This window comes from Ambystoma mexicanum, chromosome 1q (genome assembly GCF_040938575.1).
Source record: "Ambystoma mexicanum isolate Mex_15411 chromosome 1q, UKY_AmexF1_1, whole genome shotgun sequence".
Classification (NCBI taxonomy): Eukaryota; Metazoa; Chordata; class Amphibia; order Caudata; family Ambystomatidae; genus Ambystoma; species Ambystoma mexicanum.
Genome location: NC_090922.1, coordinates 977,406,706 through 977,550,884, shown reverse-complemented (window position 1 = coordinate 977,550,884; position 144,179 = coordinate 977,406,706).

Genomic DNA, 144,179 nt, shown 5'->3' with positions numbered 1-144,179 from the left:
TCCACAACCCCAGCAGTATCAGGTGCGTCTTCCCCTGCAATGACATAATGACAAAGAAATGGAAACACGCATTAGCACCATGGCACACAATGAGGGCTGAGAAGCAAGAGAACCAGTACTTGATTGACACATGTCCCACATGACTAAGACCCTCCCATGCATGCACCCTCACTGCGTATGAAGGGCAGGCAAATGGCACACACTCATGACACAAAGATGGAAGATGAACACATTTTCTGCATGCTGCCTGGCAGTGGCATCACACATTGGCCTGTGATTGCCAGGTGACACACACATGCCATCACACAGCTGGCATGTACCATTGCTATTGAGTGTAGATGGAGAGGAGGGCAGCACTTATTCATTCAGTCCAGTTCCCGCATGCAATAGCTTTTCTAATTCAAACAGGTCTGATTTTTCACCTGGAGCTGCCAGTCCAATATGGTCCAATTGCACAGGGACATGTGTGAACATATGATATCCAGGTAACAAAGTCACTCCACTTTACCATAGCCATGCCAGACATGTGACCAGAGGACTGAGGAATGCCTAGTATAAGTGGTGGAATGCAAACAATCTGCCTGATTGAACATAGAAAAATAAGCAACAATGTTGTGGCAAGGTGACACTACAAGGGCAACTGGGGTGCTGTTGGGCTAGATGTCTACTGTTGGCAGAAGGGATACTGCAATGGCCAAATGCAGCTGCGCAGGATGTATTGCATGAAGCACATGGCTGACCCATACGACTCAGGCGCACACACTCTCACCTGGCACACAAACAGATGCCCTCACACACACACCATGCACATGGATAACACACACATGCATGTGCACTCACCGGACAATGCCTCGTAATCAGGCAGATCTCCCACGCCTTGGATCTGTTCCTCCGTGACGTAGGTCCCAGCGACTGACTCATGTGGAGTGAGTTCCATGTCTAATACTGGAGACCCACCTCCAGTCACTAGAGTTGCGGCATGACTTGAGGCCAGCATCTTCTTTGCCCTGCGCTTTAGGTCATTCCAGCGCTTATAGCAATCATTGGCTGTGCGCCTCACGATTCCAAGGGCACTTACGATGTCCGCAACGGTCTGCCAGTGTGCCTGGCGTTGTGCAGGTGTGGTCTTGGATCCTGCAACAATGACCATCTCGTTATCATGTCCGGACCCATACTCGACAAGTGCATTCAGTTCGTCATCCGTGAAGCTGGGCTTCCTGGACGGGCCGGACTGTGTAGCCGTGTCTGGGGCATCAGCCTGTGCCGGACGAGCACTCTTCCTCTTCCGCTTGGAAGGTGGTGGTTATCCTGAGTGTCCTGCGCCGCTGTGGACACTAGGGGCAGGAGCCCTGGTGGGCTCTGTATCAGGTGTGTGGGATTGCACACTCAGCATGGGAGTTGGTGCAGGCATTTGCTCTAGTGTAATGGTGTCAGGGGGAATGTCAGCAGGATGGACTAGGACCGACACTGTCCTGGCTGGGTGTGTGAGAGCTGGGGTGGATGGAGCCGCAGCTGCCCCTGCAGCCTCTCCGCCCTGCCTACTTGGGGCAGCAGATGACCTTGCTGCCCCAGATCCACGTGGCATGATGGCATCAACGTGCACCAGCGCACGTGTCGTAGCCCTGCTGACCTGGAAGTCAGCCATGGAGTCAGCCAGGTCTGGTGCCACAATGGGCTGGTCCAACAAGGGCTGAGCATGGATGGTGTCAGCCACATCAGCCTCAACGACAGGGGGGGAGGGTGGGAGGGGCGGATTATGGGTGCCCTTGACTGGTCCTCCACACATGGGGGGACAGGCTCACCCTGCAAGTTACGACCACGTCCCCTACCGGATCCACCACGGCCACCACTTGTGGCTCTTCCACCTTTGCCACCCTTACGGAATCCTCGCCTCCCAGCCATGGCACTGATATTAATGTGCGTATGGGAGTGGATGTAGACTATTGTCCTGGGCAATTGGGGGTCAAAGGGGTTGGGTACCAGATGGTAATTGTACCCTAGTGCTCTAGCAAGGCTGAATGTAACCCCTGGGGAAAGATGACGGGTCACACAACGCACAGGAGGCCCAAAAAAGGGAGATGACGTGCACGCAACCCCTCCTAGACCACGTGTGCAGAAAGAAAAACCTGCACTACGCTGTGGCACCCAGTAACACAAGAATGAACGTATGCGTGTCACACGCAGCCTAGAATGACCTCTGAAGGGGTAGGCTACACACGGGGCAAGCACAGAAGTTAGATACGTGCGTGACTCACCGTCTGCCAGGTAAAAGAGCGTGAAAAATGAGCGCGTTTGGTTGGCAACACCCCCGCCAAAAGAAGATTTGTACGCTGTCTGAGGAGACAGGACAACAGTAGAAGGGGACACTGTTTGAGGGAACAGGCCCAGGTAAACCAGTACAAGAGAAAAAAGAGAAAAAGCTGTCAGAGGTAACAGGGAGTACGAACTGGAAACGCTGTGAAGTAAATCGCGTGTGAAACGACAAAAAGTACAGAATTCACTCACTCGCTCTCCACGAAAAGCACGTACAAGGAAATGGTGTTCTACACGTACCTTATATACAGGCCCACACGTACAGCATCACTTACGTGGCGTGTACGTGTTAGGGCCATTGCCACCAATCACACGCTTTGTCACTTCTGCGTGTAGGTCCTTTTTCACCAATCACACGCTTTGTCACTTCTGCGTGTAGGTCCTTTTTCACCAATCACACGCTTTGTCACTTCTGCGTGTAGGTCCTTTTTCACCAATCACACGCTTTGTCACTTCTGCGTGTAGGTCCATTTTCAACTATTACACGCTTTGACACTGGGACGTGTCACGCAACATTTTCCTACGCGTGCACGTCGATTTACACGCAGACGTGTTTGATTTTCGCGTGCCAAATCACTCGTATCAAGCTGGCCACGCGTTCACACACGGAAGACCACACTCCTGCCCAGGGGGCCAAATTACTGCCCCCCAGAGCCCTGAGCACGCTCCCACCTGCCATCTGCTGCTGCCTGACTGCCTGCTGGCCACGTGCCCTGCCATTTGCTGCCTGCTCATCAGCCAGGGCTGCTGTTGCTGTGACCACCCCTGCTGGAACCAAAGGCTCCCGACTGCTTTTCCGTCGCCCCACAGCCCTGCCCCAGGACCCAGTTGCCCACCCACTCCTGCCTCTGGGGTTGCCATGTCGGCCACTACAACAGGTGGCACCAGTGCCAACCCCCGGCCAAGGAGGCAGAGGGGCACCAGCTTCAGTGCCAGGGAAGTTGGTGTCGTGGTGGAGGCTGCCCCTGCACTGCTGGGGGGTGGGGGTGGTGGGAGACATGGGTGGGGACCTGGTGGAGGCTGCCCCTGCACTGCTGGGGGTGTGGGGGGGTGGGAGACATGGGTGGGGGCCTGGTGGAGGCTGCCCCTGGTGGCTGGGGGGTGGGGGTGGTGGGAAACATGGGTGGGGGCCTGGTGGAGGCTGCCCCTGCACTGCTGGGGGGTGGGGGTGGTGGGAGACGTGGGTGGGGGCCTGGTGGAGGCTGCCCCTGCACTGCTGGGGGGTGGGGGTGGTGGGAGACATGGGTGGGGGCCTGGTGGAGGCTGCCCCTGCACTGCTGGGGGTGGTGGGAGACATGGGTGGGGGCCTGGTGGAGGCTGCCCCTGCACTGCTGGGGGGTGGGGGTGGTGGGCGACATGGGTGGGGGCCTGGTGGAGGCTGCCCCTGGTTGCTGGGGGTTGGGGGTGCAAGGGGACAGGAGTGGGGGCCTGGTGGAGGGTGCCCCTGCACTGCTGGGGGTGGGGGTGGTGGGAGACATGGGTGGGGGCCTGGTGGAGGCTGACCCTGCACTGCTGGGGGGTGGGGGTGGTGGGAGACATGGGTGGGGGCCTGGTGGAGGGTGCCCCTGGTGGCTGGGGGGTGGGGGTGGTGGGAGACATGGGTTGGACATGGGTGGGGGCCTGGTGGAGGCTGCCCCTGCACTGCTGGGGGGTGGGGTGGTGGGAGACATGGGTGGGGGCCTGGTGGAGGCTGCCCCTGCACTGCTGGGGGGTGGGGGTGGTGGGAGACATGGGTGGGGGCCTGGTGGAGGCTGCCCCTGGTTGCTGGGGGGTGGGGGTGCAAGGGGACATGAGCAGGTGTGCAGGGTAGTCCCCTGTTTTGTGGGCTGCCTGCAGGGGCCGTGGAGGGTGTACAGGGAACACCTGTGAGGACCCACCCAGCCTAATCGCGTGTGTAACTTCCCACGCACCCCTGTAATACACGTACCCAGCCAAATCGCGTGTGATAATTCCTGCGCACCCCTGTAATACACGTACCTGGCCAAATCGCGTGTGATAATTCCCGCGCACCCCTGTTATACACGTACCCAGACAAATCGCGTCTAGAACTTCCCGTGTACCCCTGTAATACACGTACCCAGCCAAATCGCGTTTGATAATTCCCGCGTACCCCTGTAATACACGTGCCCTGGCTAATCGTGTGTGAGACTTCACGCGTACCCCTGTAATACACGTACCCTGGGCAATCGCGTGTAAAACTGCCCGCGTACCCCTGTAATACACGTACTCTGGCTAATCGCGTGTAAAACTTCCCCCGTACCCCTGATATGAACGTTACCCGCTTTGCGTTGCTTGTTTGGCAGCCCTGTAAACTGGTCCAGGGTTAGCGCAGCCCTTTGCGATGATTTAGCGATTTTGATGGCTTTTCCTTGCGCGAGGGCGTTCTTGGGGGCGTTACTGGCGCTGCTGCAGGGTCGCTGCGATACTCTGCGCCACGGCTGGTTTGGGAGCCTAAAATCCATGAATACGCTGTGCGCGGAAATCGGTTTTAGCGCACGTGCATGGCGCAGACAATCGCACGCGGACACTTTGCGCCAGCCGCTTGCGACACTTTTCTGCGAAATTCTATGAATTACCCTGTGTGTGTTTTAGCATTTGTATTCTCCTGTGCAGTGCCCTGCTCACTGACATGTGACAACTATGTGTAGTCCTCTGTACGTTGTGATGTCATCCTCCAACTTGCTGCGTTACTTCTTTAGCTTATACATGTGCTACCATCCACCTTGGCACGTTGAATCTACCCCTTCACAATTCCTTATCGCTTCCATCCTCACACAGAAAATCTATTTATTAACAAAGTATACATAATGGAATCAGATTAAAGATATGCAAATTGTTTCCAAGGCCAATGATGAGAAATAATCAACACACTAGTCACTTAAGTTTTCAATGTTATGGTTATGGAAATAGAGAATTTCTAACACAAACATCACCATAGGCATCTATGCATTAAATTCACCCAGAGCACGCAGATACCTTGGATTGCATGCATGAGAGTACAGGAGAAATCTTTCCTTTGTGGAAACAACACATTTTTTTAAATATCCCTGCCTATCCACTTCTCACGAGTTCCATTTTTTAAAATACCACCCATCTTACTTGACAAACAGTTCATAATTTCAATTCAATTGTAATCAACTATTGGACCTGCAAGTATGTGAATGGCTTGTAGAAAAGAAAATGTATGTACTGCAGTATGTTGGCAAAATTCCCTTCTGTAATGTCTCTGTTCAATTACCATCTAAAATGTACCTTTTTTATCTAGAGGAACATAGCTTTAAAAACAGTATTCTACTTGATGGTATACCCAGGAAGTGACTTAAACCCCTTAACTGCCATGGGACCCCCCCCCCCCCCGCCGAGTGCCAAGTTTTATTTTCGTGATGTCGTTATGTCACCATTCAATGGGCCTCATTACGACCCAGGCGGTAAGTTACCGCCTGGGCCGTGACTTTACCACCATGGCGTAAACTACGTTTACGCCATGGTGGTAGGTGGACTTACTGCCCCATTCCGAGGTCGGCGGGGCGGTAAGTCCCCAATCCCCATTTACCCTTCCCCATTCCCATTTTTGCCCCATAGGGCATAATGGGAGTGGGGAAGGCGTTAATTACGCCACCGTAAATTACGGTGGCGTAATTAACAACATGGTCCCTTAGCGCCATGGATTTTAACACCTGCTAAAAGCAGGTGTTAAATCCGCCATGGCGCTAAGGGACCTTGTACTCAGGCGCTAAGGGTCGGCGCTGTTTACGGCGCCGTAAACCCCTTACCGCCTGAGTTGTAATGAGGCCCAATGCCTTGTAACTTTTTTGTTACATGATATATCTTAGCCAAATGTGTCTCCTTTTTTCCTACATGTAGGCGGTCGTAACACCATCAAGGAATCCTAGTTTTCTGTAGGGGGTGAGAGAAAATAACCAAAAAGTGAGACATTTTTTTTTTCCAGAAAATGCAAATAAAATAATGTAAAAAGAAGCTTGTGTTTTTCTTCCTTGTAAGTCCTAGGAACAAATGGTTTGCTGTGCTGAATTCCCCATTTTCCCGGCTTTCAGGAACAGGCGCTTTTGGCCTTTTTTCCCAATAGGACATGCATGGAAGGAATGGAAGAAAAGGGTAGGCAAGCTGAATGGGAGGACAGAAAGAAATACATTTCTGAAAAGTAGACAAAATTCCAAGTTTAGGAAGGGGTGGTTTGCGCAGGTAAGGCAACACCTATGTAGGGAAAAATGTCATAGTTTAGGGAAAAATCGGGAAAATGACAGAAAAAAGGTATGTGGTGGACATGCTTGGTCCGGTAAGGCAATGGCTTCTGTGAATGTTGAGAAAAACAATGCTCCGATACAGTCCCCTGACCCTTCCAGTTTGGAAATCACACAATTTTTGTGATGTTTCACAAAACAAGCAATACCACAAGGCAAAAACTGAGCCATGGTACACTGGAGTTTTATGCTTATGGCCTAAACAAATGTACTTAGCATGTGTAAATAAGGAAAACAAATGTGGTGAGGAAGGGCAAGCATACATTTTTTGAAAGAGCACAAGCAGACCTTTTGAAGGGTAGGTGACTTTTGCAGGTTACAAAAGTGTATAGTGCCTAAAGTAGTGACTAAATGTAGGTCACATTTGGGAAATTAAGGGTTGTGTGACAAAGGGCAGCAGCAAATATGTCAAAACGTTATGAAAACCATGAATCACAACAAATTTAAAACCTTCCCATGTTCCCACAGGTGTCCCGACTAAAATGGTACCTCACATGTGTGGATGCACCTAACTGGGCACAAAGGGAAAAGGCTAAAACACGGGTAACCCCAAGTCTTTCGGCAGAGCAGATTTTCAGGAATTTTGCTCATGTGGACAACCTACAGATTTGGGCATAGTGTGTCAATGCCAACATGGAAAACAGGGAACCCCATGCATTTCTGAAAAGAAGACACCCGTGGGAATCCACAGAGGTCTGATTTGCATGAATCAGCCCAGAAGGTATTACCCACAACCACTGGCAAAGTCCAGAATGTGGGGAAAAAAATACAATTTTTGCACATTTTACTCTGCTCACCCACCGAAACACACAGACAACAACACACGGCGTACCTTCCTGAGTTCCCACAGGTGTCCCGACGAAAATGGTACCTCACATGTGTGGGTGCACCTACCAGGGCGCAAAGGGAAAAGGCTTAACACGGATAACCCCAAGTCTTTCGGCAGAAGAGATTTTCAGGAATTCTGCTCATGTGGACAACCTTCAGATTTGGGCCTAGGGTGCAGAAGCCGCCAAGGAAAACAGGGAACCCCATGCATTTTCGAAAAGAGGACACGAGTGGGAATCCACAGAGGTCTGACTTGCGTGAATCAGCCCATCATTTATTACCCACAACCCCTGGCAAAGTCAGAAATGTGGTGAAAAAACCTCAGTTTGCCACATTTCACTCTACTCACCCACCGAACCATGCCGCCAACACGCGTAACCCCAAGTCTTTCTGCAGAGCAGATTTTCAGGAATTTTGCTCATGCATTTCTGAAAAGAAAACACCTGTGGGAAAGCACAGAGGTCTTACTTGCGCAAATCGGCCCAGAATGTATTACCCAAAATCCCCGGCAAAGTCCAAAATGTTGCAATTTTTAAAATATTTTCACACATTTCACTCTGCTCACCCACCGAAACACACGACCAACACCACATGTCCTACCTTCCCGCATTCCCACAGGTACACCTACCTGGGCACAAAGGCAAACGGTTAACCCACTGGTAACCACCAAAGGTGTTTGGGCAGACAACCTACAGGTTTGGGCCTAGGGTAGTGAAGCCCCCATGGAAAACAGGGATACCCATACATTTCCAAAAAGAAGAGACACGTGGGAATCCACGGAGGTCTGACTTGAGCGAATCGCCCCAGAATGTATTACCCACAATTGCCAGCAAAGTTTGAAATTCGGGAAAAAAAACATTTTCCTACCTTCCCGCGTTCCCACAGGTCATCTGACAATAACGGTACCTCACATGTGCGGGTACACCTACCTTTTATTTTTGTTTTTGTTTTGCCTCTTTCCTAGGGGCAGATGAGTACATTAGTGTGCCCATCTGCCCCCAGGGTGGGTACAACACGCTGCCCCATGAATTGGGGGGGGGGCATTCCAATGTTTTCTGGTGGACCTCTCCCCCCACGCAAAATGGATGGGGGGAATACTACATGAGATGGGCTACCCCCCTATCCACTTAAAACATACATGATGGTTTAGTGGCCCCCCACACTGACCCAAGTTATAATTCATATTTGTCCCTTCTTTAGGGGCAGATGGGCATATGTGTGTGCCCAACTGCCCCCGGGAGCAGGTGGGGCATACTGCCCCAGGCTTGGGGGGGAATCTGCCAATATGTGCAGTGGCCAGGGTGGGCAGAATGTACTGCTGCAGGCTTCGGGGGGCTGTGCCAATATTTTTGGTAAATGAATGGGGGCATCTCATGTACCCCTTCCTAAGGGCAGAAATCTGCTCACAGGGAGGGCTGCATGATGTGCCCCCCATCCACTTAGGGTGGGGGAGAGGGCCACACCACCTTTGAAGGCACACAAAATCCTGGTGGTCTAGTGCGCCCCCCAGGCATCCCCCACCCCCACACAAACCTTTATATTTTTATGTTTGTATTTACTTTTTTAATTTTACCTAGGGCAGATGGACACCCATCTACCCCCAGGAGGCCCATTAGTTATGGCCCCATGCTTTGGGGGCTGGGGATGGAGGGCTGATTACTGTAAGCAGCTCCCGCCCCATGTCACAAACAGATCCCTGGTGGTCTAGTGGCATTGCTGGGCGAGGATTGAGCGCTCTGTGCTGATCCTCGCCCATCAATGCTTCAAAAAAAGGGGTTGTTGGAAAGGGGCGATTCTCCCCTTTCCAACGACACCTCCCTCGATCTGAATGGCACAACAGCCATTCAGATCGAGCTTGAGAAAGGTGGAGACTCACCTTTCATTTTCACTGAGGAAGCCCGAAATGGCTGCTGCAGAGACAATTAATTTCACTTTCATGTCGGCGTGCATTATGCACACCAACATGAAACTGAAAGAAATCCAACCCCCGGGGCCATGAGGAGGAACATCCCCCTCACATAGCCCGGGGGGTTGATTTAAGTATTGTGCAATCCCTGCCTCTTGAACAATCTTTGCCACTTCCCATTTACCACCAGCTAGGGTCCATGCTTCATTCTCGTTTTGTGAGAAGGGACGATAGTACAGGGAGACCCTGGGATAATGTTTTCTTAAAGCAGGGTATGAGTAACTGCATAGATAGAGATGCTGCAGAGATAGAATTCCAATAGACAACACAATGCTATAGAATTACTAGTGCCTGCATTAAGTGAACTATCCAATACTGCAACCTACATTTATTTTCAAACAGGTTATTTAGCTGCTAATGCAAGGAAATGTGATCCACCATCACATTCATCACAAAGGTGGTTGGAAAACGATAGAAGAATATAAATGAATGGCACTATATCATGCTTGCAATATAGGACATTTTTATTCCAGTACTGAGAGAAACTTTGTTCTACCAATTCATTCCAATTCTGACCAATATAAGTCTCTGCCGAACACGCACAGCGGATGCTGTTACATCACATGTAGCAACAGGGCAACCTCCCCTCATGCACAAGCAGATCTAGTATAGTTTGGGGAGTAGCAGTACACCCCCACCTCCATACACGTATTTCTCACTGAGAACAGGTGTAGCAGTAGCAGTGCATGATCTCTTAAAATAACAATTATAACACAAACAAGAACAGCACACACTCCGCTCCCCTTCATCCCCCCACAAATACAACAGGTACAAAATAGGAGTTTCAATGCATTCATGTTATAATGTTGCCCTTTTTAAAGTTTCATTTGCAGTGTGGATGTGCAGTAAACATATAACTTTAAATTATACATTATTGAGTAAACCCAGCAACATGTCCTGGGCAGCAACATTTCATTCATTCCCCCAGATACAGGAGGGGTAGCTTCCCCTAAGGAAATCAAAATTGGGGTCTTTGAAGATGGGTTATAAAACTTTGCCACTGCCTGAATCAAAGGACCAAATATGTTGCTTTTGTTCTCAGAAGCCAGGCCTTCCAAAGGAAAACAAATGCCTTAAAAATACAAATAATGGATTTTGAGCACTGGGATGCCCTCCAAATAATCAGATCTTGCCGTGAGCCATTTCCTTCTAGGATTATGCAATTCACAGATTCTGAGCCTTGGAGTCTGGTTCAAGTGACAGAAAAAAGCTGTAATCACTGAAGGGCCCAGGGACCTGTGTTAACAAATTGCTCTGTGAAGCCTACTTTCCAACAGCCTTCTGACTAAGATTTCAATGGCAACCACATTCTATGGGCTCAGAAATGGGCCAACTCTGAGCTTCAAAAGAAACTAAAACCAAATGTCTGTTAGCAGGCATGGAATGGAATGGCTTTTCATTTTGCGATTAATCTCATTATATGTAAAGAAATAAATTGCACATGTTTTAAATAACTTTAGGCAGAAGGTTGTAGAAATGTACTTTAAAACAATCAGGGTGAAAAGTTCAGTATTCTGGGCTGAGAAAACAATCTTTGGGTGAAAGTAACAGAGTTTGAAAAGCATAAATCTGCTACGCACACCATGTGTCGTGCTGAAATCAAACTAACATCATTGATTTCACTTAAGTGAGAACAAGAAGACAAACACATTAGTAACATAATTCCATGTGGGGGACCTTATGTTTCTGAAAGTTACAATTGTTTAATGCAGACATATTCAAGATGACATCACAGAAAATGGGTGAGAAACTCGGTTTTGAAGTAACTCCGATTAGACTGCCTTCTCCATTAATATGCCCAATGAGCGCTACCCTCAACTCTCGTTCTGCTGTCAAACACTCCTCTGACATCTGTCACCTCCTTGAAAAACTTGACCTAAATGTCTGTAGAGGAGCCGCTGAATGCCTCTACAAGAAGTCCTGCCCCCAGTTTGCCTATATGCTGGAATCCGGAAATTGCAACATGCTCAATTCCGGTGATTGTGCCTATTCCACGCAGAGTCTTTGAGAAAAGGTATCCATTGAGAAAACCCTGTATGATGTACCTTCGCAGAGATGACAATGGGGGTCCTTACGAGTTTGGAGGTAGCCATGGGGCTATTAGCGCCATGGCTGCCTCCAAACCTGGGTCCGGGTCCGGGTACGGTGTGGCTGAATGGGGACTTAGCAGGACATTCCCACATATACAGACCTGGTAAATCCCCATTCAGTTAACCATTCCCCATTCCCATTTGAGCCCCCATAGGGCTCAATGGGAATGGGGAAGGCGCTAATAACTGGCCCACAAATTGCGGGCCTGTTATTACCTCCAAGGTCCCTTAATGGGACCCGCAGAGAATGGCTGGTCAGACCATCCTTTCCTTCTGGGACCCGCTAAGGGACCTCTCGGAATAGGGCAGTAAGGGTTTACCGGCACCTGCATCATTACCGGTGACCGTTAACCCTTACCGCCCAACTCGTAATGACACCCAATCTCTTAGAGGAGATCCCCAAAGGAATATGAAGATGAGAGGAAAAGAGGCCGGTGGCATCACAAGAAAGGTGTGTGACGCACTGCGAAGGATGGTCAAAGAAGAAGATGCATAGACCTTATAGAATCTGATGACGAAGTAAAGAATCAAGTACATTTTCATATGCGAAATGAAGATTGCATGTGTGAAGAGCACTGCAGAAAATGCGAGCTATTTTATAACTGTGCAGATTAAGTGATTAAGTGATCATAAAGGCTGGCTATATGTGGTGAGTAGACTGCATGCAGTGCCGCCATTATATAGAATTCTGTACATCAATGTCACATATTCAGTAAGCTCAGACCCGTGAAGAAAGAAGGATCGAAGGACTATGTCACAGAGAGAAAAGCAGCTGAAGATCGAGGAAAGGTCTGGAATAGGTGTCTGGCCTGGTGTCAAAGGCTGAAGCGGCCAATAACTGGTTATCTATCCTTGAAGAACAAGTGAACATGAGAAGCTGAATTAGCCCTTGTTAAGGTGCAAGAAAGAACACCATGAGTGGCAAGTTTATTAATTCAAGACAATTAAATGCTGCAAAACAGGCTAATATACGGTCTCCTGTCACGTGAGCCATGGATGAAAATAAAAGTGGATGGGCAGATCTGAGCTACGATAAGAATGTGCCCATTCTCCCTTTTCAAAGACAATCTGAATGACAGAAGGCATGTGCTATGAGAAATGTTGGGTTAATAGGTGGGAAGACACGGTCAAGTCCACCCACCAGCACCTGAGGTACCAACTTGTGTGCTGCTAGTGAATTGAATGTTCTAGAAGGGTACACGCTTGCCAACCAATTGTAGAAGGCCACATAATGACGGACCTTATAGTTTGATAGTCAATGGTGTAGTCTGTATTTAGTAACTGATGAGGATGACTTGCACTAGGGATGGGTATAAGTTGTCCACCTGACTGTAGACACCCAATCACAACCAATCCCTTAAAAAAGTATTCTTGGATGTTTCCCTTGAGCCTATCACAATCTCCCATAGGTTTTCCTAGTTTGCCACATAGTATGACATCACTTATTACACATGTTTAGTACTCAAGTGTGTCTTTTATGCAAAATGATTGAGAACATGACTGAACGTTTGTTGATGTCTGTTATAACTCCCTGTTTTCGACAATTGAAAATAAAACAGTCGGAGGAGACATTTTGCCAACTTCCTGACTCAGTCTTATTATTTGGTGTAAGAGTTATTCTGCATCCCCATCCTTGCATAACGTGTTACTGATTTAAAGGGTTTCAAACAAAACAGGGATGGTGGCTATTCTTTGGAATACACCTTAGAAAACTGGGGCGGTGTCCGCTATGTTATCTTTAAGTAACAGTATCACACAAAACACAAGGACATGTGGAGCTATTATTCTGCCATACTAATGTGTACCCTAACACTTGCCGTGCACGGAAGAACACCCTCTCCCTAGGTGATGTAAGGAGACCCTAGAAAGCGCTGTAGCATCGCATATCTAAAAGGGATAGGTGAGAGGGAAACTATTACTACAATGGATGTCATTCAAGGCAAGGTGATATATTCTAGTGTGATTAAAACATTAACCGTTAAGAAGCAGTATTATTCCATATACTGCTGATTGATCGAGCAGTTCACGCGGGACTGTTTGTCACGAAAGATGACAATTTATTTGTCCTCGTGAAGCATGCTCGTATCACTTGTGAGTATAATTTAAAAAAAAAGAAATTGTATAGATTTGTAAAAACAAGATATGTATATAAGGATTAGCATGGCGCTCCAAATTAAAGGACTATCTAGTGCAGAAGCAAAACGTAACTCTCGCTATAGTTGATGTTCTCAGTTATTGTCTAATTCCAAGAACAAGATATACTATCTTGTAGGATAACAGACCCCCTGTTTTTCATTTAACAGGAGGTAGTATCGAGGGTAAAAAGAAGAGACTGCACCAAGAGGTTCTTAGTCCTCTAAGGTGGTCTGTATATTTAGTGTTTTTTCTACACCGTCCTAATCCTTATATACATATCTTGTTTTTACAAATCTATACAATTTTTTTAATTTTTTTATAGTCACAAGTGAAACGAGCATACTTCACAGAGGGCAAATAAATTGTCGTCTTTCATAACAAACAGTTCCACGTGAACTGCTCGATCAATCGAGATAGGCAGCATATGGAATAATACTGCTTCTTAACGGTTAAAGTTTTAATCACACTATAATATATCACCTTGCCTTGAATGGCATTCATTGTAGTAATAGGGCAAGTTTCCTTCTCGCCTATCCCCTTTTGATAGGCGATGCCACAGCGCTTCCTAGAGTCTCCTTACATCACCTAGGGAGAGGGTGTTCTTCCATGCAGGGCAGGGTACACATTAGTATGGCAGAATAATAGCCCCACATGTCCTTGTGTTTTGTGTGATACTACTGATTTAAAGGGCCCATCCATCGGTTCATGTCCTTGATCATAACGAGACCTGGTTTACGGCAAGTCATGACACAAGTTTTGACACTCTCCTCCCTGTGGGCCACAAGATCCTCGCCAAATCCGTGCTGGAGTTGGAGTAGCCATGAGCTTTCTGGAGTGGGCCTCAGTCTCTGTCATCCCTACGCAGATCTACTCCTCATTTGAATGCCTGGTCTGCAGGCTCTCTATCGCTCCTGGCCTCTCTCTTACTGTGGCCACCATCTACAGGCCACCTGGCCAGATCTCTCTCTTCCTCTCTGAATGGGCCGGACTCTCCTCTTCTCTCCTTGTCTCTACTTCTCAATTTCTCCTCCTCGGGGATCTCAACATCTACCTGGATGCTTCTAATCCCTCCTCTGGCCTTTTCCACAACCTCTGCAACACTATCTCTCTTTCCATTCTGACATCTGGTCCGATACACTCTGCCTCATACTTAAGATGTTCTCATCACCTCAGGCATCCCCCTCTCTAACTCTCTCACCAATCCTCTCTCTTGAACTGACCACTGACTCCTCTCCTCTCATCTGAAACTCTCTATACCTCAGGCAAAGCCCCCCCCAACAATGCCACCTACCTATCATTCAGCCCGTGAAGCGTGTCAGTGGATGCATTTGCCTCTACTTTCTCTGCCCCTCCTACTCCTGCGGCTGACTCACACCCTGCCACAGTCCTTTCTAAACTGCATCCTTCTGTTTCCAACACCCTGTTCATCCTTGCCACCATCATGAGAATACGGCTGAAGCCTACCTCCAAGTGTAAATCTTGGTATGATTCCGACCTTGCCATTCTGAAATGCAAGTGCATGGTGGCTGAGAGAAAGTGGAGGACTTTGGGTGCATCCTCTGAAAAAATGGTCTGCTGCCTGCTCCAAAGGTAATACAAACTCTCTGTCCTGTCCAAGAAGAGAGCACACATTTAAGCCCACGTCTCTGCGGTCTCTAACAACACGGACAAACTCTTTAAAATCTGCAAGGAACTGGCTAATCCTGTTGCAATATCTACCTCTCCTGGTCTCTCCCAGGCTCTCCGTATGGCTCTGGCATCTCACTTCTCTGCTAAAACTCAGGTCATCCTGTCCTCTATCTCCTCTTCATTTCTTGACCCCCCTTTGGCCATCTCTCACTCTCTTCATCCTTTCTCCTCTTTCTCTCTGACAACAACTTTCAAAGTTTCTAGACAAGTCTGATCTATGAAAGTGTCACCCAAACAGATGCTCCCCAGCTCCTCCAGAACCATCAAGGACCATATTAAAACTTTCCCCTCTCCCCTTGAGCACTCCGTAGCGCAGCCCCTACTCAAGAAGCCATCTGCTAATCCTACCTGCCCAGAAAACTATTACCCAGTCTCCATCACCCCTCTCCTAGGAAAACTCTTGGAAAAGCTGGCCCCCTAACAGCTTAATCTCCACACTGAATCTGTTGGTTATCTCCATGACCATCAGTCTGGCTTCAGAGCTGCCAGAGGCACGGAAATTGCTCTGCTGGACACCTATGAAGATCTGCTCTCTAACCTTAATTCCAGCATTCCATCTGTCCTCATCCCCGTTGATCTTTCTTCTGCTTTCAACATGGTCAACCATGCCATGCTGATCAACCTGGGCATCACAGATCAAACCCTGTAGTGGCTGGCCTCCTTCCTCATGGACAGCTCCTCCCAGATCCAATTTGGTCCCTTTCTTTCTGCCACCTCTATCTCTACCTGTGGTGTTCCCAATGGCTCTTGTTCTCTCATCCTGGTTTTTCAACCTCTACTTGGCCCGTTTGGCCCACCTGATCTCTACCTTCTCCTCTAACTTTTAGGGTTATGCAGATGACACTCAGCTTCCCTTCAGGCTCCCCTCAGCATCCTGTCCCCTGCCCACTCATTACTGTCTATCCATGATTCAGGATTGGTGCACCTCTAGCAATCTCTGCCTTAATGCCAGTAAAATGGAGATCTGTGTCATTGGGACCCTTGCCCCTGCTTTCCCTCTCTCACTTTGGCCACCCGTCTTGGGTCCTCAACCTCCGCCTTCCTGCGAGGCAACAAACATTTGTGTCATCTTCGTCTACAGTCTCTCTTTCTCGCCTCACATCTTAGATGTCTCCAAGTAGTCCCACTACCAGCTGCACCTCCTCATAGGGACACTTCCCTTTCTCACTTTCCCCCAGAATATCACTGTCTCCAGAGCCCTGGTTCTCTCTAGGTTGGACTACTTCAACAGCCTCTTTCTCAATCTGCCTTCCTCTACTCGCAGCCCTCTGCAACTAATCCAGAACAGGACTGTGAAACTTATCCTTGGCCTCAAGCCCAGGGACCATATCTCTCCAGCCCTGAAATATATCCACTGGCTCCCGGTTCAAGACCCTTTGCATTGTCCACAAGGTCTTCTGAGCCCAGGGCCCGCACGATATCCAACTCTCCCTTCCAAAATTCCTTCTTTCTCGAGCTCTTTGCTCAGCTACCTCCAACTCTCTATGGGTTAGACACTTCTCCAGGCAGAGACTGGGGCGTAGCTCTCTCTCCTTGGCAGGTGCCTCCCTCTGGAATGGCCTCCCTGCCCGTCTCAAGCTTGTTCCAGACCAGCAGAAGTTTGGGAATCAGTTCAAAACATTTCTCTTCACCTCGGCTTTCTCTGTCTCCCTCCCCTGCTGACCTACCTGTCTGCTGTACTGACTGGCTGCTTGGCTACCCTCAGAGTCTCACAGGGTACCAGGCTCGTTCTTGATCAGTCACCCTTGCACTGCCTCTGAGCCTACCATGAATTTAGGTACTGTAACTGTAAACCTAAAGTCCCTTGTTCTCCATGCACTACCCATAGCTGGTTTGCCCTGGCTGCACTTACTCAGTGCATTGCTGCCCTGTTTTCCCCTCCCCTCTCCCTTGCACTCCTCCCGTCCCTTTGCCCTAACACTTCTTGTTCACCCACTTGCACGATCTGAACGAAACAAGGCCTGGTAAGATCGGTTGTCTTTTCCTCCCTCTGTCTTCCATCCATTGTCCTGTTTCTATGTTCATGCATCGTCCATTATTGTTTTGCTGAAAATGTTGCCGAAAAGTTTTGATGAAAAAGATCATCAAATTATTTTTTATTTGGGGGGTTCCTCCCCAATCTCCTCTCCCTATTATTTATTTGCCATACCCCATCCCACCCCTTATTTGCCCCCCACATTTTTTTGATCATCTTTTTTGGCAAAAAGTGCAGCAGATAAAAAACAGGCGATGAATGAATGGTGTACCCTTGTCTTGATGCATCTAGAAACACTTGTGTACAGGTGCTTTATAAATGACTTATCATATCATATTATATCATAGTATATAATACAAAGGAGGTGGTATTGCGTGATATCACTTTTTGAACAGTGTCCAATATCCTACACTGACTAATTGGATTAGATAAATGATACATACCTCTAAAGGGGTTGGGTTTCCAATCATAGATTTAGGGGAAATCTCACAATCTCACTCACTACTTGGCTGGCGGATTGATGGTAAGGAGAGAAAGGAGAGTTGACAACAACACAAAGGAAAATATAATCGATTCATTTCCTTTTTCTGTTGTGATTGGTTTTCAAAAGAAACATTACACAAATAATGTCATTGCAAAATGTCAATTAAACAAACACAATGGCATAATGAGGGATTACAAATGGCAAATAAGAATCTGTGTTGGCAAAGTTGGATCAATAAGGGCATTTTTAGAATATGTGATGTATGGGATGGTGATCATATGATATCTTTTGAACGCCTCAGAGATTCCTTCGGGCTTGGGGGTAGGGAACGTGCACGATATAGATACCTGACTTCCCTTTTAATTGAACAACGGAGACTGTTAAGGGAACCAATGAGGGAGAGGCCTATGGTTTCTGATGTTATGCGTTCTCTTCCATGCGCAGTGTCAACATACATAAGAATTATGCCGTTGGATAACTCACATGTTGAGTCATGGGAAAAAATTGCGCCGGGATTGGGTAGAGGAACTTGGAATGGATATTCCTGCTGGGGAATGGGAAAGCCTGCTTGGTATAGGGGTGCAGTCCAAATTGGATTTAGGGTTGAGGTATGTTAGAGAATTTTATGTAGATTGTATTGGACCGCTACTCGAATGGCCAAGCTAGGATTGTTGGATAATGATCTCTGTTGGGGTTGTGGTTTTAGTGGGGGCTCCCAGCTTCATATGCTTTGTTCATGCTCAAGGGTGTCCATCTTTTGGAGGGATGTTTTGAACAGTTTAGATATTGTGATAGGGGACTCCCTACCACGAACATCTTACTCAACAATATTATTGTCGAGTAGAGAGAGAGGGGACATGGGCAGTCTGAGAACGAGATGGATTAATAGGGTATTAGTGGTAGCGGCTAAACAAATATTAAAAGTTTGGAAGTCCGGGAAAAAGCTGGTTGTGGATGAATCGCTGAGTGATGTCCGTACTTTTTCTGATTACGAGAGAATTATGTTAGTGAAACAAAAGAGGGAGGAGCATTACCTTAGAACTTGGGGTTCCCGCAATGACTTATACAGTTGAGGTTTACTGATTGCATGCTTCATTTTTTGACTGGGATAGATGGAGGTTATTATTTTCGTACTCAATGTTGTGTGTTGTATTTGTTGGTGTTCTATTGTCTTTTGTCTTGAGATGTTTGGTTTTCTACTGTAAGTTAGGGATTTTTGGTAGTGTGTTTGGGTTTTAAATTTTGAATTTAAGTTTGGTTACGTTCAGTCAATTTTTATTATAAGTATTATACAAATTGAATGCATATCTCTGGTGTAATGGGTATGTACATGTAACCTTTCTCTTGTATGTTTTATTCTCAAAATGATAAATAAAATGATTTTAAAAAAACATACACAAATCACCACATAGCAATATTAAATATCAAAATAAACATACAATACCAATATATAATTTCTAATCATTCATCTTAAAACTAAAGCAATAGTAACAAAAATGTAATTAAAAAACAGAACATAATTCACGCCCCATGATCAAGAGAAGACATCTTACGTTACAGAATTGGAACTTTCAACAGGTAAAAAACCATCTTAAAAATCTATACACCGCTAGTAACAAAGCAATACTATTTCCTTCCATTAATCTACTCCATAAAAACACACTAGCTCCTTCCAACTGATATACATGAAATTCATTTAATTTGTATTACCAGAGGGAAAATGGGCCCAGTCCTTAAGAATGTGCCCACCTGACTGACAGACAGACCAAAAAGAAATTCCTACCTAGTTGTTTACTATGTTATTGTTGTTAGATCATTCGGAATCTTCAAGGCCTAAGAATCACAACTGTATTCCCTTGTTCCTTTACCGCCTTGAAGCCCTTTGCAGCACTTCACTAATGTATAAGCTATATACAAATAAATAATTACAATGACTATGTACGTGTAATATTAAGGGGAAATAATGCTGAGCTGAGCTATACCCTAAAGGGGAACAGATTAAATCCCAGGTTTTTTTTTTATTTTGTCAACGTACTGAGTGGGGGTTGGTAGAAAACTGGATTGTACATCTTGGGAATGTAGTACATATTTCAGAGGTGTGTATATGATAGATTTCATTAGATAGATCTAAATGGCGTGTACATTTGGATATTCCCTGACTCCTTCTCTGTGGAATACACAACCGTAAAAGAATTGATATCACACTGTGTACGGACAAAAATACTGTTATTGAAGTCATTCTCTGGTTGCATCAACAAGCAGAGTTCTCTTACTGGCACTGAACCACTCAAGAAAAAGGGGAAGTGTTATTAACTGCTGTCGATTTGAAAATGACAAATATACACTTTTGCACATTATCCACTTGACCAATAGACCCTGATTACGTAAGGTTGTTTAAACAATGACACATATAATGTGAGCTTCTAGAATATTTTGTGACTGAACCATTTATTTTGCCACCTACGGTATTATCCTTTATCCCATTCTTGAACATATTTGACTGCGATTTTACATAATAATCAAAATCAAACCAAAGATAGGTAAACAAATAATGACCAGGATGTATTGGTAAAAAATAAAATAAAAAACAGAGCACACTAGTGCACAACTCTTTTCCTCTAATGATCCGCAAGTGTAAGAAGAGCTGCCCCATTAGCTCACGCAGCTCCAGAGCAAGAAACATTATATAGTGTAACCACGGCAACGGTTCAGCCTGTTCTCAATTGAAACTGGTTAATTAGTTCAGAAAGTGAATGGTGGGGTCACAGGGAAGTGTATGGATCTTACAAATAAGGTACAGTTATAGTTGCAATCCTTTCCGATGTTGATGTTCAGTTGTACTTCAACAGCTATTCATAGATAACACACATTAGCATTATTAGATTATGCAAAACAGGATCAAACAAAGTGACTTGGGAACTTTGCATTGATATGATATGATATGGCATTTGTAACGCGCCTATACACAAGTGTTTCATTGAATTACCTGGCAAACCAACTAGACTCTATTGGAACAAAACAGCTCTATTTGTGCAGAAGATAACCTCAATTGTGGTAGGGAACAAACATCTTTATTTTAAATTCAATATGTATCTTACCCTTCCAGCTGAGACTTAAATAGTTTGTCAGTGTCCATACTGCTCTATTATGCAGTTATTATACAGTTTGGAGATAGATGCTGATTTAGTTCTAGATTACCATCCCCACCAAATGACTTTCCACTACTCAGGGAACAAATGCATTCAAGTATGTTCCCTAGTTCAACGTTACACATCATGTTCGCGTGAACATGATGCACTATCCCTATGGGGGATCAAGGTGTATTCTTCTCAGTGGGAGAAAGTTTAAGATGACTTGTTCTATGAGTCAAAAACATATCTACTTCCATATGCCCTCCCTAGACAATGTTCTTCTCTCATCATCATGGAAAACCTTTAACCCTGCCTGTGCCATACACTAATCCACTTCATAAACACAGAGATTAAATACAGAGATAAGGTCAATTAGTGCAGACCAACTCTCCATGTCTTAGCATAAATCTCTTGTTAAACCAGAAAGATATCATATGTGATTCACAAGATGATCAATGAGAATAAACACATGCCTTCTCAAAGGCATGCATAACTAATATAATGATTGGACTGCCCACGGAAAGGTACCTGGGATGCACATTTAACGTGTACACCAATGGAAGATGTGTTGTCAGCCTTCCATTAAAGTATATTAGACGGGCATTCGGTTTGAAAATGGGGGACCTCTGCCTCTTAATCTGGGAAACACAATTCTATCCTCTATATCCAATCAAGGGGCCTCATTACGAGGTGGGCGGTAAGGGATTACCGGCACCGGTAAGGGCACCGGTGCCGGTAATCCCTTACCTCCCTACTACGAGTTCCCTTTGCGGGTCCTTCCTCAACGCCTGGCATTTCAGGCGATAAGGACGGGACCCGCAAAGGGACTCTACAGCTAATAAGGGTACCGCAATTTGCGGTACCGTTATTAGCGCCTTCCCCATTCCCATTGAGCCTTATGGGGGCTCAAATGGGAATGGGGAGGGGCCCTGGTGAGTGGGGTATTACCGGTCCCGCCAACCTTGGAATGGACCGTTAATTGATCCATTCACCAGGGCGGAGTCAGAACGAGTTTGGAGGCAGCATTGGCGCTAATAGCGCCATGGCTACCTCCAACCTCGTAATGAGGCCCAAGGTGTGTAGATTATCAGACCACTTCGAGAATAACATAACTTACTTTGTGGGTGTGGAATGGCAGCATGCATTGCCACCGTTTCATAAACCCTTGCCCACACCCTCACCTATTTCCCCTTAATCAGACAAGTCTTTGTTCCTTGAACCATAAGCTAACACATAACATACATGGAAGAGTATCCAACTCTACTGGAAACAGCAGCAAATTGTCCACCACCCACGACTGAACTATCCAATGATCAATGCACACTCATTTACTCACCAAGTTAATTATTTACATAACATTTCATGTTGAGTAAATGCATATAAATAAAACAAAAGAAAACAGAGGAACTCTGTAATTACTCTGTGAGAATGGGCCTCATTCCGACCCTGGCGTTAACCAAGGCGCTATTAGCGCCTTGGTTGACGCCGTTATCATTCCGACTCCGCCATGGTGAGTGGCGGAATTACCACCCCATTCCAAGGTTGGCGGGGTCGGTAATTCCCCATTCACCATGGGCCCTTCCCCATTCCCATTTTTGCCCCATAGGGCTCAATGGGAATGGGGAAGGTGCTAATTACGGCACCGTAAATTATGGTGCCGTAATTAGCTCCAAGGTCCCTTTGCGGGTTGGTTTTTTAACGCCTGCAAAAAGCAGGTGTTAAGTTCCAACCCGCAAAGGGAAGTCGGAATAGGGCGGTAAGGGTTTAACGGCAACGGTCCCGTTACCGGTGGCCGTTAACCCTTACCGCCCGACTCGGAATGAGGCCCAATGACTCCTTGGGTGCACTAGGCATCATATAGGAGAAATTATTGCCTGGGAGCTACTGGCAACTACAGGAATCTCCACTGATGTCACCATTTCACTAAACAAGCTACCATCAAGCGAAAGTAGGGAATAGAGAACAACCCGTATTAGTTCCTATTCACTATGTGCAAGGCTGGACAGCTCCAGCAACTCCAACACACCCTAAATAAAATTGCCATTTGTGAGGGATGATAGGAGTTGTAGACTGAAACATCTGGTGAGCTGCAACTCGAGTAAAACCCCTATTCACAATGGACACATTCATACCATGGAAAGGGAAAGTATAGTGCAGCAAGGGCCGGGCTCGTCACAACATGCCTGTCGAAAATCAATAAAAAAGAAAAGTTACAGCTAATGTTCTGTCTACCGAATGCACTGCCTGATCACACTGGCAAATAATGGTGTTCGTATGAGAATGAGGACAGCTCATGGGCATGCAGCGTGTTGTGCATACAAAATGAGCAGTACTTAAGTGTGTGCCTTTGGAAATGACACAGATAACATCCAGCAGTGCATGCCCCTAGCAGACATGCTGATGCTGCCACATGGGCAGAAAGGCACTGCATAACTAGAAAAGGGTCAACACTGCTGTGGGAGTTCTCTATTATAGTGCTCTATTTTGTACCATAAATGTGAACATAGAATTAGAGTTCAAAACAGCTTACACTTTTTACAGTGGGGCTATTACCGTGGCAGGCATGCCATCTCCAGCTCCTAAAATAGCCGTGGAGAACTGTGGAACGATAGGAAGAGGGACATTGTGCAGTGGGGCATTTGCACATTACAGTGGTACGCACATTACATGATGCCAAATAACAAGTTTACCTTATAACACAATGTGCCTGAACACAAAAGTGGTGACTTTGTGGAGTGCAATCACAGCCTCAACAGATATAACTGAAAGGCCAGGTAAAGCCTTACTGATAAATTGTTCTTATGGCTAGTCCCACTGGTGAATGAAAAGTCTGCCTTAAAGCTTTGATGCTGCTAAATGTGCCTAGCCAATATAATTACAGTTATTTCGGAAGTGGACACAATGAGCATTGTAACATGGAAAAGGCGCATCACTGTGTTGGTTTAGAGACAAACAGCAGCATTTTTCATTGACACTGCCACACATCAAAATGCTGTCTTCATCGGCACTGGACTTTGCACCAGAAATTTAAAGCCAAGTAATGTCTTTCATTTAAAGTGGCTAAGGCCCACCTTCCGACACAGAAGTTTACATTGTGTTAAATGGAAATGCACACTGTGAGTGACCAACATGAACTGTAACAGCCTTTCTCTTTCAAAATGTCCAGAAAGAAAGAAAAAGAAATCCACTGATTCTAAAGCACATTGAGCCATTATAGTAAAACACAATATTATTTCAAGGAATAAAGGCTGCATACAAAAACAAATGTGACCATTGAGGAGGCTATTATGTTTCAGGAGAATACAACACTGTAAGTTTTGATTCTGGATGTGAGCCAGTTGCTGGGCAGAATGTTTATACCATGATCAAAAGCTTTACACAGGCCTGGTCGCTGGCAGGAGCAATACAATGACCATTAGCCATGGACATAGGAGAGCTAATGGATTAATTGCAGACTATGGGCCCATCCAAGTGTGGTGGTCCGGAAACAAAGGAAACAAGGGACTGCCTGCAGGGCTGTTGTGCTTGGCAGGGTCAGGCCTGCCACACACAACGGACCCTGCAGGCAGACTTTTCACAGAAGCACCGGCACCGTTAGCAATGGTGCTGTGGTTTTTCTGAGTCCCCATTCCTGACTCCACGGGAAAGGGGATTTACCGAATCCCCTGCCTGACTTCCTGCTCTGCCGGGACTTGTAATGGCACAGGGAAGTCAGGTGGTGGATTACGTTTTTTGAGGCAGGCCATTATGAGGTCAGTGGTATCCCGCCAGTAGCACCGGCGGGATACCGCTGACCTCATAATGAGGCCCTTTGTTAATGTTGTAGCCCGCGCACTGTGAACCATGTGGTTTCAAGGGAATAAAACCAAGAAATTGAACTGTGATATGAATCTAAAGATTAAACATGTTAATCATGTGGTTATTGACTTTCATTGCAAATGTTATTTTTTGTAATAATTTGGAGACCAATAGACTTACAGATGTCATTTTTAAGCTGATTGATATAATTGTCATTCATGTGCGATTTCGGGAATTTCAGTTACCACCTAAAATGTGTATTGAGCTTCCCCCAAAATTACCTGAATCTAAACATTGGGGAGCAGATAGCTTGTTAAATTAGGTATCTGGATTTTAAATGTCATATTCATTACTATTCTACTTCTTGTGTAAAGGGCAAATAATTACAGTGTGCTAGGGCAACATGGCTGGAACTAAGGAGTCATTACATCGGTCAGCCATGATTTGCTGAGTTTAGAAATATATGTTGCTGCAGGTAAATGGAAAATAAAAATAGTTGCCATGTTTTGACTTTTTGGGTGAGAAAACTGAAAAGATTAAATGACAACTTTGGTGGTCTGATCCATCCTTGGTATAAATTGAATTTTAGAACTCCCATAGTCTATCCACAGGAAGGGGTTGGCTTTGGGAGAAGGAAGAGATAATGGGCCTCATTCCGACTTTGGAGGTAACCACAACGCTATTTGTGGCATGGCTTCCTCCAAAATCGTTCCGACTCCGCCCTGGTGAATGGAGTAATTACCGGTCCATTCCAAGGTTGGAGGGACCGGTAATTCTCCATTCACCAGGGCCCTTCCCCATTCCCATTTGAGCCCACATAGGGCTCAATGGGAATGGGAAAGGCGCTAATAACAGTACCGTAAATTACGGTACCGTTATCAGCACTAAAGTCCCTTTGCGGGTCCCGTCCTTAACGCCTGCTGAAGGACCCGCAAAGGGAACTTGTAGTAGGGCGGTAAGGGTTTAACAGCACCGGTCTCGTTACCGGTGACCGTTAACCCTTACCGCCCTACTCGGAATGAGGCCGCATGATTCTCCAATGGAAAAGTTATCACCAATGAATTGGCACCTACTAATTGTAATAATTGGAGGTGTGGCTTATACATTAAAAAGCAACTGTTCTATGCAAGCAGGGAGCAGACAAATAGAAAAGCTGCCTAGAAACCCATCCATGAGGCAGATATGCCAAACATCTTCCAGAACGTGGCCTTAATCCACCTGGAGGAAACCTGAGAAAGCTGTCTTGGGTGGAGAGGTCTTCACATTTAGAGGTTTTAAACTTTGTCTTGGAGAGAAAAACTGGGTGGAAGCCATCAGCTGACTGCGCCCTGATCTTTAAAAAGAGCCTGAATAGGAAGGAAAGCTGGTGACGATCTCTGACTGAAGTGACCAGCCCCTGAGCTGTCCAAAGAGGAGCCTGGCTTTCTACGCTGATCACGCCAAAACAGAGGTCCCATGTAAGCAGAATTGTTCCATTTGGAACCAAATGTGTATCTGCCTGTTTTAATAGCTTCCCTTTATAGTGGGTGGGGGGAATTATTTTGACCCTTAGCATATTTGAATGTATATTCATCTATGTAACTCCCACATTGATTGATGCAGGGGCGAGCTTGGAAGAGTTCTAAACTTTCACCCTTTCTCCTAGCGGGAATAATATTATAGTCCCAAAAAGTAATTGGGGTGTCCTTGCACAAAAATAAAATATGTAATTGCCACCATTCCCAAACCTTGCCTTAAAAAAAAGGTGTTTGCCCCATTCCCAAACCTTGCCTTTAAGACAAAAAGCTCCTTGCCACTAAAACAACATTCCAAATTGATACCCCTTCCCAAAACGTGCTTTTAAATAAAAGGAATCATTATTCTAAAATGAAAATCCTAATTGTCAGCACTCATTGATTGATTGATTGATTGTTTATTTATTATGCACTTTTACAGCAAGTGTTTCAAAGTGCTATCATGCATGGGAGGGGAGGCATAAGGGAGAACAAGACTAACAAGCTTGCTAGGCCTGGTACATTCAGGTTGTAGTCCATAGACAGTAAGTGCGAGGAGGTAATGGTGATCAAGTGCACCCAGTCCAGCCAGAGCATGGGTTAAGTGCTAAGAGCTACCAATTACATGGGTGGTAACCGAGAGTGCAGAACTGCTGTGGCAGAGCAGGGCCCAGAGGCAAGTGCAGAATACTGGTGAGGAAGCTTGGGACCTGTGAGGCTCTTAAGGTGCACCAAGTAGCCAATTGGCAAATTGAGCAGAGAGTACCGGCTAGAGAGAAAGTAAGTGGGGGGAGGTGGTTAGAAGGGGAGAGGGAGAGTGAAGAAGGATGTGAAGAGGAAGGTCTTGTAAAGTTTCCAGAACTTTAGGTGATCTGGTTCAAGACAGAGAGAGACATGGAGGCTGTTCCAGAGGGAGGCACATGCAGAGGATAAACATCTCCCCCCAAATCTCTGCTTGGAAAAACAGCTCACTCGCAGAGTGTTGGAAGAAGATGAGCAGAGGTTTTGGGAGGGAGAGTGTTTAGCAAGAGAACATTGTATGTAGAGTGGCCCAGGGCCCCAGAAAGCCTTGTGGACAATACAAAGGGTCTTGAACTTGATCCTTGCAGCCAGTGTAGGGATTTCAGGGCCAGAGAGATGCGTTCCCTGGGCTTGAAGCCGAGGATATGTCTTGCGGTTCTGATCTGGATGAGTTGAAGTGGATGAAGAGTAGAGGCAGGGAGGTTGGAAACGATTCTGTTGCAGTAGTCCAGCCTAGAGAGGATCAGGGTTCTGGACACAGTGAGCCTCTGGGTGAAAGTGAGAAAAGGCAGAATACCTCTGAGAAGGTGCGTTGGTAGTGCAAAATTTTTTTATTTTTTTTATTTGACTTAGCTGTAAAAACAGCCTTTCATAATTTACAAAACAGAGATAAAACAACGTAACATAAAAACATAAACATCATATATACACAGTTACATTCTTAAAAAGAGAAAGAAGGCGAAAGAGAAATTTTATTCAAACCAAAAATCCTTTTTCACAATTCTCTGATTATTACACTTGTCACTAAAAACAGGTAAGTATCAATATAATTCAATATAACATTTCATTCATTGCACATTTTCCAAAAATCAGTTGTCTTTACAGTTTTTTTTAAATGTAATGTCTCTACAAACATAAGTATGGCTATGTTCATTTTAGCCCTTTGACTATGGTACAATTTGTCCCAAAGGATCTCATGATCCATGATATGCTAGTCCTCAAACAAATGTTTAAAGAATTTGCATCTCTCTGTTCTCTCCTACTTTCCCTTCTTCCTTTTCCTATCTTCTCCCCTTACTTTCTCCTATGCACTTACTCTATCAGAATTGTCCCTGGACCTAGTATGATAGCAACCTCGTCTGTAACCTCCTCCCTCCCCTTACTGGTTTTTTCTCCCCACACCCCCTCCAGCACTATCTGAAATGCCGTCAGGCCTAATATGATAGTTACTTGTTTTGTTCCTCCCCTACCTTTCTGCACCCCTCTCCCTCACCTCTTGTTTTTTTTTTCCGCTCTACCAGAAATGTCGTCAGGCCTAGTACGGTAGTTGCCTGTCAGTTTCCATTTCCTTCCCACTCTCACCCTCCCTTCCTTATCAATGTCTTAGCTCTTGCACTATCTGAAATGTCGTCAGGCCGAGTACGATAGTTAATTTCACATCCTTACTGTTCATGGCTTGTAAGAATGTCATTGTTTTTTCCCTTGTTCCCTCCCTTGCCTTGAAGCGCTTTGAAACACATTGTGTATAGGCGCTATATAAATAAACTATCATCTCATATCATGTCAATTAGTGCAGGACATTCAGCAATTAAGTGTTTTAAAGTCTCCAACTGTGATGACTCTTTACAAAATCTACAATCTCCATTTATCGTCATTTTACGCATCAGGCAAACTTCATTTGAGAGTCAGATGTTCAACCTTATCCTCAGATAGCCAAATCGATTTTTTGGATGCGGAAATTTCACCAAATATTGCTCTATTTTGTGTAATTCCTTGGTAGCATAGGATTGTGATTTGAATATTCTTAGTTTTGGACAGGCATTTCTGGTCTTTATCCAGTCCAACATCCATAATTTCTTTTTGGCTCTTTCAGGGTTATTTGTTAGGAGCTCCTCATCAATAGCAACTTCAACCATTAGAGATTGTATCCACTTTCGCCATTTTATGATTACGTTGTTACTGTGTTTAACATAAATGTTCCCATTATGGACATTACACCATTCCTTTCTGTAACCATTAAATACTTACGATAGAGGCACAACACCTTCCATAGATAAACTGCATACAAAGATACTAGCCCGAATTCATGGCGTAGCAATCATATTGATACTGTCACAGATGATCCACAAACTGATTTCCAAAATGTGCCTTCCATTTTAACCCATGTTGTCTTTCCCATGATGTTTCTTGTTTCCGTAGCATAAGTTAGAATGGGGACAACCTTCTGTTTATAAAAGATCACTGCTGGCATCAAAGAAAACTTCCCATATTTAGCCTGTATGATTTTCGTTTGATGTATCCCAGTTGACAGTTTTTGTTTCAAAACTCTCAGGAAAGGTTTGTCACCCAAATCATTATTAAATTGCAGGCCTAGATATTTATACTCAGGGACTAGTTCAATTTAAACATCTTGGATGTTCCATCTAACCTTTTGCTGGGGACCATTTTTCTTCTGGCCTAATACCATTACCATAGCTTTACATTTAGCCTGATTTATTGTCAAGAAATTCGCCTTTGTATATTTACTTAAGGCTGTCAATAGGTTATTCAAACCCACTGGAGTCTTAGCCAACAACACCAGGTCCTCGGCATAAAGCAACCAAGGGATAGGATGACCCCCTAATCGTGGGGCATCTGATCTACAGTTCATGAACTCATGACACACCGCGGCCATAAAGAAGTTGAAGAGAGTACTAGCCAGGATGCACCCCTGTTTGAGACCTCTGAATGTTGGAATTGGATCTGATAGTGTTCCATCAGAGGCTAATCTCATTTGTACAGTTGTTTTTGAGTGCAATTCCCTTATCCAGTATATTAAATACTCTGGATACTTTGCCTCCCACAGTTTCCTTATCAGCAGTTTCCTGCACACTGAATCAAACGCAGCCTGGAAATCAATAAAGGCCAGGTAGATTGTTTGATTTTTCAGTTGTTCCAGGCCCTTAATGACTTCCAGGATGTGTAAATGAATGGCCGTTCCCATGCCTGGCATAAAACCGGTTTGATTTGGGTCCCTTATTTCCGCGTCATTCAACCATTGATTCAAGTCTCTTAACAGTAATCTGGCAAAAGGTTTACTTGGTATGTCCAGCAATGATATTGGTCTATAATTGGCCAGAGTTTCACTGTCCCCTTTTTTATAGATGGGTATTGTAATAGATATCCTCCAAGAAGATGGCATACAACGAGTGCTCACTATTTTTCTAAAGATGCATAAGAAAACTTTAGCCCAAGCTAATGGGTGTTGTTTAATCATACAATTAGATAAGCCATCTAGGCCCGGCACCCGGGAGGTTGATAATTTGGATATTTGAAACAATATATCATCCAGGTCAAAAATCAAATCTATTACTTGCCCGCACTTAATCGGAGAGTAGACCCCTCAAGATTGATGTCCGCATACAGGGACTTATAGAATGATGCCCACACTTCTTGAGGTATCGGATTTAACTGATGGACTGTTTGTACCTTGGAGTGTGTAGAATACAACAGAGTCCATATCTTGGATGAATTCTTAGATTTTAGTTTTTCTAGCATGTTCTCTGCATCTTGTTGGCATAAGAGAGCATGTTTAGATCTTAACCAGTTTTTATACTTGCATTTCAAGGATTTAAGTATAGCTCCTCTGCCAGTGTGGTTCAAAAGCATTACCTGCCTTCTGTCTCTACGATATTGCGCTTAACCCAGGGAGACTTCAGAGTCATATGGGTGCAAGGTCATTTTGCTAATTTTCTTGAAATCATTTCTTTTAACAGCAAAGATCTGCATTTCTTCCACATATGAACATTCAATTAAGTTTGTCGCATTCACTCTCTCATTCTCACACCTTTCCAAATTAGATTTAAACATATATAAATTTAGGAGACCATTTGAATCTGTTTAACGCAGTATTCAGAGTCAAATTTGTTGCCAAAGATTTTTCATGTTGTTTATCATGGAAAGACCAAGACCAGTGCATAGTTTGTATGTCATGATCACTTATTTGTTGAGGTATAATTAAAAACTCTGAGATGTTATTAAACAAGTTCCTATCCACAAATGTATAGTCAATCATGGCGACTTGGGTACCACGATGCCAGGTGTTTTGTTGTGGAATATCTCCAACTTTGGCACCGTTCAGTTTGAAAAGTTGGCGCTCATCCATTATAAAATTCTATCTCAGCGCTGCTGCAGATAGGGATTTACCACTTTGAGCATGGCAAGTTATATTCAGGTCCCCAGTGATGATTGTATAATCACAGGTCAGGTCTAAGAAAATCATGTTCAAAAGAAGCTCTAAAGCAGCAAAAAATTAATCATCTGATATTGCTGCATGGTTCCAATATATGTTTATCAAACCTATGGTTTTATAGTCGATTTTTAACCTCACCAATTGAAAAAAACGATTGGGAGAGATCCAAGGTTCTAATTGGATGTTTGGGGATATTTTTATGGCTACCATCAGACCCGCCGTAGGTCTTGCCTTGACTGGCACAATAGCCGGAACTAAAGCTATAATATGATTATCCCATACCGGGGCAATGGCCAGCCATATCTCCTGGAAAGCCACAATGTCAAATTTTCCCAAAATGCAATCTTTAGATTTTGTCAGATGTTTAAACCCTCTCGTATTCCATGAGGCAAAGGAGAGGGAGAATGACTGCTGTTCTACTTAATTTTGACATGATCTCATTTCTCTGTCATTGTATCGGCTATCACTATCATTTAGTTGTTGGTTCAAGGATTGATGCTTCGGGTTTATGTTAGATTCAGACTGATATTGATTTCTCATCATGGATATTTGTGGGGGGTCCGGAGCAGAGTTATTTAACAATTGAAACCCCAGTTCATAGAGATCCATTCTTGCCTGCCATAGTGCATTTTTCACAAATCCAGATTTCATCCACAATTTTACCACTGATAGATCAGTTTGATGCAAAAACTCTATCTGATCTATATCTGTTGAACATATTCCTTCCAAAGCTGGTACATCTGAGAAAATATTCATAACTGATTGTCTATTAAGGTCAAAAGAATGGAACGGGACTGCAAAATTAGTTGATGTGATAACACAGGTTTCAACAGAGTTCGCAGCGCTCCTCTTAAAGCAGGATTCATTTTCGAATCTCTTAGCTGGAGTGACTTATTTGTGTAAGTCACTGAGGGACGTTGGCCAGAATCATTAGTCTCGAGAGAGTTCACTGTATTAGGTTTGTTTACCATAGAAACAATTCTCTGTACTGATTTCTCAATTTCCTCTTTCCATTATTTCATTATTAATGTATCCACAGCTGGCAATTTTGCAGATACCACAGGCAACCGTTCATTAGCAGCTGTCAGTTCTTGTGAACACACTGGGGGTAATTCATAGAATTTAGCGCACAAGTGGCGCACGCGGCTGGCGCACAGTGTGCCCGTGCGAATGTCTGCGCCAGCCGCGTGCGCTAAAATCCATTTTATTCATGGATTTTCGCCTCCAGCCGTGGTGCAGAGTGGCGCAGCGACCCTGCAGCAGCGCCAGTTACGCCCCCAAGAACGCCCCTAGCACAGGGAAAAGCCATCAAAATGCCCAATCCAGCGCAAAGGGCTGCGCTAACCCTGGACCAGTTTACAGGGCTGCCAAACAGCAAAGGCCAAGCGGGGAACGTGTATTACTGGGGTTTGCGTGAAGTTTCACACACGAAAGGGCCTGTGCGAGTGGGGTACATGTATAAGTGGTGTTGGCAGGAAGTTTCACACGTGAAAGGGCCTGTGCGAGTGGGGTACGTGTATAACTGGGGTTCGCGGGAAGTTTCACATGCGATTTTGCTGTCAGAGCGGGGTACGTGAATTTCAGGGGTGCGCGGTGAGTCCTACACGTGAATAGGCAGTGTCGGCCCTCCCAGGTGTTCCCCCCACACCACAGGGGACTACCCCCCACCCCTGGTCATGTCCCGCAGGCAGCCCATCCACCATGGGCATGCCCCCCAGCCAAGCCACATGTCAGCTTGCACCCCCAACCCCCAGCAGTCAGGGGCACCTGCCAGCAGGCCCCCCCCCGCATTCCCCCCTGCACCCCCACCCCCCAGCAGTCAGGGGCACCTGCCAGCAGGCCCCCACTCATGTCCCACACATGTCCCCCTGCACCCCCACCACCCAGCAGTCAGGGGCACCTGCCAGCAGGCCCCCACTCATGTCCCACTCATGACCCCCTGCACCCCCACCCCCCAACAGTCAGGGGCACCTGCCAGCAGGCCCCCACTCATGCCCCCCTGCACCCTCACCCCCCAGCAGTCAGGGGCACCTGCCAGCAGGCCCCCACTCATGTCCCATGCACCCCCACCTCCCAGCAGTCAGGGGCACCTGCCAGCAGGCCCCCACACATGTCCCCCTGCACCCCCACCCCCCAGCAGTCATGGGCACCTGCCAGAAGGCCCCCACTCATGTCCCACTCATGGCCCCCTGCACCCCCACCCCCCAGCAGTCAGGGGCACCTGCCAGCAGGCCCCCACTCATGTCCCACTCATGACCCCCTGCACCCCCACCCCCCAGCAGTCAGGGGCACCTGCCAGCAGGCCCCCACTCATGTCCCCCTGCACCTCCACCCCCCAGTAGTCAGGGGCACCTGCCAGCAGGCCCCCACAGATGTCCCCCTGCACCCCCATCCCCCAGCAGTCAGGGGCACCTGCTAGCAGGCCCCCACTCATGTCCCACTCATGACCCCCTGCACCCCCACCCCCCAGCAGTCAGGGGCACCTACCAGCAGGCCCCCACTCATGTCCCACTCATGACCCCCTGCACCCCCACCCCCCAGCAGTCAGGGGCACCTGCCAGCAGGCCCCCACTCATGTCCCCATGCACCACCACCCCCCAGCAGTCAGGAGCACCTGCCAGCAGCCCCCACTCATGTCCCACACATGTCCCCCTGCACCCCCACCCCCCAGCAGTCAGGGGCACCTGCCAGCAGGCCCCCACACATGTCCCCCCCGACAGGTCATCACACTCCAGACCCATGCCCCTCATGGCCACTCAAATCCCACCCCAGTCCAAACACCCCACATTGAATTCCCAAAGTCATGATAGAAAATACATGACCAGCATGGCCATGACCCACGCAATGGTGACACATGACTGTGAAAAGATCAACATTGTGACATGCACAAAACAAATGAGATAAGACCACATCAGTAAAGTATATAATAAAAGTGTATTCAATAATTAACCAAATGAATAAAAAATAAAAAACAAATCACACAATAATGGGAATAATGAAGAAAAAGCTGCATGTCCACAATATTTAAAAAAAATGTGTGAAAGCAGAATCCAAATCAATCCAAAAGCAAATGGGTCCAAAGAGTCTGTCCGTCTAACTAAATCCAAAGTGTAAAAATAAGACACATCCATTGATCCATGGTAAAAAAAGAAACTTAAATTAATTGAAATCCAGTGTAGAACTATATACAAAGTACAAATCCAGGGTCCATGAGCCCAACCATTGAAGGAAACCTACAAAAAACCTACCTAATGAACAACTATATACAAAAAGGTGGGGCATCCAAGCGCCCCAAATTAAATGAAAACCAAAAGGAAACCTAACACTAATCAACTATATACAATGGCAGCGGGCTAGTCCGATGGCTCACTTCCTGATTTCCTGGGCCAGGGCATCATCGAACTCCCGCTCGATGTCCCGGAGGCGGTCCTCTTCTAAGGCGCCGAGGGTTTGCAGGGACGATGACATCCGGACCTCCAGGTCCCTGCGAATTGCCTCAAGGCACTCAGCCCGCCTCAGAGCCCTTTGCATGGAGTTCTCTGCCCTGACCATCGTGAGCTGTGCCTCTTCCGCCCGCTGCTGCTCCGCATCTATAGCATGGCCTAACCGCTGCCACACGGAAGACACTTCCCATCCTGGGTCCTCCTGCCCTCCGGCCGATGCCTGCCCCTCCCGCTCGATGTCCCGCTCGATGTCCCGGAGGCGGTCCTCTTCTAAGGCGCCGAGGGTTTGCAGGGACGATGACATCCGGACCTCCAGGTCCCTGCGAATTGCCTCAAGGCACTCAGCCCGCCTCAGAGCCCTTTGCATGGAGTTCTCTGCCCTGACCATCGTGAGCTGTGCCTCTTCCGCCCGCTGCTGCTCCGCATCTATAGCATGGCCTAACCGCTGCCACACGGAAGACACTTCCCATCCTGGGTCCTCCTGCCCTCCGGCCGATGCCTGCCCCTCCCGCTCGATGTCCCGCTCGATGTCCCGGAGGCGGTCCTCTTCTAAGGCGCCGAGGGTTTGCAGGGACGATGACATCCGGACCTCCAGGTCCCTGCGAATTGCCTCAAGGCACTCAGCCCGCCTCAGAGCCCTTTGCATGGAGTTCTCTGCCCTGACCATCGTGAGCTGTGCCTCTTCCGCCCGCTGCTGCTCCGCATCTATAGCATGGCCTAACCGCTGCCACACGGAAGACACTTCCCATCCTGGGTCCTCCTGCCCTCCGGCCGATGCCTGCCCCTCCGATGTCGAAGGCCCCGAGCCATCATGGCTCCCACCTTGTTGCTGCTGCTGCTGTGCCTGTGCCCGTGCCCTGGGTCCTGCTTCCTGCACATCCTCCTCCGGCTGGGGTGCAGTTGTTGAGGTGGCTCCTCCTGCTGGACGTGCGACTCCCGACTTTGGCAGGGATGTGTCCTACATCAGCCTGGCCGCACGGTCAGAGGCAGCTCCACAGGGTCCCCAGGTGATACATGGGTGGGAAGATGGCACAGAGGACGACTGGCGCATAGGGGGTTCAGGTGAGGAAGGGTCGAAGCAAGGTTCAGCTAACGGAGGAATCCGGCCTGGGTGACTTGTCCCAGTAGGCTGACGTGGTCAACGAGCCATTCGAGATGACGTGCAGTCTCCCCATGAAAAGACTGCAGGTCACCTTGCATGTCCCGTTGACACAACGCCACCCCACCCAGGACAGGCTCAACCCGGTCCCGGATAGCCACATCGGCAGGGAGAGGAAGGCCAGTTGTTGTAAGCGGATCCCCTCCCTGAAAATGGGTCTGGACGTAGGCATCCCTGCTGGTGCGGGATGATGCAGTCACAGGATCAGGGTTACACACAGGCACCTACGCAGTGGCCTGTGCTGCCTCCTGTCCCTGCCCCTGCACTACACCACTGGCACCAGTGGAATCCCCACCTCCATACCCCTTCTCTGTCCCTTGTGCGGCCTCCTCCTCCACCAAACCCCCACCAACCTGGATGACTCCGTGCCATCTTCCTTCATCGGACCATGTGGGGTCTCAGCTGCCCCTTCTGCTGCCGAGGAGTCCAACTCCGACCTCCGCCTCTTGGACCTACCCTCGGCAGCTGCGGCCTGGGATGCGGCACTAGACTTCTCACTCCCTCACAAGATCACAACCTGGGAGGGGAGCCGGGCCTTGCGTCTCCAGCTGGTGGTGTGATCCCCGCCGCTGTGCTCCACAGCACCCTCTCCGCCCTCTTCATCAGTTGACGCTGCAGACAGGGAGAGATAGGAGACAGGCATCAGGACACTGTACTATGGACTGATACACACATGACAGTTGCACATGAGTGGCAGTGTCAAACTTCAGACATGGCATCACAATCCCCAACACACATGCCATGTCAACTCACACACATGAGCAATTCCACAGCCATATGGCAACAGCCAGCACCATCCATACACATACAACAGCATGAGCAGCCAAAGGTGAGCTAGACATCACATGAAACACAGGGAGTGCACTAGATATGCACACATGCCACCACACTTACATGCATGTGTACACCTCCACCAACTGTCGCAGTGATGAGATCGGAATCCATGTCACATCTGGCAATCAGTCTTCTACATATCAGTGTCCCAAACATCCATGTTGCATCACTGTTGCACCCTTGTGAAATACACACACATGCACATGTACACGGTGCAGATACATGCAGCTGGAACCGACATCCATGTGTGACACCACAACCATGCCAACTTACATACACAGTCATTCAAACATGTGTGCTCACACACCTGCATTTGGCATGCAGGCTTACACACACATGCACCATCCATGTGTCTCACAAATTAGAGGACTCACATGTGTTCGCCTCACGGCCCTGTACATACACATCCATATATGGCCCTACAAAAACACATGTGCAACCTGCACACTACTGGCACATCACCACATGCACAGCTTACAATCAGTATGCATGTACACTTACCGTTCAACTCCAGACGGGTCTGCATCTCAAGGACCTGCACGTGGAGCGCTGGGGATATGCGTTCCAGGACCCTCATTTGATGTTCCGACAGGTGACCCCGGTGCCCCTTAGCGTCCACTGCCTTCAAGAGGCGCCGGGCTGTGGAAACAGAAAAATTGATATGAGGCCGGGAAGCCCAAAGGAAACACACCAGCACAGGTTACAAAGGAAATACAAAGCGCTTTATTCAAAGTTACAACAATTACCAAAAGTCAATTGACATACAGATAGCTATTCGGCCCTCAGAGTAACAGAACCAACCATCAACGGTAGTTCGCCGTGTTAGTGTGAGAGACCGAACATTGGGATACTCAGGTTTTTGTACTTTTTATCCAGCCTTGGCCAACCCCCTCGCGGGTTAACCATTCTTTGGACCAGGCCTAGGGTTCGTTGCCAGGTCAATCCCATAATGTATGCAATTTGATCAGTTCCGCTGATACAGTTGTTCATTTACACATAGGTCAGGGATAGGACAAGGTCTCAGTTTGCGACCCCAACAAGTGGCCTGCGGGCATATTACTTATTCATGTGTGCGGAGGTCACAACGGCCAGAATCCCACTCGTAATGTCATTCGGCCTCCATTTTGTTGTTCAGGGTGACTTTCACACTACAAGAGTACCTAAAATGTCGGCTTAATCCAAAATGGCGATTTGCACAATACTTTAAGGTCAAGACCTTGCCGCGGAATCTATGTACACGATGTTTTTAGACAACTTGGCATAGGCCAACATACATTCAAACAATGCGATAGGAGGTACAATATTATTTCGATTTCCACAGACCCTCCTTTTGGCCTATGCCAAGTGCTAAACATCATCCCTAATACTTTCGAAAATGACTCCATGTATTATCATCCATAGGTTCCGCATCATTGTCTGTAATGTCTATAGCCATAAGGTCGTTCATGAGAACCTCTTGCAACATGAATTCTTTAGATGATGTATCTGGGGTATATATTTTATGCCCTATTGCGCTCACTGCTTGAGCACAACACCCCCCTATCATGCCACATATACTTGGGAGGCATTGAAAACAACAACAAAGGAATAACAGAATCCCTAAAATAACCAGAATAACAGAAAGCACCTTCCAACCCCAAGATCGCAAAGAATCCCAAAACCAAGTACTAAGGTTCCAGTCTCCTACAGGGATATGTACTTCAGAACTGAGAGTATGCAAGTTCTGAATTGCTTTAAAAATTGTTGGTGAGGAGTCTGGAACGAAAACACAACAAGCGGACCCCACTAATTTGCATAATCCACCTCGTTCTGCCAAGATGACATCTAATGCCATCCGATTTTGAAGTGCTACCAATCTTATCGCTTTTTGCTCTAAGGTCATATTGTAGAGTATGTCCGTGGTCCGGTTGATCGTTCTCTCCAATACCCTTGCTAATCCCCTAATGTTCTCTGAGTTTGCTATTTTTCCCCAAAAGGGCACAACCGATTTAGCTATGTCCCCCAATACTTGCCCAGGGGTATCTCCGTTGTTGTCTCGCCGTGGGCGAGCTTTAGAAACCTCGAACGTACTAGCTACAAATACCGCGGGTAAAAATATTCTTAAATAACAGGTACCCTGCCAATCCTTGGGCAACCAGGGAAATGCTAAACTACCACAAACAAAATAAACAGGCCCTCCTACATACAGAGGCCTGTTTTCCCCAGTCAAATTTACAATATTTTTACAAGTTTCAAAATCTCCCATTGGCCTAGTGCCATTTCTCTGTACACAGAAGGGAACCGAGTCGGGACTATGATTTACAGAATAAGAAGGCGGTACAGCGTCCTTATTGCCTATCGGAGCCATTTTAAAGGAAATCAGAGTTTGAAAAGGAAGAGATAGTTTGTCAGACGGCCTAATAGAAGAAACGTTAGGTTTACTTCTATTTGCGAAAAGCGAGCATCCCAGGGGAGTCAATTCACGTTTCTCGAAATCATTTAAATCAGTTCCATCAAAATTCCCTGAGATGCTATCATTCCATCGGCCAAAGAATAGTGCTCTAAGAGAGGCATAGCAAGAAGTCGTTAAAGGTAGAGGATGTATATACCATCCCAGTCCCTTGTTCCCATGTTGCTGTAAGTGAGTACAAATCCAACAATTACTCTTATTAAAAATGGCATGAGTAGCATTCATTACTATCATCAGGGTGTTATTATGATACTTCTGTCTATGTTGGGAGTCTCTAGAGGACAGAGTGTGAAGGTGTACAAAGGGAGTCAAAACAGTTGGTACGATCTTGGTCGGTAATAAAGGTTTCAAAGGATAGACTTCTTCGAAATACCAAAATCCTACAGCAGAGTTGCAAAAATAACAATAATCAAAATCAAAACACAACAGTACGTTTTCGGGGCCCAGGCACATTGTTCATTGTTCGATTTGGTCACCCCCATATCTAAAAGTCCAGTGCGGGGAGCAGCAGTGAAGGTGGCAGGCATCATTAGTTCCTTGATCGATGGCCCCAATGTTTGTTTCTGGCGACACTACGGTCGCGTGATTTCTTAGTCCTTCCCAACCCTAGCCAGCAGAATCCCTTTTTTGTTCAACAAAACAAAACAATTTTCCGATCACTTCCTTTTCCAGATGCACGACACTCGTGCCGTAGTTCTATTTCCATGGTCGAAGGTTGTACCTGATGGTACCCAAATTTGTCTGATCCAGAAGCAAAGTATCGTCACTTCCTGAGGGAAGCGACGTGTCGGTTGCGACGGAAGTCGCAGAGCTCGAAACAGTGTTTTCCGGAAGTAATTTTTCAAGAGAGTGCAGAGACGAGATGGACTGTTCCCCAAGCTCCTCAGGCTCAGAGACCTTCTCCGACGCACTCCCAGCGCTGTTTGCTACTCCAAGATCAGAGACTGTAGCATCAGCGAGGGGTTCTGCTTCTTCTGTAGCATGTGGCGTCGGGTGAGGAAGTTTCTTGACGTGTGTCATGTGAATCCAGTTCTTCTTTCCAGACACCCGCACTGCTGTCCTGGTGACCAACAATACCTGGTGGGGTCCCCGCCAGCGAGGCGTGAGACAGGAAGACCTCTCGTAGGCCTTCACAAGGACCCAATTTCCAGGCTGTATATTGTGTCCTGGGCCCGTGAACCGTACAGGTAAAGCAGCATGCACCTGGTGGTAGATGAAATACAGGTTTTTAGTTAACTGGTTAAAGTAGTCTACAAGCAATACATTCTCCACCTCCCTCAGGGCTTTAGGTTTCGGGAGACCCCAAATGTTAGCAGGCCTCCCCATCACTACCTCAAATGGAGAAAGCCCAGTTCTAGTCTGAGGTGTGGTACGCATAGCTAATAACACAATAGGCAAAGCATCTGGCCATTTCAGTTTGGTATCAGCACATGTTTTCGCAAGTTTATTCTTTAGAATACCGTTGTGTCTTTCTACCAACCCAGCACTTTGAGGATGTCTAGCTGAATGAAATTGTTTCTCAATACCTAGGGCTGTACATATTTGCAAAATTACTGCTGCGATAAAGTGAGGACCATTGTCCGACCAGATTATCCTCGGGAGCCCAAATCGAGGAAAGAATTCTTTTACCATAATCTTTGCAGTGGTCATGGTGGTAGCATCTTTGACGGGGAAAGCCTCGACCCATTTACTAAAGGCACAAATAATGACAAGAACATATTTTAGATTATTGCATCGTTCCATCTCAATAAAATCAAAGTGAATGACCTCAAAAGGAGCAGAAGGGGGCCCAAAACTTCCCCTTGGAGTCACTGTCCCCTTTCCCACATTGTGCTGTAGGCAGATCATGCAGTTCTGGACGTGCCTCTTTGCAGTTTCCAGAATTTTGTCATTTACCCAAACCTGTTCTAACATTTTCGTGATCTGCTGGGCACACACATGCGTAGGACCGTGTGCCATTGTAACCATCGCCAATACATAAGAATCAGGAAGCAACCATTTCCCTTCGGATGTATCCACCCAACACCCTTCGTCATCCAGTTACCCCATTCCTTCAGCCCACTTTCTAGATTCTTCCATCGTGGCATCAGTCTGAATATCTCGCACAGACCCAATACCTTCATCCATTATGCAAACGTCTCTCATTTCCCTCGAGGTATACATGTCCGTGCTAAGGTCTGTGGCCGTTTGTCTGGCTATCAAATCTGCAAAAGCGTTCCCTCTGCCCACATCATCTATGACCTTGCAATGTGCTGCACATTTCATGATTGCTAACCGTTTAGGGAGTGAGAGCGCCGAAAGTAATTGTACTATCAAAGGGCCATGCTGAATCTTGGTCCCATGTGAGGTCAGGAACCCTCTTTCCGACCAAAGTTTTCTGAAGTTGTGAGCCACCCCAAATGCGTAATGGCTATCAGTATATATATTTACTCTTCGCCCTTGGGAAAGTTCACAAGCTCGGGTCAACGCTATAATCTCTGCGGCCTGCGCGGAGTTATGCGAAATTCTATTAGTTTCGACAATTTTGCTCAATGTAGTAACTGCATAAGCAGCTGTAGATGTACCATTCCAAAGTTTGAAGCAGGAGCCATCACAAAACAGCTCCCCTTCTGCATTATCCAAAGGAGTATCTATGAGATCTATCCTGCCCTTCGTTTCTTGCTCGGTGGTATACAGGCAGTCATGTGATTCTTCGTCACCGCAAACAGTGTTTTGCGGGAAAGGAAAGAGTTCAGCCGGATTGAGAACACAACACCTCTTAATTTGAATATGAGGGGCAAACAGAATTAGTTCATACCTTGTTAACCGTGCAGAGGTGAGGTGTTGCGTTTGGGTTTTGTTCAATAGGATTTCAACAGAGTGAGTTACCATCAAAATCAAATCATGGCCTAGGACCATTCCCTCACTCTGTTTTACAGACGTGGCAGCAGCAGCAACAGCGCGCAAACATCTTGGCAAAGCGCATGCGACAGGATCAAGGGCGGAGGAGTAGTAGCCGCACGGCCTATTCTTCCCTCTGTGTTCCTGTGTTAACACAGCCAAAGTACATCCATCACATTCATGCACAAACAACACAAAGGCCTTGTCATAATTTGGAGTACCCAGAACTGGTGCCGAACATAGCGCGGTTTTGAGAAGCTCAAATGATCGTTGATGTTCCGATTCCCATGGCAGTGGCAGAGAAATGCCCTTCTTCGTCAAAGCCAACATCGGTTTTACCACTAGTGCGAAATTCGGGATCCACAACCTACAGTAGGACGCCATCCCTACCAGGGCTCTGATTTCCTTCTGTGTATTTGGAAGAGACATGCCAGAAATGTGTTTTATTCTTTCAGGTGTCAATCTTCTCCCCTCCTTTGACAGGAGGTAGCCTAGATAGGCAACCTCCTGACAACAATATTGAAATTTTTTAAGCAAAGCTTTGTGACCATTTTTAGCTAGATGAACAAGCAATAGTATAGTGCCTTCTTCACAGGCCTTCTCAGAATCTGCAGCCAAAAGTAAATCGTCAACATATTGAAGCAGCGTGCAAGTAGGTGGCAATTCAAGGGTGTCGAGCTGCTCTTTTAAAGCTCTACTATAAAAACTGGGACTTTCAGTATACCCTTGAGGTGCCCTTGTAAATGTAAATGAGAGTCCTGCTTAGGTGAACGCAAACAGATATCTGCTTTCTTTATGTATAGGGATACTAAAGAAAGCGTTTTCTAGATCCACAACGCTGAAGTGCGTGGCCGAAGCAGGGATCATTGTTAATATCGTCGTCACATCAGGCACAATTGGAAATTGTGGGGCGACCACTCGGTTAATGGCACGAAGATCAATTATAAACCGGTATGGAATTGCATTGCCGCCTTTCTTATATACAGGTAAGATCGGACTGTTACACAAACTACGTGTAATCTCCTCGATCACCCCACGATGTACAAAATCGGAGACAATGCATTTCAAAGCACGTTCACCTTCAACTGATATTTTATACTGCGGGATGCGTGGCAGTTTCACCCCATGTTTCAGGACTATTTTAACGGGCTCAATCTGTAACACTCCGACATCATTGTCGTCCACCGCCCACAAACATTCCGGAACAATGCTAAACTCGGGAGGTAAAGGTCGACTGGTCGCGAACGGAGAATTAGGAAGTTGCTGTGGTGAAACGGTTAGCCGTACTCCATCCGAAGAACAATGAATTACTGCGTTCAATTTCTTTAACAAATTCAACCCCAGCAAATTCTTTCCACAGTTTGAAGTGAGAAGAAAAGGACAATGGTCCGTGAAGGGACCCAAAGAAACGGATACCGGCACAGAAACCGGACAGACAGTTGGTATACCAGAAAACCCTACTGAAACATTTGTTTGCCCTGACAGTGGATGTTTGGAACCCGAGAATGATCAATGGAGCACTTCTGTGCTCCAGTGTCAATCAAAAACTGGTGTTTCCTATTCCCCACTAATAATTCAACGTAGGGGCCTTATTGATTAACGGGAATAGGCAAAGGTTCCAAACCCTGCTTTGGGCAATCCTAATAAAATAGAGCCTCATCAGAAGGAAGCTCTTCAGAAAGGTAAGCAGCAGAAGGGTGATCAAATATTTTTCTCGAGTCCATACTCGAGGTCTGATTTTCCCGTGAAATAGGTTGCTGAGAATCTTGCAAAAGCTGACCTCTGTCAGGGCCCCCTGCTCCAGGGCGGCTCCTAGGTCGTCTACCCATACCTCCAAAGGCACTGATTGACCTCTGGCGAAGGACAGGGCACTGTGCTCGCCAATGACCTTCCTGGCGGCAATAAGCACATTGATTAATATTTACAGGACTCAGAGGAGCATTTCCTTTTGGAACGAACTGACCTCTAGTTTGTGTCATACCTCCTCTGGGGTTTCTAATAATTTGCTGTAATAATACTTTAGTTTTCAAATCTCCCTTTCTCTTTTCATTTTTTTCCTTCTCATTATTAACACGGTTCTCATAATACTGAGCCATGTGCAAAACCTCAGATTGAGATTTTGCCTGCCAAGCGCTCTCAGAGGACATAATTTGTGACTGGATGTCAGGTAACAATCCACGTACAAATTTGTCCACGAACAACCTCTTCCCCGACTCTGTACCTAAATCCTGTCCACTGAAATCAGAAAATACCTGCTCGAATCTATTGAAAAATTCGGTGGCGCCTTCAGTTTTCCCTTGAACACAGGCTGTAAGCTTGTCCCAAATAATCCTTTTCTCTGGGATTATAGTTTTTAGTTTAGCAACAATCCTATCAGGTAAAGTAAGTATTACCTGTGGCGGTTTCTCACCAGCTGGTCTTTCTCCATCAACTCTAATCATATTTGTCCACGTATCTCCCAGCCCTGACACATCGTCTATTGTCCGAACCTGTTTCCATACATCTACGGGTAGGAGCACAGGGAATAACAAGTCAATGTCACTCAAGGTGAACACAGAGGACTGTAGAACGGACTCTATTTCTTTGTAAAACGCCGTCGGGTTTTTTCCTAATATCGGGAACTGATTGTCTAATTGTGTTCACTTCCTGTCGTGAAAACGGGACGTGAACGAATTGCGATACATAATGTGCAGGGATATCCACCGCGGGGGCACCAGTCGCCGCGTTGGCGGGGATCTCAACTTTTGGGACAAAGGTCGGAGGAACCTCTCTCATAGGCAACTGAGATATAGGTACCTCCGGCCGCTTACTAAGCAATAGAGCCAGGTCGAGCGCTAAGGCAGCTGTAGAAGTGTCGGGTGAAAAAGCCCTTTTACAAATCCCCAATAGTTCTATGGGGCAACTAACCTTCTTCCTTACACATTCCTCTTACAGGTGCTGCACCATCACCTGAATTACTTTTCTTTGCATCTCTACTGTATACTGAATATACGTGTCATACACTTCGTCTGGCGGTATCAATGAATCTGAGATCCATCGAACCGCATCTTTGGTACAAATTCTTACTTCCTCAGGTGCTGTTCTTCGGCACGGAAGGAACCTTTTCTGTACATATATTCTATCGTCCTCATCATCCTCATCTTGTGATTTTTCAAAGTCTTTCCTAAACTCAAACAATCTTTCAACATGTCCATATACTTTCTGCTCTGTGTCCCTCGAAAGTGCCAAAATATTCAGATCTCTCACCCCTTGTGGAAGATCCGAATTTTGTAATCTACCCCACATCACACACAAATGAGTCCCCAAACCTTCGATAAAAACATTTTTCTCGGGAAAACTATTCAAATTAGATAATGTAGAAAAAACATTAGCTTGATCACCTTTCTCCTTGCAATGCTTCTGCAGAAACAGTACTACAAGTCTCAATCTTTGACCCTGCACCTGGATCGACTCCAATCAATACGGGGCCACTCGGGAGCAGAGGTATAGGTAAATTTAACAAAGGTGCAACTATCGGTGCAGGGGGAAGGGACGGTGCGATAGGCGGAGGAACAACAACCAAAGGACTAGGAACAATAGGCTGTACGAGGGGAACAGGAATAGCAATAGGAACAACAGCAGGAATGGGCAGAGTGCCCAAAACAGTAGCATACGGAGGTGGCGCTGAGGCATCGGGCCTGCGTTCATTTAATAATTTCTCAATAAATTCCTCAGACACATGGAAATCTTTAGAGGGATACATTTTCTGGATCCCGAGTGAAAAGTCTCTATCCATATTTTTAACTGATTCTGACCGCTTTTCTTTATCATATAATAATGCTTTTTCAGCGTTTGTTTTATGACAACGTGCATGGTTATCCCTACTTTTAAACTGCTGCAATGCTTCTTTCTTCCAATTTTGTAACACATCAAAGGCTGCTGGTCTAGCCTTTTTCTTTAACAAGATCGATTCTAAGTATTCAATACGGGGGATCTCAAAACTACCGTTAATTGGCCACTGAAATTCAGAGGCATGTCTGGTCTGTCTGTGCCAAATATCATTAAATACTATACTTCCAATGCCATACTTACAGTACATAGTACACGCCGGCGACCCCTTCTGTGGTGCCGGGAGGCTAAATTCCAAGGATTGCCGATCGCTGCGGAACAGAGCCCTAAAACAGCTAGACAATTTCCCAGGCATTTCTCAAAAAATTGGTGTTACCTGGTCCAATAATTGTGTCTGCAGATACAATATGCCAAATTCAAAGTGTCAGGGTTAAATTAAGATCCGGGTCACGACTGCACCTGACCAAACCTAAGGAGGACCGTACGGTTTACAAAGAACTTACCTAACGAATTTTACCTTGCGTTTGGTGGTTTCGGCAAATCTGCCCGCCTCAAAATTGGACCCTCATCAAGATGCCGTGTCAGACCACACGACTATCGTCCAAGGATCAGATCGTGCAGCGCTGCCGAGGTATCGCGTCTCGATCGGTCGGGCCCGCAGAATCACGCCGTCCGATCCCGGTTCGATAGTCTGCGTCAACCTTCAATGATCCGGCATCAATCTTGAGGGTCCCTATTCGGGCGCCAACTGTGGAAACAGAAAAATTGATATGAGGCCGGGAAGCCCAAAGGAAACACACCAACACAGGTTACAAAGGACATACAAAGCGCTTTATTCAAAGTTACAACAATTACCAAAAGTCAATTGACATACGGATAGCTATTCGGCCCTCAGAGTAACAGAACGAACCATCAACGGTAGTTCGCCGTGTTAGTGTGAGAGACTGAACATTGGGATACTCGGGTTTTTATACTTTTTATCCAGCCTTGGCCAACCCCCCCTCGGGTTAACCATTCTTTGGACCAGGCCTAGGGTTCGTTGCCAGGTTAATCCCATAATGTATGCAATGTGATCAGTTCCGCTGATACAGTTGTTCATTTACACATAGGTCAGGGATAGGACAAGGTCTCAGTTCGCGACCCCAACAAGTGGCCTGCGGGCATATTACTTATTCATGTGTGCGAGGTCACAACGGCCATAATCCCACTCGTAATGTCATTCGGCCTCCATTTTGTTGTTCAGGGTGACTTCCATACTGCAAGAGTACCTAAAATGGCGGCTTAATCCAAAATGGCGATTTGCACAATACATTAAGGTCAAGAACTTGCCGCGGAATCTATGTACACAATGTTTTTAGACAACTTGGCATAGGCCAACATACATTCAAACAATGCGATAGGAGGTACAATATTATTTCGATTTCCACAGGGCCTTGTTGAGCGTCCTGGACCTGAAGTCCTCCCAGCGCTTCTTGACATGTTGGAATTTGCAGACTGCCACCCCTTCCGCGTTGATGGCAGTCATGATGTCCGTCCAGATCCTGGTCCGTCCTTCCTTGTTGGCGCGCAAACTTCCGAAGAGGGCATCATACTGCCCCAGGACTTGCTCCACCAGGACACCAACTTCGGTGGCAGTGAAGCTGGTGGCTCTCTGCCTCTCTGGCTGGGGGTTACCAGTGGTCTCAGATCGTGGTGTGCTCGACATGGCAACCCCAGAGGCAGGTGTGGGTGGGCAACTGGGTCCTGGGGCTGGGCTGTGGAGCGATGGTATCCCAGTCGGGAGTCTTCAGTTCCAGCAGGGGTGGACACAGCAACTGCACCCCTGGCTGATGTGCAGGCAGCAAATAGCAGGGCATGTGGGCAGCAGGCAGGCAGGCAGCAGCAGATGGCAAGTGGGCGCGTGCTCGGGGCTCTTGGGGGCAGGAAAATGGCCTTCAGGGCAGGAGCGTGGTCTTCCATGTGTTTTCGCGTGGCCAGCTTGATACGGAGTGATTTGGCACGTGAAAAAATTGCACATCAGCTTGTAATTGGAGGAAAGGCCCTTCGCGCGTGACCGCGTCAGCGCACGCACGCGATTCCATTGAACCAAAGGCCCTTCGCGCGTAAGCGCGTCTGTGACATATCGCGCACGGGTGTTGCCCTGGTAGGGTTTGAAGATCCCACGTGGATTTCCATTGCTCTGTACGTGCTTTTCGTGGGGTGCAGTGTGTGTGTTTTCCAGGCATTGGGTTTCACACGCTATTACTTCACAGCGGGTGGGTGTTGGCTACGCGTTCTTCTACACGCAAGGCAGACGGTGAGTGGTAGCTCGCTCGCCCAGGCCCAATCGTGTGTAATACTTCCCGCGCACCCCTGAAATACACGTACCCTGCTGAAATCGCGTGTAAAACTTCCCACGCACCCCGTAATACACGTACCCCACTCGCACAGGGCCCTTTTGTGTGTGAGACTTCCCGCGAACCCCATAATACACGTACCCTGATGAAATGGCGTGTGAGACTTCCTGCGCACCCCAGGAATATTGCCCCTGTGCGAGCAGGGTACGTGTATTTCAGGGGTGCGCTGGAAGTTTTACACGCCATTTCAGCAGGGTACATGTATTTCGGGGGTGCAGGGGTGTCCTACACGTGATTTGGCAGTGTGGGTCCTCCCAGGTGTTCCCTCTACACCCTCCCCAGACCCTGCAGGCAGCCCACACCACAGTGGACTACCCTGCACACCTGGTCATGTCCCACAGGCAGCCCATCCACCATGGGCATGCCCCCCAGCCAAGGCACATGTCACATTGCATTACTGATCAACAGCGCATGCCCCCCTGCACCCCCACCCCCCAGCAGTGCAGAGCACCTGCCAGCAGGCCCCCACTCATGTCCCACTCATGACCCCCTGCACCCCCACCCCCAGCAGTGCAGGGCACCTGCCAGCAGGGCCCCACTCATGTCCCACTCATGACCCCCTGCACCCCCACCCCCCAGCAGTGCAGGGCACCTGCCAGCAGGCCCCCACTCATGTCCCACTCATGTCCCCCAGAACCCCCACCCCCCCATCATTGACAGGCACCTGCCAGCAGGCCCTGACACATGTCCCCCAGCCAACACGTCATCACAATCCAGATCCCTGGCTCTTATGGCCACACAAATCCCACCCCATAGCACCCCAGTCCAAACACCCAACAATGCTTTACATCCACTCCAAAATGAAATCCCCATTACATGATAGATCACAAATAAGCAGCATTCGCATGAGTACAAGTCTGTCCGACCCACACAATGGCAACACATGACTAAGAAAACCCACATTGTGACATGCATGAAACCAATGAGAGAAGACCACACATTGAAGTAAGAAACAAAAATGTATTCAAGTCAAAATGAAGGGAATGAAATAAAAACACACAATAATGCCAATAATAATGAAAATGCAGCATGTCCCAAAAAATGATGAATAAAAAAAATGAGAATCCAAATGAATCCAAATGAAAATGTGTCCAAAGTCACCGTCCAACAAAGCAAATCCAAAGGGAAAGAAAAGCGTAATATCCATTGCTCCATGGTGAAGAAAAATAAAGATGAAGGCGAAAAATCCACTGTAAAACTATGTACAAAGAGCAAAACCAGGGTCCATGAGCCCAACGACATAAATGAAACCTACGATGAAACCTACCTAATTACTAACTATATACAAAAATGTGGGGCATAGTCCATTCGCCCCAAATGAAAGAAAAAAGAAATGAAACTTAACACTAATGAACTATATGCAATGGCGGCGGGCAAGTCCAACGGCTCACTTGTTGATGTCATGGGCCAGGGCATCATCGAACTCCTGTTCAATGTCTTGGAGGCGGGAATGTTCTCTGGCCCCGAGGTCTCACAGGGATAACACCATGTCCACCTCCAACTCCCTGCAAATTCCCTCGAGGCACTCAGCCCACCTCAGCGCCCTGCACATGGAGTTCTCCGCCCTGATCATCGTGAGCCGTGCCTCCTCCGCCCGCCGCCACTCCGCACCTATCTGCTGGCCCAACCGCTGCCACACGGAAAACACTCCCATTCCAGGGTCCTCCTGCCCTTCGGCCGATACATGCTCCTCTGATGTAGATTGCCCCGAGCCATGATGCCTTCCACGTTGAGCCTGCCGCTGCCTCCGACGCAACTGCCTATGCCAGCACAACGGCATCCAGGCTGATGGAATCCACCGACGCCGTCGTGCACGTGCCCTGCTCGATGATGACGGCACATCCTCCATCTGCTGGGGTCCAGTTGCTGTGGTGTCCTCCCCTGCTGGACCTCCGACTCCCGACTGTGGCAGGGATGGGATCCCCACCGAGCTGGCCGCGTTGGGCAGGGCAGGTCCACAGGGGGCCCTAGTGGCATCTGGGCCGAAGACGGCATGGAGAACGACTGGCGCATAGTCTCCACAGAGGAGGAGAGGGCCGCCAGAGTGGCCGACACATGTACAAAACCCCACACCATGGACACTCCCAACTGGGCCACGTTGGCACGCTGCTCTTCGTGATGACGTGCGTGCTCCCCCGGGAAACACACACGTCATCACGAATGTCACGCATCCGCAACGTGACACCAATCAGGACCTTCTCCATACGGCAAGGAGTCCCTTCGTCCGCAGACGGGCCTGGGATGGGGCATCCCTTCTGGTGCATGGTGGTGCAGTCATAGGGTCAGGGACAGTGACATGCACAGGTCCCTCCGCGGCGACCTGTGCTGCCTCCTGCCCCTGGACTGCACCACTTGCACCAGCGGTACCACCCCCACCAGTCCCCATGTGCGACTCAGTAGCAGCCTCCTCCTCTGCTGTGGAAACCACCAACCTGGATGGCTCCACACCATCTTCCGCCGCTGCAAGCCCCTGTGGGGGCTCACCCACCCCTCCCGCTGCAGCCGTAGTGGCAGACGCAGCACCAGTCCCCTCACTCCTGGACAATGGTACATTCTTGGAGGGTGACTGGGCTTTGCATCGCCGGCCGGTGGGGGCATCCCCACCGCTTTGCTCCACAGCGCCGTCTACGCCGTCTTCATCACTTGCCGCTGTGTTGAGGGAGACATAGAACACAAGCATCAGGGTACTGTACAATGGTCCCCTAGAAAGGAAGCAATAGCACATGAGTGGCACTGTCAAACATCACTTCCATCATGTCCCTCCACAACACATGAGTCAGTGCAGGCAAAACACATGCAGTAACAGGCATGGCGCATGCTATGAACATTAGCATACATGTCCAAGGGACTCTTGAAACATACAATGCTGGTTTGAAACTCACATGCATCATGGGTCATGCCTTTCACATGCACACACTGCACCGTAGTTTCATCCATCTGGCCTCGTACACCCCAGACACAGTGGATACAAGGATGAGTAGGCTGTATCAGTGAATCTGAACATTGTCACAGACATGTGTCATGCATCCATGGCATTTACAAGTCACAGACACGCAAGTCAGACACACAGACATGGACAACATACATGTCCATGACCGCAGCACCCATCTCTCACACCCCATCCATGTCCAATAACAGAGACAGGCATGCATTAATGTGTGCATTCCGCATGCTGCTCCGCATGTTGCATTGTAACACATGCACCTACCATGTGGTTCACACATTACTGGTCTCACATGCATGACCATGATGTCCCTGCACACACACATATGTACATGGCCTATGTCAGACATACAGGCAAGTATCAGACAACCATCACCCTCCAACATGCCCTGTCTCACACAGCAATGCTTGGCCACTTACCGCTCAACTCCGGACGGATCTGCCTCTGAAGGATCTGGGTGTGGAGCGCAGGGGCTACGCGTTCCAGGACCCTAATCTGGATGGTACTCATGCTGCCCCGGACCCCTCCATGAGGCGCCGGGCCTTTACAAGGGTCCAGGACCTCAAGTCCTCCCAGCGCTTCTTGACTTGCTTGAAGTTGCGGGTTGCCACCCCCTCCGCGTTGATGGCAACCACAAAGTCGTCCCAGATCCTATCCCGTCCTTCCTTGTTGGCGCGTGATGTTCCGAAGAGGGCATCATAATGCCCCAGGACATGCTCCACCAGGACACCAACTTCCTTCTGACTGAAGCTGGTGGCCCTCTGCCCCTCTGGCTGGGGGTTGCCAGTGGTCTCAGATGGTGTTTGCCCCGACATGGCGACCCCGAGGCAGGCGTGGGTGGGCAACTGGGTCCTGGGGCTGGGCTGTGGAGCGATGGTATCCCAGTCGGGAGTCTTTTGTTCCAGCAGGGGTGGACACAGCAACTGGACCTCTTGTTTTACCAAGTTGGCTCACTTTATTCCCTTCGCAAGTATTCCAATGGCTGCTCAAGTAGCGTGAGCTTTTCTACATGATGCATTTCGTCTACATGGATTGCCTGCCAAGATAATAACAGATTGCGGTTCCCAATTAATTTCCTCCTTCTGGGGTCAACTGTGTCAGCATCTCGGCATTCATAGAGCACTCAGTTCAGGACACCATCCACAAACCAATGGACAAACTGAGAGGACCAATCAGACTTTAGAGCAGTACCTTCGTTGTTTTTCCAACGCTTCTCAGACTAATTGGGCGTCGCATCTTGACTTGGCCGAGGTTGCATACAACAATTCTGTCCATTCTGCAACGGGACTGTGTCCTTTTTTCTGCTCCTTTGGTCTTCATCCCAGATTGCTGCCTTTCGCACCAGTTCAATCCAGTGTGGTCCCTTCAGCTGATTGCTTGGTCACCAAGATTCAAGATCTGCAACATCGGGCAGCTGGTACCCTGGCCAAGGCACGCGAGAACATGAGGAGGCAAGCCGATAAGAATCGGAGTCTTGAGCCTCCATTCTGGGTGGGGGATTTGGTATGGTTGTCTTCCAGAGATTTACCTGCTCGAAATGTACCCTTGAAATTGGCTCCCAAGTATTTGGGCCCCTTTCCGATTACCAAAAGGGTGTCTTCGGTAGCTTTTGAACTTGCGTTACCTGATTCTTGGAAGGCACATCCTGTCTTTCATATCTTACTGTTGGAAGCCTATGTTCCAGACCCCTACAATAGGTTTAGTCCTCGACCTGCAGCTATTGATGTCGAGGGTACCCCTGAATTCGAAGTACAGGAAATATGTGATTCCCATTTCTTTAGGGGTAAATTGCAGTATTTGATTGATTGGAAGGGCTATCCCGCATGCGATCGTACCTGGGAACCTGTTGAGAATGTACATGCCCCTCATTTGGTTAGGTAGTTTTTTCCCGTTACCCTTGGAAACCAGGTTCATCAGATCTTTCTGGAGGGGGTTATAGTGTTAGAACACCCACCTGGTTTACGCCCCGCTCCCATTTCCGGACGTGGCGGTTGTATCCATGATTCTGACTGGGAAGAAGCAGCATCCAACAGCGTGTCGGCGATCTGCGCCTCCGCTTGCGTGCACGGACCTCGCGGGTAACCAGGAACGAGGAAGCAAGCTTGCGTTCCAAGCCTCATTCTGGTTCCCGCTTGGTCACGATGCACGCACAGGTCCGTCGGCGCTCCAAGCCTCGTTCTCGTGCCGAATGCTGTAAATAGCGTCTTAACTCGGTTTGTTACCTGCGGACCGTTGCTTTGGTGCCCAGCTCCTGTTGCCTTGTTTACCTGACCCATTCCTGTTCTCCTGCTTGTTCCCTTGGGTTCTTGGGGGTTTCTCCTTTTCCCCTCCTGGGTCCTTGGCCTGGTGGGTCTCCCTTCCTTTGATTCCCCTTACCCTGCCTTGTCCTTGTTTGGGTTAGGTGTTTGCTCTGGTTTCTGGCTGCCTTACTGGGGGTATTGTTTCTTCCCCTCTGGGTCCTTGTCTCTCCTGGTTCTCCCTGTGCCTTGGGTTCTCTTCCCATGCTGACCCATTATTACGCCATTCTGAAGCCTTCCATGTTTGCTTGGCTAAGGGTACCAGCCCCAAGGTTCTTCGCCTGTCACCAGTGAACTTTATTGGAACTTACTGATTACCTGATCTACCACTCCTGAAGTTGCTGAGTTCATCTTCCTTTTACTTTACCAACCCCTCGGTTCTTCGCCTGTCACCTCTGAACTGTATTGGAACTTTCTGATTACCTGATCTACCACTCCTGAAGTTGCTGAGTTCATCTTCCTTGGACTGTGTCCAGCTTGACATTGCATTGACCTCCCTGTCAGTCCTTGCACTGTTCCGACGTCTGTGGCGTCGGGAGGTGGTTCCCATCCATCCCTGTTCTATTAGGGTTGGGTTGGAGTTGCCTCCTTGCGTCACTTCCCCATCGACCAACTCCGGGACCTGACAGCCTGGCGTCACCTGCAAGAACAACAATCGAGACCTCAGGTACGCAGCGCTCTAGGAATGCGCACCTTAACAGTAGTAGACTCTACTAAGTACACTAAGTAGAGGGATTTTTTAAGTAGAGCTGTGTGTCAATAACATAACACTAGAAGTGGGGAAAGAAGGAGGAGATAAGGTGATCCAAAGGGGCGAGGTAAATATTGAAGAGCTACAGCAATAGGATAGAGCCCTGGGGGATGTCGCAGGTAGTGAGTGAGGTGGTGGAGAAGTTGCAGCTTGGAAGGGTGGTTAGTGAAGAAAGAAGTCAGCTAGTCCAGTGCAGGGACTGTGATGCCCATGGTATCATGGAGCCATGTTATGAGGATAGAGTGTTTGACCATGTCAAAGGCAGAGAGATCGAGGAGAATGAGATCAGCAGAAGAGTTATAGTCAAGATTTTTGAGCATGTTCAGAAGAGCAGTTTTCGTGCCGCTGGATGCCCGGAATCCAGATTGATGGTCATGGAGGCAACCAGCAAGTTCAATATGAAGGGTCAATTGGGGGAGGGCCAACTTCTCTAGGAGTTTACCCAGGAAGGGGCTGGTGGAGATAGGGCAATAGTTAGCTGGGCAGGAGGGGTGAGCAGATGGCTTTTTAAGAGAGGGTGCACAAGGGAGTGCTTGAGGGATAGAGGGAAAGAGCCAGTGGCTAAGGACTGGTTACAGAAGTCAGCGAGAGCCAGGGTGAGAGAGGATATGTTGTCATTTATGGTTATAGAAGAACAGGGAGCACCTGTTTGGAAGAGACCATCATAGAACTGACAATTCTAGATACCTCATCAGGTGCTATGGGCAGGAAGGAGGGTATTATCGGGGGTGGAGGGAGGGGAGCCAAGGGAAGCAGGGGAGCGGGAGTGGAGATGGGGTTCGTGGAGAGAGAGGACATGATGTCCTGAGTTTTAGATATGAAATGGGAGGCCAAGACAGTGCAGAGGGCTTAGGAGGGAAGGAGAGAGGTGTACACTGCAGTTGGTTTGGGGCGTATGTTTCAGATTTTGGAAAGTTCAGCCATGTTGCTAGTGGCTCCAGAGATGCAGTCTTGGATATGGGCCCTCTTCTTGGAGTGAATAGAAGAATCATATTGCCTTTGGAGCAGGCCACAAGTCAGTTTGGCAGAGGATGAGCCCTAGGTCTGCCACTTCCTTTAAGCATCTCTGCACTTAAGTTTCAGGCAGGCTAGATTGAAGTCATGCCAGTCCTTGCACTTGGAGGCAGGCTTCTGGCACATCCTCATGACAGGGGCAAGGATGTTGATAGTGTTAGCAATGGAGAGGGGAAGGTTAGCAAGGACAGAGTAAGAGAGAGAGTCATATGTAGGAGTGGGAGGGGGAATGAAAGTGGAGGCAACAGCAAAGACTGACACTTGCTTCATCGGTTGAGTGATGGCAAAAGAGGCTGGCAGTGCAGGAGGTGGCTCAGACAGAGGGGTGAGGGGCCCCAAGTGGGAGCAGAGGAGAGAGTGGTCAGATCAGGAGAGGGGGGTGGTGACTGGGTTAGAAATAGGGATGTCACCAGAAATTAGGGCATCCAGAGTGTTTCCAGTTGAGTGGGCCGGACCCGATGGAAGAAAAGTGAGAGAGAGGGAGTCACAGAGGTCACAGAACTTGAAGTGGCTGATTCAGGAGAATCGAGATGGATAGTGAAGTCACTGAGGGGGAGGAGTTCGGAAGTAGAGGTCAGAAGGGAGGAGGTGAGGTTGGCCCTTTCAGAGAGTAAGAGAGAGATAGGGCCATGGGGCCTGTAGATGGTAGCAAGGGTGAGTGAGAGAGGAGGAGAGACCCCAAACCTACAGATGAGGCATTCAAAATAGCTGTATGATTGAGATAGAAGCAGGGACCCACTTAGGGACAATCGGGGCCACTCCACCTCTGGGCCGGTTGCACCTGGGTTTGGAGAGGAGTTTGTGGGGAAGGACAGTATCAAGAGCTTTGACAGAGCTGACATTGAACCACATCTCAGTAAGGGTGAGGACATCGAGGCAGATTTTGGAGGAATGTCTGACAGCAGAGTGAGCCTTCAGAGTAGCTAAGTGAAGCTGATTGCCACCTTTTGAAGATTTTCCGAGGAGGGCTAGAGGGGTGTGGTACTCCTGTCAGTGGTGGTGGAGAGGTAGGAGAGGGGGGAGAAGGAGTAGCCAGAGAAGGGTGGACGTCAATGAGAGAGGGCAGGTGAAGGACAAGAAGGAGAAGAGTAGGTTGAGAACCTTCAGCCATGATAGTGCCATTGTAGTAGACATTAATTATGCACTTAGAGGAAGAGAAGTATGCCAAGAGTACCTCACATCTAGTGCCACTATTAATGGGTGAGGAGGAAAAAGGGGAGAGACTAGAGACCAAGTGGGGAGTTCATAGGTCCAGGTAGGGGACAGAAAAGGGGATGTCGGTAACAGTCTGCCTGGAAGTAACTTTGACGTAGGTGTCAGCAATAGGTAGGCCTGGTTTTGAGGAAATGAGAGGTCTTTTAAGCTTTTTTCTTCCATACCTAATTGGTGAGGTAGGATAGGTGATAGAGAAGCAGTTACAATACATGGGGGAGATAGAGAGTGCCATGTAGGCAGCAGGGGGGAGATAGAGAGGCAGACAGGGGAACTGCAGAGTGCACAAAAAGAAAATCACCAGGGGGCCTGGTAGCCAAGCAGGTACAGACAGAGGAGGTGCTTTAAACAAAGGATATGCACAAAAAAGCAGAATTGTAGGTACCCATTCTGGATGAGCACTAAAAAGAAGCAGGAAATTGTCAATGCACAGGCTTAAAGGTATATTTATATATGCCTGTCCAACAAGGTGTTAAATGCAGCAGGAGTAGTCAATGAGTAGGTTTAAAACAGCAGGGTTCAGGTTTTAGAAGGTAGATGAATCAAAGGGCTCAGCCAGAAATACAGGGCAGCACACCAGAAAGCGTTGGGAAGGCAGTTAGAGGGCACAGTAATTCTTTAAGGTTGCTTTTCTCACAGAATGTTGGAATGCAGCCTCTGATGGCAATAGATCCAGGATTTCAGTGAAGAAGCAGGCAGAAACTTACAAAAAGGTTTGTGGGGCCTGCGGATGCCACGCTACTCAGCAAGTCACGGGGTGCAGGCCACCGAGAGATGGAAGGAAGTGGGAGTGGGAGAGGCCTCCAGTCTGGGGCTCGGAAGTTCAAAGGAGGTGGTCACCAAACAAGGCAGCAATGCTTCGGGCAGTAGGGACAGGTCAAGGGAAACAAAAGGTTTGTAGGCTGGTTAGATGACTATGGGTGAGGTGCACTATGATGCTCTTACTATCTTGGGAATACATGCATTCCTTCCTGTTTCCTGAATCCATGTCCCCCGAGAATGCCACTCCAAGAAGAACTCTGGTTCCCATGATCCACACAGACAGGAAACAGAAGAAGGGAAAGTTTCCTGGTTCCTGACATGCACAGGGAAGTTGTAGTGCCTCCATCTCACAGAAAACGTAACTGAAATGATTTATTTCTGAAGTCAGAGTGCAAGATTTGTCTGCTGGAATTGCAGGGGCCCTCGCTATGCCAGTATCTGTATAGTGTATTTTGCTATTTGGATGGACAAACACATTAGCACAAAAGTAGGTGATTTGATAATCTTTCAACTAATGTCAGGTCCCATTCGTAACATGGGGCAAACATCAGATTTCATATTTAACATGGACAAAAGTGTTATATTTCATCTGTCCCTTATTTAGTCCCATGACTTTGACATTTCTTTTGAGTAAGATACTAATCAATTGGAATAGGTTCCAGCTATACCTTTAATTAATTAATTTATGTATATAGCCCGAAGGCATCTAGGCATTACTTTAAGTAGGTCTGCCAATTCGATCATTCTTTACCTACAATGCCTTGGAAACAAGCTCTCCATACCAGAGCGTGCATTAGATGATACTCTTAGATTCTCAATGCATCAAAGTGTTGGGAAGGATGAGTAATGGACTGGACAAAAACATCACTGTGCAGCACAATTAATTAAGTAAAGAGGCATGATAAAGATGGTTGAAAAACACTTACAAAGTAGTACAATAAACGGTCTATACTCTTTCTCCTTGTAGATAAGATCATGCACATAAGATATATATGCGGAATTATAAGCACTTATGAAAGAAATCTAAAAGTCATCACTTCCAAGATGTTCCCTTCTTGCCTAGTCCATTCCAAATCAGGCTGTATTAAATAATTGATATATTATCAGGTCCTAAGTAGCAAAAAAATTATATTATCTCTTTAAATATGTATCTAATTAAACAAATGTGCAGTTTAGGCTTAATTAAGCAATAGGCCCTGAGCTGGTGGGCATTACCACTTCAAGGAATGCCCTGTGGACTGCAGTTAAAGGCCTAAGTGAAGCAGGGGCCTAAACACAGGTCCTGGGGCATTACAGGAAGCGACAATGCCCCACCCACCCCCAGCGAGGGTTTATTGATATTAGTACTCCGGCCCATAAGACCGGGATTCTAATAGAGTCTATTTTGAAGTTGTGAGATGCTGTCAGCATTTCACAACTGAAAAAAAGAAAGAAAACAAAGCGGCCACCATGGAATGGGGAGAAGGGACTATATCTAGTCACTTCTCCCTATTCCATGGTGGACGTTCAAAAATGAAGAAACAAATTAAATAAAGAAGATGGCCACCATGGAATGGGGATAAGGCACTACATGTAGTCCATTCTCCCTTTTCATGGTGGCCATTAAAAATGTGATTTAAAAAAAAAGTAAAAACAGGAAATGACTGCCAGGGAAACAAATATTATTCTGTGAGCTTCTGCTCTCCTGGATTAGATAACCCAATGATGTGAGCACATCTAAAAGCAAAACGAAGATTGACAGGGCAGAAAAACCCATCCCTATAAAACTCAAGAATATCAGGCCAGAGATGGATGCCAGACTCCCAACTCCAAAGATATCTATTCCCTTCTTTTGAAAGTTTCCCAGGATGTTGGGGAAGTAAAGACTACTCATGGAGACCTCTCTTCCAAAGTATCATTACTTGAGAGCAGACTGACAAAAGTAAAAATAATCTAAGGAATTATCAGGCGAAATGGCTGGAGGTTTCAGAGCCTACAACAAACTGAAGGATGAGATGGCTAAACTGCAGTTGTTAGAGTACTCAATTAAAGACTTTTAGGAATGCATGAATAAGAGATGGATATGAGCCTATGTGTGGTGGATATTATATCAGATATGCTTGTAAAGAAACAGTGAATACAAATGACTTGGATAATGTGTATCAAATGGGAAGACAGCGGGGAAAACAACCACAACAAATGATTTTCAAGACTCACTAAAAGAGAAAATCTGCACGATGGTGAGCAAAGAAGGACGTATCATTTTAAGGGGCTTCCAAGTGGCAACTTGCCCTGATTTCCCTAAGGAGGGTGTCGAAAGAAGGAACGACTTGAGGGAGGCCAACATTCTTTCCAGACAACTGAAAATTCAAGCATTGCTTAAAATCCAGCAAAATTGAGATTGTTACTGCCAGAAGGAGTTAAGAGCAAAACAAAAGAGGTGATGGCTGGAAGGTTTAGAATGAATCTTAACCTCTGGCATCGCTCTGGGCAACCCTCCAGACCATCGTTCTTCGCCTGCCAAGCCATTACAAAAGGGGAAAGACCATATTCAAATCAGGCTTGGTCCCACCCCCAAAGAGGTAGTCCAGCCCGAACTGCTAGGTCACATCCCTTCTGCACGAGACCACAAGCATCCCCAGACATGTTTCAGCCTTGTTGGGCGTCATCAGTGAGGAGTAGCTTGGGTCTCTAGGCCCAGCAGGCACGGGACCCACGTCTGGGCATACCCGTCCCACTCGGGGTGACAATAGCAAAACAAAAGAGGTGATGGCTGGAAGGTTTAGAATGAATCTTAACCTCTGGCATCGCTCTGGGCAACCCTCCAGACCATCGTTCTTCGCCTGCCAAGCCATTACAAAAGGGGAAAGACCATATTCAAATCAGGCTTGGTCCCACCCCCAAAGAGGAAGTCCAGCCCGAACTGCTAGGTCACATCCCTTCTGCACGAGACCACAAGCATCCCCAGACATGTTTCAGCCTTGTTGGGCGTCATCAGTGAGGAGTAGCTTGGGTCTCTAGGCCCAGCAGGCACGGGACCCACGTCTGGGCATACCCGTCCCACTCGGGGTGACAATAGCAAAACAAAAGAGGTGATGGCTGGAAGGTTTAGAATGAATCTTAACCTCTGGCATCGCTCTGGGCAACCCTCCAGACCATCGTTCTTCGCCTGCCAAGCCATTACAAAAGGGGAAAGACCATATTCAAATCAGGCTTGGTCCCACCCCCAAAGAGGTAGTCCAGCCCGAACTGCTAGGTCACATCCCTTCTGCACGAGACCACAAGCATCCCCAGACATGTTTCAGCCTTGTTGGGCGTCATCAGTGAGGAGTAGCTTGGGTCTCTAGGCCCAGCAGGCACGGGACCCACGTCTGGGCATACCTGTCCCACTCGGGATGACAATAGCAAAACAAAAGAGGTGATGGCTGGAAGGTTTAGAATGAATCTTAACCTCTGGCATCGCTCTGGGCAACCCTCCAGACCATCGTTCTTCGCCTGCCAAGCCATTACAAAAGGGGAAAGACCATATTCAAATCAGGCTTGGTCCCACCCCCAAAGAGGTAGTCCAGCCCGAACTGCTAGGTCACATCCCTTCTGCACGAGACCACAAGCATCCCCAGACATGTTTCAGCCTTGTTGGGCGTCATCAGTGAGGAGTAGCTTGGGTCTCTAGGCCCAGCAGGCACGGGACCCACGTCTGGGCATACCCGTCCCACTCGGGGTGACAATAGCAAAACAAAAGAGGTGATGGCTGGAAGGTTTAGAATGAATCTTAACCTCTGGCATCGCTCTGGGAAACCCTCCAGACCATCGTTCTGAGGAGGTCCAACAAGGCCGAAACATTCCAAACCTTCCACCCATCACTTTTGTGGTCAGTTTGTTTCTCCTTGTGAGAGAGGGTATGCCCAGACGTGGGTCCCTTGCTTGCTGAGCCACAGGGAACCAGGCTGCACCTCACTGAGGAGGTCCAACAAGGCCGAAACATGTCTGGGGTTGCTTGGTTTTCTGTGCAGAGGGGACCTGGCCTAGCAGTTCGGGCTGGGCTGCTACCTTTGGTGGCGGCAGCTGCTGACTGATTTGCACATGACTGGTCCCCTTTTGCAATGGCGCAGACGGGCTAAAAAACGGTGGTGTGGAAGGTTGCCCAGAGCAATTGCCAGTGGTTTAGATTCATTCCAAACCTTCCACCCATCACTTTTGTGGTCAGTTTGTTTCTCCTTGTGAGAGAGGGTATGCCCAGACGTGGGTCCCTTGCTTGCTGCGCCACAGGGAACCAGGCTGCACCTCACTGAGGAGGTCCAACAAGGCCGAAACATGTCTGGGGTTGCTTGGTTTTCTGTGCAGAGGGGACCTGGCCTAGCAGTTCGGGCTGGGCTGCTACCTTTGGTGGCGGCAGCTGCTGACTGATTTGCACATGACTGGTCCCCTTTTGCAATGGCGCAGACGGGCTAAAAAACGGTGGTGTGGAAGGTTGCCAGTGGTTTAGATTCATTCCAAACCTTCCACCCATCACTTTTGTGGTCAGAAGTAGTTAAGAGAACGGAGGACCTCATGGAGGCAGTGAGATGGGCGAAATCTCTGTGTTAGTCACTGCAGGAGATATTATATGTCAGGGGTTTTGTTTTTTGTTTACTAAGAGTTTGAGGCTAATGATTAATTTTAATTGTATGTTGTTATGATAACCTTTACCTTTGAATAAATGTTTAAAAAAATAAAGTGGACTGTTCCATTATCACTAACAGTTCCCTCTCGTGGGAGCCGTGCTAGCGTTCATCTCATCATCCCTGTACGTATCTGAATCCTGATCAACCCTGGAGACTGTGTTGGGTGGAGGTAGTGAGGTTCTTTCCTCAGCAACGGCTCTGGGGGCCAAGCAGGACGTTGCAGGAAGCATACTAACCATTTCCCTTTCAGTGTGTTGCGGGAGGGGATTTGGGGATTTGCTGTACCGTTACCATTAATGGTAATTAAGCTAAACGTGGAAAGAATTTGTCATTTTAGAGGATGGCATCATATGATCCTTTCCTCTGACTGCACTGGCACTGGATCCAAACGTACCCGTATGGTATATAATATTATACACTTCATTTGGATTAAGATATTGTAATTTGATCAATGGTTCCATCTGGGTTGTTACATTTTGCCTCGTACACATCCCCATGGACTGCATGGGTGATTGAGAAGGCTGGTTGCACATGGGGTATACAATGTGCTATTGCATATCGAGCTCAGATGGGGGCTCAGGTATGTCATATCAGTGACCCTTGCATGAAGTTAAGAGGCTTTAATCATGTTTAGGTGTGTTTGGGTGAATGTTTTTAAGGGAGTAGAGCAGCGTTTGTGTTGTGTGCACACTTCTATAATCTCTCACCTTGTTGCAGTAACTGAGTAGGTGCTGCCCCATAGACCTAATTCCTTATAAGAGCGTTATGTGAATCGGCTGGTGTTGATAATACTTTCATTTGTGTTCATCCATTGGTGGCTCAACCCATCATTACCATAGTACCTCCTTGCTTCAAAAGCTTTAGTGTCACATTGATTATGGAATGATCAATCTGGCAATTAGACATGTAGTGTTGTTTATTTCTAAAGAGCTAATACATAAAGTGAAGTGCTTCAAAGCGCTACAAAATGAGAAGGGAACAAGGGAATAAAGTAGTCATTCTTAGGCTGTGCAGATTCTGAATGATCTATCAGCAATAACTAGCATATTAGCATACTAGGCCAGAGCATTTCTACTGGTATAAGTGCGTGACAAAGAGTGGGGGGGGGAAGAAAGCGAGAGGAGAAGGACATACAGAAGTAAAACAGGTTGGTCTATATGCCTATGAATGAGTTTATCGGGCACAACCAAGGGCAGTACAGACAAACCTGCTAGGCTTAGTACATTCAAGGTCGAGCATGTCCACAGAGAGGAAGTGCGAGGGAGGGGGAGCGGGACAGGTGCGCCCGGTCCAGCAAGGGTCTGGGTTAAGTGCAGTGTGGTTACCACTCGCATAGAATGTATTCCGAGCACAGAGCAGAGTGCAGGGTGCCAGAGGCAATTGCAGGACTGGCGGGGAAGCCTGGGACCTGTGAAGCTCTGGAAGTGCACCAGGTGACCAGTCAGGGAACTGAGTAGGTTGGGGAAGGGAAAAGGGAGGGAAGCAGGAGAGAAGAGAAAGGAGATTAGCAGGGGAGATGGAGAGAGGAAAAAGAAGACAAGAGGAAGGTCTTGAGGTGTTTCTGGAACTTAAAGAAGTCCAGCTCAAGATGGAGAGAGGCAGGGAGGCTGTCCCACAGAGAGACACCTGCAGAGGATAAGGATCTACCCCCAAATCTATGGTTTTAAAAAGTCTTACCCGCAGAGAATTGGAGGAGGCCGAGAGGTGGGCTCTGGAAGGAGACTATTTAGGAAGAGAGTGTTGTAGATTGAAGGGGCCCAGGCCCCAGAAAGCTTTGTGGACTATTCAGAGTGACATCAACTTGATCCTTGCAGCCATGGGGAGCCACTGGAGGAATTTCAGGGCCAGAGAGATGCCGTCCCTGGATTTGAGGCCAATGATACGTCTCGCGGTTCTGCTCTGGATAAGTTGAAGGTGTCAGAAAGTAGCAGTAGGAAGATTGAGAAAGAGACTGTTGCAGTAGTCCAGTCTGGAGAGAACCAGGGCTCTGGAGACAGTTATCCTATGGGGGATGGAGAGAAAAGGTAGAATACCTCTAAGGAGGTGAAGCTGGTAGTTGGACTTTTTGGACATGTCTGAGATGTGAGAAGTGAAGGAGAGAGTAGAGTTAAAGATGACCCCCAGATTTTTTGACTCACTAGTGGGTGAGGGCGCATGACCAAGGGTGGCTGGCCAGAGTGAAAGTGGGAAAATGGGAGCAGGGAACCCAATGAGAAAAATCTCTGACTTACTGGCATTAAGGCAGAGATCAGCAGCAGCGCACCAGGAATGAATTGCGGACAGGGTAGCCTGAAGAAGAGCTGTGTCTCAGTCGCGTAGCACTGAAAGCTGGAGGTGAAGGCAGAAATCTTGTGGGCCAAGGGGGCAATGTATACATTGAAAAACCAGGGGGATAGAGTACAACCATGGGGGACACCACAAGTAGAGAGATTGATAGCGGAGACAACTGGCCCAAGTTCCACCCCTGAAGGGTTGTTAGAGAGAAAGGATGCTAGCCACATCAGAGCCTGATTAGTAATGCCCAGGGTATCATGGATATGTGAGATAAGGATGTTGTAGTTTACTGTATCGAAGGCAGAGGAGAGGTCAAAAAGAATGAGGACAGAGGTAGAGTTAGAGTCAAAGTTTGAGAGCAGGTCTTCATGGGTGTTCAGAAGAGCAGTTTCTGTGGCTCTGTATGATCTAAAGCCAGACTGATGGTCATGGAGACAACCAACAGTTTCAGTGTGGCGAGTAAGCTGAGTGATAGCCAACCTCTCCAGAAGTTTGCCCAGGAAAGGAGTGATGGAGGTGGGGTGATAGTTTGCCAGAATAGTAGGGTCGGCAGAGGGTTTTTTGAGCAGAGGGTGAACAAGAGAGTGCTTGAGAGAAGTGTGGATAACTCCAGTGGCGAAGGAGAAATTGCAGAGGTCAGCCAAGGCTGGAGATAGAGAGTCAATGTTGTCCTTGGTGGTTTTGAAGGGGCAAGGGTCCATCTGTTTGGAAGAAGCCTTCATAGACCAGACTTGTCTAGAGACCTCCTCAGGTGTAACAGGGGCGAGGGAGGAGAGAAGAGGGGGAATGGTGGGGGCGGCTGAGGGGGGCCCGAGAGATGATGGTGCAAGAGTGGGTGTGGAGGAGAGAGAGGATAGTATGTCCTGTGTTTTGGTGGTGAAGTGTGCAGCCTGGGCCCTGCAAAGGGCTTGGGTTGGTGCAATAGAGGATGAGGTTTCAGTAGGGTTGGCCAGACTTTGGAAAGTTTGACCGTGTTGTTGGATGCTGCAGAGATGTAGGCTGTTACTTTTGAGAAGGATACCAGGCAATTGGGCAGGGAAGGGGGGTCGGATCTTATGCCACTGCATATCCATCTTGCTCTTGGCAAAACAATGAATATCAACATTTGTCTACCAATGCCCAGCCTAAAACAGTACTATTTTAGGAATGATAGATATTATAGATTTGGTGATTATATTAGCCTTTGAAGATTGTTGCTTAGATGTGCTGCTTCAATAAGCAGGCTGACATTGTTGAGATCTGATGGTGAATGAGCAGTGTGATATATGTTCCCTATAATTAGATACACCCATACTGTTGATATATTTGCTGGAATATGTGCTGGTTGTTTGTTTTATTCATATTTATATAGCACACAGTAGCCCATAAGCATAGTGGCATGAAACATGCTTAGTTACATAAATATCAAATAGACATTTGTTACATATACTGAGCAGTTAGTATACATAGTATTACATTTGTCAAGTGAATGTAGAGGAAGAATATAGTATATGCACATAGATCACATTGTATTTATATTACATTTATAATACAATATACATGTTAGGACATAGTAGCAGTGTTAGTTCAGGAGAGTGGTCTTGAGGTTTTTGTGGAAAGCAGAGATGGAAGCTTCAGCTCTGAGTGGGGCAGGGAGTGAGTTCCATAGTTTGGGCACAATGTATGAGAAGCCAAGCCCTCCGGCTGTAGCTCTTCTGATGCGTGGTATGTGCAACTGGTTAGTGTACTGAGTTCTGGTAGGACGCGTTGAGGTGGTTCTTGATATAGCTTCAGCTAGATAAGTGGGAGCTGTGTTGTTGATGCATCTGTGTGTAATAGTGAGGATTTTGAGAGTAATGCTGTCTTTGACCTGTAGCCATGTGCTGCTTGTCTGGCTTAAGATATATGGTCTCTTCTGGGGATGCTCATAGCGGCTCTTAGGGCATTGTTTTGTGTGGTTTGTAATCTGTGTATGTTTTTGGCGGACGTGCCAGCCAGGAGAGCGTTGCAGTAATCAAGTTTGGCGCCTATTGTTGCTCTGGCTATTGCAAGGCAGTTAAGTGCGGTCAGGTAGGGTTTAATGTCATTGATAAGTTTGGTGCTGTAGGCTGACACAGAGGCTATGGCGCTAATTTGTTTGTTCATAGATAAATTTGAATCAATGTGGACACCTAGAGTCTTGACAGATGATGATACAGTGATAGTGGAGTTATCTATGTTAAAGTTGGCATATCGGGGACTTCGTTTTGTTATAGTGTTTTTTCTGTCCGAGGATGAGGATTTCAGTCTTTTCCCTGTTGAGACAGAGGGCATTGACAGCCATCCAAGCTTGGATTGTAGCATAGATGTTGTGTAAATCTGTGGCGTCTTGGTGGTAGGAGCCAGATAGTGGTAGGAGTACTTGAGTGTCGTCGGCATAATTGGTATATGCTATACCCATTGGGTGAAGTAGGTCGAAGAGGGGTTTCGTGAAGTGGTTATAGGGGGTGGCAGCTGTACATGATCCTTGGGGAACTCTGCAATTTAAGGTAGTATGGTCGGCGTTTGCTATGTTCAAGAAGACCTTCATGGCTCTATTTTCAAGGAAGGATGTAATCCAAGAAGCTGCTTGTTGAGAGAAATGGGCTGCCTGAATGAGATGGGTAGTTAGTGTTTTGTGATCTACCAGATCAAAAGCTGCTGATAGATCGAGAAAGAGGAGCAGGGCAAGTTTACCTTTGTCCAATCTGGGAGATTTGGTTTTTTAGGTCTAGTAAGGTGGATTCTGTTCCGTGCCCCACACGGAAACCAGATTGCCTTTTACCCAGTATGGAGTTGGCTTCTATGTATGATTGGATCTGGTTATGAGCTGCCTTGTCCAATATTTTCAGAAGGAACAGCACTGTCGTTATAGGCTTATAGTTGTTGGGCTGCGCTGGGTCAAGTGTAGTCTTTTTTACAAGGGGGCGCACCTAGGCTTCTTTGAGACTGTTATGTACAGAACCTGTTTTGAATGAGGCATTAATGAAAGCAGTAATCAGAGGGGCGAGATCGTTAGCACATTCCTTGATAATTTTGGGAGGGCATATGTCTCCTTTGCAGAGTGATGGTTTGAGGTTTTTGATGAGTGTCTCTGAAAACAAATTGGGCGTGATTGGTATTACTACTCTTGGCTTGTGTTGGAGGGTTAGTCTTTTGATTAAGGAGGGCTTTGCAGTGGTTGTGGATTTTCTTTTGGAGGAGCTCTATTTTAATGAGCATTGTGGACTGGATGCTAGCGCACCAGGCTTTGTCTTTATCTCATCTGAGGTAGCCGGGGGTGTAACTAATTAGTTAAAGATAGCGAATATTTCTTTAGCTTACGAGTTGGCCTTGGTTATTCTCTCATTAAAAAGTATGCTTTTGCTGCGATGATATCTTTTTTATATTGGAGAGCTATCTGTTTGAAGAGGTTCTTATTTAGGTCACTACGGTGCACTTGCCAGTTTTTTTCTTTCTTACTTTCAAGTGGGGCCCTTGAGTTTATGGCATTGGTGAGAGTATCTTTGAAGATGGCTGATAGCACATTGGGGTCATGAGAGTATGGTGGTGCTAAGAAAGGGTTGTTAAGGTGGGGTCGGAGGTTGTCTGCATTAAGTTTTTTTGAGCTTCTTGTCATGGTTGGAGGCGCGTGGGTGAGAGCTTTGGGATTAGGCGTGGTGGGGATAAGGAATTCGATGCAGGTGTGGTCTGACCATGGATAGGCAGTGTTTGAGATAACATTGGATGCACACTTGTAATCCATGACCCAGTCAAGGGTACGTCCCTTCGAGTGAGTGGGAGTGTGTACTCCTTGAGAGAATTCTAAGTCTGTTAGTTCTTTTGCTAGGGTTGAAGCAGGTTAATCTTTCGGGTCATTATATCGTAGGTTTAGGTATCCTAGCAAAAGGATTTTAGAGGATTTTTTTAAGTTGTTACTGAGTCGGTGGGAGAGGTGGTCTTGGAAGTCTGCTGGGAGTCCAGGTGGCCTATATAGGATGTGGATGTTATTTGAATTATTGGGAGAGAGCGGAAGCTTGGCTGAAAGGATGTCGGCATTTCCACCCCATGTACTAGGGTCTGATAGCCTAATGGAGAGTGAATCTTTGTGGATGAGGGCGACTCCCCCTCCAATTCTGTCAGGTCTGTCTTGTCTTAGGATGGCGTAGCCTGGGGGTAGGGCTAGCGAGATAGCTGGGCATGAGGCATCATTGAGCTATGTTTCGGTGATGTTTAGTAGGTCAATATTATGGGTGGATAGTAGGTCATTTATCTCTAGGGCATGTGCAGGTAGGGAATGTACGTTCTGCAGTGCACATTTGAGAGGTGGGTATTGTGCGATTCTGTGTTTTTTTATTTTGAGGTGTGGTGGTGTGTACTTATTGTGGTGTGCGGTACTGTGAGTCTTAGTGTGTGGTAGGGCTGCGGGAGATTGGGAGGGGGCAGAGAGAGGGGCAATGCCTTTGCATTTGGTGTGGAGTGTCGGCACAGTACGGGTGCCTAATCTGGAATTTCTTGAAGTGAGATGTGTGGGTGAGCAAGGCAGTTGTCAGGGAAGTGTGCGGTTTCTGACTCTTTGGAGTCTGAACGCTGGACTGGGTGGCTGAGACTGTGTGATGTTATTGTATGGTTGTGTTGAGTGTGAGTTCAGTGCACGGCACTGAGTGTGATGTGCCATGTGTGGGTGAGGAAGTATGGGGGCCATTATTGTGAAGGCTATAACAAAGGCTATTAGGATGGCAGGAGTGTGGCAATGAGAGAGAGGGTGTGTGAATCTTTGTTGTGAGTGGAGTGTGATATCTTAGGCAGCATGATGGGGGAGTTACTTGTGTGGGTGCGTGCAGCCAGTGTATGGTAGGGGAGATCAGCGTGACCATGCAGCTAGTGGAGGAGCAGGTCAGTGCGGGTAGACTAGGAGGCTGTGGGTAGTCTGCTAGGTAGAATTGACAAGGATTAGCTATGTACGCTTCTCCATGTAGTGGTAGGTCACATCTAGGCAACATATTTGATAATTACAGACATTGCCTGGATTTAATTTACATAGTATGGGCAGGACATGCTCAGAAGTGGTAGGTCTAACATTTACAACAGTGCCTAGATTCGAATTCCATAGTATGGGCAGGAAATACTCAGAAGTGGTAGGTCACGGGTTTAACATTTACAACAGTGCCTAGAATCAAATTTGTTGTTGAGTGGAAGAGAGGTGCATTAGCTTCTTTCACCTCTCTGTAACTGTGATCTGTCCTGCCTGATACATGCAGTATGTTATAATGAGATCCCTGATCTGTTTACCAGCCTTTTGACAACCTAATATGTTTTCTCTTGGCACCACTGGGGCACCTTATACTTATTGTGGGTAGAAAGTCAGTGGATGCATCTATCTAAAGTTGGCCATCTCAATGCTCTCAATCTCTCATTACTCTGGTAATCCAAGTAAATCCCTATGTTAGTGCTTTCAATTAACTGTGAGAACATCAGGTATTTCCCAATGTATTTCACATATTGGGAGTAGGTGGGATTGCAATTGTGCTGCGTAACAGATGGGAGCACCTATCACCATGATCCCCTATTTCTCTTTTTCTTTTTGCTATTTTTGTTACAGTGGAGGACATGGTTGGGTATGGTTTAAATTCTGCAAAAGGGTGTGTGTTTTTTTTATAGTTATAGCTAACCTTTTACAATTTGCAAGCATTGACTTCATACTGAAGACTGTTGGAGAATAGGTGACTTAATATGCAGCATGTATATCATAAGTGTATGTAAATGTGTGTTCAACGGGTGAGCATTTTGCAATGTATATAGTCGACAGAGGGTGCAGCAGTATCTCAGTATGGTGGTAAGGCGATGGATTACTAGATATAACGGTTTATTATACATGTTTTCAGATTAACAAAGTTGTTAATATTATGTGCTCACTACCAAATAGGTGAGATAGGCTCCTTTATACTATTTCTTTCCTTTGTTATTCATCTAGTTCACTTGCATTTGAGTTGTAGCATAATATGGTATCAGAGGGTGGAGAGTTGGTTCTTACAACCTCAGTTTAAAATTTGACTCATGATGATGTTAGTAAACCAGTTTGGGTTAGACCCATAGACTATGTGAAGGATGGATTACAACTTGTTCTCTGTAATGCTAACGGCCTAAAGAACCCCTAAATAGAAACACATTCTGACCTACCTTCAATCTATGGGAACAGATGTGGCCCTTTCATAAGAGACACATTTAACTGAGGAAGATTCTCTAAAACACTGCAAAATGTGGGTTGGCCAGGTCTTCAGCTCAGCGTATAAATCTCAATAATGTTCATATTGGCCCAATATTACACATTTTCAGCAAGTCAAACCCTTTAGGTTACCACACACAAGAGGCCCAGGGTACAGAGGGCTACTGGGAAATCTCCAGAGTTTCCATAGGCCAGTCCACCCCTGCAAGGATGGCCATGTGTTAGTTGTACAGCTTAAGATCCTATAAACAGCGATGATGATTTGTAACATGTATGCCCCATCAGTCAATGCTGAATTGTTTTCAATGACCTAGGACGTATGTTGCAGAATAACTTGACAGATAACATTATTCTATATGAGGATTTCAATTAGGTTCTTGACCCATCATTTGACAAAAGTGGTGGATGGAATTGTCGCAATTTCAAGCCGTCCAGGATGCAAAGTACATAAAACTATGGTGGAGAAATTTAAGTTACAAGAAACTTGGAGGTTAGAACATCCAACAGGCAGAGATGATAGTTTTCACTCCAGGTCCCATGATGTATACTCTAGAATATATGTGGTATTGACCTCAGGAGGTGTGCTGCATAATGAAATAGGGGATATCCATTTTTCAGACCATAACCCAATTATAGTAGTCATGAGATTGGACATTGCGATTAAGAAATCTACTTATTGGAAAATGTACAATAGTCTTTTGGAGAAGATGAAGTCAGGGAAAAAAATATCCAAGAAGCTGTAGCTTTCATGGACATTAACCAAATGGGATATGGATGACAGAATTGTTGTTAGGGAGACATTCGCTATTGTATGAGAGGGCTCGTCATCCGATTGTGAAGTAAGGTGAAATCTGTGTGAGAACTGAAAATAAGGGCCCTTGAAATATAAATTGAATGCTTAGAGAAAAAAAAAAGTAATACCCCTATAACAATGAGGACTACAGAAGTAAGCTAGTTCGCAAAAAATATGAGTTCAATAAATTGCTAACGTATAAAGCAGAATATGCATTGTTAAGGATGAGATGTGCATACCATGAGGATGGTGAAACATGTAGCAGACTAATGGCCCCTTGCCTCAAAATTGCTAGAAATTAAACAGCTATTTGTGCAATAAGGAAGAAAGACAGGAACATTACATACAGCACAGCTGTGAGCAACAATGAATGTGGGCAGTTATTCAAGAAGCTTTACACAACTGAAAACATTAACAACAATGAGGCTTTGTGCACATTCCTGAGAACATTGAAAAGGCCTCAAATAACGTGAACGGAAAAATAAATCTTGGAGATAGATTTGGCAACTAGGGAGCTCATTAAAGCAGCCAATAGCCTAAATACAGGGAAGTGTTCTGGTCCTGATGGCTTTTTAATGGAATTTTACAAGATGATGCCAGAAGTGGTTTATGATGCTATGAGAGGAATGTATAACTCTTTGCTACACCACAATATGTTACCGGACGCTCTATGCCAGATGATGATTACATTAATTTTTAAGAAGGTCAAAGAGGAGACAGACCTTGGTGGTTATGGACCCATAAGCCTGATAAATACTGACTGCAAGATTTTGGCTAAGGTAATGTTTGTTTGTTTGTTTGTTTGTTTATTTATTTGATATGGCACGCAAAACCCAGAGGTAACAGGGCGCAACAGAGAACAGAAGAGTAAGTATGCATAAAGACTTGGTTACAGGGTAAGAAACAATTGAATGGTGATAAGATCATTGCATATTCTACAGGATATGTTAAGTAGGCATATATACAAATATACATATAGTATTTTACATTTCAGCAGGTCAGTTTATGTACATATATACAGTGAAGGTGGCTAGGGTGCAGGGGCGCTATTCAGTCATGGGGATCATTGGATCGTAACCAAGTGAGGGTGTTACGCCTAAAACTGAAAAAGGATTGGTCAGTTCTGATGTTGAGCAGGAGGGGTTCCAGTGTTGGGCTGCCATGACAGGGAAGCTGCTGTCAACCGTTTTTTTTGTCTGAATTAGGGTACCTGTAGGCAGTAAGCGTTGGTCATCCTGGTGGGTCTGGTGGAGGTTCTTTTAGCTATTCTTGTTGCCAGGTATGGTGGGGGGGGGCGTTGTTTAAGCATTTGAAGTGAGTGATGCTGCTTTGAGCGAGATGCGATCACAGATTTTGAGCCATTTGTGTTCTCTTCTTTTGTTGGATATGTGTTCCTTGTGTGGTAAATTAAGGGCTGTACTAAGTGCGTTATTTTGTAGCGTTTGGAGCTTGTTATGTATTTGTTGCCTCCTAGGTACATGGCATTACAATAGTCGAGTCTGGATCGTATTAGGGCATTGGCGATGGTAATGCAGCTAGTTTGGGAGAAGAATGCTCTACTTGCCCTGATAAGCTTGCATGTGTATGCGGTAGAGGATGCTAAAGAGTTGACTTGTTTTTTTAGTGACATGGCTGAGTCAAGGTGAAAACCTAGAGTTTTCACTGTTTTGGTAACTGTGATAGTATTGCCATCTATGTTAAAAGCCTTGTAGTCTGCACTGAGTTTTTTTAGGTTGATGTTGGATCCGAGGAGCAGGATTTCTGTTTTCTCATCATTCAGGCATAGGCCGTGTGTGGCCATCCATGCCTGAATAATGAGGTATATTTTGTTTACCAGGGCCGTATCTGAATTGAAGTTGCCCGAAAGGGGTATGAGAATCTGGGTGTCATCTGCATAGTTAGTGTATGAGACACCCAGTTTATCCAACTTGTCAAATAAGGGCTTGGTAAAAATATAGAGGGTAGGGGAGACGCAGGAGCCTTGGGGGACACTGCAGGTTATTTTGATGGGGTCTGCTGATGCTAGTGAGGAGAAGGCTCTCATGGTTCGGTTGTCCAAGAATGATTGGATCCAGGCTATGGCCTCTTTTGAGAAGTGGGCAGCCGTGGCCAGGTGTTCGCACAGGACTGTGTGGTCTACTAGGTCGAAGGCTGCCGACAGATCGAGGAGGAGAAGCATGGCAGTATTTCCTTTGTCGTTAATCTCATTCATTTGGGTTTTAAGGTCGATTAAGGTGGTTTCTGTGCCGTGTTGCGGTCTGAATCCGGATTGGCGGGTACCTAGGAGTGTGTTTGTTTCTAGATATTGCTGAATTCGTAAGTATGCTACTCTGTCTATTATCTTTAGCAGAAATGGCACTGTGGCGATGGGCCTGTAGTTGGTAGGGATAGCGGGGTCTAGGGTTTGCTTCTTGAGGAGCGGCAAAACCCAGGATTGTTTGAGATTGCTTCGTATGGTATTGGAGGAGAAGGAGGTGTTGATTAGTTTGGTTATAAAGGGAGCTAAGTCCCTGGCAGCGTCCTTTATTATCTGGGGTGGGCAGTTGTCGCCTTTGCAATTGGAGGGTTTGAGAGAGGCGATGATCCTTCCTGTTTCTGGTATGAATATTTTAGCGAATCTGAAGAGATTAGGGCTTGGTGGGTTGGTTATTTTGGTAGGATTACTAGGAGGTGAGTTGTTAGTGGTTATGGAGTCTTTTTTTAGTGCAATTTTCGTTTGGAGAGTTTTGATTTTGTTATTTAGGGCGTTTTGAACGCTGGTGCACCATTGTTGTCTTTGGTTATATTATCTGGTGGTGGTATGGGGGATTCCACTCTTAGGATTGCAAAAAGTTCCCTTGTATTGGAGCTGGAGTTTTTGATTCTTTTATTGAAGAGGTTCTTTTTGGTTAGTAGGATTTCTTTTTTGTAGTTATTTGTGAATTTATTGATCTGTAATTTGTTTTCTTCTGTGTGGTTATTGCGCCATGGAGTTTCTAGTTTCCTTTTTTGCATTCTTAGTTCTTTCATATGGGGGGTGAACCATGCGTTGAGGTGGGCTGTTGTTTACTCTTTTGCAGTTTTAGGGGGGCAATAGTGTCTAGTCCTAACTTCATAGCATTGTTGTACTTTTCTACTAGGCACTCTGGGTGTAGGTTGTTGGGGAGAGTGTTAAGGGCTGGCAGCAGTATTGGAAGGAGGTTGTCAGGAGTTATGTTTTTTTTGTTCTAGTGGGCAGTGGTGGTGCCATGATTATTTTTTTCCACTGGCTTCTTTATGGAGTGAGATAGTGAAGTCGATGAGGTGGTGGTCTGTCCAGTGTTGAGGAGTAGTTTTGGAGATGGTGGTATTGCAGTTCAGTGTGGTGATCCAGTCCAGGGTCCTACCTTTGTTTTAGGTGGGGGTGAGCACTTTTTGGATTAGGCCGTGTTCAGCAAGCATGTTGGCTATGGCTTGTCCTGGTTTGTCATCAGGATCATTGAGACCAAGATTCAGATCTCCTAGTAACAGTATTTGGGAGGTTTCCTTTGTGTTGTTAGCTAAGAGGCTGGATAAATCTGCCTCAAAAGAGCCATTGGGGCCGGGTGGCCTATAAATCAGGTAGATGGTTAATGTATGACAGTTGGAGATGGGCAGTTTGGCTGTGAGGAGTTTGCAGGATTTGAGAGATGTTTGGGTCGATAGTCTTAGCTCAAGGTCAGTCTTGGCTATGATGGCCAGTCCGCCTCCTCTGTTATTGGGTCTGTCCATTCTGATTATTTGGTAGTTTTCAGGGATGGCTATTGAGAGTGCTGGGCCTGCTGCTTCATGCAGCCAGGATTCAGTGATCGCCAGGAGGTCCAGGTTGTTAGTGGATAGGGTGTCTGCTATTTCAGTGGCGTGGGCTACTAGTAATCTCGCGTTGATTAAGGCTCCGGATATAGTAGTTGTGTTGGGTGAGACCTAGATTGTTATCGGGATGAGTTTGGTTTGGGAGCATCTGCTGCAGTGTGTAGTTAAGTTGGGGCATACTTTAGGGTGTCTTAAGGTAGATCTTATGAACTTGTTTTGGTACCTGGGCTCGAAGAGGCGGGGTAATCTGGCTCGAAGCCTAATGTTTCTTTCTGAGGTCAAACAGGGTGCATTTTCTGCAGGGAGCATGGTTAAAGTAACAGTAGAGATGGTGCGGTGTAATAAAGTTATGAGGAAGTATGGTAAGGTGGCTGTTTGATTCTTGCTAAGGCGCATTGTACAGTTTGGGAGGGCTGAGGTGAAGGATGGGTGTCTAGAGGGGGCGCTCGAGGCTGGCCGCGGGCGTATATGCTAGATGCGATATTCAGGCGATACAGCAAATTAAGGTTAATTCCACATCAGAGTGGTAGGTATGGGTGTGCTAGATGCGACATTCCAGTAATAGGGCCAAATGGGAGTAGTCTCGTATCAAGATAACATTGGGGTAGCAGGGCTAGTCTCACATTAGGGTAGCATTAAAGTGATGGGGCAAGGCAGGGCTAGATAATCATTCAAGTAACAGGGCTAGTCTGGCACCAAGATAACATTCAAGTAACAGGGCTAGTCTGGCATCAGGGTGCCATTTAAGAAGCAGGGACAGTCTGGCACCAAGATAACATTCAAGAAACAGGGCTAGTCTGGCATCAGGGTGGCATTCAAATAGCAGGGCTAGTCTGGCACCAAGATAACATTCAAGAAACAGGGCTAGTCTGGCACCAAGATAACATTCAAGTAACAGGGCTAGTCTGGCACCAAGATAACATTCAAGTAACAGGGCTAGTTTGGCATCAGGGTGGCATTCGAGTAACAGGGCTAGTCTGATATCAGGGTGACATTCAAGTAACAGGGCTAGTCTGGCATCAGGGTGGCATTCAAGTGATAGGGCAAGGCAGGGCTAGATAAGCATTCAAGTAACAGTTGGGCATATGCTGGAAGCGACAGTATAGTATAGATCACAGCATTAGTATAGCATAGCATTAATGCAGTTAGAGGGCTGGGGACTGTCATTGATAATGGCAAGCATGGTCGGCTCAAGGTTTACACATGCAGAGATTTTTGTGTGCGGCAGTAAGTAGTTGGAGTTTACCTGGCATGGTACCTTGTGCTGCCGTTGATCAGGAATACTGTGATTTTGATGAGTAGGGTCTCTGGCAGTAGGCAGAGTCAGGCATAGGCAGGCTGAGGCAGGAAGCAGCCTTGGATCGATGGCCTTAGAGAAGATGGCTGATGCCAAGGAGGCTGGAAGAGATCCTTCCAAGAATTATTGACTAAAACAGTGATTAATATGTGAAGGTTACTGCTTTCGATGTCAGAAAGGCAGAAGATGAACTCACCAATAGCAGCCTTATTTCTTGATGCTGAGAAGGCCTTTAATCGGATTGAATGGAACTTTCACTTAATGCTCATCGAGAACCTGAACTTCGTTCAGTTATTCCTGGATTGGATTAAGCTTTTGTACAAGGAACCAACCACTTTTGTGATCATGAATGCAGTTTGTACCTGTTCTTAATATCAGCCATGGGACAAACAGGGATGTCCTCTGACACTTTTGATATTTGTTCTGGCAATGGAACCGTTAGCTGTGATGCTAATAGAAAATAAAAAATATTCATGGAGTGTGTTTTGGAGGAGTGGAACAGAGAATTTAGCTGTATGCTGTAGATTTACTTCTGGTACTCAGTGACCTAGGAAACTCATTGCCAGCTCTGATATACACAATCGACATTTATAGTAGAGTCAGTGGCTACAAAATCAATTGGTCAAAGTCTGGTGCTTTAACCATAACACGTCAGTACCATAAGGAAGACATAGCTCAATATGGTTTCTGCTGGTCCCCTGATAGAATGAGATATGTAGGGATTTGTCTGACACATGACCTGGGTGTGATGATGAAAATTAATATGTTTGAAGCAATTGATGCTCTCAAAATATAGTTGGCAAAATAGGCAGCTCTTAAATTATCACTCTGGGGCAAGCTAAAATAATTGAAAATTATAGCAACCCGGAAAATAAATTATATTCTGGAAATGATTCCCTTTTCGCTAGAGAAATAAATGTCCAAGATGGATTGTTTGATTCAGACTTTCCTTTCGGACAAGAAATCACCTAGATTGGCCACATGGAAATTACAATTGCCAGCCCAGAAGGGAAATCTAGGGGTCCATCATTTGGAGAATTAACACCTGTTTTTTTAGGCTCAACATTTACTGCCATTCTCGTCTGACACACCAAATGAATGGACTAAATATGAAAAAGGAAAATAGGACCATTAAAACCACTGGCTTTGCTGGGCACAATTGCTAGAAAGATAGAAGACTGCAATAAGTTGACATCATTTATTAGAAAATACTGGAGGGACCTGTAGCACCTACTAAATCCCAACCAATACACTGTCAGTCAGGATTTAACAACAACATCACCAAAAATAATAAAGTCTGTTGTTGGCCAGATGGGCAATTATAAGGGGTTTGTTATTTTAAAGACTTGATAGAAGATGGACAATGGATTTCGTTTGGGATGCTCCAGAGAAAGCAGAAGATGGAGGGTTGTTCATTTGGACAACGCAGAACCTTGAAGAATATAATTATGGCAGTGTATGACTTGGATGGAGAATCGAGGGACAAGGAACGCTTCAGGGATGTATTGCTGTGATTGGGGGGGTCGAGGTTACATAACCTCATCAGTATACTCCCTTCTTCAGAATGTGAGACCAATTAACAGGGCCTTATTGACAAAATGGGCAGAGAGTTTAGGAAGAGAGGTTGATGAATGGGTCTGGGGCAATTTTGGTGAGAATATTAAATTGACTTCCCTTAATCTGAAGGACAGATCAAGACAGATACAGCTGTTGAACAGGATTTTCTTGACTCCTCAGGGTTTAAATGAAAGGGGATTGAGTGTCTCTAGTGAGTGTTGGGGTTGCAGGTACGTTAAAGGGATGCTAGAACACATGTAGGTCCTCATTACGGGTTTACCGGTATCCACAGGTAATTCTGGTGGATACCGGCAAACTGCCCCTACCGTTACCAGTGCCTGATTTCCAGTATTACCAGGATATTCCAGGAGCCGCCAAAGGCCAGAAATCCCCATTCTATGCAGTCCCACAGGACTCCATTTAGGCTATTGCTGAAATGACCAGCACCAGTAATACCAATGCCAGTAATTGCAGCATTTTTTTGCACGTGGGGTCTGATCTACTGGCAGGTCACGCCTGGAGGTAGATCCGTGGCCCCCACCCGCAAACACGTGTTTCCCCGGTACAATAAACATGACAGTGCCAGAATTACCTGCAATTTAACCAGCATTTTTACATACTGGGGAAACTGTAATGAGGCCCCATGGTGCAGGAATGCTGTCGTATTACTACATTGTTTAAAGGGGTTACAGAGTTGAGGAATACAGTACTGAGATCAAATTTTGATTTCACCTTTGAGTCCTTAATTGTAGGCCCTGACTCACAGCTAGAAGATTTTTCGTACTCTCAGAAATGTTTGGTATGTAGAGCGGCAATCACAGCCAAAAAGGTAATATTACTTGGTTGGAAATCGACTAAACCCTCGACTAGAGCAGAGTGGACAAAAGAGATGCGGAGAATATCAATCATTGAAAGAGTGCTTTGGGGAGTTAAGAACAAGTTGAAACTGTATAATGACATATTGTCACGAGTTCAGGATACTGGATTATGATTTGTCGTGATGAATGTTTTGAAATTGAACTTGAATACAGTTTCTCCTCTACATGACGTCACTGTATTTGTTTATATGTGGATTTCCAGGTTGCCTCGTTCTCATGTGTTAAACTTTAATGTAAATTAAAAAAAAAGAAAACAAGTATCATGTCAGTCCTAATATTATTAGGGTCATAAGAGGCCAAGATGTGGATTAAAGACTCATTTGAGAATATGTTCACATCTCACTACATAGTTAAAATATATGTGATTTCTAACAGACTTTTAATTATCGGGACACAATAAATTGTAGTATTTGTAATGGACAGGTATTTTAATCTGAAATGGATTAGACACGTTTGTACTCCTGATGCTGCTTCCTTTTTTCCAAGAAGAGACGTAATCTGCTTGATATATTCTCATTTAAAATACCCAAAGAGTACTTTGGGGGTTTGGCAAACTACCTAATATCTTGCCTCCTGTCATTTCAATATACACTGGCTGGAATTTGTTTGCATCTGGGACAACCTTAAAACGCCAGTGGTAGTATTTACATTCTGCATGGTTCAAATGGTTTTGCACCCATGATGTATTACTTAGAAATTACAAACGTTCATTCTGATTACTATTGTCCTTCGGAAGACTTGGAAACTTGCAGATTTAAAAGAGCTGGGTCCAGGGTTCATATTTCTCTAACACTGCAGTAAGACCGTGGAGCATCCTACCACAAGAACTTGGATGTTTCCTTGACAATATTGCATTAAGGTAACGGCAAGAAACAAAGAAATTCGACTTAAGGTAAATAATGTGGGGGCAGGTTTTCTCCTTAAGTACTTATGACATAAAGCAGAATAATATAAAATAATGTCCTTGACAAAGTTGTACTGCAATTATTTTCTTCCTAACTTGCCATGAGAAACAAACATGCCCAAATGGCAGCCAACATATCTCTATGCTTTCTCACACCTTGTGAAGTTCCACAGGGGTCCATTGCACCACAAGTCATCTTCAACTTCTACATGTTGGCACTGGGGAAAGTCCTGGGCCGTCAAAACGTGAAGATGAAAATTAAGAAAAAGGGACAAAAACAGAGAGCAAGCTCTCTTACGCCAGTTCCCTCGACCAGCAAACCAACGCACATCAGGACATTTCTCATCATCAACCAATTCTGAAGACTCTTATCTTCAGAGAACATCCAACCAAAATAGGTTGCAGTGTGCTGATGTCCTGGTCACTTCCCTTTTTCCCATCTTCCCATGGATTATTGTATTGTGCTGCGTTGTTCAGCACTCCTTTGCATCTTAGCCAGGGCTGTAAAAACAGAATGCCACTGGCAAAATAAGTGCATACTTATGTCTGGACAGTGTAGTACTCTAGGATGTCCTACAACCGTCCAGTGACCTCACGGAGATAGTAAACAAGGCTTTCTGACTTTAAAATCACAGAACGCTTTGATTGTGGACGATTAAATGCATTCCACTTTTTTTCACCAATTAAGAAACCATGAACTTCTTAGAAACACATTAAAAAACATGTCCAGAGTAGCTCTCATGCCCTTAGGGCATTTCAATATTTCATTCATTTCCTCTAGTCAGGAAGAAAGCCTGAAAAGAACGCGCAAAAATGTGCCATCTGTTATTATATGCACTAAGAGTGACCAAAAACGTCCTGCGATTCATTCAATGAGTGAACCTTGATAAAGGGGTGGGTTGCACAGTCAGACATCAACCAATCAATCACCTTTCGGTTAGAAGAGACTTTGACATCAACGTGATGTGATTCTTGAAGTAATAGCTATGTTTTCCGAATGTTATACAAAAGATTAGCCTGCAGCATGGATAATTTATTCATTATCCAGTTCAGGAAAAAAATAATAAGTAATGCTTTCTTTGCTGTCGTTTCATTACAGTTTAGTCTTCCTTTCTGCAGCACGCAGTCACTGATCGCTTATTAGAATAAATTAGCTGCACAACCTATAACTCGGATTTAGAGGAAGAAATCTAATCCACTATCCTAGAGGAAATAGCATTGATTAAATAAACCAAGTTCCACGCAGAGCAGAGAAATTCCTTTAGTTACAGCTTCCAATATTAAGTCATGTTGTGTCTGCTCTTCTATACTTTGAGGAGGTCATAATGAGCTGTGAATTTGTGATTGGTATTAATGTCTTTAGAGGCAGAGCACTGTATTCACTTTGTGTTTTTAATGAGAGCAGAGATAAAACTAATCGAATTTATTGTAAGCGTGAATGACACATTGTACGGCAATGGTCTTTCCTAAGTGAGCGGGTCATTACAGCTTTCACGGTATTCCACCAGAAACTCTGGTAGGATACCGGGAAAGCTGCATTACCGTCTCTGCCGCCTGATATCCAGGTATTACCGGGATATTATGGGTGGCGGAGTAACAGTAAGTTCCCATTCCCATGGAGTCATACAGGACTCTAAGGAATGGGAATACTGAAGCACCAGCACCGTTCTTAAAGGTGCTGGTGCTACAGTAATTCCTCTGCTGGTAGAGGCCTGAATTCACCAGAAGGTCGGGCCTGTCAGTAGTTCATTGCCTCTTCCGGCCGACTCAGAGTGAGCCAGTCCGGGAAAAATGCCAGAGCCGCTATTATCGGCCATTTTACCCACATTTTTTACAAACAGGCTCACTCCGAATGAGGCCCATAGTGCTTATGTGTGTATATATGTAAAGTATCCTCTGTCATAAGTTAAGTTATAGATGAATCAAGAACCACTCCAGATCTGGATTTGTACAAAAGGAATGCTTGTTTATTATCTCTTAATTGCGGGTATAGCATTCCAGGAACTGCCAATACACCAGGTTCCACATGCATCATATGATTCCATACATTTCATACAGCCTCACAGCTCACCGAACATAACACACGATACAGATCATTACAATATGTTACTTTTCAAACATAATTGTTATGTGTGAAGCCAGTGTCTCTTGCCGCATGGGAGATTAGACTTAAATCGTTTATGTATGAGTTCTGGAATGTCTGCTAGTGTCGCAGTGGAAGGGGGAAGAAAAGTGTAAGGAAACCAGCATGGGGGCGGGGAAAGGTCCCAGGGTAAGAAACGTGGAGTACCCCTTTTTAGGCAGCAGAATTTGTCATGTTCTACAAAATACCTTGTTGTAACCAAACCAAATGTTAGTTTTAAAGAACAGAGAATTTTTTTTTTATCATCAGTGAGGCAGAGTCCATTAACTAGAAAAGCTTACACACACCTTTATAGCGTCATTTTTAATTAAAAAAAAAAACAAAATTGCATGCAGGTAGGCCCGACTAGAACTTGTGTATTGTGGGGTTTCCTGCATGCAATTTTAAACGTCCATGAAGGGTTGTGGACAAGAAAAGAGTTAAAGGGAGGCAAACTAGATTTTACTCTTCCATTTTTAACAGTGTCTTGTGAAAAAGTAAACAATGCCTACAAAAACATGTTAAATTAAGTCATGGATTCACATGAAATCAACCATGGAGTTAACGGTTTTTGGAACAACGTTTTGAAAGCTTTCTTGAATTTTAAAAGATGCTCTTTCAGTCTTAAATCTTGGGAGCGTGTTCCATTGGCCAGATGCCTTGCAAGTTGCATTTTTGTAACCATTTCCGTTTTAGCAATTTTCTTTTGATCAGAGTTTCCATGTTGGTAAAAAGGGGCAGAATTGATGAGAAAGTTCAATAGCCCTCCCCAGAATTCGGTGTGGTTTATTCAATTTCTCTAACCATTTTGAACAAATGTGCAGCTTTAATGAATTTATCTTTAATGTTGCAGAAAACCATTAGTGCTTTTTCTCCTCCAGTTATGAGTGACAACGAGATGTGGCCAGCCACGGCCTGTGCAATAGATAGGGCCTGCCCAGGATCTGGAAGGCCACGTCATGAGCAGCATGGGGTTTACATTCCTTGTAGATGTGTGTTGTCTGCTCAGTCCTAGAACTAGGTAAGATGCTCTATTTTCCATCACGTCGAGTTGATGTAACGCTTTTTGGTAATACAATTTATATGTTCAGGGGTGGACTGGTAACCAAAGGAGGCCCTGGAAATAATGTTCAAAGTGGCCCATATTACACTTTCAGCAAGCCAAACCCTTTTCCTATGACAAAATGTAAAAAATAAAGTAGGTTACTACACACAAGAGGTCCAGTGTGCAGGGGCCTAACCCTTCATATGTTGTTACAATAGCAATCTGTAGGAAGAGAACACTATTGAAACACACCAACACAATAGTGTTCAGTGAAAGGGTGTAGCAGATTGTGACACTCACTTTTGAGATAATATATTTGCAGGGTGAAAGATTGCTCTGCTTAAAAAATTATGCTGACATTTTTAACTCTATCAACTAGTATTTATTTATTTATTGTGCATTTGTCAGGCGCATATACAGTTTGTCAATTCTGTTTCAAATTGCCCACAGGGCAACAGAGAGAGAACGTGGGATTGAAAACAATGAATACAATGGAACATAAAGACAAACCTACTATGCCTTTTGAATCTTTAGAACGTGTAAGTGCTTCGGGAAAAGGGGAAGTGGGGGTGTGGGTAAGTGATGGAATGTCTGTTGTTGTGGGTGAGCAGCAGATGGAGTGCATAGTGTGGTAAGTGCTATGCGGCCTGGAGCCGCATTGGGTAGAAAGTGCAAGCCTGCAGGATGGAGGCCGGTGGGTGCAGAGGCAAATGCTACGAGATTAACAGAGGCTGGGGCGTTGAGTGTGGGAGGCCAGGACCCCAAAGGTTACAAAAAGGCCCTGGCCACCAATCACAGTGACTGTGAGATTAACGGAGGTGGAAAGAAGCAAAGGAGGAGAAGAAGAAAGCCTTGAGGAGTTTGCGGAATATAAGGAAGTCCTGCTCAAGACAAAGGGTGAGTCTGGTCCATAATAGGGAGCCAGCTGAAGAAAGTGATTGGCCTCTAGCTTAGCGAAATGCTTTACACACAGAGAGTTGGTGTTAGATGACTGTAGAGGTCTAGAGGGAGAGTATTTAGTAAGAGAAAGTTGCATATAACGTGTTCCCAGGCCCCAGACAGCCTTGTGGATGATGCAGAGGGATTTGAGTTTAATCTGTGCCACAACCTGGAGCCACTGAAGAGTTTTTAGGGCAGGAGATTTGTAGTCCCTGGGCTTAACGCCAAGGATAAATCGTGCTGCCCTATTCTGGATTAGCTGGAGTGGTCGTAAAGTGGAAGAAGGTAGATCCAGGAGAAGGCTATTGCAGTAGTCAAGCCTCGAGAGAACCAGGGCTCGGGTATCATTGAGCTTCTGGGGGAAAGAGAGAAAAGGGAGAATTCCTTTGAGAATGAAGAGTTGAAAGTGGGACTTCTTGGCAATGTCCTGAGTGTGAGGGAGGAAGGAGAGAGAGGAGTCAAAGATGACTCCAAGGTTTCGGGCTTCAGATGAAGGACCAGGGGAGTGCCCACAGAGGATGGCCAGAGAGAGGGAGAGGGGGGAAATTGAGGTAGCAGAGGTCCCAATGGGAATGATCTTAGTTTTGCGGGCATTGAGGCAGAGATCATTGGAAGTACACCAGGACTGGATGGCGGATAGGCAGTCAGAGATGATGGAAGATGCAAAAGGGTCAGCAGGAAGTTTTAAAAATAGTTGTATGTCATCTGCATAGCACTGGAAGTTGTCGGAGAAGGAGGAAATGAGGATTGCTAGCTGAACAAGATAAGTGTAGAAGAGCCAGGGGGAGAGGTTTGAGCCCTGGGGGACACCCCAGGTGCAGAAGTAAGTAGGTGAAGAGAAGGTGCCCAAAATGACCATGGATGAACGGTCAGTTAGGAAGGAGGTCAGCCAGTCCAGTACCCGCTCCAAGATACCAAGGGTATCATGGAGCCATTTTATGAAGATAGAATGGTTGACCGTATCAAAGTCAGAGGAGAGGTCGAGTAGGATGAGGACATTGGGGAGTTAGAGTCCAGAGATGTGAGCAGTTCTTCACAAGTGTTCAGAAGAGCAGTTTTCCCGCATCTGGGTGCTCGGAATCCAAATTCATAGTTGTGGAGACCACCAACAAGTCCAGTGTGTGAAGTAAGTTGTGGAAAGGCCAGCTTCTCCAGCATATTTCTCAAGGAAGGTGGTGATAGAAATAGGGAGGTAGTTGGCTGGACAGGCACGTCTGCTGAAGGTTTTTTCAGGAGGAAAGTGAGGAAGGAGGAAGGGGGGGGCAGTCAGCCAGTTAAAAGTGCCAACCATCAGATTCACAATAACTTTTAATCAGATCTAATATATGGTCACACGTTTGCCATTTGATATTATGGTTTACTTTTCCAGATAAAGACCTGTGAAATTCAGTGAAGCAATAAAAAAAACACTGCTGAAAGGACATTATGTTCCAGCGTAAAAGAACAAAACCCAAACAATATGCAAATTATGCTTCCTGAAGAAAGTGTACCTTAGCTATCACTCAGCACTGCGTGTAGATCAACCCATAGATTGACCCATATTGTAGATACAACAAAATAGGTGGTGGCTAGAAGGTTTAGAATTAATCTTAACTTCTGGCATTGCTCTGGGCAACCCTACAGAGCATCAGTCTGTGCCTGGCAAGCCATTACAGAAAGGGGTCATACCATATACAAATCAGGATTGGTGCTACCCCAAAAGGGATAGTCCTGCCAGAACTGCATAATCTCATCCCAGAAGTACATGTATGAGGAGGCCGAACAGGGACTATTGCCCAAACCACCTTTCCAACCTCTGAAGAACAAACAAGACACCCATTGCCAGCACCAGATTCCACTCCCTCCCTGGAAAAGAGAAAAGTGAAACCCTGCAAAGGAAGAAAAGAGAAAACTGTCTGCCCAAAGACTCATCAAACCTCAATGAAATACCACACAAATACAGACTTTTCAGCAAGGCAGAGACTTTCTATGCCTCCATGTTACTGCCCGATGTACAAGCTCCGGCCAGTGCTAAATGGCTGCAATTGTCTGCTGGGAATTGATAAAGCTGGCTAATGACACTAAGCAAGGGTCCAACATCATAAAATTGAAACTCTACAACTTGAGGCTGATGACGATACAGAATTGCTACATCTTGGATATGCTCACTGTGATGGAAGGAGGTGTGTGCAAAAAGATTGGGGATTCCTGTTGCACATTCGTGCCTCCAGAAGTTGTGGAGAACAGCTCCATGCACATAATGGAAGCTGCACACAACCTGGGAGTGCGCATAAAGACGTAAACTGGAATATAGAGTGAAGATTGGTTCAATCTGACCCTCTCTTGGGCTCCATCCTGGCTGGGGCAATTGTGAAAATGCTGGTTCCCATCATTGTCTTCATATTGGTCATTTTTCTGCACATGCCAAATTGGACTCCTATGTCCAATGTTTTGCCAAAGCAGTGCCCAATAGCACACATATGATGGTCTCAATTGGGCTAACACCCAAAGCACATCAGAGTACCAAAGACAGTGGTACCCAAACAGACAATCCAAATAAGCCCCATATGATAGAGATGTAACATTGCTTGCACTCACACCACAGACCCCGACAATTATACAGAGTACTGGGTTGATTTATCCTGGGATGGGTTTGGTATTTACATGACATGTACCCCAGAGGAATATGCCCAGTCTGGAGCTAGTTTGTGGGATGTTTGCAGAGCATGGTTTCCAAAGGACGAGTCACCACCATATCTGGAAGCTCAAAGCTTGGAAGGGTGCAGAGGGGTGCGGAAGGGTGCAGTCTTCCCACCCCCCTAGGGGATACTGAATAAGAAATAAATTCTAAGAGAGCACATACAGGGAGCAGGGGGGTTTCACATAGAGGATGCTGTGCGATCACCTTAGTACATAGGCACAGGTGTGGCGAAAGGCATTATGTGTTTTAGTATTAGATCCCTTACATGAGCGTGGACTCCACCCCCACCCTGTCCAGGTTTCAGAGACCCATAAAATCCTCCATTGTCCAAGTGGTTACAGGCCCTCGTGCCCTGGGAAGAATGTAGCCTGCAACGTCATGAGAAGGGAGCAGAGCGCCTCTTGGCATAACCATCCCATGGAATAAACAGCAAGGCCCTCCTGTTCCCAACAATCCCAACATAAGAAACACAACTTCGCAATGCTTTTATCCTAAGGCACCCACATCCCACAGCACCATCTGAACCCAGACCACTGATCATAAAACTTTTGCACCCCTCAATCAATCACTAAGACTAGAGGCAAGGTTATCACGCCTTCACAAATGGGTCATGGGATTTGTACAGCAAGGTGCAGTGTGGCATCAAATTGTAGTCTAAAACTAAGGTGGAGGACCTTGGGAATTGCTGATCTGTCTAGGAGTGAGTGCTGCATGTAAGTTAGAGTGACATCGGCTCTCCCCCCAGGCTCATCCCTGTATCTGGCACGTGCATTGTTAGAATGATAAAATAATATTGTATTTGCAAGTCGCTAATTCATTGTTCTGCCAGCTTCACTGCGGATGATGAGCCCAGTGATAACCACATGGACAAAGTTGGACAGATGGAGACGTTCCAATGGCCTGGCATCCCGTATAGACCAGGCCCTACATGTGTAGGGCTCCTCCAATCTGCATTGTAGAATTTTAATATATGCAATTATGTCTTCAGTGACATAGTTTGTGCTTATAACATGCTGCACATGCCTACGTATACGAGATTGTTCTGCTGTGGCAGTGTTCTATGCTGATGCACTTCTGTTTTGTAGAAATAAATACTTGTTATCCTTGCAACTGGTATATTGGCCCTTTTTCCATATTGGTTGTATTTTTTCTGCTGTGAGTATGCAGGGGATTGCCTTGAATGCAGATAGTCAGTATCCAGCTAACTATCGGCTTATTGCTCTCTTGGACGCCCCGAGTAAGATCTTTGCAGCCCTGGCATTAAAAGAATTAGAAACATGGCTTCTGCAAGCCGGCATTTCTGATACAAACCAATCTGGCTTTTAGAAAGAAATAGGTACCTCTTTAAATTGGCTCATATTGTACCTCCTTTAAAAAACAAGGTCATTTGCAGCCTCATCCCTTATTTCTTTTATTTATAGTCCTGTCTATGACTTTTTACTGAGTCAATTGCATCAAATTATGGGAGACAATAATGAACTGGGACTGTCCAGTGCCACTCTTATCATTATTCTTAGGCATATACATACAAAGGCACACACCCAAGTTTGCTTGGATAGGGATGGCTCTCTGATGAATATGGCAGCCACCTATCATGGCTTGTACCAGGGTTGTGTACTGATGCCTTCCCTTTTCAATTTATATATTGCAGTCCTAGGGAATGTTCGTGGAGAAACTGCTGCTTTTCTACCTCATTTAAGTACACATTTTAGTCACTATTTTTTTTTCTTTTTTATATTTAATCATTTTAGATTTTTACAAATGAAGAAAACTTTCTTTGCTGACTAAAAGAAGGAAGTGTCGTTTCCTGTGTACAAGTAGTTTTCACAAACAAGTGTTTGACGAAAGTTCACTTTGCTGAATTCGTAGAGTTTTCTCCAAAGCGAAGGTTATTAGTTTGGTAGCCGCTATTAGCCATCTCGTTTTGTCACCCGTGATCAGGCGATTCCACCAGATGTTGTTGTCGACAACGTAAGAAGATTTGTACACAGGGCCGAGGAAGGCCTCTTTTTCATGGTCAATGGACGGACACGCCATCAAAAGATGCTTGATAGTTTCTGTGGCTTGCGGGTCTCTGCAAAGTCTACAAGATTTTTCTTTAGAAGCTGCCCAAATTGCTAGGACTTCCTGGGTAGGTAGGAGGTTTTAACAGGCTTTCAGCAGAGTTCTCATGAGGTGCTTGTTAGGATATTTCGTGCAGTATTCCATTGGTTGCTTTAGTTTATTGTAGGCTGGTGGCAGATGAGATAATAGCTTGTTCGAGACAGAGTTGTTGTTTGTTTTTATCCAATCAAGCCATTCCATTTTTGTTTTTATTCTCAATGGATTCTGGATTAGTTCCTCTTCTGAACAGGCTATTTCTCGCAGCGTAACCTTTTGTTTATCAGCCCAGTTGTTTAGGGATTTATTGCTTCCCTTAGATATTTCTTCGGAGATCAACTTGTATATTTCCAGGCTATCTTGGTTTCGTATTTTCCTGTAGAGCTGAATCGTACTCTGCGCGACAACTGCCTCTATGGAGAGCAACCCCAGTTCGCGTCTTATGGGTGCCACAGCTGTCGATTTAGGCAAGCCTAAAGTTGCCCTCCAAATGAAACCTTCTAGTTTTGTCCATAGGGTCGTTGGAATTGAGAGATTGGCATCCATGCCATATGTCAATGTTGGAATTATTTTGGACTTGTAAAGTTGGATTGCTGGAAGAAGGCTGAATTTGCCGTATTTTCTATCAACAGCGCGTAGTTGGGCTGTTAGGTTTTTTGTTTTAGACCACAGAGATTTCTGCATGCTTAGAGATTTTTTTGAACTGTCAATGACGACTCCCAGATATTTGAATGATGGAACGATTTCAATTTTCGATTGGTTCAAACACCACTTCAATGATTCTTTTTTTTTATTCCCCTGCATTTGCAGAATTAGTATTTTTGTTTTAGAGTTGTTAATCTCCAGATTGTTCTCCTTTGTGTACTTGTGCAGATTGTCCAGCTGGCTTTGAAGGCCCACTTGAGTATGGTCCAAAATAATGAGATTGTCTGCGTATAGGAGTCTGGTAACTGTTGTCGTTCCGATTTTTGGAGGGAACGATCTAATCAGTTCTTGAGAAGTTTGAAAAGCTCCAAGAAAGGAGATAAAAAGAGCTGGAGCCAGAGGGCAGCCTAGTTTGACTCCTCGATTAGACGGTATAGGCTTGGAGAGTAGACCATTATTGTTTAGCCTGACTGATATATGATTGTCCGTATGCAGAGCGATGACTGGGTCGAGAATATGATTTGGGCAATTCCAGTTCTTCAGCTTGGCCCACAGTTTAGATCTGTCTACTTTATCAAAAGCCTGGGAAAGATCCACGAAGGCGAGAAAGATTCTGGGAGCACCAAGCGAGACCTTTTCTTTTAAGATGTTCAGGATCATTATGTTCGCCGCAGTGCTGGCATTGTTTTGGAAACCTGATTGGAGAGGATCCCTGGCTGGAGAAGTAATTATCCAGTTCCGGAAGTGGTTCAGGAGAGAGGTAGCAAATACTTTACCGATAACATCCAGTAGGGCAATAGGGCGGTAGTTGGTTGGATTTTCTCTCGTGCCTTTTTTAAAGATCAGGACGATAATGGCTTGATTCCAGGAGCTCGTAATTATCCTTTGTTCCTTGCAATGTTTGAATATCAGGCTCCAGGCAGCTGACCATGCCTCCGGATGTTGCTTCAAGTCGGTATTTGCTAGGCCGTCTGGTCCAGGTGCACGTGAAGGTTTCAATTTCATGATGATAGTCTTTATGTCGTCTGCATCAGATAGATCGACCCAATGAGATTTAGTGGTGACTTTGTCCTCTCGGTATCCATGGGAGGATGATCAAACAATTTAGAGAAGTGGCTGAACCAGCATTCTTCAGAAACTGCGTTTATCATCGGCGAGTTTGCATGAGGTTTCATGTCGTTGATCAATTTCCCAAATTCTCGGGTATTTTTGTTGGCTGTAGTCTTGAACATGTTTTCGGCATCTGCTTGGTAGAGCGCTGATCTGTTGTTTCTTAGCCACTGTTTGTATGATCTGAGCTCCAGACGGTAGGATGGCCATATATTAGTGGAGTTCACAGTGGTTGCCTCTTTTTTTTATTTTCTTAGGTGACGACGTCTGATCACAAGGGTCCGATTGCAGGAATGAGTAAAATTTCCTCTCTGACTATGAAGCCCTTTCCGAGGTTTTTTGAATTGCAGGAGCAGGGGGATGTAGCTAGTCCTGAATGTTGTATCATTAGCTTCTGTATCTGTGATGAGAGTATTATATTCGTCTGTCAAGGATCTGATGTCTTTAGCACTCATACGCAAACGGGAGAGCTAAGGGTTCACCTCGACCGCAACGTTGTAGACTTGGTGGTCATGTCTCTTTGTTCTACATCTCAGGTTATCAAGATTTGGTCACTGAATTCCGTTCTGAATACTTCAAAAGAAGCTATGTTCGAGTAAATTTTTTCTGCAACAAAGATGTAATCAAGGTTTGCTGTAGAGTGGTCGCGCTTCCATGTAGGGATAGAAGGATGATTGTTGGATTTTGCGGCGTTTCGAAGGTTCTTAGAGTTCAGTAACGAAACCCAGAGTTTTCCTCTTTCTGTTGCTGGCATATTGTCGGTCCACTTCAGGCAGTTACAGTTCAAATCTCCACAGATGAGAATGTTCGAAGTTTTGTGTTTAATCATTATTTCATCGATGATGTTGGCTGCTTCGTCACAGAATTTGCCGGATGAAGTTCTTTGGGGTTCCAGTAAGTGTTAATGATAGCCCAAACTTCGGAGTCATTTTCATTGCTCGTTCTTATGAGCACTTTCAGGAAAGCGTAGGTGGCTACAATTTTCTTGCTGATGAATATATTCGACCCAATCCGAATGGCTGTCAATAGGCCAGAAGACGGTCTGCCGAAAGGACCCTTTAGGGCTGGGGAGATCTCGATGGTGTAGCCGTCAAGTGCAGGTTTATTCACTAGCCACGTTTCTTGGAGACATAGAATGTCATGGGTTCCTAGATTGTAGCTGCCGATTTTGGTTAGCTGCGTGTGGCCTCTAGTGTTCCATGACGCTATGGATAGGGTAGCATTTCGTGGAGCTTCCTTTTTGGATTCTGGTCACCATGATGGTGAATTGACCCCACTCGCTCGCTGCTATCTCTTAAGACCCGGAGTAAAGGCATCTCGCAACCAAGACCATGTATCCTTTGTTGGTTTGGGGTGTAGGTGGGTCGTAGACTGTCTGTGTTTTGTTTCGGTCGTGCACAGTGTACTGGGGATGGAGGTCTTCGTTCGTTTCGGCGCACTGATGATGTATGTGATGACGGGGGTGTTCTTCTAAAGTTGTTGCAATTTCTTGAATCACTTCTATCTTCATGTCTTTCGTTAGTATTTCGAATGGGCGGTTCTAGATGAGACTTTCCCTGAAGTTCTGAATTCATGGTAGATGGATTTTTCCCAGCAGAGCAGTGTTCTTCCCCGTCTTCTCAATCTATACGGGTCTTCAGTCTGTGATTTGTATCTGTAGTTCTTTACTGCAGGGATTTTGTTGCTTTCCGTCTGCCGGGCGTGGTGGCGCGCCTGTAATCCCAGCATGAGTGCGGGAGGCTGAGGTTGTGGATGGGAGTTTTCGGCTGCTGTTCGCCTCCACTGGTGATCTGTGCTAGCGCTATTCTGAGTATATTCTGTGAAACCCCAAGTCATGAAGCCTGTGTTCTGTTCCTGTTGAACCCCTAGAGAAATGTATATTTGTCTAATTGGCTGGACTGCAATTGAAGGTAAATTGTGGCAGCATTGTTTCAATCTACCTGAGTTCCCACCTTGATAATATGCTATGGACTAGGTCTCACTAGTTACACTATTTGGCTGAATGAAAATGTCTTATTTTGTATGGGAAAATATTGAATACACCCCGCTCTCTCTTTGTTATCTTGAATGATTTGTTGTCGAATCAATCATGTACATCTTTAAAACAGACTTGTGCTAAGTCAACATCTTCTAGACTTGATAGAAATGTGGCCTCATGAACTAGTCTTTAACACAAGTTTTGTTAAGAATAAAGTGTGGTTACCAAGCTGAATTTTGACAAAACATTTTTCTACAAAATATAAATTGTATACTTATTTCTTACAGGAGGAACACATTTAAATCATATTTCAAAATATCTAGCCATATTAAATCATAGAGACAGATGATTGAGATTTATGACAAAAAGTCTCAACCTGCTCCTGACTAATGAAGCATTAGGTGGTAGACAAATATTCCAAGAGAGAAACGGTTGTGGCGGTTCTTTTGTCAGCCATAAACCACAGAGACCTTGATCTAAGGCTTAGAGCATCTTTTCATAGATTATTTAATGCTTCAGGCACAAAGAGAGCACTTATTCACACATTTTGTATATGACAAATCCATCTTGTCAACTACAAGTATTTGGTACGGTATTCTAACAGGAGACCAAATCTCATTGACTATTTCTGCTTTGCATTTTGTCTCAAACATTCTCAGATGAATTAGCTGCACTATCTGGAGTGCATTAATGTTTAATCATTTTGTAAATGACTCCTTTCTGTTTTGTATTTCCTCTTTTTATTCTGTTTGCGATATGTGCGCTTTTATAGATGCATGATTGTATTTACATTTATTTTGTTGAGAAGCATAATAAAAATTAAATACAATTAAAAAAATAAATATTACAGATGATAATATAGGTACATATACATTTGTGTAGGTGGAGAAGAGGTTAATTCAAATATTACAAAAGTTCATTTAGGTGTACTCAGGTAGACCGGATGGTCAGGTATAAGTGCCTATAAAAGGATGAGTGGTATATTGATGATTAATAAGCCCATAACGTTACAGGTGTTAAGGGTAGAGGTAAGCAGGTGCTTTATTAGTTGAAGGAAACTAGTCGGAAGTTTATAAAGGATGGTGTAGGACGGGGATGGAGGATGTCTTGGTACAGAGAGGTATAACCCAGCAAAGAAGGCAAAGGGGGCAGTAGATTAGGGAGGGTAGTGCAGGGAGTGTTGATGGTGCGGGTGAGTTGTGGGCAAGAGTGTTTAGGTGATTGAGGAGTAAGGAGGAGGATAGGGCTAGCAAAGGGATGATAGGGTTACAGGTAATGGTGAGGGAGAGAGAGTGTAGGGGGAAAGGATGCAAAGGCATTAAATGCTTAGGAGGGGAAAGAGTTTTGAGAGATGTTTTAGGAATGTGGATGTGGGTGTGTGAGGGGGTTGTGTGTGGGTGACTACTAGAAGGGGAGGAGAGTAGGGACGAATGGAGAGTTCTAGTGGGAGAGGGTGGTGGGAGGCAGAAGAAGAGGAGAGTGTTGTATAGAGACAGTCTGCACAGTGTAGTAGGTAGTTGTTATTAGGAGATTTGTAAGAAGGGTCACCTATTCATGTAACCATTTGTGAAGATACCACTCATTTGAGGGCTTCTTGAAGGTGTATGATTTTGTTTCCAGTGTCAGGTGGTCGGGGAGAGCTTTCCATAGTGTTTGGACACACGGGAAAGGGGTCTTCCTCTGTGTCATTTTCTGCAAAATGTTTGGGGTTGTAATTTTAGTTTAGATGATTGGGTGGTGGGTGATGGATTTGTGCACAAAGATTTTGAGGCACTGCTGTTCAGTGGTATGGAGTAGAGAGCGTATGATGGTGAGGGTTCTAATTTCAATCAGGTGTCTAAAGCTCAGCCATTTGAGGGCTTACGGGTTCCCTGTTATATGGTTGTGCGTTTGTAGTCCCACTATACGCCTGTTTCTTTTTTTTTTACTCTTTGTAGGGTGTTGATGTTCTCCTTAGTGGTACGCATATATACCGTGCAGTAATTTACTTTTGAAAGAAGAGCTCCAGTAATGTCCATCTTTTGGTCCATTTATTTTTAAGCATGGGGGAATTTGGTGCAGGTGAATCTTTCAATGATGTTGGCAAGTGGTTTGATACGTGCCTTGAAATGCCAATGGGGTTAATTTTGAGCCTTGTGGTATTCTTTTTTGCAGTGGTTACAGGGTGGCTTTGTACTGATTAATTTTGATATAAGTAGTACAGTCACTGAGGAATGTTGTAATCTGGTTGTGAGCATAGTCTTGGAGGCTTATATGGTTTTGCGGGTGGGAGATGAGAATATTGTGGTTAACCATATCAAAGGCGGCTGACAGATCTAGCAGTATGAGGCATGTGTGGATTTGTATATCTAAGGAGTGTAGGAGTTGTTCTTTAATGTAGAGTAGTGATGTGCCAGTACTTCTTCTAGGTCAGAAGTCAGATTGGTTCATGTGAAGTAAGTTATGGAATTCCGAATGTTTGTTTAGTTAAATGCAGACTAATTTTCCAATAATTTTTGCGAGTAAAAGATAGTTGGAGATTGATTTAGAATTGTCTGGTTGTCAGCTATCTAGGTGGATGTTTTAGCAAAAGAGGCACAAAGTGTCTTTTTATTTAAATCAATGGGGACTGTGCCAGTATCAAAGACAGTGATACATAGGTGAGCTATTAGTAGTGGGAGGCTGTTATCCTTGATAAAGGTGGCAGGGCATGGGAAAGTGTGGGTGGAGGAGGCATTCTTGTTTGAAATTAAGTTTGGGATTTTTAGTGCTGTTGTAATTTTGAAGTTAGTGAAGGGAGGGTATAGTGGAGTAGAGGGTGGTGGTTTCTTTAGGTTAGTTTGTTATTATTGTTGGAGGTGAATGGTTTCAAAGAGTATGGAGTGTTGGGCTTAAAGACTGTGTGGTTGTTGCTGTTGTGGGGGAGTTGGTAGGGTCTAGGTATTGTGCTTTGATATTGTTTACGTTAGTTTGGATCACCTCTATTTTTTGGGGGAAAACTTTGGATATTTCTTCAATTCATGTTTTGAGGGTAAAGGGAGGATATATAGATTAGGGTGTTGGGAGTTCTCTGTATATTTTAAGGAGTGGATTGCTTTGTGATTTAGCTTGTTGCATGTGTGATTAAAAGTGCTTTTTTGTGTTTGATTTTTTGGTGATATAATCCAGATAGGAAAGGTATATTGTTGTTGTCTGAACAGTAAGGATCTCCATTTGTGTGCTGTTTGTTCAGAGATTTCTCCTGGTTAGGCTGAGGTTGAACCATTTGTTTTGTATTTTGTTGAGGGGTTTTGGTTCTTTCATGACGAGGGGTCTGACGGTGGCAAGTGTTTTGGTGATTTCTCAGTTGATACTGTTTAGAACTGTTGTCAGGCATGTGCCCAATTGGATTGCTCAATGTATTGTTGTGGTGAAGGACACAGGTTTTTATTTTAGCGGTCTACATATATTTTGTTGTTGAGATGTGCGAGTAGAGTTTTGCTTTTTGACTGTAAGAATGTTTAAATGGTAGTTGTTAGGAGGGCATGGACGAGTTGATGTCAGAAGGTGAATTGGACTGGTTGTGAGAATGTTTAGAGAGTGTGTGGATAAACTTTTGCTGAATGAGTGGCACGTAGTATTATTGGAGTTGTCTATTTCGATATTGAAACCACCTTGAATTATAAGCTTTGTGGAAGTTGTATTTGGGTTAATGAAGAGTGTGTCCCATTCAGGGGGAAATTGGAGTTTGTACGCTGCGTGGCAATACATTATTAGAAGTGTCATTGAGTTGTTTTTTGGGGTCATAACTTGAAAGTGATTTTTTTTCTAATGTTTTTGTGTTTATAGTTCTATTGAGTGCTGTCATTAAACCCTCAGTAATGGTCAGAACATCTAGTTGATGGTTTTTGAGGAGTGGCTGGTAGTAATCATTTCGCTGAAGTAAAGCAAAACGAAAAATAAAATAAAAAAAAGAAAGAATTTGAGAAATATTGAAGTGATTTTTATTTGGGCCTTAATTCCCTATCTGCCCTATTGACAATACTGGGTCTCCATCTGCGCTGCACTGCATCCTTTACTGCACTGCTACTTCCTGGGCAGTGTGCATTGGGTGGCTGTGCTTTTCCTGATTTGTCTTGGTGCTTTGTACCTCACAGCACCTCAAAGATGGCCGCTTCCTTACACATGGTGTTGAAATGGTCCCGAGTCCTGCACTATACTCGCCTCCCTCATTCTATTGGATCCTGGCCACATATCTATCATATCAGGGACCGGCATCTTTATCCGGCCCCCTACTCCTTTGCTACTTTGCCCTCTTCTCCTTACTCTCCTGTCCCCCTTGGGCTCTGTCTACACCTCCTTCTTCAAATCCACAGGGCATAACGCTGATCTGTACCCCTCCCCGGAAGTCCTTCAAGGATGGCAACCTTCTCCATATTGCCACTCTCACTCAGCCATCAAACACTCCTCTGACACCTGCTGCCTTCTGGAAGAACTTGACCTCGATGCCCTCGGTTCACAGCCAGCTCTGTCACAAGCTTTGACACTCCCCTACCTGATGGCTATAAGATCCACTCCGCACCCAGATCAACCTGGTCTGAAGGGGTTGTTGCCCTGATCTTCCTGGAGTGGATTCCTGCCTCTGTCATTCCTATGCACACCTACTCCACTTTTGAATGCCTTGTCTTCAGGCTTTCTCTCTCTCCTGCCAACTCTCTTACCGTGGATTCTATCTAACGGCCACCTGGTCAGATCACCTCCTTCCTCTTGAGTGAGGAGACCTCTCCTCCTCCCTCCCGGCCTTAACTCCCCCTTCTTGGGGACCTCAACAGCCATCTGGATGCTCCCTGTTCCTCCTATGGACTCTTCAGGACTTCTGTGATTCTCTCTCTCTTTCTATTCTCCCCTCTGGCTCGACTCAATCTTCGGGGCACACGCTGGATGTTTTGATATCCTCTGCCCTCCCCTCTCCATCCCTCTGACCACCCCTCTGTCCTGGAGCGATCACTCCCTCCTTTCCAACCCCCCTCTCCCTCTCTACCCCCAGACCAAGCCAACTCCAACACTGCCACCTATCTACTCGGTCATTCGACCCATGAAGCTTGTGTCAGTTGAGACTTTTGCCACCACTTTCTCTCTCCCTACTCCTCCTCTGGCTGACTCACAACCTGACACAGCCCTTCCCATGCTCTACTCTTCGATCGCTGATACCCTTGATGTTTCTGCCTCTGTCAGGAGGATACACTTGAGGCATAAAGCCAAGTGCAACTCTTGGTATGACTCCGACCTAGCTACCATTAAATGCGAGTGTAGGGTGACTGAGAGGAAATGGCTGGCTCCTTGTACATCCATTGACAAAGTTGCCTGCCACCTGCTCCAAAGGCAATACTGGCTCCTTGTCCGAACTAAGAAGAGAGCCCACATTCAAGGACCACATTGATACCCTTGCTCCTGCTCTGGACAACTTCTGTAACCTCTCCTTCACCTCTAGAGCTTTCCCCTCCCCTATGAAGCACTCTCTTATGCACCCTCTTTTCAAGAAACCCACAGCCGACACCTCATGCCCGGCTAGCTATCGCCCGATCTCCATCATTCCTTTCCTGGGCAAACTCCTGGAAAATCTGGCCATCTCCCAGCTTACTCGTGACACTGATTCTGTTGGTTTTCTCCATGACCATCAGTCTGGCTTCAGAATGGGCAGTAGAATGGAAACTGCTCTCCTGAACATCTGTGAAGACCTGCTCTCCAACCTCGACTCTAACATCCCTTCTGTCCTCATCCTACATGATCTCTCTTCTGCCATCCTGCAGAACCGTCTCCATGATAACCTGGCTATCACCGATCAGGCCCTGGCCTGGCTCACCTCTTTCCTCTCTGATCGACCGTTCCAGGTCCAACTTGGGTGCTTCCTTCAACCAATACCTGGCACCCCTTGCCCTCTGCATTGCCACTCTATGCTCCAACTTTCAGTGAATCACAGATGACACTCAGCTCATTTTCAGGCTTCCCTCTGCCACCTCTTCTCCTCTCTCATCTCTGACTGCCTGTCTGCTATCCAGGAGTGGTGTGCCGCCAATGATCTTTGCCTTTATTACAATAAGATGAAGATTCTCCTCATCGGCACACCAGCACCCTCCTTTGCTGTCACTCTCTGGCTGGCCTAGCTTGGCCCTCTTACTGCTCCCACCTGTTAGTCTAAGAACCTCGGGGTCATCGTGAACTCCACATGCTCCTTTTCTCCTCACATCTCTGACGTCTCTAAGAAGTCAAACTACCAACTGCACCTCCTCAGAGGTATTCTTCCTTTCATTCCCTTCCCCCAGAAGCTCACAGTCTCTAGAGCTCTGGTTATCTCTAGGCTGGACTACTGCAACAGCCTCTTTCTAAATCTGCCTGCTTCTATTCTCCGCCCTCTGCAACTCATCCAGAACAGGACTGTGAGACTTGTCCTTGGCCTCAATCCCTGCGATCTTATCTCTCCAGCCCTGAAATCTCTTCATTGGCTGCAGGTGGCTGCAAGGATTAATTTCAAGACCCTTTCCATTGTCCACAAGGCTTTCTGGGGCCTGGGTCTACAATACCTTCAACTATCCCTCTGTAAATACCTTCTTACTCAAGCTCTTCGCTCCTCAACCTCCAACTCCCTCAGGGACAGTTGTTTCTCCAAGCAACGAGTTGGGGGTAGATCTCTTTCATCATCTGGGGTCTCCCTCTGGAGCAGCCTCCCTGCCTCTCTGAAACTTGAGGAGAACCATCTTCAGTTCTGGAAGTACCTCAAGACCTTCCTCTTTGCTTCTGCCTTCGCTCTTCCTCTCCCCTGCTGATCTGTCTGCTTCATCACCGGGCACATGGTGACCCTCTGAATTTACACGCCCAGGTCCCTGACCACACAGCCACACACCTGCACTGCCTCCTGGCAACCCTTGCACATGGGTCTATATCTGTAACCCAGCAGTCCCCTTATCTGCACTTATTAGACACCCCTTGTATGCACTTTAACCTTGCACTTGCTACCTTTCTGGCTGCACTACCTGCTGTTGTTTTATCCCTTGCTCAGCTCTTTCCACTCCTCCCCTCTCCCTTGCACTTTCCCCCTTCCCTCTCCCATGCACTTGCGCATTCTCAATGCCACTGGGCCGAGTAAGATTTTTCTTCTGTCCTCCCTTTTTCCTCTCCCTTGCCTCATTGCGCTCTGAAACACGTGTGTATGAGCACGATACAAATAAAATATCATATCTTATCATATTGTGTGTTTTTGCCTGGTGATCTGGCATTGATGTTTCCTATGTGAATATGATCTGGTGGTCGTGGTTCAGAGTTGGCATGGAGAGATTGGGAGATGAGTTGGACTAGTTGGGTTGGAGGGTTGGTTTTTGGAGTGCAGAGAAGGGCAAGGTGAATGATTATGATGTGTGTTGTCCTGCAATAAGTCGGTGGTATTAGGGGGAGGATAGGCATGCATGAGGAGAGTGGATAATTATGAGAGGAGGTTGAGAGGTATCGAATGTGGCAACAATGGCTATGGAGAGGTTTGGTTTTGGGGAATGGCTAGGTGGGTTGTGAGATTTTGGTTTTGGAAACGGGAGAATCCAGGTGGTGTGGATAGGCTGTGGGTTGTTTTATAATCTTGTTGTTCTGCAATAGGTAGGTGGGGTTAGGGAGAGGTTAGGCATACATGAGGATGATAGTTGATTTTTGTGACAGTTGAGAGGTATCAGAATGCAGTGGGGATGTGTATGATGTTAGTAGGTGATGTTTGGTTGTTGTATTTTGCAGGAGTGAAGAGAGTGCTTTGTGTACGATTCCGATGTGATTTGTTGATGGGGTGTAGGGGTTGTGGTTGTCTATAGTATGTATTGTAAATGGAATGGGTTGTTAGAGAGATAATGAGTGGTTGTTGTCGGGGCGGGGAAGTTATGAGGTATTGAGCAGGTGTGATTTGATTCTTGGAGTTAACTACTGTTGTCTTTTGGTGGGATGTTGTGATAAAGGCAAAGTAGGGTAAGGATTACAGTACCAACATTTTTAAGGAGAGTTATTTACCTTTGAGGTATATGATTCCTGTTGTGTAGAGGTTTGTGGTAAGTGGGGATTCAGCACGTATGAGGGTTGCTATGGTGGTGCTGCTAGAGTTTACACTTATGGTGTGGTTGGGGAAGATGGAGGCAAGAGACTTGTTCTTGTTTTTGAGGCTGTTTGTGGCTGGAATGTTGTTATTGTTTTTCTTTCTCTTCTAGCTGGGAATGTGCAACTGTCTGAGAAAAAGTTTATCCCTTCATTTCATTTTGTTTTTTAAATGATCTGTTATATTTAATCCTTTGTGCTGAGCAACGTTAAAAGCTACTACTTATTTTACCATTTTGTTTGTCTTCTGGCCTTAGATTAACTTTTTTAATACACTACATGGATGTCAGTCTCAGTCACTTCCCATGTAGGTTAGTTAGGGTGACCTTCTGGTTTAAACCATCTGTGTCAGCTTGAAGTGCTGGAAGAGCCCACTTTGGCCTGTGTGGGCCAGTTGAGTTGATGATTTTGACAGATTTGTTACATCTTCCTTTCAAAGACCTGCATGCATTGCCTTTAACATTTCACATACTGGAAATCATTATTGAATTGTCTTTCCTTTGACCTACAATAGTTTGCACGTTAAAATCGTTGCTAGTGCAGTGTATTCGCCAGCCACCTTACCCACATTGAATCAGTCCCAACTTGGTATGCCAACATGGTGCTTTACAACCATTGTTTACAATCATAGTTTTGAAAATTACTGAATTTAATTCTAATCTAAATGATTATTAAATGGGACTAGAGTGATTTCTACAAATAAACACTAATTAAAAAATGTTTAAAAGACAACAACCGTTTTGGCTTTTGATGTTGGTTTGACGATCCTGGTTTGTTAATGTGGTTGGCCCTGCCAAACATCTACTTTCCCCACCAGTCTACTCTTGCCTTATCATTAATAGCACTAATCAATCAGGCAGATGTTTAATTATTAGTTACAAATAGCAGCTTTTCATTAACATGTTTGAAAAAATATAGGCCCGGCTCTCTTGAAGTACATTTTCACCTTTCTGCTTTACCTCATTTTTTTATGTATTGACCCGGATATAGAAAAACGTCACTACTTGAGCAAATAACCACTTTTTCACGATCTCCTCTGTGACCCAAACCATTTTCCCTAAAGCAAAAATTCGCATAAAAACTGCAAACTGCACTGCTCCTTTTAAGTATGAGGCTGATGGCTCAGTGTAGGGAGCATCAATAAACGGTGGAGTCTATTTCATGGTGAATCTAGAGTGGAGCCATAAAGATGCTTCATATTAGCTATAGTTTCAACGTCCTACTCGCTACTAAGACAAGCTTTCACCTGTAGCAAGCAGGTAAAAAGCTGCACACCTGAGAGATAACACGCAACGCATTGGGCCTTTGAATACATCCATCCCATTGGTATTAGCATACTTGATAGCAAACTGGTTAATTTAAATTACATATATACGTGGGGTGGGTAAGGGAATAGGTTAAATTGGGGGGTCTCCCGCCGCATTTTTGAACAAACAAAACAAACAAAAAAATGTTGACAAATTGTAAAAGGTCAACTTCTTTTAGTCAAATAGACATAAACCCATCCCATGCGCCCCCCCCCCACTCTGGAAATTATCCAGGACCCCATTGATGGGGCAGCAGTCACAGCTTAAGCTGGATTTTGAGCTCTATGTTAGTTTGAAGAACAGTTCAGAAGTGCTAAGGTCATGCTCTCTGAGCACTCCCCGAACTTCTAAAAAGCGCATAGAAGGTCTGTGAGGGTGGGGAATACCCCTAGAGTGCAAAGGCAGACCGTGAAATGTGCCAGTGCATAATAGAAATTGTTACTGAATTCCTCCACTAAATAAAGATGAAAAGACTTAGGGCCTCATCACGACTTCGGCGGTATGACCGGCGCTATTAGCGCGGGGGCTATTAGGGCGACCGCCATAGACCCGGCGCTAATAGCGCGGGATCACAAGTTTGGCGGACTTGGAAGTCCCCATTCCCCATTGAGCCCATTCGGCAATGCCCCATTCCCCATTGGGCTCAATGGGGAAATTTCGCGCTCATACCGCCGGCGGATTTGCCGCCGGCGGTATGAGCGCAAATTTTCGGCGGATTTCACACCAGCTCAGAGCTGGGTTGAAATCCGCCGAAGCCCTGATTCGGCGGACCCTTAAATCCAGCGGTAATAGCGCTACCGCCGGATTTAAGAGTTACCGCCTAAGTTGTGATGAGGCCCTTAGTCATGGCTGTTGGTAATCGAAATAGTGGCCTGATGATCACACATCCATGCTCAGTTGAACTGGCCAATGTATTAGTAGAGATGTCTACAAAGTAGCACAGCATCTTGCTACATCATGAAAATCTGTTTGAGATAATAGGGGACAGTGATGCATATCAAAGCGCTGTGGAGCTTGAAATAACTAACACTATTAGAAAGTATGCTTCTTGGCAAATCAAGTTCACTAATATGCCATCATATTCTCTCCTTGCAAGAATATACTTTGTACATGTATGTTTTATCTTTAGGTTTGAATTTAAAAGGACAGCAAATATTTGATGAATAACAAGATGCTACATGAATACCCTTACAATATTTAATAGCCATGCTTCCAAAGGTGAAAATGTCACTGTTGCATTCACTCATATTTTGTTTGATACATGTGTGGAATTTCTATGCTTTGGATTTCTTTTTGTTTGTATTGTCCATGCTCTTTAGATATTGTCTATACTGCGAATTCCAACATAAAGTCCCGAAAAAACTTGGAAGTTCTTCATGGATGGAGCATACAATGCTTGCATGGATCACTCAACGTATTTTGACTCCAAGTCTGCCATGATTCCACCAAGCTTATACTCTGTAGGATGAAAGATGGTTCCACCTGTTGAAAGGGTATACATTGGTAATTTGATTAAAGTGGTGTGCATTGGTTATGTTTCTAGTGAATTTTGAAAGTTCTAGCTACTTTAAGACATTGGGCCTCATCACGAGTTCGGCGGTAGGGCCGGCGCTATTAGCACGGGGGCTATTAGCGCGACCGCCATAGACCCCGGCGCTAATAGCGCGGGATCACGAGTTCGGCGGACTTGGAACTCCCCATTCCCCATTGAGCCCATTCGGGAATGCCCCATTCTCCATTGGGCTCAATGGGGAAATTTCGCGCTCATACCGCCGGCGGATTTCCCGTCGGCGGTATGAGCGCAAATTTTCGGCGGATTTCACACCAGCTCAGAGCTGGGTTGAAATCCGCCGAAGCCCTGATTTTGTGGGCCCTTAAATCCGGCGGTAATAGCGCTACCGCCGGATTTAAGGGTTAAAGCTGAAGTCGTGATGAGGCCCATTATCCTTGCAGACATGCCTACCTAGGCTCCATATATAGCCTGATTGCAAACCAGAAGGTACAATCAGGCTGAGACAGGCAACAGAACAATCAACAAAGTGCAGGGCCCACATGCCAATGCGGGTTGGTTTTTCATCAGTGGGTGACATGAGTTACCTCACTAAGCAGCTACAAATTTTGCCCATTTTACTTGAGCAAATATTACCATAAATCAAAGTGTTTTAATTGAATTTCATGGGTTCTAATTAGTGCAAGTTTGCCATAATGTCCCTTTAAGAATGTTTTTTCATTTAATTTCATGGGTTTTTACGAGTTAACCCTAATTTGCTAAAACTCACTAATATCATACTTACCCCAATATACAGCATTTTTCTCCCATTTAGAAAGTTTGACTTTAAAACTCTGCCATTCCCCACATTCTGTAATCATTTTTGACACTTCTATATACTTTTTGCAACTGTTTGCGAACGTCTGACGTCATTGCAGACTATTTGGACAGTGTCACATGACCACACAATCACAGTCGGCATGATGACGTGTTCTCAAACGCTTCCACTCTTTGTACACGGGTACGTGCTTTGCGAACAGTACGGAACTGCATTTTCAGCTGATCTAGGAACTTTGAAGCTCAAAATGTACCCTTGCACAGCTCCAACACCTATCCTTTCTCATTATACATTCACAATCTAGCGCACAGCACACACTTGCAAGAATATTGGTAACACTGCTGTTTATCGTAATTGCATGAACTAATGCCATCCCTCCTCCCCAAGAGCCACCACAACCACCACCACCAGCTGCAGGATATACACAACGAAAGAAGTGCAATACTTCAAAAGACAATCAAGAAGACCATGAAGATGAGGTAGAATAATTGCCCACCTCTAGCGCCCAGAGATAATCATGGGTGTGGCAGTTAATTACCACTGTTTGAAATGTACCAAAAGCTAAAGCTATCAAAGTGAAATTCTCTGAGTGCAACGTTGTACTAAGTCACGGAAACCTGGGCAGTACTCCTACTGGACCATCTCCATACGCTTCGACACCAAAGACAACCACTGCAATGCTCTCAGAAAGTCTGTTCCTTTCTTATGAAGTAGTACTCCGTCATCCTCTACCACCTCATCTTCCTCACCCAACCAATGTTGTAACCACACAGCCTACTTCTGTGGGACTCAAAATCCCATCGGTTACCTTGCATGCGATAAAAGAGGCTGTTGATCCATATCTTGTGAAAACAACAGTATTCTCTATATACTGCAACACACCACTCTGCAGGTGTAACAATTTCAAAGTGTTTTTGTAGCTGTTTTCAAGGAGCATGAGAAACACTGCCCTCTACATTAGATTTGATACAGGAGCAACATCTTTCCCTGTCCACCTACCCCCCGGTATCTGTGTTTGCATGTTGTTCTTTTTTGGTGCCCCTTCACTCATTTTCTTCCCCACCTTATTTTTTGGCTGATCCTGAAGTAAGTTTTCTGTATGATCCACCTTTTACTGTTAAAAAATAGAACAAAACAAATAAGCGTATAGACTCCATCTAATTCACATTTTCCAGTAAAGTAGTAAGATTCAACAAGATTCTCCAACATTCCCATTAGCATGTTCTACAATGCTATTGGAAAAAATTGACAATTCTATACTAGAGAAAAAGAAAAAAGCACAGAAACAAATTTCTATCTGAAATGTTTCTCTCTAGTAATTAATAAACACCATAATCCATTGCCGTTTACAGCTATCCACAGTCTCTGCATTCCCGTCTAGCCCATGCCTTATTAGAAAACCGGGATTGCACATGCACAACATTACACAAAAAAGCCCTTCTACTCTTTTTACTGTTATGTTTGTAACAGTCCCTCATTGCCTGCTTTAAACCATTCACACATATATCCATTAATCACTTAAAAGAACTCTAGATAAACCCAATCAACATATTAAACTTCCACCCACCAACTGCCACTTAACAATGTTCTACACCTCTTTGGCATCTACTTTTCCCATACTATGCCACAGAATTGCACATAGTGCTCTTATAAATGCACATATGCATTGTGTAGTGACAGAAGTGCATAAATAAAAGGGACAGTATGGATAGACAATTGCTCATGGGAGTCCAGGAGGGGAGTGCCAAGGGATACCAAGGTGGGAGGCCACTAACTAACTGCTGGAGCAGAGGCGTCTCTAAGGGTTGGTACATCTTAACCGTAATGTCCCTTTAACAAAAACATTTTCTGTTAATTGAATAGGTTTAGATATGTGAAAATGTTTCATAATGTTACATCACTGGATATGTTACTAATAATCTGCTTTTAAGATGTATGAAAGAACTATAAACCTCCTTTAACAAACATATTTTTTGCAACGCACACTTATGTGAGTCGGTATCAGCAGCGCATATTCCAATAGACAAATCAGACTAAACATTTGTTCTTGCCTAAGGCCAGGCCCTCTGCCCATGACAGAAAAGTTATATCACTATTATTTGCACATGCGTATCAACAATTTTCAAAAAGTAAAACACAGGACATATTTTCAAAAGCATCCTTTCACGTCCTTGCTGATGCTCCACTCGCAAAATTGCTGCAATCCCGCCCAACACTCCGGGCTGCAGTCACAAGCAGATTTGTTTTCCCATTAAATCCTACAGCTTTGGCCATGCTGCATGCCCCAATAAGTTAATCAGAGTAATCATGTGTCCTTTCCGAGGGCCAGGCCCATTGTCCGTGCACCAAATTAATATCACTATTTTTAGTACGTTCAACATTTTCAAAATAATTTAGCACAGGACATATTTGCAAAAGCATCCTTTCAGGTCCTTGTTAATGCTCCTTACGCAAGTTTGCTGGAATCGCGCCCAGCACTCCGGGCTGCAGCCGCAAGCAGAATTATTTTTCCCATGTCAACCTAGAGCTTCGTCCATGCCACATTCCCCTACAAGTAACTCGGAGTAGGAATTCGTCCTTGCTGAGGGACAGGCTCATTATCTATGCACCAAACCTATATCACTATGTTTTGTGCTTACTTTGGAAATATAATAAAATATAATATAAAACACAAAACAAATTTGCAAAACCATGCTTTCAGGTCCTCGCTCCTGCTCCTTGTGCAATTTTCTTGCAATTAGGCACAGCACTTTAGGCTGAGCAGAATATTTCTTGCCACTCAAACGCATACCTCAATAATCAAAATTAGAGTGCAGATTAGCCTGCTGTTGGAGATGGGGTTCTTTTCTGAAGGTGCCCTTCCTTCTTCGAATGTTACATTTCAAATAGGAAAATGAGCGCTGTTCACCTCAACGCTAGGTTATTCAATAAGTGACTGTTGTCGTAATGAAGCAGTCTTAAAAACCATTCTTCATGCTATATCTATTGTTACCAGTTAGTCGACGTGCGATTTCTCAAGGCATGTGGATTGTCCAGCATCCAATCCCAAAATTCTGTCCCACTATGGTCACAAATAAGGGTGATTAAGGATTTCAAAGGGGCACCTGGTTCGGCATGATTGGTAATTAACTGCTAATTACCATTGTCACAGAGTGTATGCAGCGCTAGTCACATCCATATGTTGATGCTACCCTGTGCAGCACTTCGGGCTGTAGCCACAGACAGAATTTTAGCCACAGGCAGAATCTTTTTGCCCATTCAAACCTACACCGATTTTCAAAAACATCACCCCATAGCCAGTCCCTGGTGGCCATGCCCACTTTAACCCCATTGCTCAGTCACCAAAGGTATATCACTAGTTTTTGTACCTACAATATGACACTTTTTAAAAAATAAACCACCAACACATTTGCAAAACCATGCTTTCAGGTTCTTTCCAATTCTCCTTGCACAACTTTCCTTCTAATCCATCCATGTTTTATTTTTTCAAAGTGTCAAAATGTATGTACATATAACAGTAATTTAACTTAGCTCCGACTTGACAAAGGGCCTCATTATGAGGTTGCCGTTAAGCAAAAAACAATGCCGGTAAAGGATTACCGGCATCACTTACCGCTCCAGCGTATTATGACCCGGCAACCCGCTATTAGCGGCACCCTCAATAACGGTGCCTCTAATAGCGGCATGGGCGCGTACACGCACCCCTTCGGGGAGCAAATACCGGAATGCCGGTAATAGGAGGTCATCCCAACCCACTCGGATATGCAAATACCGGCATCACGAAGCCGGTAATCACGGGCTGCACGATGCCGACCATACAGGCATCGGGGACCACACGCAAACAGCAATCAGGAAACAAGCCAACTGCCACAGGTGCACACAATCCCCACAGGTGGAGTCAATGGAGGTTGGGCCAGTATAAAATGAGCACATCCACACACCACACCCCTTCCAACACCAAAATGCTACCACTAGCTGTTGCAATCATGGCGCTGGAGGACATGCCAATACTGCTACAACTACAGCAACAACACCAACTACAACAACAACTACAGCAGCAACAACAGGCAGCACAGAGGAGACGCAGGAGGAGAAGGATGGTGAGACAGGCCCAGCAATTACCACCAGTGCAGCCAGCAGTGCCTCGTAGGCAGCCACCAATCCCTTGCACCAGACCCAGCCCATTCAACCTAACCCCTGAGCAGATCCACACCCTGTACCAGTTGGACCGGGGCACCATCACCACCATAGTGGAGGTGATACACAGCGACATTGCCAGCCTCATAGAAATACGCACTGCCATCCCCCCGCTACTAAAGGTGGTGTCTGTGCTCCACTTCCTGGCCACAGGCACCTATCAACACACAGTGGGCCAGCTGCATGGCATTTCACAACCACTAATTCATGCATGCTGACCCAAGTGCTGGATGCCCTCCTGAAGCATGCAAGCACCCACATATCCCTACCACGGACTGCCCAGGAGATAGCCAACACCAAAGTAGGCTTCCATGCACTGGCAGGCATGCCCAATTGTGTTGGTGCCCTGGACTGCACCCATGTGGAATTGGTAGTCCCCCATGCCATAGAGGCGGTGTACCGCAATCGCAAGCAATACCACTCCATCAATGTGCAGATGGTATGTGACTCCAGCAAGATCATCACACATTGCTGCGCCCGATTTCCTGGATCAACACATGATGCCATGGTACTGCGCAACTCCACGCTACTCTGTCACATGGAGTGACATGCTGGACCACGTGCCTGGCTGCTTCGTGAGTTGCACAACTGGCCTATGGCAGTGCTTTGAGGTACTGATGTGTAGGGATGCATAGTCCACGTGGTTGGGAAAGGGTGTGGGGATGCATACTCCACCTGGTTGGGAAAGGGGGGGATACATACTCCACCTGGTTGGGAAAGGGGGGGCGCATACTCCACCTGGTTGGGAAAGGGGGGATGCATACTCCACCTGGTTGGGAAAGGGGGGATGCATAATCCACCTGGTTGGCAAAGGGGGAAATGCATACTCCATCTGGGTGGCAATTGTTGGTGATTGGAGAATGCATGCAGAGCTAAACACTCCAGACCTGAACCTCCCAAACGGAACATGACACATCACTGGCACAAATTAAACAAATAATGCATATTGATGACAACAATTAAGAGGCACAACCAGGCCACCATGGTGATGGCAAGCAATGCATGACTGTACAGGATGGCAATTGTGCCAATGTGGCTAGTGTGACCATGCATAGTGTAGAGTAAACTGCTTGAATGGGAGGCTAAACATTGTCGTACTACCACAGTACATCTGCCTCAGCATGCATGATTACACCCTGCATCATCTATTGAACGCCATCCAGACTTCCACACCTCATAACAATATAGAATGCATTTAGTGACTATTTAGCATACGTACAGGACCTGTGCATGTCCACACCTAATAGCAGCCGCCATGACTGTGCTTCCTGTAGGTGGCAGCTCAGAGTGACACACACCTATTTGTGTTTGCTTGCAGGTGATGGACGATATCCCTTGAGGCCGTGGCTACTTACGCCTTTGTGGAACCCTCAGAACAGCCATGAAGAGGAGTACAATCGTGTGCACACGTGCACCGTGTTGTGATTGTTTCTGCTGCCTAAGCAGGTCTGGTGGGGCACTCCTATATAGGCCTGAGAAGGTGGCAAAGATCACCATGGCCTGTGTCATGCTGCACAATATGTGCATCCAGAGAAATGTACCACTGCCACCTGACATTGACTTCCATGCCCCGAGAGAGGATGATGAGGATGGAGACGGAGGTGAAGTAGCCCCCCTGCCAGTACGTGATGCACAGGATAGCCATGCTGTACGCCAAGCGCTAATTCACAAATACTTCTGAACCACAGAGACTATGATAGACATGTGTCAGTGACACACTGGATCCATGTGGACATGCACACTTGGATTGTAGGGAGTTGGCCACTGAACACCATCACACATTAAATGGATATACACAAAATGAACAATGTCCAGCCAGTGATTTTTTTGGCACACAACTGGTGTATTTTTTCAAACAGTGAAAAATGTGCACACTCCCCCCAACCCTCAGTGAACTCCCTAACCCACCCTACTAACCCCAAAAAACCCCAGTGAACTCCCTAACCCACTTTACAAACCCCAAATGCCACCAAATGTACTCCAAGAAATAGTTCCCTTCACCCACAACCATGTGTCCCACTCCCATTGTATGGGCACTCTACTTCCTGGCCTTTTTGTTGTCCGGGGGTGGCAACTCCGAGTGTCGTGAACTTCTCTGGGTTATCCGCATAGGGCTTGCAGGGACAGAGGATGCAGGTGTTGTACCAGTGGATGTGTCCGAGGCAGGTTCCACGCATGCTCCAAGGCGTGGCCGCTACATATGGAGCAGGATGGAGGTTAGGACTTGGGTGACTGCCCCCAGACAGTCCCTCATTAGGACAGCCGACACATTCACGGCAGCAGTGTTCGCAGAAATTGCTGCTGTGGTCTGCCCAATGGCAGTAGCAATGGCCCTCCTATTGTCCTCCCCATTGGCAATATACTGTGGCATGAGGTCAAGCATTGACTCCTGTCGTGCCTCAACCCTCGACAGGCGTGCCTCAAAGGTGTTAGTGGGAGCTGGAGTGGTAGGTGCTGGGGTGGTGGTAGCTGGAGTGGTGGATGGTGCATGCACTGGGCCGATTAACAAGGGGGGCCCTGGGAGTCCCTCTGCCAGACATTAGTCCTGGTTGCAAGAGACTTACCCAGAGTCTTTAGCTCACTATCTTTCACAGAGAAGAAATATCCCAAAAATATCAGTCTTTGTCCTGCCCTGGGGCAGTCCAGCACCGAAATGCTAGGCAATTCTCCTCTGAACAAGCGTACCAACAGCATCCCCAGACACGTGTTTCGGTCTGGTTGGACCTCATCAGTAGGGAGGAGCTGTGCCTCTCTAAGAATAGTGAGCAAGGGGTCCACGTCTGGATTCCCCTAGTAACTTAGGGTGAGACCCAAAGCTACGTAAATATGCAGATTAACAAGGGGGGTCCTGGGAAACACGTGTCTGGGGATGCTGTTGGTACTCTTGTTCAGAGGAGAATTGCCTAGCATGTCGGTGCTGGACTGACCCAGGGCAGGACAAAGACTGATATGTTTGGGATATTTCTTCTCTGTGATAGATAGTGAGCTAAAGACTCTGGGTAAGTCTCTTGTAACCAGGACTAATGTCTGGCAGAGAGACTCCCAGGACCCCCTTGTCAATTTGCATATTCAAGTAGCTTTGGGTCTCACCCTAACTCACTAGGGGAATCCAGACGTGGACCCCTTGCTCACTATTCTTAGAGAGGCACAGCTCCTCCCTACTGATGAGGTCCAACCAGACCGAAACACGTGTCTGGGGATGCAGTTGGTACTCTTGTTCAGAGGAGAATTGCCTAGCATTTCGGTGCTGGACTGCCCCAGGGCAGCACAAAGACTGATATGTTTGGGATATTTCTTCTCTGTGACAGATAGTGAGCTAAAGACTCTGGGTAAGTCTCTCGTAACCAGGACTAATGTCTGGCAGAGAGACTCCCAGGACCCCCCTTGTCAATTTGCATGCACGGGGCCTACATCCTGTGTGCTGTCCTCCTCGAAGGGGCACACGCTCGAATCATTGAGGTCGGATTCATGGAGGCAGGGATCGTCACTGCTGTAGGCCTCCATATGGGGAAGGGAGGTGGCCAGGGGGCTTGGGGTGGGTGTAGTAGACACAACTGTGGCACCCCCGGGGTCCACATTGACATCCACAATGCCCGCAATGTTTGGTTGCACTGGAAGGGTCACCCCTCCATCTGTTGTGGGTGTGTGCTTCTGCTCCTGATGTGTGTGGGCCACACTGGCAGCAGGTGTTGTCTGCTGGCTTTCCACAGGGTCAGGCACACTGGCTGTGGGTCTGGCCTGTTTATCAGACTTGGAGGGTGGTGGTGGCCCTTGTCCAATGGCATGATGTTGATGCCCTTGCACTTCCCTCCTGACTGGCATCTTCCTCATCGGTGCCTGGGGTTTAGAAGAGATGCAGGTCATCAGTGATGGTGTCACAAACCAGCGACTTACAATTGTGCTGTTCTGAATTCATACATTCATGCATCCATGTCTTACAGTTGTGTGGCACTTGGTGTTCTGAGGGGGCATATTGGCAATCAATGCATGGCAGGTGGCATGCCATTGATGTGGGGTTTGTGTGTTGGGTTACATGGGCACGGTCCTGGTATGTTGCCTGTGTGTTGATTAGGGGATTGGCAGTCAGCATGCATTTCTGTGTGGCACGGTTTGAGCGGCAATCTTGACTTGGATATGTTGATGTGGGTGTAGGGACATGCATTGCCTTGCCTAGTCTCACTTCCACATCACTTGTACTACGTCATGGTTTCCCCTACAGGGATGTGCAGGGTCACTCACCTCTTTCTGGGGATGATGCTGCACCCATCTCCATCATCATCTCTCCTTATTGACTCAGGATCAATAAATGTGCTGGCAGTCTCCTCCCAGGGCATCAGCTTAGCAGGTGAGTGGGGACCCCCGCCTGTCACCATGGCTGCCCTTCTGTTGCTTGACAGGATGTGTCTCATCCTCAAGCGGAGGTCGTCCCACCTCTTGCGTCAGTCACGAACATTACGTGGGGTGGTCCCCACGGCTGACACCTTCTAGGCGACCTCCTGCCAGATTTCCTTTCTACTCATCTGGGCTTCGCGCTTCATGTCAGTGCTTTTCATTATGTCTGCATGTGCAGCCAGAGTGTCCGCAAGCATATTGAGCTCTGCATCAGAGAAATGCTGTTTACGCTGCCGGGGGGAGGGGGGGTTGTCTTCCGGGTGGCCTTGGACATCTTCAGGGTTTTCCAGCACAGCAGTACACGAAAAGACTGGTGGTTAGGTTGAATGGCAATGGATTGTGTTTTTAAAGATGGCCGCCGGCTCATTTCCAGTTCCTGCGCGATAACGTTATTTCCGGGTCCGGTTTTGCAAACCCGGTATTAGCATGGTGGTATTACCAGGCCGGTATATAGGGGTTGCTCCGAGGCGGTGCCGGTATCAGCGAGTCCCGTGATGCCGCTATCGAGGGTTGGAGGGCCTTTAGCTGCATGCCGGTATTGCCATTACTGGCATGGGGGTTCACACGTGCTTGCGCACTAGTAATCACCCGCTATTGGCGAGTTCATACAAGCACAGACCCGCTCTTACCGGCATGCCGGTAATTAACCTGTTTTTACCGGGCTACTCGTAATGAGGCCCAAAATCCATTCAAACTCTGCAGAAAAATTCAAGGTTGGGTCTATAATCTTTCTAAAATCTTTTGTACACATTTGTCAAATGGCAACAAAGTTATAAGCCATCTAAACATTTTCAAGCCCCTCCCCTCTAATTTTGTTCCCTCTTGGTAAAACAGCACCAAAACTTGTAGCACCATTCAATATCAAATCTAGAATGATATCACAACATTTTATGCACTTTCATTTAGTGGCGCCAAAGTTACAAGCCATCCAAAAACCGCTTTTCACCAAACCTGTAATCCAAAAATATGTATGGATGTCCCCGAACATCTGAGATGTTTGCGAACATCACAGGGAAGTCCCTAACTATTTGCGGACTTTGAACGTGGAAAATCGCTCATTTTCAGGCTTTTTATAGCCATATGCCATCCCCTCCTCATCACCTATCACCTCCCCAAAGATTGTTTATTTAGTTTAACAAATGCAATGTTATGTTTTTTTAATGTTTTTAATGTTTTTATCACGATGTCCGCACAGTATGCAAATCCAATATGGCGTCCATTTCAAATGTTTTGATGCACCTCACATTTTTCACCATCCAATCAGCAGGGGCGCGTCCAATGTCTGCGGTCATCATGCCGCTCTCTGATTGGTCAGGCAAAGTGTCCGCGGACTGAATAGGGAAGGGGGTGTTAAAAAAAAAAAAAAACGACTGGATGGATTTACAGCGCATTTTCAAAAGTATGCTTTTGGACCAATACTCCGCTCCTGGCGCGAATTTGGTGACAATCTATCCACTGGTTTGGGCTGTAGGCATAAGCAACATTGCATCTATGGGAAAACCCCATATATACCTTGCCCCCACGGACGAAACCTCACCACATATCGCAAAATTAATCCAAGGAGGCCATATACTTTTTTGCAAAGTTTGGTGAAGAGTCATAAAGGGGGGGCAAAGTTATAAGACCCCCAAAAAGTGCTCTTCTTATGGGTTGAGCAACCATGTAATATATATTCACTATAGGGCGATGATAGCCACCATATAGCTGCACAATAGTTTAGTTGGAGTTTGTGTACATACACCGTTCCCATAATTCTATTGCTAATAATTTCTGACTTGCTGAATGGATTTGGAGGATATTCTGCAAAGAAAAAGCTTGTCAGCCCCCCCACTCAAATTGTACATTATGGAAAACATGTGTTAAACAAACACTGTTTTCTGCTTAGTCCCGTTCAATTTCCCATAGAGAAAAATTGTGTTGATTGAACACTCTTAGCGCAAGAAATGGTGGATGCTTTTGTACCAAATACGGAACAACATGAGTACAAATTGTCACAGTTATTTCCTTTGCTGGTTTGGGGTAAATCTGTCCTGTCATTTTTAAAATATTCGACAGAGAAGGGGTTGCCCCTGCTCATAAATACATTTGAAATACCTAACATGGTGCTTTGTGGCATGGAGACTGAGAGGCCTATTGGGAAAAAAATGCCATATTTTTGTGTGCAGTGTGAGCAATTTCCACAATAACACCAGGGAAAGATGAAATGAAAAGTACTCAACATGCAATTTAGAGGACAAAGGATACAATCACAAAAGTGGCATTGGGGAAAGAGGACACATGCGAAGTTGGGGAGTTGGGGGTGGGCTAGTGAGCCAGTTACGGGTAAAATATTGTTGCCTTATAAGGGAATACTTTGGAATGTCACAAGATTACCTCAGCAATGTCGCAAGACGTGATCAGACTAACCGAAGATGTAGAATCTGATAAAATGGGGATGCCTGGGTTTGTTATCATTAGAGAATCATTAGGGAATCATAAGAGAATCAGTACTCTGTTAGAGAACCATTACTCATTGTTAGCCAGTATTATCCCTTTAGGAATGATTCATCATGTTTAGTTATCCATTATTGCATCCCGTTCAGTAGTACATGAAGAAGTAGCATCATTATACTATCCACATATTAGACTGCCACTTTGTATGCATTAGCCATTTGCATTATGCATTTGAAGAGAGAAATAGGCCCTGTAATATGAAGGGTTTGCTTAGTTATGGTATTGCTATGTGATTGAAAGATATGCTTTTAGAATGATATGTTTGCATTTTAGCGCTTGCTATTAGGAGCGAAACATGCTAAAACTAAAGAGAACGAATGCGGCCTGAAATGAACACTGTCATATTTGAAATGCCATGTGGAGCCATTTAGAATGACACATTGTTATGCTTTGTAGTTACACATTTAGAGATATGTTTGACACACATGTATGTATGTAGAGTGTGCACTTAGAATTTGCATTATGCTTTGAGGATAGTGCTTGGTATTGTTTGAATGTGTTGGCACTACATTCGAGAACGTTGGAAAGCATTTAGCTGGCATTTGAAGCAATTTCTGGAAGGAGACTCACATAAGCACCACTGGGCTCAGTGCGGAGAGATTGTTATGAATTAGTGTGAGAAGGAATGTGTAAACAGTAGCTTTGCAGGGAGACAGATAACACAAACTTTGTCCATGGTGTGCCGCGGAGACAGAAAAGGTGGGGGCAGCGCCATGGAGCAGGGAGATGGTTTTGTTCTCTGAGAGAGAGAGGATTTTGTGATGCAGAGAGAGCCAAGAGTGGAGTGAATGGAGAAATTGAGGAATTAGATGGTGTCTTGCACCGTACACAGAAGGGCAAGGCAGAGATATGATGTCCAATGTCACGCTGACAGAACAGGAAGTGAAAGTACACGCATAACACAGACTGGCAGGCATTGCTATATGCTGACAGAGGAAGAGACATTCTTAGCTTAGAGAATGTAAGTAACCATGGAGAATCGGTGTGTCATTGGAAAGTATGAGCAGAGGTGAAGAGAGTGGAGAGTGGCTAGTTTTTGGGAGTTGCTGCCAGTTGCTGTGAGAGATGGTGATAGATGGAGTTTTGGATGGAGCTGCCCTCTGAGAGATAGATCGAGAGACGCAGTTCTGAGATTCAGGGAGAGGTGTCTTGGTGCAGCAGAATCCGATGGCTTTGGGAGATCGAGAGCTTGGTAGAGCTTGGAAGTTCGGGTGACCAGATCCTGAGGCCGGCCACTGACTGGCTAATTGCAGAGTTGTGTATAGAGGAGAGACTTGACAGAGACAGAGCTGGAGAAGAGAGAGATGCAAATGGGAAGTATGGCTTATGGCCTAGACTAAACTGATTGATTAAAACAGACACTCACACAAAGAGCTTTGGGTTTCGGAGAAAGGGGAGATCAGACAGGGATTGTCTTAAGAGAGTAGTGTGAAGTATGGTGTGGATTGGTGTGGATTGAGGAGAGGATAGATTCTGCATGAAGGAGAGGATTGTTGGATGTTTGACGCTTGCATTAGACTGCATTAGAATCACAGGCTTGCATCACAGGCTTGCATTAGAGACCTGAAAGGCTTATAGTTATTGCATGGTAGATTTGCACCAGAAGCATAAAAGGTGCAAATTCGATATTGGCTAGAGTTTTAGCATTGCCTGCATTATGCTTTGCTGTACATAAATAAATGTATTCCATTGTTATAATTGAATTTATTCATGTGTTCTCTTTGTGTCTTGTGTTTTGTGTCCATAGAAGAAAGATAGGGTATGCTATTAGGTGTAAGATAGGAGTAACACAGTGCACTAAGGCCTCTTGATACAAATGCAGGGGGGGGGTATAGTGATCCACACCCCCCCCTAGGAGATTGTCTAAGATTGTCTAAGACCGGTGCATGGTTGCCCAGAGGGGGGGAGACGACGTTATACATTTGTTTTCCAAACTAACAAAGAGGGATAGGGGATAATGGGAGAGAATCAGGGAGGCAAAGATCAAATGAGGGGATTGTGGGATCAAGAAGAGTTGAGGTTGATCCATGGCGCCTTCCAGGGCTCTACTTAAGAACTCAAGCCCAGCACCAGGCAGAGAGCATTGTTTTGCCTGCTGGTCACATGACCAGGCTCTGCCAGACATTTTCTCCACCCCACAAATGTTTTCACACCTTCCTGCCTTTACTTAAGGACTCCAGGTCAGCTCCAATTAGACAGCGTATGTTTAACGCTCACCTGGTATCCACAGGGACGTCACTCAGCCTGTTCTGACCTCTTAGGACCTCAAACTCTTCCCTGGAGTCTACTCAACTTGAGACTGGGCCTGAAACACAGGATTAGTAGAGTTTAACTCCCTATTGTCTCTGTGTGCTTGAACCCCTTCTTCCCCAGGGTCCAACCCTCCCCTTTGATCCACAGCTCACCTTGTTTTCTTGGAAAGTGTGCTCTTCGTCCTGCTTTCAGCGCAGAGGCGCATTGATTGATGCAGGCTCATTGCTGCCTAGTTACTTCACTGGCAAGAGTTCGACAGGTAAGTATAATGAGTCTTTTGAACAGTTCTCTAACTTTGTTCCTTTCCTTCCTTAGATGATGGCCGGCGTCCGGGGAAGGCGACGTGCTGCTGAGATGAGTAGCGCTGAAGGTGAGTGAGAGTGCGATGCGCGATGCACCCCTTTCGTATTTGTATTGAACTGAGTTATTTTTCTGTGTCTTTTAGGTGCCGCGACGTTTTCAGCGTGGATGCCAGTTATGAAGAAGAAATGCAATGAGTAAGCGCAGTATGCAGCGCCTCTAGATGTTTCCACGCTAACCTGGAATGTCTTTTCCCTCTTGCAGATGGATGAGAAGTTCCGGAGACAGAGTTCCCCCAGAGCGGCTGGGATTCAGGTAAGCGTTCGAAGCTCGTACAGTCTTTAAAAATAAGCGAAGATTTGCTGAGTGCTTACTAATGCCTTTTTCTGTTCTTTTCCCTTTTCCTTAGGTAGCAGCATGCTGGGATGGGAATGACACCGGCAAAGATTCCCGCAGAACAGAAGAAGCAATGAATGATGGGCAGAAGCGCCACAAGGTACGGCTGTTCCTAACGGTTTTCCTGTTCTTGCAGGAGCTGAGGCTTACTGGAGACCGATCCGAACATGGTGAGTGTCACGCTGCAGGTGCAGAAAACACAAAGCATGTTTCCCAGCCTGGACGTGGCTTAAATAGTCTCTGGGTATCCCAGGTGTCGCTGGACTGAACCACACCCAAAAGACTAGACTGAACATGCAGTTCTGGGAACCAAAATATGTGGGGGCATCCATCTTGTCCCCATCAATGCACTACAAGTCCAATCCCCAATGTTATCCTATGGGAGTGAGTGAGTCTGGTGCCACAAGTGCCAAGTCTTATTCCAAGTGGGTCTTTGGAGGGATGGAGAGGCCCTTGAGGGCCATGTAGGTGATTGTAGCCTGCCTCCAGCCTGACATCTTGGAGGGCTGGGGACATGAGGGGCAGGAATCATGACAGTATGGTAAGCAGCTGCTTACATGACCAAGCACTGCCACAGAGTTGCTCCAGCCACCACCAGTGTTTGCGCCTTTCAGGCCTCTACTTAGGGGCTCTGGGACAATTACAGGAAGAAAGCATTGAGTAGGCTGCTGGGGAGGAGGCAGTGCCACTCGGTTTCTCTGACCATCTACAGTTTTTGTGACTTCCAGGGCTCTATTTGAGGACTATAGGCCAGCTCCAGGCAGACATCATGGAATAGGCTGCTAGTCATGTGCCCAGGCTCTATCACTCAGTTTTCCCAACCACAGCCAGTTGTTGTGTCTTCCAGCCCTCTAATTAAGGACTCCAGGCCAGCTCCAGGTTGACAGGATTGAACAGGCTGACAGTTACATGAACTGGCCCTGCCACTTTGTTGCTCTGCCCACAGCCAGATTTCACACAGACCAGGTGTCTACTTTAGTACTCTAGGCCAGCTCAAGAGAGACATCATTGAGTAGGCTGCTTGTTATGTGACCAGGCCCTGTCACTCGGTTTCTCTACCCACCACAAATGTTCATGCCTTCCAGCCTCTGCTTAGGACTCTATGCCAGCACAAGGAAGACAGCATTGAGTAGGCTGCAGATCATATGGCAAGGCCCTGCCACTAGCTGCTACTCCCACTATAAGCTTTTGCACTTTCCAGGCCTCATCTGAAGGACTCCAAGCCAGCTCCAGGTAGAAGAATTAAGTAGGCTGCTGGTCATGTGAACAGGGCCTGCCACCATATGCTCTGTTCACCACCAGTGTTTACACCTTCCAGGACTATACTTAAGGTCTCCGTGCCAGCACCAGGCAGATAGCATCGAATAGACGGCTAGTGACATGACCAAGGGCTGCCACACTTTTTCTCTTTCCTGGCCTTTATGTACAGACTCTAGGCCAGCTCAAAGCAGACAGCAAAGAGTAGGTTGCTGGTCATGTGAGCATGCCCTGACAAACAGTTGCTCCGACCCCCACCAGTTCTTGTGCCTTCCAGGCCTCTACTTATGGACTCTAGGCCATCTCCAGGCAGACAGCATTGTGTATGCTGCTGATTAAGTGACCAGGCCCCAGCCACTCAGCGTCTCTGACCACCACCGTTTGTTGTCCCTTCCAGGCCTCTACAAAAGGATTTTAGGCCAGCTCCAGGGAGACAGCATTGACTAGGCTGCTGGTCACATAAACAGGCTCTGCCACACCAGCGATCTGCCACCAACCACAGGTTTTCACAACTGCCAGGCCTCTTCATATGTAATCTAGGCCAGCTCCAGGCAGCTGGTCACATGACCAGGTCCTGCCATACATTTTCTCCACCAACCACATGTTTTCTCAAATTCCTGCCATTTACCTATGGACTCTAGGCCATCTCCAGGCAGACAGCATTGAGTAGGCAGCTGCGTACTTGACTAGGCTCAGTTGCTCAGTTTCTCCACCCACCTCCAGTTGTCGTGCCTTCCAGGCCTCTACTTAAGGAATCTAGGCCAGCTTCAGGCAGACAGCACTGAGTGGGCTATTGGTCACATGCCCAGGCCCTTCCACTCAGTTGATCCTCCTACAAACTGTTGTGCACCTCTTCTTATTCTTAAAAACTCTATGCAAGCTTGAGGCAGAAAGCATTGCGTAGGCTGCTGGTCACATACCCAGGCCCTGCCACACAGTTATTCTGTCCACCTACATTTTTCGAGCCTCCATGCCTCTACCTAAGGACGCCAGGCAATCTCCAATGTGTGTGTTGCTCCTTCTGTGTTGCCATATGTGGGTATCTAATATGCGTCAAATCTAACTACAAATGATACATGCGCCTTCTGACGTGCCAACCTCACACTGCTCCCATGATGATTCGGACCACCGTGTAACCTGGTCCCTCATGTTATTCTATTGGATGTATTACTGTCATTTGCTCTCTTCTGCATGTGCAACCATTTGTAACCTTTGTTGTCTATAAGTCTAATTCGCCCAGATACCCCAGGGTTTGGCTGCGCTATACAAATAAACAAACTAAACTAAACATACTAAACTAAAAGTTTTTTCTCAGCCTGAGCCTTTTTACATGGCTGGAACGCTGCACGTGCATCCCAACAAAGTATGCATAATCAACGATTGAAGCAGTATCACATGAGCCATTCTAATGAATCTCATATCTAACATCACTATTCCAGATCAAAAGATTGAGAGGGATACCACCTGTGAAAAAGTGCAATATTATCTGACCGATCAGCTGAAATATTTCTGTGATGATTTCAGAAGCCAATCTTGGACACAGGTGTTAAGTGAGGATTCAGGAGTCCAGCAGGAATGTGGCCATGAAGGATCTCATATGTGGAAGTTGTCCAACTGGTATTGTGACATTGAAACTGCTCCTTAAGTGCATATTGGCCAGTCCATTTGATGTGTGCCCCAATACATCAGATAATTCCAGTGATCTGAGCTAGTTGTAAATGAGATTGGATGGTATATCGGAGCATCTGGGGAATGCATGTTCTTTCAGAAACGATTCACTATGCGGTGAGCATTGCTGAAAAGAAGCACAGCTTGTGGATCAGAAGTAGGAATGACTAAACAACCTCTATAAATTAAATATATGGAAAAAGTCAAACTAGTAAATATAAAAATAGTAAACAATGGACTGTAGTCGACAGAGTCTGTTGGATCAGGACTGCCGAAGGTTTGATGCTAATGGAACTCAAATGTTTCTTGTGGATGATAGTTGCAAGCATCCGAAAGAAAGATCAGCATTTGATGTAGTTTTCATCCTGATAATCCATATTGGAGAAGTACAGCATTGGCCCTCATTACGAGGTTGCCGGTATTACCGCCAGCCTACCAGAAACCAGCCTTATGTTTCCACAGCCTGATATACCGGTGCTACCGAGATATCACAGGCGGTGGGGGAACTGTAAATCCCCATTCCTTCGGAGTCACATAGGACTCCATGGGAATGGGAAACCTGAAGCACCAGTACCGTTATCAACAATGCCGGTGCTTCAGTGAAAAATCTGCTGGTAGGGGCCTGAACTACCTGCAAGTCAGGCCTGCCGGTAGTTCACAGCCCCTACCGGCAGACTCGAATTGAGCAGGTCCAGAAAAGGTGACGGTAACACTGTTACCGGCAACTTTATATCCAGAACGGATCATTTATAATGAGGGTCATCGTCTGGACTGGTGAGTGAAAATATGAGGTGTATCTGAAGTCTTGTTGGTGTTTAAATGGACTTCTGTTATCTGCTAACATTTTCAAAACATGTTAGAACTATTGCTATACTTGCAACTATCACACATTATGAAAGATCTGTATGTGATCAAGGCAAAATTCAATCATAAGAAAAATGCCTTTCAATTGGTATTTTGAAAAGTGATGCTATGTACCACGTTATAATTAATGTGTCATGCTAGAAAGTTATTAAAATTCTCCAGCATTGGATCTTTCATGGATTCACATGCTTAGAATATTCCCCGTCGTCAGGTTGGGGATCCTCGGTAAGTTATATAGACCTTTTCCATAGGAAAACTTCCGACACTTTTGTGTCCTATCTATGTCGTTTTGGGCCGCGTACGGCAGCGCCACTAGGATGTAGAGGTATAAATAGCCCCGCCCTTGTGGCTCCCTCAGATTTCAACCGTCTTCCAAAGTAGTGGGATTACCTCGAGTATCTACTATTTTATTAGGTTGTGCGTTCTTCTTCTTTGACTGTTTCTTTTCGAAGAATGTCTGGAAAGGCGTTATTTCGTCCGTGTGCTACATGCGGTCTTAAGAAAGTGTATGAAGGAATCGGGCATATGGACTGTATTTACTGTCTTCACCCTCATCATACGGCGGACACGTGTGAGATCTGTCAGGGCTTCTCACAAAAGACCCTATAAGACCGCAACAGACGCCTGGTTACTTGGCTCAATGACAGAGCGGGTGCGTACCCGGCATCGAAGGTAGGCTCTATAGCCTCGAGATCTAAGTCTCCTGTGCCCCCTCGTCGCTCAGTGTCGGCGGAGCCTCCGGCGAAGAAATCGCGCTCATCTGAAAAACGCCCCTCGGAGAAACATCCTGCGAGGTCCTCCTCTTCACATAAGGCCTCGTCTTCTTCCTCCTCATCTAAAAAGGAGAGAAAAGACTGATCGAAATCCTCCTCAGGAGACCGTCATAAGTCTTTCTCGAGTCGAGAGTCCTCGTCCCACAAGTCGAGGTCAAAAACGGCGGGAACGCCTCAAGGCCCTGCGCCACAGACTTCATCAACGACGATCCGGTCGTCAATGCCTGCTTTGTCTTCGGCGACGGCCCTTCCTACGGCTATTTCGTCAGGTCAAACAGCACCTATGGAAAAGATGTCATCGTTGACGGTGGCCCCGTCGGTGGGATGGCAACCAGAGGTTTTTGATCCGCACCCGCCTGAGGCCTTGCTGCAACCAGAAGCGGCTTTCTCCATCTCGTCGGCGGAGGATGACCGTGATCCGGTCGCACATCCAACCGATCTGGGATTACAACCAACTGGTTCGGGGTGGCTCTTGAGTGGAAGTGCCATTCCAGTTACCTCTTCCTTACTGAATCCCCAGGCTGTTCTGTCCCTGGAGGTGTTGAACACATTACAGAAGATGTTGTAGAGGTTGGACACTCGGTTACCTCTGCTTGTCCTGACAGTGTTACAGGCTTCGCCAGTCGTCGACGAGCCAGGCCCGGCTCCTCGCCCTCCATCCAGAATTCCTACCGCTTACCCGGTTGAGGAAGATCGTTCTCGTCCACAGGAAGAAGGAGAACTGTCAGAGTCGGAACATGAAGGGTCGGGTTCAGACATCTCGTTATCCCCCTCAAGGGACCCTACATGGGACTCTGAAGCGGAGATGGAAACTCCAAAGAGTCCGGCGCAGCCATCACCACCTGATGACGTGGGTGCTTCCCATGCCATGATGGGTAAGGCATGTGCAGAGTTTGGCCTAGTCCCAGAAGAAGAGAAAAAAGATTGTTTTTGGTTCGATCATATGGGCAAGAGAAGAACAGCAATATTTACTATCCCCATTTTAGACCATGTCTGGCAGGAGGGACTAAAAACCATGCGTCACCCTTTTTCAGAACCGGCAGTAAAAGGTCGATTGGAAAAGAAATTCAAGGCTCCAGAATCGACTCCCAAGTGCTTGACATCTCAACCTTTGCTGGAATCAGTGGTATCCGCCGCGGTGGCCAGAAAGGCAAGGTCGCAACACAAATGCACGACTTCGCCAGACAAAGAAGCCAGGAGACAAGATGCTTTTAGGAAGAAAGTGCTATCGGTTGGAGCGACTACAGTTAAAGCAGCCAACTCCCTGGCTATTATGACCAGGTATGATAGGGAGATGTGGCATCGGCTGGCTCCTAACTTGGACCATCTGCCGGAAGAACACAGGAAATCTGCCATGCTGCTCGTACGTGAAGGATAAGAGGCTTCCAATCATTCCATTAACATTGCTGTCGACCTGGCGGAATCAGGCTTTAAGCAAATCAACAATGGCGTAGTGTTACGAAGGCAAGTCTGGCTTAAGTGCACGACATTCAGACCAGAGGTACAATATAAGGTAATGGATATGCCGTGAGAAGGAGAACACCTGTTTGGGGAGAAAGTGGATGAGGCCTTGAAGGGCATGAAAGAAGATTCTGACACGGCTCGTTCCCTTGGACCCCTCCAGAGTGGTAGGAATTTTCGTTCCTTTCGTCCCTTCAGAGGAGCATCAGGTAACTCCCGGATTGGATCATCTAGAGGCCGAGGTTTCAGCAGACCCTCCTACTCTTCCCAAGGCTACAGACGTGCAGCCCAAACTACTCGTAAAGGCAGAGATTACCAAACCTCCAGACGACAAGGCGCCTACTCCTCGTCGACGAAGGATAAACAGGCGAAAAGCCAGCAATTACAATTTACAGAACATCCTGGGGGTCAGAGTGTCTTGTCACGTTGACAAGTGGGCACGCATAACAACAGACCAATGGGGTTTGGACACAATACATCTGGGCCATTCTCTACAGTTCAAGGGCAAGCCACCACGCATTCCACCGGTGTTCTCGACGCAACCCCACCTTCAAATACTAATGCAAGAGGTGGCGCTTATGCTGCAGAAAGGGGCTATAGAACTGGTCCAAGTGACAGAAAGAGGACAGGGAGTGTACTCCTGTTACTTTGTCGTCAAGAAACCCAATGGAAATGGCGTCCCATTCTAGATCTATGAGCTCTCAACAAACTGCTCAAGAATCTAAAATTCAAGATGCTTACACTCCAAGAGGTGATCCGTTCGATACAACCGGGAGATTATTTGTCGTCGCTAGAGCTTCAGAACACATACTTACATATCCTGATGCGTCGACGATACAAAAGATTTCTACAGTTCGTCGTCAGACGAACCCACTATCAGTTCAAGGTCCTCCCGTTCGGACTGAAATCGTCTCCCAGGATGTTCACAAAATGTCTGGCTCCAGTAGCAGCCTGGTTAAGGGAAAAAGGTCATCATGTGTACCCTTATCTAGACGATTGGCTAGTGAGGGGATTGTCTCCGGAAAGGGCACAAGAAAGTCTGAATGCCACCATGTGCCTCCTACAACGTTTGGGCTTCGCAATAAACTTCGAAAAGTCCTCCTTATCGCCATCAAGGACCTTGGTCTTTCTGGGGGCGGAGTTCCAGACGCAGTCAGGACTGGTAAAGCCATCCGTCGAAAGGGTTCTGAAACTGCAGCAAAAATCATCGGATTGGAAAGTCGACACCAGAGTGTCAGTGCGAAGGTACATGTCCCTACTGGGGACCATGTCGTCCTGCATACCCTTAATCAACAATTGTCGTCTCTTCATGAGACCGATTCAAGAATTCTTGGCGGATTGATGGGCACAGAGTCAAGGGCATTGGTCGGACAAATTGACCATCAACAGCATACTCGTACAGGCGCTTCAATGGTGGAGGGTTTCCATAAATCTGACAAAGGGAATGCCCTTGCTGGAACCGGTGTTCCAGATGACAGTGGTGACGGATGCTTCTCAACTGGATGGGGAGCTCATCTGGATTCCCTTCAGGTTCAGGGTCGCTGGTCATCGGAGGAGTCCGACCTTCATATCAATGTGCTGGAATTAAGGGCGGTGCGTTGGGCCCTGCAATCCTTTCTTCCACGGATAAAGGGATCAGTTGTACGGATTATGACAGACAACACAACAACAATGTTTTATCTAAGGAAACAGGGAGGAACTCGCTCCAGAACTCTGTCGACCGAAGCCCAGGAGATCTGGCATTGGGCCCTTCAGCAGAAGATATATCTATTGGCGTTCCACTTGCCAGGAGTCAAAAACGTGCAAGCAGACTCTCTCAGCAGGGAGATGAATCGACTACACGAATGGGAACTGAATGACCAACAACTACACCGTGTCTTCGAGAAATGGGGTTGTCCGGCCCTCAATCTCTTTGCGACGAGAGACAACAAGAAATTCCCACAATACGCGAGCAGGTGGCCACAGCAAGACTCACTAGGGGAAGCGTTCTCTTTCCCGTGGACGGACAAGTTTCTGTATGCCTTTCCCCCGTTTCCGCTCATACGTCGGACGCTGCAATGGATCCACAGATATCCATGTCGGGTGATCCTGGTGGCCCCGTACTGGTCCAGACAAGTGTGGTTCTCCGATCTACTCCATCTTTCAGTGGCAGAACCAATGACGTTCCAGAAAATCCCGAACCTTCTGTCTCAGGAGAAAGGGGTTGTTTGGCATCACAACCCCGACAGCCTCAGTCTGACAGCCTGGCTCCTGATTTCTCCGAGTTTGGTATGTTAGAGATTCCAGCGGACTGTCGTCGCATTTTGCAAGCGGCGAGGGCGCCGTCCATGAACGCTTCATATTCATACAAATGGAAGAGATTCTGCATATGGTGCGCAGGTCAACCAGGTTTGGTCCCGCTTAATATAACACCGGAACAGCTTCTACCATACTTGCTACTCCTAGCTCAAAAAGGCTTGTCTGGTTCATCCATAAAAGTGCATCTGGCTGCCATTTCGAGATTTACTCGGAAGAGACATTTAACTCCGTTATTTAGTGACCGGCTGATTAAACATTTCCTTAAAGGATTGTTTCGAACCTTTCCTCCCACGAAAAAGTTTCCTCCAATCTGGAGTCTTAACCTGGTTCCGGCAGCGCTGATGAAGGCCCCTTTTGAGCCGATGTCATCGTCATCATTGACATTTTTGTCGTGGAAATTGGCTTTTCTGGTGGCTATTACTTTGGTTTGACGACTGTCAGGAATACAAGCTTTAGTGATCGATCCACCGTACTTGAGGTTTTTCAATAATAAAGTCGTGTTGGCTACTAATCCTCATTTCATTCCTAAAGTGCCTACCATGTTCCATAAGCACTCTTCTATAGTGCTCCCAACGTTTTTTCCAACACATTCGTCGGTTGCAGAGAAGACTCTCCATACATACAAGGCCTAGCCCGATGGGTGTCTTCTGCTATTTCCTTTTGTCACTCAAAAGCCGGAAAACCGCTGGAGAAGCGTCCAAGGGCCCATTCGATGAGATCCACTTCTTCGTCGACGGCATTGTGGTCCGGAATTCCGCTGGGAGATATCTGTCAGGCGGCTTCCTGGTCGGTACCTCACACGTTTACCCGGCATTATTGCCTCGAACAGCAACATGCTGAGGATACACGGATGGGTCGTGCAGTCCTACGGCACCTGTTTCAATAAGGTAAGCCCCAATTAAGGGGTCACATCCTTCGGCTAATGTACTTTTAAGTGGTGTTTCCACTGTTCACATACTACAATGTGATGTTTTGCCATGATAAATATGCATTATGGTTATTGTGATATTGGTTTCCATACACACATCCAATGTTGGGGGATACTGCTATACAATCTATTTTAAGCATGTGAATCCATGAAAGATCCAATGCTGGAGAAGGGAATAGTTTCTTACCTGTAACTCCATTTCTACAGCATTGGTATCTTTCATGGATTCACATGCGCCCGCCAGCCTCCCCTACGCATGCAAAGCAGAGATCCCCCCATACTATTTTGGGGGTCGAAATCTGAGGGAGCCGCGAGGGCAGGGCTATTTATACCTCTAAGTCCTAGTGGCGCTGCCGTACGCAGCCCAAAACGACGTAGATAGGACACAAAAGTGTCAGAAGTTTTCCTATGGAAAAGGACTATATAACTTACCGAGGATTCCCAGCCTGACGACGGGGAATATTCTAAGCATGTGAATCCATGAAAGATACCAATGCTGGAGAAATGGAGTTACAGGTAAGAAACTATTCCCTTAGCAGACTCATATGAAATGGGCTGTATTTATTGAAAAAGTAATTGCCATTGTGCTCATGTTGGTCGTGCTGTCGTAAAAGCTTTGAAAACTCCTTAAATATATGTAATGGAAACAATGCTTCCATTGTTAATTTTAGTAGTGTAGAAATCTCAATTGCAGATACTAACAGTGATTCCTACAAATGCACTCACAATGGCAAATGTTTAATGGCAGAAAATATTTAGTTTTTTTTGTTGTTTGATTGTGCCCTAATCATTACGGGTCCGACGGTAAACCTGCCAGTTATACCAGCGGGTTGCTGCCGGATCCATAAATAATTACTGGCACTGGACTTCCCGGTAACACCGGGGGATTACAACCACTGTGGTCTGGGAAGTCAGGCACCGGCAATTTGTAACTCACCATTTCCATAGAGTCCTATAGGACTCTATGGAAATGGGGACCACAGAAGCACCAACACTGTTGTTAATGGTGCCAGTGCTTATGTGACAGCTTGCCTACTGTGGTCGCTGTACCCGTCAGGGTCAGCCCTGTCGGGCACAGTGGCTCTAGCAGGCAAACCCGTAGTGTGCCGGTCTGGAGACAACAGTGCCGATAAGCTTACCGGCACCGTTGTTTCCAGACCGGCACACTTGTAATGAGGCCCTATAGTATGAGTATGTCTTTGGTGTGGAAGGTGAAGGTTCAGTGCATTCTCATACAACGTGCAATAAAATGGCAACCTGGAGATAGGTCTGTAGTTGTTGATAGGGGTGGTGCACAGGACATTATTGTTTGGGGAATTTTCCTAAAGTCTACCAACAGGTGAGACTCTATAAAACTATCCCTTGGTATACAGGCCAAAACTCTTAGCATACGTCTGCTCTACCCGAAGCTTTGGTAGAATGGCAGAGCTGCAAGGCTTATCTTATGAGGACGATGTGAGCTGTATATCAGTACAGAGAACCCAGTAAATACATTAGTCCAAAGAAACTCTCACACACTTGTAGATATAGTGAACACTACATGTATTGTATACACACATGGGAAAGGTAAGTACATACTATTTAGACTAACCAACAGAAATAAAAAAATAAGCAACGCTTTTTCAAGTAAATACCTCACTAATAGAGGCTTGCACACAGTTCAATGACAGCTCAACTGCTTCAATAGTAGTGGCTTGCACCATCAATGAGCACAGTAAATGACAGTTCAACTATTTCAATAGTAGTGGCTTGCATTAGCGATGAACATAGTAAATGACAGTTCTGTTATAAGGAAAAAGGATTATTCAGCACTAGGAACAGCAATCTATAATTTAGTAATTACTTTCAATAAGGCTTTAACAGTCCATTCTCTAACCAGTCATGTGTTATTCAAAGTCAGTGGAGGAATGGTGCAAAGTCTTATGTAGCATTAGAAAAAAGGCACATTTCTACAGGATATTTGAGTTACTTTCAAAGAAAATGCTTTAGTGGCATGCAAAGGTTAGTAGGGGCACTGCAAAGGACTCCCTACAGATACACAAGTTGTTAGGCCTGGGCAAGGGGTATGGGTGACCACCCAAACACCTGACAACTTACTCCAGTCTCACTGGAGTGACAATTCGGCTTGTGGTAAGTACTACCTTGAGCCCCACAGTACCTTATGAGTATTGAAGAAAATGCAGCTGGATTCTTTCCTGTGCAGCAGTGATGGAACCGTTCTGCTGTTTCCTCGGTCTTGTAACGAAAGGAAGGACTCTGGATGGAGTTTTGCAGCCATGGAAAAGGACCCTTAGCAAAGATGTCTTTGGTCGCCGATGTTGGTCTGTGGTTTGGGCACCTTTTTACAAGCTCCCACAGTGAATGGTTTCCGCCCCGTCGATCTGTCTTGATTCTGCAGTCATGCACTCTGGTGAAGGGTCTTTGAGGAGGAGGATCTTGCATCTGAAGGTCCAACTGGAGCTCACCAAAGTTTTGGGAAGATTTGTTCATGGAAAGATGATGCACTGAAATTGGGTCACAGGTCCACTGCTATTGGCGGTCTGCACCCCTGGAAGGTCACTGCACGTCAGGGGAATAGATTGTTCTGCAGCTCGTCTTATGGCTAGTTTGTCCCACTAGTCAAAGGGAAGGAGTCATCCTCTTCGGAGCTTCTCTGTCATTCAGAAAACTGGGTCAGGACAGCACTGGTCTCTTCAGGGTTACTGGAAGGATCTACTGGTGTCTCAGGTCATCTTCTGCTTCAGATCTTCTGCAGCAGTGGTTCGCTTGCTTGCTACCTCAGTAACCTCATCTTTTATCAGTAATTCCCATTCATTCCTCTGTAAACTCTTCCTGCAGTTCACAGAAAGGGGCGGGCGGCTGTCCAATCAGGACTGCCAGTCCCCCAGTGGGAACTGGTTTCATTCAGACACATCAGCAGACAAAGTACATGGGTGTTCAGGCACCGCCCCTGCTTCCTGTGCTCACAGACAAAATGGAGACTAGGCAGGCACTCAAAGCGTTCTTGCCAAAGGGAAAACTTACATCAAGACCTCCCCCAACCCAGAATGGTAGAAGGGCTAACAAAGGACATCCCCATGAGAAATGGTGAGAAAAGAAAGGAGCCACCATGTTAGATTATAGGGGACCCCTTTGTGCATAAACACAGCTGTGGATACATACTGCAATGGAAAATGTCACTAAATGTTTGTAGAACACATCCACTGCCACCAGCCATACCTATAGTTGTTTCACTGTAACCAAAATGTAGAGAGAAGTGGGACACTAGCTAGCCCCTCAGCACTCCACATAAGGTGGGGTGTGCTGATCTCTCAAAAGTAAACGTTTAGGAAGGATACAACACCCCCGTCTTTCCTTAACAACAATCAGTTTTAGGGAAAATAAGAATAAAAATGAAAACCCAAAGGGTCTCCAGCAACACTCCACAGAGGGTGCAACCTGCTGCAAAAGTGAAACACAGATGCCTGTAAAGAGCATAGAAGAAAGAAAGTCTCCATGAAATACAGTAAAACATAAATAGCAGAGTTGAAATGGATAGAGCAAATACGACTGAATGAGGGAAAAATGACTGCTTAGTAATTATCATGAGGTGTGGCATCAGAGTGCCTAGTTTCAATGCTCTAGGTATGGCCTCTGAGGTCACGGGACCAGTGAGACAGGTTGTGCATTCTTTCCCCAGGCTAGTGGGTATTTTGTTACTTTCCAATGGATAGAAATAAGGGAAGGTAATTGGGTTGTTTGTTAGGAATTCTGATAGATTGAATTGGAAAGCTACAGTATAGATCTAAATAGAAAATTGATATATTATGTGTTTAGCTTTGGCTTTCATGCAGGATTGGATGCCCAGGACCTTCTTTTCAAAGAGCCTTTTTTACAGGGGTTAATTTCGTGGCAGTGCGAGATCAATGTGCCAATGCAAGTTTGTGTGATACATCTTTTTATTATATGGATGTTAAATGTATTTAAATGTAGTCTAATTGCAGTTGAATGTGACAACCACTTTGTTATAGTCTACATTTGAGGGGGATTATTTTCCTGTCACATATAGATGTGCACAACTGTTCTTACAGGCTGGATTGCAAGAATATTATGAAAGTGAGGATTTAGTTCAACAGGGTAAATTCTGTAACTCCTCTGACTGTTGGCAGATATTTCATCCTCATTGATGACATGGGCAAGCACTGTTGAAATGGTCATATTTAGCACCATTGATAGAAGCAGGTGAGCGTTAGTTTTTCATGTATTTGAGCTATGATGATAAATGGCAAAGAGGGTGTTTGGGTGGGTATGTGTGGTGGGCATGGGGATGTTAGTGGTGACATTTGTGGCATCACCAAGCAAGGCCATTTCTAGGAAGTACTCTGCGGGTGCAACACAGGGGCAAGACATGAAGGGAATAGAGTAAGTGAAGATTGATTCATAAAGGTGCTTGCGTTCCCTTAGTGGACTATCTTGTTAGATATCAGCAAGGGTGGGACACAGCTATGACAGGGTGGTTGGTAGTGGAGCAGAGACTAAAGGCAGAAGGAGTGGAGAAATACATTGAAATGGACACAAACTGAGCATTGTTGATTAGGGAGGGTTATTGTGGTGGAGATTCAAACAGAAGTTGTGTTAATGACTATTAGTAACCCGGCGAGAGACAATCTGAATGCAACAAGCATTCTGATTGGCTCTCGCCAGGTCCCTACCCGGCCGGGGATCCCTCTGTTGGGATTTCACGTCCTTTGTCCCCGGCGGGGGACGTGGCAACCCCTCAGCGAATGAGGAGGCTCAAAGCGGGGCCATCCCTGCTCTGAGCCTCCCCGCGACTGAGAGGCTGCCTTCGCCCCTCGCCGGGGACTCGGGTAAGTCTTTTTTTTCTTTTTTATACCCTTCGCTCCCTCCCACCCGCCCCCCCAACTTACCTTCTTGGTCCTGCATCCCTGGCGGGGGACGAGGGAAGCTTCCAGCCGTATGGAGACTCAGAGCTGGGCCATCCCCGCTCTGCGCCTCCACACGGCTGGGGGCTTCCCTCGTCCCCCGCGGGGATGCTGGTATGTTTTTTTTGTGTTTTTTTTTCCTCGACCCCTCCCCCCCATCCCACTCCCGCCCTCCTAAACCCACTTACCTTCTTTTTGATCCTTTTTCGGGAGCGGACGCGCTGGGAACACTTGTGTTCCCAGCACATCGGCTCCCGATGGCCGCCATGGAAAGGGAAAACGGACTCCATTTTCCCTTTCCATGGCGGCGCCCATTTTCTTTTTTTTCTTCTCCCAAAATGCTGCAGCGCCTGAAATGCTGCAGCGTTTCGGGACAAAATAAAAGTTTTTAGTGTCCCGGTCACGCAAGTTTTGTGGGCCGGGGTACTAATAGCAATAGAACCCTCGCGTCGGGGGCATTACTGTGGGTGCACCGGGTATGTGTGCAGTTGGTGTGGTTGTTGCATGATAGCTGCTTCTTAGCGGTAGGTGTGGTGCTGAGGGGATCAGTTGAATGTGTTCAGTCTGGAGGGTGGACATCCAGACTGAGTTCTGGCTGCGTTAGGCCTGTAAGGATATTTGGCGTGTTACAGCACAGAGTACAGCACTACTGCACAAGTAGCAATTTTTTTTTATGCAGCACCACCACATGGGTGCGGTGCATTGCTATATGTGTTACCAGATTAACATGGAAAGACAGGCTATTCAGTCAAAAACAATTTTAACATATAAGATGCAAATCTATTTTTACAGTTAAAAGCACACATGCACATTCAAAAATGCACACTATTTTTCACCTGAAATGCCTATGGTGCAAGAGACACATTTGAAAATTAATAACTAACATTATTCATAACTAACCTGACTAATAAAACTGCATTTAACATAACCCACTAATAAAAATGTGTCTCCACTGCAGAAATAGGCCTACTCTGAAAGTGAACTTTTAAACGCACATTCATTTTTTTTTCTTTTTCTCTGCTGCTCTGTCCACATAACTCAGGAAGCCAAGGGCTCGAAGATACAGGAAATCAGTTGGTTACAAATGGTTACTGTAAAAAGGAGCCATTGTGTAGAGAGGAAGGAGATGGCATGATTAATTTCTGATTGGAGCAGCGTCATAGCAAGTATCATGCTAGAGGCAGTGATGAGGGTTTTGCTGGGGGGAGTTTGAAGAGAGGGGGAGAACAGTCGGGATTTGGAGAGCTGGGAGAAGGACCTGTTTTCCTGGTTGGAGCATTTCTGATGAAAAAGCTGAGAGTTCCAGGCAATAACCCCGGTTTGAGAATGAAAGACGCTTTTTTTCACCGGGGTTAATCTTCAAGGGAGCCACATTCAGAAAGAGAACAGCTGAAGAAAACTCAGGCTGAACAGATAAGGTAATTACAGAAGTGTGGGGGCTGAGTGTGTACGAGAATATTCAGTCAGTGTAGGAAAGGAGATTCCTGTGCTTTAATCACATGTTAATGTTGCAAATTGAGTTCTTGTCTCCGCCACTCTCTTTTCAGTGTATCACAGACAATGCTGTTACTGTGCTATTTTATTTATTTCTGTAAAGAGTGAGATCGTGTTTAAATGCAACTTTTATAATACAGAAAAATATTTGAAAGCAGACGGGTGGTGTGTTTTATATTTACCAATACAGTGCTGATGATGTGGGGAGATTTTTAAACAGTGCAATTGTCATTTTAAGACAGATGTGTGCATGATCATATTCAGTATGGACAGTTGTGAGTGACTGTTTGTAGCATAGCTCGTTGGAGGTACATGAGCCAACAGGAAGAGAGACTCTCTGGACATAGTTCCCTACCGTATATAAGGTAGTGGAAATTACCACAAAATTACCACATATAGCTCTCTGTCGTAAATAAGTCAGTGAGATCGCCCATGGTGGCACACTAACACCAACACTGAAAATGTGGTATTCCTGAAATGTAGGCCTGAGGTCTCTCTAGTGATTACACGAAAAATCTAAGCAAAAATAAGGGATTCTGGATATTGGGGCCACAAATAAAACAAGGGAATTATGCTCACCAAAATACCACCAACCACGCATACCAATTACGCATGCCAAATATGCATGTCTGGGTGCTGAAATAATGCATGTCCACTGTATTATTGTTGTACATGGCCCAATCTGAATACAAGGAGTGATTGTTGCTAAGTTATTTTTCGGCGGTAAGAAAATACCGTCAGGCCCCAAATCTCCACAAAATACCCTACATATTTATGGTGCGTTGCAGGCCGGGAAAGTGATCATAGAGTACCTACTGGGCGTGGCAAGCGTGTCTCACACTGCCATTTGCACATTAAAGGGAACCCATTTTATAATGGCAGTGTGCCAGTAAAAACAAATTTCAGAATGTCACAAAGGGAAACCACATTCTCAGATCTAGTGCAATATTTAGAGGCAAAGTTGTTTGCACATGGGAATTGGTCGTCGAATAGCACGTTAGAATGGAGTAACCGCATTCAGGGTGAGGTGCAGAAAGAAAAACTAGACAATATTTTTGCAGAAGGCAGCATAATTCAGGTCTGCCTTACAAGATTATTGAATGCAGCCGATAAAAGTGCAGAGAAAGACTGTTTAATACGGCTATGCGGCAAAATATGTTTTATTTTCAACAAGTCCCTGCGAATGCAAGAGAATGATACTCAGCTAATTAACAGGTTAAAGACTGAATTAGATGGGGCAAGTAAAAATCAGGAAATGCTGAGAGCAGAATTGGATGTATGCCAAAAAGACATGCAATTAAAATGCAGAGACTTTGATACTCAGTTATCCAAAAGCAAGAAACAATTTGAGGATAGTGAGCAAAAATTGGGACACTTAAAAGCCTTAGTGGATCACATTAGACAGGATAAAGATGAGGTTGTTTCAGAAATGCAGATTTTACAAAAAGAACATTGTGAAAAAGAATGTGATCTCCAGAGAGCAGAACAAGAAATGATTAAAATGATTCAAGAAAGAGACAAGAGAAATAAAGAGTTCAATGAATGCCAAATGCAAATGTGCGACATGCAGGAGGTGATTAATAAGATGAGCGGTGAAAACAACTATTTGCAAGATGAAGCCAACAGACTCCTTAAAAAGTGTAAGGACTTAGAACAGCAAATGTGCATTCCCAGGTCCCAGGAGAGGCGGCAGGGTACCACATTCAATGGAGTGGAGGTGAATTCTAGCTCTGCCCAAAGAGCTAGTGCTCCAGTGACTGGGCCGGTGACTGAACTTGGTTGCAGCGCCCTTGGGGGATTTGATACTCCCATTGGGGGCAGCCACCAATCTCATATACCTGAAAACAGGATTGAATCACAAAATAGTGCAATTCCATGCATTGCAACAAGTAGCCCCGTAATAATAATGAAATCCATTAAAGCCCTGATCAAACCATTTAAAAAGGGAGGTGAATGCTGCATTGAGGATCATTTAGAAGCGGTGCAGGACATTTTTAAAGCACTCCAGATACCTAAGGAACAGTACAGACAATATTTTCATTTAACTTTAGATGCCCCGACGGCCAGCATCATAAGGGGATTAAATGAACAGCATAATATGACATGGTTGGAGTTTGAAAAAGAAATTAGGCGTCATTTTTCTCCTTTTCAGTCATTGCAGGAGGCAAAGAAAGTCGCTTACACAATTACTGCTGGACCTAATACATCCCCTCGCCAATTTTTACAAGACTTAAAAAGAGCATTTTCTCGCTTTGATGTATCTTTTGACTCAAATTCCAATGAGTTTAAAACTGCATACTTCTATGGGCTACAGAAAGACATCATATCCCAATTGGTCCGTGAATTTGACCGTGACAAGTCCCTTGAATGGATTGTACATCAAAGCACAAAACTATATGAGGTACTCTATTGTCAGGGTAGAGAAAGTGATAAAATGAAAGATACTAGACCTAAATCTAAAGAACCCTCAGCCACAGTAATGGAAATCAGGTCAGCCAAAATGTCCCTTGAGTCTGCTCAAAGCCAAGGTAAAAATAATGTGACACCTGAACAAAGGGGTAATCAACAAAGATCGCCATTTCCTGTACCAATGTTCCAATCACATGATCCTAGTAATAGAGAGAGCTACATCAGCCCTAGGTATTTAGGGGACAGACCCCGGGTAGGATATCGGCCTGATATGGCAGGTATGAACAATAACCAGAGACAAAATCAAGATCAAAGAAATGATGGTCCCTACCAGTCATTGGGGACACAGAGCAGATTTGATCCCAACACCATGATATATGGTAATCAGGATAGGCCCCGATATGTGGATCGATTTACTGATAATGGAAATCAACCTAGGGGCCAGTACCCACAATCTGAGAGACAGAACATGAGGCAAAACGTGAACTACAATCCACGCCAGTACAATGATTCCCCACCAGGGGATTATAATCAAAGGATGGGTGCAACCCGCTCCCCTCCACAAATGAATCAAGAGTTCAGAAACCATCCCAACCGACATCATTCACCTGAGAGGTATCAAAATAGATCCAATCAGGGGGAAAACAACCAATATCGACCTAGACCACAGAAAGAGGATCCTAGAGAGATGGAAAGGTTCCAGTGCCTTGAGGCCCAAGTGATAATGTTAGCTGAGCAAATAGGAAAGCTCTGTACAGCGCAAAAACAACCTTCCAAAGAGGGGGCTGATGGCCATAGCAATGACCGGGGGGCTTCCGAAAAGTGACTAAGTACTCATGATAACTGCAGTGCCAAAATGACAGATTGCTCTGATATAATTTTGCATAACGACTCTGAGATGCCTAATGGATTAAATGTGAAAGTGCCAGTAAATGAACTTGTGACAGAAAGTGCAAATAATTCTAAAAAAGAGGTACAGTTTAACCTAGAGCTAAATAAAACAGTAAAGATTTGTACAAATGAAAAAGAAACATTAGGAATTCCAAAAGAAAAAAGGGACAGACTTAAGAAAAATGACTCATGCATGGGGAATACCAGTGGACAGGGAGTAAGTGGGGATGCTATAGCTCCTTCCCTGGGCAAGCAAAACAATGACCAAACACAGACAGAAAAAGGAAATACTCACAAGGAGGGTACAAGTCAATCACCTGAAGAATTCTTTGAGCCACATATTTTTGAAGAGGCTGAAAGGGCCTAAATGATCACACTAAATGATCACAAATGCACAGAATTAAAAAATGACAAATTGATGAATGATGTTGTTACACATGTTCAGTTGGAAGGTTGTAATGTGGTCTCTGATGTTACCCAGATGGATGGGCGAACAGTAGCCACACTCCAAAAAACCTCTGATCATGGAGAAATGAATAAAGTCTCTCTCGCAGAAATGGGTAAAAAGGAGGGAAAAATGTCTTTCCATTTACCAATGTGTTTAGCCAAAAGTGAAAAAGACCTGAGAAAGGTGAGCCCTGAAATCAGTAAGAATTCACATTTCATATGTGTATTAGAGGAAGTTGAGGACAGATATTATGCACCCATCACTGTAGAAGATAAATGCCACACCTTTGCTATGATTGACACTGGCGCACAGGCCACAATTATGTCCAAGGAGCTGGTAAAGAGTATCAATGAAGGGAGACCCCCACGGAGTCAGATCACAGTGAAGGAAAATCAAGGCCCAGTGCATAACTTTAATGGGGAGGAGGTGCCCATCATAGGTGTAACTGAGGTTGACACAAAAATAGGAAAGCACAGAATGAAACAAGAGGTATTGATCACATCTATTTGTGAAATTCCATTTCTGATGGGGACAGATTGTCTGAAAAGATATTCTCCTCTAATAGATGGGGTGAAAGGAGTGCTGTGGTCCTTAACCAAAAAACCATTGAGGCCTAAGAAACTAAAATCACAAAACAGCAATATAAATGAATGTCACACCGTTGCCAAAACAAATGATGCTGTGGAGGTATATCTCCAGAATAGCTGCATACCTAGTGTCACTGTTATATTAATGTGTCAAGACAAAATGCAGAGCGACAATGAAAAACTTCCTGTACAAATATACTTGGACCCAAGGAAAAATTGGCAGACTGCCATAGATGAGCACACATTACGTTTTTATTTAAAAGAGAAAACATGCAAACAGAATATTACTCCTAAAACAGATTCAGAAAAACACGTTACCACTCTGGCAGAAATACACATGGAAGATGAGCAACCATGGGTTCATGTTGGTATAAATGACTATTTTAAAACAATAAAAGCCACTTTAGCGCTTGAACATGAAAGGAGTTTCATTAATGAGAAATTGTTGCAAAAAATAATGGAGAGGGAAGAAATCCCGAGATTTAGGATTAAAAACCAATATGTTTCTGGCTTGGACAGTCCAGACTTTGAAAACCGAATTGCAGGCAGATGCATGCTTAAAATTAGCATTGGGCAGAAAACAATTTACCATAATGTATGGATAGTGAGTGGAGCACAAAATGAATTTTACATGGGAAATGACATCATGCACAGAATGTGTATGGTGTTAGATTTCCTTAATCAAAAAATATGGTCACGCCTAGGTGGTCCGGCACCTGAATTTGAAGACAAAAGAAGGGCTTATCATTGTGCACAACTGGTTCCTTATGCAATCGAATTACAAATGAGGAAAGATACTATTATTCCTGCAATTACAAAACAGTTTGCAATAACACTGAAATGCAAAAATGGACAGCAGATGAAAGGCTCTGATGCATTTGCATGCCTGAATGAATCCATAAAACAGCAAGGCCTGGATTATGAATACCTTCCATTGGTAGATATTGGTGAAGGATCTGTAAAAATTATGGTAAATAATAAAGGTTGTCAGGATATTCATTTAGAGGAAAACTCCCCATTAGGAATGGCCATACAAAAATCACATTATACGGCAGATTTAAATAACATGGTGATTGGAAATATTCCTGAAAAGTATGTAGATGCCAAGGGTGAGTTGCCAGAACACCTGGACTCTCAGTCCAAAGGAATATTTAAAATTCATTCTGTGTATCCTTATGATTCAAATGAGACAGTGTGCTGCCATCAAGAGGATTGCATAATATTTAATTTAAATGAAATTGAAACAGAAAATCAGCCCATTGAAGTGGAAGCTGATATGCCAAAATATTTAAAAGTGGCAGCTTTACAAAAAGACACAGCCACACAGTTAGAGGAAAGCGCCGAGATTCCCTTACCAGAAGATTTTCCAGAATTTTCCAAAATGGTAGAAGAACAGATCTCCTTAGCGAATGCGTGTGAAAGCAATGAAGAGAGGGACAATCTGAGGGAGATATTTATGGAGTTTAAGGATGTATTTGCAAAAGATGCTTATGATTGTGGTTTAACTGATTTACATGTGGCCACACTACCAGAAGGGTGTAGCAGAAATCCAGTGTTTGTACGCCAGTATAGACTACCGCTGGCATGTTTAGAATCATTGGCAGAGATTATTAAAAATTTGGAATCGCGGGGAATCATCAGGCCCATTCATAGCACATCCAATACACCTATTTTAGGTGTGTTAAAGCCAAATGGTCAATGGCGGCTGTGTGCAGACTTGAGAGAGTTAAATAAAATAGTACCAGTATCTAGATGGCCACTGCCATTCATTGATCAGGGCCTAGCTCAGATACATGGTTCAAATGTATTTACCACATTAGATCTCACCTCTGGATATTGGTGCGTGCCATTGGCAGAGGAGATACAACATTTATTTTCCTTTACATTTGACAGGACTCAATATGCCTGGCTTAGAGCTCCGTTCGGATACATCAATAGTGGGAGTGAATTTGGCATATTTTTGAGAAAGGCCATGCCGGATGCAGCGGAAAGAGGAACAATAGTTTATGTGGATGATGTCCTGATAAAAAATAAAAGCCTGAAAAGCCATTTTGATGAAATAAGACACGTACTTGGCCAATAGCAGAAAGCAGGCGCCAAAGTATCTTTGCAAAAAGCACAATGGTGCAAGAAAAAAGTGAACTTTCTAGGGCATGAAGTGACTGAACATGGGCTAAATCCACAAAAGAAGAAAATAGAGGCCATACAAAGATTAAAAGATCCTAAAAATGTGGAAGGAGTAAAAAGTTTATTAGGGATGACAGGCTATAAAAGAAAGTTCATTGAAAATTATGCAGAAATCACTCAACCATTGACTAAACTGCTTAAACTGAATGCTCCCCGGAAATGGGAAAAAGAGCAGTCTGATGCAGTGGCTAAATTAAAGGAATGTCTTGTAAAGGCACCATGTTTAGCATACCCCATAAAGGACAGGGATTTCTTTATAGAAATAAGTTTTTCTGAACATTGTATGTCAGCAGTGTTATCACAAAAACACGATTTGAATCACAAAACCATTGCATATGCAAGTAAGGCATTTTCCCAAGTTGAAATTAAATTTAATGAATGTGAAAAGGCCCTATTAACCACTGTGTGGGCGCTACAACATTTCCGCCCCATTGTTCAGGGAGAAAAGGTGATTATTGAAACAAATCACCAAGCTTTGCAATTTTTAGATAGTAAAAGAATTAGATCAGGTAATCTAGCGCAATCCAGAATCACTTCATGGACGCTGGCATTACAAGGTTTTCCTGTAGAAGTGAGATATGGACAAAATAAAAAGAACCCAATTGCTCAAGGGTTAGCTGACTTACATGACTGTGCAGCTGAACAAATACCAAATGAAATGGAAGTAGAAACTAGTTTGCAGGAATTTGAACAATCACCACACAAAGCTTTTGATGAAAAAACATGCAAGGATTTGCCAACTGTATATGTGGATGGTTGTGCTTTTCACATTGAAAATGACAGTAATAAACAGTTAGTGGCAGGAATAGGAAATGTCTGGTTGAAATGTGAAGGTGTCCCCAGTATAGGGATGAGGATTGGAGATAGGAGCAGTCAGGTGGCGGAATTGGCAGCCATTTATAAAGCAATTGCTACTGCAGTTGATAAAAAGTTCAGTGAAATTGTCCTGGTGACTGATTCTGACTATGCACGGAATAGCTTTGTGGAGTATTTGCCTGGTTGGAAAGCAAGAGGCATGGTTACATACAACAAAAAGCCACTTAAGCATGGAAAAATGATACAAGCCATAGACAAATTGGTGTCAGGGAATAAGTTAACAATATACTGGAGAAAAATGTGTGGGCATTTAAAAACACCAGGAGAGGATAAGGAGGGAAAGGATAAGGCAGACCACCTGGCTAAGTTTGGGGCTGTGATGGGAGAATTGCTACCTATTGATTATTTAATGGGTGAAATACAAATTGATGCAGTCACACGTTCTAAAGCACCAAAGGAGGTAGTTCAACCGGTGGTGCAGTGGAGTCATGACACGCCAGACCAAGATTTGATTGAGGCACAAAAGAATGATCACATTTTGGGAATCTATTATAATCATTTGATAGATCCCGAACAAAATTCTTTGACAGAAAATGATTGTATGGGAAAAGAAGAGTTGAGGGTGTTATTAAAGAACAAAACACGAATTAGATTACAGGATGGACTCATGCTTAGAGAGTCCATAACAGGACAAATACAGTGGGTAGTACCCCTTTCATTCAGAGGACTAATGCTACACCATGCACATGATGGCATAACTGCAGACCATAGAGGTTCACAAAAAACATTAGAAATACTAAAAGATTATGCTTACTGGCCACATATGTCCCAAGATGTGGAATTATATACTAGAGGATGTCTAGTATGCGCCCAATTTAAACCTGCTTCACCAATGCATAGTGCACCATTGATGAAAAGAGGCCTAACTCTCCCATGGTCAGATTTGCAAATAGACTATGTAGGTCCTTTAAAAAGGTCGAGCAGGGGACACCGTTATATATTGAGTGTGGTATGTTTGATGTCGAAGTGGATGGAATGCATTCCTGCACCAGATTGTAGTGCGCAAACAGCAGCCACATTGCTGGTGAACCATGTGTTCTCAAGGTTTGGGTTGCCACAAAGAATTGAGTCAGACAGAGGAAGTCATTTCACAAGTACTCTAATGAGTAAGGTATGGCAAATACTAGGTGTGAAAAGGAAACTACATATCGCATATCGGGCGGCGTCTTCAGGTACAGTTGAAAGAAGCAATAGGTCTGTTGTGGATATTTTAAAGAAATTTGTGGCAGAAGCAGGTTCCAGCTGGGATTTACGTTTACCGTTGGTTTTGATGGCAATCAGATCAACTCCTGCCAAGGCAACAGGTGTTAGCCCATTGAGGTCTTGACAGGTAGGAAAATGGTGTTACCACAACACCTACTATACAGAACACATGAGCAGACACTTGTGAGTGCATCCACAGTTCATGAATATATTGATGAACTGAGGAGGCATTTGCAACATGCATTTGCTTTTGTGCAGAGAAATCTGGAAAGAGCTGCTGACAGTGCAAAGTCTTATTATGACAAAAAGACATGAGTAAAGGAATACAGTGTGGTGTACAAGTTTCATTTTGGAAAAAGTAAACAGAAAAATTCTAAATTTCTAGCAGCCTGGCAGGGGCCATTTCGAATTATAGATAAGGTCTCTCCTGTAGTTTCTAACATTTTGAAAAATGAAGGTGAAATGGCAATAGAGCAGTGTGTCCATGTAAATCAAATCAAACCATGCCATCCCAGACATGAGATCAGGCAGCTTGAGCATGTAGAAACAGATAAAGTCCCTTGAACACAAAAAGAGAAAATAAATGGGTACAATCAGGAGGCAGTGACAAATAAGTTAAAAAGTTGATTGTTATAATGGCACATAAACACTGTAATATATGTAAACATATATAATATAAAATAAATAAATAAATAAATAAATAAAAATAAATAATGGAAGCTCATGGTTGGTGTGCAGAGAGAAAATGTATTAAATATTGAATGCTGTTTATATGTGCTTGTTTTCTTTTAACTTGTGTTTAATTTCAGAAAAAAAAAAAAACGAAATATTTTTACCAAGCATGTTTTATTTTTGGCAAAAGGGTGAAGTTAGTATTGTGCTATGTACTTAATTTGTTTATTTTCTATTTGATTTAGAAAATTAACATTATTTGGTCGGAGGTTCCGGGATCAGAGCCCACGGGAGACGATGGAGTCCTGGAGCCCACGTGGACGGATTCTGGGAAAGCCCCAAAGAGGGGTGAAGACCAAGGCTGCAAAGCGATCAGCATTGAAGATGATACCAATGATATGGTTAATGATGATGATATTTGGAGGGATCTTCAAGAATTCAGAAGCACAGGTTGTCATTGAACCTGGACCAGCATCTGGTATCGCAGTGGAAGAGGCACCAGGATTCATCATGAGTGATAGAAGGATGATTTTCCAAAATATATACATACCATTGAATCCTGAGATTTTGATTGAAAAACACTTGAACAATACCGGAATTAAGATTGAACAGACTAAAGAGTGGCTGGAAATAAGAAAAGAGGACACTAAGCATTCAATAAGAGATATATTAATACAATTGGAAAAAACATTCGTGAATTCAGCAGCAGACATTAAAAAGAAGAGAGGAAAGAGAGGTGCGGTGATGCTCGCGATATCAATGGTAATGTCTATAGTTGGAGCCATAATAGGTACCACAATATCAACAGCCAATTCTATTTCGGTAGGAACACTGAGTACTAAAGCACAACAACTGAGTATTGACCTAGAAATAATACAAAAAACATTAGATGGAATTAGAGGGGGACTGGATGAACAAGTAAGATTCATAAATGAAACTGCAATCATTCTAAATGAACAAGCGGATGTAATGCAACGGGCGACTAAAATAATACTTAAGCATGACAGAACTTTAAATGAAATATTGAACATAATGAGTCCTGTTGATAGACTATTAACGAATTATATGAGAGAAGTTCAAACTGCAGTTTCACAATTGATTCAAGGACATATCCCCTTGAATTTTGTTTCGCAGGATATTATTCGTCAAATGATAGAAAGATTGACCAGGAGGGAAATTGATATAATACAGGTAAAAATTGCATTCGAAATGGGTAATGCAATGTCGTTATATGTGGACTTGGAAAGACTAGAGATCGGATTTTTGCTATGCATCCCATATGTAGCCCCTGAACTTATTTATCAAACGAAGTGGGTCCACAACGTGGGATTTTGGCAAGAGGACAAATTTATTAAGATTAAGACTCCAGAAGTGGTGGCATTTCAGTCATGGGAACCTGAAGTTTATTTAA